Genomic DNA, 126,715 nt, shown 5'->3' on the forward strand with positions numbered 1-126,715 from the left:
ACTCCCATGACAATGGCATTAATCCACTCATGAGCGCAAAGCCCTTCCGGCCTCATCACCTCTTATAAGGCCCCATTTCTTAACATTGTCTAATTGGGGATGAAGTTTCCAACGCATGAACTCTGAGGGGCACATTCAAACCATATTATATAACTAAAGCAATTTTTAATCATAAAATTTCTGAACAGCTTGTAATTTTTAAAATACCTATTGGAAGTTGTTTACAGTTATTTTGTTTAAGTGTGAATTTTTTCCTTTTCTTGTCAATCTCTCTTTGGGGAAAAAAAAAAGTGGGTTTCTGGTAATGAACTGAGCAGACATCTGATATATTACATGCCTTTTAAGCTGTGTAACTTAATATTTGTATACTTGATAATTTGTTTTACTATGTAATTGATAAAATTGTGATGTGTATTGATATTAGTTTAATGTGTAAGAATGCATGCTTGTAGTTCTCTGGGAGAAACAATTTGCCAAGTGTTCACCAGCTTATAAAACTCTAATGTGAGGCTGGGCCCGGTGGTTCACGCCTGTAATCCCAGCACTTTGGGAGGCCGAGGCAGGCAGATCACCTGAGGTCAGAAGTTCGAGACCAGCCTGGCCAACATGGTGAAACCCCGTCTCCACTAAAAATACAAAAATTAGCTGAGTGTAGTGGCAGGCACCTGTAATCCCAGCTACTTGGAAGGCTGAGGTATAAGAATCACTTGAACCCAGGAGGTGGAGGTTGCAGTGGGCTGAGATCGCACCACTGTGCTCCAGCCTGGGTGACAAGAGGGAAACTCCATCTCAAAAATAAATAAATAAATAAATAAATAAATAAATAAACTCTAATGTGAGAGCTTAAACATCTAAGTAAATAAAGCCACCTTTTAAAAAATCAAATTACTGAATATACATAAAATATAAAATCTACACCCTTAAAAAATTAAAACTTTATTGGATTGTATGCCTGAAATGACACACATCAAGTTCTTAATTGTGATCTGCACTATTAAATGAACATGTTTCTATAGTCTCTCTTTTTTCTTTCTTTTTTAGTAATGATCAAGAATTAATTTTGTCACTGAACAAATAAAGAATTAAGCAAATTACCACTGTATTAGGGAAATATATATATGAATAGATTGAGATACCTTCTTTTTATTCTTGACAGAATAGCTCAATTTTGTAGAGATGTAACTTTGCTCTATAGTAATTTATAAATTTAATATAATAACCACATGAATAAAAGCAAAACAGGATTTTCTTTTTTTTTTTTTTTTTTTTTTTGATCCAGAGTCTCGCTCTGTCGCCCAGGCTGGAGTGCAGTGGCGTGATCTCAGCTCACTGCGAGCTCCACCTCCCAGGTTCACGCCATTCTCCTGCCTCAGCCTCCCAAGTAGCTGGGACTACAGGCACGCACCTCCACACCTGGCTAATTTTTATTTTATTTTATTTTATTTTATTTTTGTATTTTTAGTAGAGACGGAGTTTCGCCGTGTTAGCCAGGATGGTCTAGATCTCCTGACCTCGTGATCCGCCCGCCTCGGCCTCCCAAAATGCTGGGATTACAGGCGTGAGCCACCATGCCCGGCCAGGATTTTCCTTTTTTAGAGCCAGGCTCTCACTATGTTGCCCTGGCTGGTCCCAAACTCCTGGGCTCAAGTAATCCTCCTGCCTCAGCTTTCTGAGTAGCTGGGACTATAGGCACACACCACAGAGGCTAACAGAACAGATTTTTTATTGGTCAAAATGGGTCTAAAATTTATTAGAAGTAACACATGAGAATAGCAAGGAAGATATTAAAAATAAGAAGGATGGGCCGGGCGCGGTGGCTCACGCCTGTAATCCCAGCACTTTGGGAGGCTGAGGCGGGCAGATCATGAGATCAGGAGATCAAGACCATCCTAGCTAACATGGTGAAACTCCATCTTAGGCGGGCATGGTGGCACGCACCTGTAGAGGCAGGAGAATCGCTTGAACCTGGGAGGCGGAGGTTGCAAAGTGAAACTCCGTCAAAAAAAAAAAAAAGAAGGATAGCTATATTACTACTAAAGAGCAAAGTTATGATAAGGCCACAGTTATTAAAAGCTTGTTACCAATTCAGGAATAAGCAAATAAGTGAATGGAACAAACCGAAGCTCAGAAATACTCTGTGTGTGTGTGTGTAATTTGAGTTTGCACTATCTTTGTCACATATTTCTGTAACATCTTAACTTCTAAATTTTCTAAAATGGTACCCAGAAAAATAAATACATTTAAACTATTCGAGTTATAGAAACTGTCTTAATCCATTTTGTGCTGCCATTACAAAATACCACAGGTATACCACGGAGTAATTTATACAGAAAAATTTATTTGGCTCACGGTCCTGAACACTAGGAAGTCCAAGGGCATGGTTACACAGTTTCAGCTAGATAGCAGAAATGCCTTTCAGTGTTTTGTAACATTGTAGGATGAACATAGTTACAATAATATATAGTATCAGGCTGGGCACTGTGGCTCATGTCTGTACTCCCAGCACTTTGGGAGGCCGAGGCGGGTGGATCATTTGAGGTCAGGAGTTCAGGACTAGCTTGGCCAACATGATGAGACCCTGTCTCTACTAAAAATACAAAAGAAATTAGCAGGGCGTGGTGGCGTGCGCCTGTAATTTCGGCTACTCTGGAGGCTGAGGCAGGGGAATTGCTTGAACCATGGAGGTGGAGGTTGCAGTGAGCCGAGATTGCGCCACTGCACTCCAGCCTGGGCCACAGAGCTAGACTCTGTCTAAAAAAAATAAAATAAAATAACAAAAATTAGTTGGGCATGGTGGCGCGCGTGCGCACGCCTGTAATCCCAGCTACTCGGGAGGCTGAGGTGGAAGAATCACTTGAGCTCGGGAGGGAAAGATTGCAGTGAGCCGAGATCGCATCACTGCACTCCAGCCTGGGTGATGGAGCAAGACTGCATCTCAAAATAATGATAATAATATAGTTTCAAATAGCTAGGAGGAAGATATTGAATGTTTGCTCCCAACACGAAGAAATGATAAACGTTTGAGAAGACGTATATGCTAATTATCCTGATCTTATCACTATGCTATGTGTTTATCACTACATGTATCAAAATATCACTATGTACCTCATGAATATGTACGATTATTATTTGTCAATTAAAAAGAAACTGCAGACCTTTTATGCATGATTCCACAGGTGGAGGAAAAGTCAAATTTGCCGAGGATTTGCCAGCTTTAAATTTATCCGCATCAGTATCAGGCCTCCCAGCTTCCTCCTTTTCAGTCACCCATGAAGGAATGTGGAGTAGGGGAAGTTGGGGAAGGGGAACGCTGCAATGAAAGCCTTAGCCAAGGACGTGGATGGATGCAAAGCTGCCTTCCTTTCCCCCATTCCGCCAATCCTCTATTCAACGTGTGTTGCTGCTTTTTGTTTGTTTGTTTTGTTTGTTTGTTTGTTTTTGAGACAGAGTCTCCCTCTGTCGCCCAGGCTGGAGTGCAATGGAGCAATCTGGGCTCACTGCAACCTCTGCTTCCAGGTTCAAGTCATTCTCCTGCTTCGGCCTCCCAAGTAGCTGGGATTACAGGCACTTGCCAACACACCTGGCTAATTTTTGTATTTTTAGTAGAGACGGGGTTTCACCATGTTGGCCAGGCTGGTCTTGAACTCCTGACCTCAAGTGATCCGCCCACCTCGGCCTCCCAAAGTGCTGGGATTACAGGTGAGAGCCACCACACCCGGCCTAAACTGTTGGTCTTAAGTGTATGTGCTGCTGGGAGCTGAAGTTTGGTTATCCAATCAGCCATTCCAGTTTTTCCTTTTTCAAGAATCCATACCATCTTTTAATGGCACCTGCTGCCTGGGGACGATATGGGGCCTGAAAGGTCCAGTGAATGTCCCAGGTGCTGCTCACTGCTGGGTACTTTTTGCTCTGATGACACCATTGTTTGATTGGCTATGTTCAAGGGATCAAAAATGTAACATAGTCCATCTAAGAGTCCTTGCATAGTATGGCGCTCATCTACTGTGCAGATGGATATGGTAGTGTCAGATCCTGAAGAGATATCTAGAGTAGGCAAAATAATGGACCCCCAAAGGTGTCCAGGTACTAAACCCTGGAACCTGTGAATATATTGTGTTACATAGCAAGGGACATTAGAGATATAGATGTAGTTAAGGTTGCTAATCAGCTGAATTTGAGACAAGGAAATTATCCTGGATTTCCTGGCTGGGCCCAATGTGATCACAAGGGTTCTTATAAGTGAAAGAAGGAGACAGAAGAGTCAGCATCAGAGAGAGTGAAGAAAGGCTGGATCAGCCTGGCTCAGAGGCTCACGCCTGTAATCCCAGCACTTTGGGAGGTTGAGGAGGGCAGATCACTTGAGGTCAGGAGTTTGAGACCAGCCTGGCCAAATGGCGAAACCCTGTCTCTACTAAAAATATAAAAATTAGCTGGGCGTGGTGGTGGGCACCTGTAATCCCAGCTACTCGGGAGGCTGAGGCAGGAGAATCGCTTAAGCCTGGGGTGCAGGGTTGCAGTGAGCTGAGATCCAGATCATGCCACTGTACTCTAGCCTAGGCGTCAGAGCAAGACTCCATCTCAAAACAAACAAACAAACAAACAAAAGAAGGGCTGGATTGACCATGGCTGGCTTTGGAGATAGAAGGGGACCAGGCACCAAGGAATGTGAGCCGCCTCTAGAAATCTGAAAAGGCAAGAAAATGATTTCTTCCTAGGACCTCCAGAAAGGAATGCAGTCCTACCAACATCTTGATTTTAGCCCAGCAGAGACTCATTTTGTGTTTCTGAACTACAGAACTGTAAGATAATACATTTATGTTGCTCTAAGCCTCTAAGTTTGTGGCAGGTTGCTACAGCCTCTATAGGGTATGAACACAGTGTCTGCTGCAGTCAACGCCCAGCAGTACTCTTGCGAAGAGGTCTATGTAGTCCATCGCCAGGACTAACAGGATCCGGTACCCCTAGCTATATGCTCTGAGGTTCACTTTGCCACTCAACCATATGGCTGGCATTTCAGGCATGTTTGCCAGGCTTTCTTGGCCTCAGGTGCTGGAACCACTAGGCCTGGTTTTGGGGCCCAGTCCTGAATTGTACATGAATTACATGTGTGATGGTGTATCCAGGGAGCTATGGTCCTCACCTGGGCAGCGCAGATCTGATTACTTCATTGATTTCATTGATGTTCATCCTTGAAGGGTCCTTTCTGAGGGGCATTCACATGGGTCATGAAGTGGGGGTAGGGGTAACAGGCTACATTGGCCGGGTGGGGTCATGTTAACAAAGACAAGTGCCACAGCCTGCCACTCTGCCCATTGAGCCGAATTCTCTTGCCCATGCAGTTTGAAACTGTTTTCTTTGGGGCTGCCCAGCAGTAGTGGTCCAGGACACTCCATCAGCCATTAAGTAAGTGGATCCATCCATGAGCCAGGCCCAGGCATCTTCAGGAACCTCGTGTACCAAAGCCCCCAGGAAGCCCAAGACGCCAACATAGACCGGCATCTGGGGTAGCCACATCGGAGTGTGACTGGCCACTTTTTCATGTTGCTGTGGGGCACCACTAATGCTCAGTTTACTTCTTTCCCAGATATGCCGCTTGCACTTAATCATGAATGATTGCTGGGCAGCACCCACATGTTGGCGTTCTCATTTCTGATGCATCCAATGATAGGGCTGGCAGCGCCTGACACCACCTGTGTTGATTTGTTAGTCTCTCAGTGTCTGCCCATCAGTGATGTCCAGTAACAAGCCAGTAATTGCCTCTCAAATGAAATATACTGGGTGGCAGCGTCAGCCACATACTGTACCAAAACCCCAGGGTGCCTTTTGCCAGTCTCCAGTCTGCATAATTGTCAGTCACTGACACGTGTAGTTCAAATAGCTCATTAGGGCTGATGGCCTGAGCAGAAGTCTATACAACTTGTTGAATAGTTTCTAGGGCCTGTCATTGGTCAGGGTGCCATTCAAAGGTGGCTGCCTTGTGAGAGATCTTATGAAATCGGTTGAGCAAGGTCCCCATGGGAGGTAGGAGCTGCCTCCCATACCCAAACAGTCCCATTAGATGCTGTGCCTCCTTTTTGTTTGCTGGAGGTCTTAAGGCTGACAGTTTTCCTTCAAGAGTTTCCAGCATTGTTCTCTGAGGATCAGCCCACGTGGTTCCTACATTAGTTTGCGAGGCCTGCCACAAAATACCACACACTGCGTGGTTTAAACAGCAGAAGTTCATTCTCTCACACTCCTATTTTCAATTTTTTTTTTTTTTTAGAAACAAGGTCTTGCTCTGTCACCCAGGCTGGAGTACAATGGCATGATCATGGATCACTGCAGCCTCAACCTCCCAGGCTCAAGCAATCCTCCCATCTCAGCCTCCCAAGTAGCTGGGACTACAGGTGCATGCCACCACGCCCATGTAATTTTTGTATTTTTGTAGAGACAGCGTTTTACCATGTTACCAAGGCTGGTCTTTAACTCCTGGGCTCAAGTGATCTGCCTGCCTTGGCCTCCCAAAGTGTTGGGATTACAGGCATGAGCCACTATGCCCAGCCTCAAATTGTCTCTTCTTTTTTTTTTTTTTTTTTTTGTTGAGACAGAGTCTCACTCTGTTGGCCAGGCTGGAGTGCAGTGGCATGGTCTCAGCTCACTGCAACCTCCGCCTCCCGGGTTCAAGCAGTTCTCCTGCCTCAGCCTCCTGAGTAGCTGGGATTACAGGCACGCACCACCACAACCTGTTAATTTTTCTATTTTTAGTAGAGACAGGGTTTCACCATGTTGGTCAGGCTGGTCTTGAACTCCTGACCTCATGATCCGCCTGCCTCAGGCTCCCAACTAGCTGGGATTACAGTTGTGTGCCACCATGGCCCAGCTAATGTTTTGTATTTTTAGTAGAGATGGGGTTTCCTGATTGGTCTTTACATGTTCTTCCTCCACGTTCGTGTCATCGGCAAGGTGGAGGTGGCCAGGCTGGCCTGGAGCTTGGGGTTTGTCATTAGGCAACCAAGTGATTTCTACTCCTCAAATAGCACAACCTGTGTGGCTTCCTAATCTATAGCCCAGGAAGCAACCTCTCCAGTCTCAACCCTCTCTCTAACATTCCTCCTTTCACACTCATTGCAAAAGTGGACCTCAGTGCATCTCTGCATAACTGACTGCTCTTGATGACCAGGGAGCGTCTCATCTGTGGTCATGGTTACCAGTCAGAGAGAAGCAGTTTTGCTTTCCCAGTAGTCCTAAAGGGCCTTGAACAACAATCACAATGTGCTTTTCATAGCTTTATGGGGCCCTTTTCCCATTATCTCTAAGTCCAACCACCAATGCAAACCATTAACTTTTTCAGGGCAACAGGCAAGTGCCACTTGTCCCCCTTGTCACTAAATGCTTCAGCATGCAGGTCACTACCATCCAAGCGTCCTGATCCATACCTAGCTGGTTGGCCTGCTGATATCACCTGTCTTTCTACAAAAGGGCATTGTGATCTTATTTCCTCCAGGAGGAAAGGGTTAAAAATCCAATGTTGCCAACCTGTCAGGAGCAGGTCGCCCAAAGCTCCTTGTAGTATGACCTCTGTCATGGGTTAAATGGTGTCCCCCAAAAGATAGGCCTACTGGGGACCTTAGAATGTGACTTGGAATAAGTCCAACACTTTATTTGGAATAAGTGTTCTTGCAGATATAATCAAGGTAAAGATTTGGGGTTGAGATCATCCTGGATTAGACTGGGCCCTAAATCCAACAATGAGTGTCTTTATAAGAGAAAGACAGACACAAGGAAGAAAGCCATGTGAAGATGCAGGTGGAGTGAAGTGATGTGTCTACAAGTCAATGAATACCAAGGATTGCGAGGAGAGAGGCCTGGGGTGGATTATCTTCTAGGGCCTCCAAAAGGAATTCACTCTACTGACACCTTGATTTTGGACCTCTGGCCTCCACAACTATTGTTTTCAGCCACACATTTTGTAGTAACCTGTTACAACCACCTTAGGAAACTAATAAAGCCTGTATTACAGCAAGACAAATAGGCCTTCTTTGGCCAACTTTTGCTGAGTTACAAGTTCTGTATCAGGAACATAGAGTTTCTTACTTTGTAAAAGACAGAAGTTTCTCCTTGACTGCCAGAGAAATTCAGTGTTGTAAATCCACCTACATTGTTTTAAAATACTTTACTTGGCAAGGAGGTCCTGAGTTTTATTGGGGCTTATGGGTCGGGGTTGCTCCCACTGGCAGGCAGCCAAGGCCACTAAGAATGAGAACTTTAACTTGCCAGTCAGCAAGACATCATTATAGAGTGAAAATTTTGGACACCAGAAGAATTTTCCAACACTTTATGCACATTCAAAATCCAAACATGTAGCTACTCTGGGCACACTGCCTATAGCCCTGCTCTGCAAGGGGCAGGAAAAAGAAAAAAAAAAACAATTCAAACTTGTAACACATTTCAGCAGCAATGACACATTTTTACAATAGTCCATTACAGTGAATGGGCTGGAGTCTCATTTGCAAAGTCACTTTATCCTTTTCTCTGCCCTCTTCACTGCAAGTTTTTTGCCTAATATGTTAGGCAGTTTTTTTACAGAAACACAGACCAAGGACTTTTAACACAGGTACTGCAGGAGTTATGCAGTAGCTAGAAGCACACAGAGTAATTTGCACTAGGGAGCACAGCTTTGCACTACTTTTGGTTTTAAGTGACCACTAACTCAGCCTCCAACTCACTTTCAACACCTGGGCACCAATCCTACCTCTAGCCGCTGGACCTCCCAATGTGGATCCAATATATTTTTTGGGGTTTATTTTATTTTATTTTATTTTATTTTTTTATTTCATTTTTTGAGACAGAGTCTCCCTCTGTCACCCAGGCTGGAGTGTAGTGACACAATGGTAGCTGTAGCCTTGACCCTCGGGCTCAAGGAATCCTCCCCACCTCAGCCTCCTGAGTAGCTGGGACTATAGCCATGCACCGCCATGCCCAACTAATCTTCTTTATTTTATTTATTTATTTATTTATTTATTTTTGAGACAGAGTCTTGCTTTGTCACCCAGGCTGGAGTGCAGTGGCATGATCTCGGCTCACTGCAAGCTCCGCCTCCCGGGTTCACACCATTCTCCTGCCTCAGCCTCCCGAGTAGGTGGGACTACAGGCGCCCACCACCACGCCCGGCTAATTTTTTGTATTTTTAGTAGAGTCGGGGTTTCACCATGTTAGCCAGGATGGTCTCGATCTCCTGACCTCGTGATCCACCTGCCTCGGCCTCCCAAAGTGCTCGGATTACAGGTGTGAGCCACCATGCCCGGCCTAATCTTTTTAATTTTTGTAGAGACAAGGTCTCACTATGGTGCCCAGACTGGCCTTGAACTCCTGGGCTCAAGTGATCTTCCTCCTCAGCCTCTCAAAGTGCAGGGATGACAGGTGTGAGCCACCACCCTGGCCTGCCTCCCAATGTTTATCAACAGGTGGCATGAGCTGCCAGCTCCCTGGAATCCCATCCCCTAACTGGATCCATGCAGCCCCTGAACAAGTAGGAGAGTGGGAAGATCCTACTCCTTCTTTCTCACCTGCCACTCAGGTGAAGGCCATGCTAGCAGATAGTGGGGCACACAAATCATCCCCTTATATTATCTCACGAAGCCTCAAGTCATCTTTTTTTTTTTTTTTTTTTTAATTTTATAAAGTAGAGACAAGATCTCTACTCCTGAGCTCGAGCCATCCTCCTGCTCTAGCTGGGATTACAGGTGTGACCCACCACACTCAGCTTCGAGTTGTCTCTTAAGGGCACTGTAACTTTACAGTCCCCCCCACTGGGTGGCAAATTTGTCAAACTCCTGAGTACAAGATGAGGCAAGACCAAGATCTGACTGATTTGACCAGTAAAGATACAATGAGGCCGGGCGCGGTGGTTGATGCCTGTAATCCCAACACTTTGGGAGGCCGAGGCAGGCGGATCATGAGGTCAGGAGTTCAAGACCAGCCTGGCCAACATGGTGAAACCCCGTCTCTACAAAAATACAAAAATTAGCCGGGCGCGGTGGTGGGCGCCTGTAATCCCACCTACTTGGGAGGTTGAGGCAGGAGAATTGCTTGAACCCAGGAGGCAGAGGTTGCAGTGAGCCGAGATCCTGCCATTGCACTCCAGCCTAGGTGACAGAGCAAGAACCCATCTCAGAAAAAAAAAAAAAACGAGTCACTCTTAGATTTGACACGTTAGTACTTACACCAGTGGTGAAAAGAAGGAAAAGCCAAAGCAGGCATGCTCCCATGATCCTGTCCCACGAAGTATGGAACACCCTACTGAGGAGGAGCCAAGCTGAGGCTGCAGCTCTGTGGTTTGGTATCCTACGTTCTACTCTGAGGAAGGGATGGGGCAGACTGAGTAATCAGAATCCAGGAGTCATGAAAAACAGTTTCATGACAGTCTTCTGGGAGAGAGAGGCAGGTGGGAGATGACCTCATAGTAGCCCTTTACAAGCCCGCAGTCCCCTCGTGTTCTGGGAGGATCACAAGGCATTCTGCCAAAACTCAGGGAGGCTGTGTCTCAAGCCTTTGCCTGCATGAATACATGCAAGGTCGCCATGGTGCCATGGCAGAGTTATTCCCCTACTAGAAAATAGAACGAACAGAACAAAGATCCCTGCCTGCATGGAGGTTAGATTCTAGAGGGATGGCAGAGAGCAAATAAGTTAGAAGCCAGAATGGTGGCTTTGGTGGAGACGGGAAAGAGATGAGCATGAGGGGCTTTCAGGGGTGCTGGTGATGTCCTCTTTCTTCATCTGGGTGTTGGTGATAGGGGTACATTTTCAGTTTGCGAATTCCTTGATTAATTCACTTATGATTTGTGCACTTTTCTGTATGTGTGCTATACTTAAATTCAAAAGGTAAAATAAATATATAATGAAGTACAGATTAAATAAGGAAAGTATACAGTATGTCAGATAGTGGTAAATTAGAGAATTTTCTTTCTTTTTTTTTTTTTTTGAGACGGAGTCTTGCTGTGTCACCCAGGCTGGAGTACAGTAGCACGATCTCAGCTCACTGCATCCTCCACCTCCCGGGTTCAAGCAATTCTCCTGCCTCGGCCTCCCAAGTAGCTGGAACTACAGGTGCGTGCCACCACACCCGGCTAATTTTTTTGTATTTTTAGTAGAGACGGGGTTTCACTGTGTTATCCAGGATGGTCTCGATCTCCTGACCTCGTGATCCGCCCCCCCTCGGCCTCCCAAAGTGCTGGGATTACAGGCATGAGCCACCACGCCTGGCCAATTAGAGAATTTTCTGTAGAGAAAAATTAAAGCTGAAAAAGGGGAGAGAGCATGTTGAGTTTGGGAAAGAGGTTGCAAGACCCCTTGATGGTCATAGAAGGTGTCTCTGAGCTCTCAGGTGACATTTCAACAAAAACCTGAGAGGCTGGCCACCGTGCCCTTCCTATCACCCCCAGGTTCCATCTCAGGCCTCCTGTTACCCTCTGCCTTGCTTTTCCATTCCAAATAGCTGACCTCTTTTCATTTGCTTTCTAAATCCCTTATTTAAAAAAAAAAAAACCGGACACGCTCCTGTAGTCCCAGCTACTAAGGAGGCTGAGATGAGAGGATCACCTGAGCCCAGGAGGCAGAGATTGCAGTGAGCCTAGATCGTGCCACTGCACTCCAGCCCGAGCGGCAGAGAGACACTGTCTCAAAAAAAAAAAAAAAAAAAAAAAAAAGCTATCTATATATCTCCATCATCAGCACACTCACACACCCCTTGGTTGCTTCCTCCAGCTTCATGGTGCTAATATTTCTAGACTTACCTCTTTATTTCTGGATTATAATGGATAAAACTTTTATTTCATGTTTGGTCTCAGTTAATTCTGTTAAGACAACAAACTCTCATATATCTCTTGCAGTATCTCCTTGTCTTGTCTTGTCTCACCTCTTTTTAAAATATTTCGTCCAAAACTGCTTATTTGCTTGTAACACCTTGCAGGACAAAATTTCTGAAGCCTTGCATTCCTGGGGATCTTACTATCAGGCACCTATATTTAAGTAGTTTGGCTGGATGTAAAAAATCTAGATTTTTAAGTTATTGTGCTTCAATATTTTTAAAACTTCTTTACTTCTCCAATATCTTCTTGTACCTAGTATTGCTGTTAAAAAATATAATACTGGTCTGGTTCTCATTTCTTTTTTTTTTTTTTTTTTTGAGACAGAGTCTCACTCTGTCTCCCAGGCTGGAGTGCAGTGGCGCAATCTCAGCTCACTGCAACCTCTGCCTTTCGGGTTCAAACGATTCTCCTGCCTCAGCCTCCCGAGTAGCTGGGACTACAGGTGCCCACCACCATGCCCAGCTTATTTTTGTATTTTTAGTAGAGACGGGGTTTCACCATATTGGCCAGGCTCGTCTCAAACTCCTGACCTCGTGATCCGCCCGCCTCACCCTCCCAAAGTGCTGGGATTACAGGTGTGAGCCACCGTGCTCAGCCTGATTCTTACTTCTTTTTTTTTTTTTTTTTTTTTTTTTTTTTTTTTTTTGAGACGGAGTCTCGCTCTGTTGCCCAGGCTGGAGTGCAATGGCACGATCTCAACTCACTGCAACCTCTGCCTCTCCGGTTCAAGCGGTTCTCCTGCCTCCTGAGTAGCTTGGACTACAGGCACCCGCCACCACACCTGGCTTTTGTATTTTTAGTAGAGACGGGGTTTCACCATATTGGCCAGGCTGGTCTTGAACTCCTGACCTTGTGATACACCCACCTCAGCCTCCCGCTGGGATTACAGGTGTAAGCCACCGCGCCCGGCCTCTTATTTCTTTATAAGCAATTTGCTTAGAATTTTCTCTTTGGCTTTGATCTACTTAAATATCACTAGAATATATGTAGGTGTGAGATTTTCCAACTCTGTCGGCTTTGGCAAGCTATGGGCCCTTTTAATCTGAGGTTTGACAAGTTTTTGAATTCTCAGAAATTAATCTCTATTGTTTTTCTTTAATATTTCCCCCTCTATTTCTCTCTCTCTTAACACAAGCGTCTGGATGTTAGCACTTCTACAACTAGCCTTTGTATTTCTTAGGTCTTCTTTTCTATTTTGTATTACTTTGCTCTTCTGCTCTGTTTTTATTCTGGGAGATTTCATTGCTGTGTCTTCTAATTCTTTTTTTTTTTTTTTTTTTTTAATGGAGACTTGCTCTGTCACCTAGGCTAGAGTACACTGGCTTGATCTTGGCTCACTGCAACTTCTGCCCCCCTGGTTCAAGTGATTCTCCTGCCTCAGCCTCCAGAGTAGCTGGGACTACAGGCGCACACCACCACACCCGGCTAATTTTTGCATTTTTGGTAGAGATGAGGTTTCACCATGTTGGCCAGGCTGGTCTCAAACTCCTGACCTCAGATGACCCACTGCCTCTGCCTCCCAAAGTGCTGAGATTACAGGCATGATCCACTGTGCCTGACCCACTTATAACTTTTTCTTTTTTTGAGACATAGTCTCTCTCTGTTGCCCAGGCTGTAATGCGGTGGTGCAGTCTTGGCTCACTGCAAGCTCCGTCCTCCGGTTCATGCCATTCTCCTACCTCAGCCTCCCAGGTAGCTGGGACTACAGGCGCCCGCCACCACACCCAGCTGTTTTTTGTGTTTTTGGTAGAGACGGGGTTTCACCGTGTCAGCCAGGATGGTCTGGATCTCCTGACCTCGTGATCCGCCCGCCTCAGCCTCCCAAAGTGCTGGGATTACAGGCCTGAGTCACCGCGCCCGGCAAACCACTTATAACTTTTTAAACTGTTGTTGTTGTTGTTGTGTGTGTTTGGTTTTTTGAAACATTCTCCATCTTGTGCCCAAGTTGGAGTGCAATGGTGCGATCTCAGCTCACTGCAACCTCCGCCTCCCAGTTCAAGTGATTCTCCTGCCTCAGCCTCCTGAGTAGCTGGGATTACAGGCATGCACCACCACGCCTGGCTGATTTTGTATTTTTAGTAGAGACGGGGGTTTCTCCATGTTTGTCAGGCTGGTCTCGAACTCCCTACCTCAGGTGATCCGCCCACCTTGACCTCCCAAAGTGCTGGGATTACAGGCGTGAGCCACTACGCCTGGCCTTGTTTTTCTTTAGGATATTTATATTTAAGTGACCCCTTTACTAACTTGTATTAATTATAAGTTTATTAAGGGCTGGATACGGTGGCTCACACCTGTAATCTCAGCACTTTGGGAGGCCGAGGTGGGTGGATCACCTGAGGTCAGGGGTTCAAGACCAGCCTGACCAACATGGTGAAACCCCGTCTCTACTAAAAATACAAAAATTAGCTAGGCATATTGGCAGTTGCCTGTAATCCCAGCTACTTGGGAGGCTGAGGCAGAATCACTTGAACCCAGGAGGGAGACGTTGCGGTGAGCCGAGATAGCGCCATTGCACTCCCACCTGCACAAGAACGAAACTCCATCTCAAAAAAAAAAAAAAGGTTGTAACTTTTTGGACTTCCTGAAAATGCAGTATTAATTGCAAATAATGACTATGCTTTTTATATTAATACTTCTTTTTTTCCATTTAGTATCTTACTATATTGTCCTGCCCATAAACTTCAAAATATAGTTATGTAGTATCTTTGGGGTTTTGTTCTTGATCTTAATGGATCAGTTCAGTAGTCAGCAGGAAGTATATTTGGACTGATGATTTGAATTAGAGTATCTTAATCATGTTATTAAAATATTTATTTAGGGCAGGCGTGGTGGCTCACACCTGTAATCCCAGCATTTTGGGAAGCCAAGGCAGGTGGATCACTTGAGGCCAGGAGTTTTGAGATCAGACTGGCCAACATGGCGAAAACTCATTCCACAAAAAAAAAAAAAAAAAAAAAAAAAAAAATTAGCCAGGTGGCCAGGCACGGTGGCTCACACCTATAATCCCAGCACTTTAGGAGGCCAAGGCGGGCGGATCACAAGGTCAGGAGTTCAAGACCAGCCTGGCCAATATGGCGAAACCCCATCTCTACTAAAAATACAAAAATTAGCCAGGCATGGTGGCAGGTGCCTGTAGTCCCAGGTACTCGGGAGGCTGAGGCAGAAGAATCTCTTGAACCCAGGAGGTGAAGGCCGCAGCCAGCCAAGATCGCACCACTGCACTCCACAGCCTGGGTGACACAGCGAGTCTGTCTAAAAAAAAAAAAAAAAAAATTGCCAGGCATGGTGACACATGCCTGTAGTCTCAGCTACTTGGGAGGCTGAGGCAGGAGAAATCACTTGAACCGGGAGGTGGAGGTTGCAGTGAGCCAAAATCACACCAGTGCACTCCAGCCTGGGTGACAGAGTGATACCCTCAAAAAACAAACAAACAAATGAAAAACCCCAAATTGGGGGAAAAAAAAATGGAGAGGGCAGGGTCAGAATAGACCTTTCCCTTTACAGGAAACCCAGAAACACAAGTCACTTACATGTTTTTTTCTTAGGGTAGGTGTTAGGAAGAGTGACACACCCTCGTCACTTCTTGGACAGCTACTTCTCTGCAGTGATGTCCCAACATCTTCTTTAATGCTGGAGCCCTCATTCCAAACACCTGACCTGCCCCCCTCCCAATATGCAAAGCTAATAAGAGCAGGGCACCATTTAAAAACCACTCTCTGCACATTTAAGAAAAATGCCTACTTTGCATTTGGATGACTCAGGTCCCTGAGAACCAGGGCTCCCATGCTGAGGCTGAGCATCTCAGCTCCCAGACCCAAAAACCCTGAGACACAGACATACTTGTCTTTCAATATAAGTTTCCTTTTATTTTGAAATTGAAACAGCAAAATGAAGTGGTTTGTGGCTGAAACAACCTTCACGGGAAAGAAAACTGGAGTGTTCGTTCATCCATCAAAGAACAAACTCCAACGTGTGAGCCAGCTGCCCCACCTCCCCCAAAGCAATGAACAGATTAAAGGATGGGAGGAAGGATACAATCAAAATCGGGTGGTGATGGCTGGCAGATTTCCAGTAAAATACAATTTTCAAAGTTGCCGCAATTACAGAATAAGCTAGCACTCATATTTAAAAAAACAAAACAAAACTGTCCCAAGCAGTAGGCCTCCAGCTCTTCCCGATTTGCACTCATCAAAATACATCTTTCCCTCTTCTGAGTAAGTGATGTTTCAGAACTGCTTACAAATCCACTTTGCCTCAGGGGAGGAAGCTCTTTTGATTCACTCTGGTTTTGGGGACCAGGATCAAGATTCTGGAGAAAAGGGAGACTCCAAATGGTGATAGACGACGTTTATTCATTATGGTAACACATAATCTGCTGAAATTCATTTTGAACGTGCTTTTACATAGCAGTGGCTAACATAAAATCTGCACAGAAATGTTACAAGTGGCTCCCCAGCCCCCACAGCCGGGAAGTGCCAGTCAAGATTTAAGCATCCCCAAAACAAAGCCTTTATTCCTGGGGGGGCTTATTGGCAGGGGAGGGGGGACAGGGGTGACTGAAGTCAGCTGGCTGGGAGGGGAGAAGGGAGAGAAGCACAGGAAGGACTCACTGGCAGGAATAGGGTGGGGGATGGGGTGAGACAGGCCAAGGGCAGACTGTGAAAGCTGTTACCTGTTAGAATAGCTAGCACGTTATCTTAAACAAGTGAAGAAAATCGCCAAAGAGTGAAACTTATTTATGGGGGAAAAAAAAGCTTGGGAAATTAAAACAATCCAGTGGTCACTGGAAAATGTCTCCCTTTAAAAAAAAAAAATTTTTTTTTTTTGGTTTTTTTTTTTAATTTTATTTTTTGGAAAGTATTCTCAAGGTAATATTTTTTTCCTTTGGAAAAAGAAATCTTTTTCCCCCCCTAACCTAAGCAAGTGGAGTTGCCACTACCTAATTTATCTATTGTTTTGCTAAGAGGTAGATAAAACAAAAGTGAAATGGGGCTTCTATGAGGAGGTCCATTAGAGGGTGGGTGGGGAGGGGCTGGGATCACCCCAGTGGAACTCCCCCAACTACAAAGACGGCCTGAATGAGTCCAAGGACCGCGCCCTCAGACTCCCCCAGGGCAAAGGATCCTGCTTCACCTCTTCTCCTTCTAGAGCCAACTGGGCCCCCATTGAAGACTGAAAAAGGGCCCAATGGAGGTGTAGGATCTCAAAGAAACCCTGTTGAAGAGGTGTCAGCTCTGGTTTCCCCAGGCTTCCTGACTTTGGGGCTGTGTGGTGGGTTCCAGGCCAAGCCCCAGGTCTCACTCCAGCCAGCCCCCTCTAGAAGGGAAGAGGCCATTCCTTTCCTCACCATCTGGTCCAACAAAGCTATAGAAAGTGAGAGAGGGACAAGCTGGAGGCCAAAGGGGTGACACATGGGCAAGGAAAGCAGAAAGTGGGGACCTCACGGCCAGCCCTCCCAGCCCAATCGATATGGGGGGGATCCTGGCAGGCCTGCCTGTTCCCCAAGGACAAACCTTTTGTGGCACAAGCCTCAACTCACTTGTCCTGGCTGGGATTCATACCCTTATGCATGAGTCCCTGCCCTTAGTTCCAATCTTACTGTAAGGATTGAGGTAGTTAATCCATTTATACTCGTAGCATCCATCACCTGCGGTTAATCAAAACACATGCTCCCGAGGAGCTTCCTGCTATTTCATTCAAGAAAAAAAAATTTTTTTTCTTTTGTCCATCCGGAGTCAACCATACTAAGGCGCCCGCAAAGGCGCCATCAGACTGTGCCCCAAAGCGGTGCACAGGACCGAGGGTCAGGGCTGGGGCTCTCGCCCCTAAATCCCCCTTCAGACATGAGGCCTCCTCCCTGTCCCGTACCCCGATAGAGAAGCCTTATGTATCCAAAGGAAAGAAACTGCAGTTTTCAGCTGGTGTTACTCTAAGTCTGCATATAGAGAAATGTTCTGCACCTAAATTGTCGAGTATTTGGAAGGGAAATGGCTTTTATGTCCCCTGGCATTGATGAGGATTTTTCTTCAATCTTCCTGCAATTACTGTGACAGGCTGTGCTGTTTCCCTTCTACTGGTTTTCAAGAAACAGTCGAGTGGTTTGAATGGCAAAGCCACTAGGATCTCCCCATAAACACTTCAGGGGAAAGAAAGGAGAACCCCCACCCCTGATGAGAGGTGGGAGGAAGGGGTTGCCTAGAGGCACCAGCTTCTCCTGTGGAGCAAGAAGGCTCAAGCAGGCCCTCTGGGGCTCTGTGAGGTAGTTACTAGCACTGCTGGTTCCCAGTTTGGCAGAGGGTATGTCTGGGTTGGGAGGAGGGGAAGGCACCCTTGAGAGCTAACTGAGGCCCCTCCTCACTGCCCGTCTGCCAGGCCTGAAGGGAACTCGGCAGTGCTATCTCTGCAGTAGGGGCAGGGGACAGAGCAGTCCCACAACAGGGAGCTACCTGGAGCCCCAAACTTCCTCTCCTTCCCCAAAGTGCAACCAGGAGCCGACAGACCAATTTCTCGGCTCCCTACCCCTCGGCTTGGCAAACACCACACCCTAATCCCCCAGGAGCCTCTGAAGGGAAGGGCCTCGCCCTTAGCTCCCAGTTTCCAGGAGGCCTTCCTCCTCAGACAGCCAGGTATGTGTCGAAAGCTGGCTATTGCTTTGATTCAGGAACAGCCTCTCTCAGCCTCTGTCTGTCTTTGGCACAGAGGAAAATGGACACAGAACCAACTAGAGCATCCCCCTCCAGTGTTCTCTGGGTTTTAAATGGGGTCTTTTCTGCCAATAGTGAGGCATAAACAAGGATAGCTCCCAACTGCCTCCAGAAGGAGGGGGTCAGGAAAAAGGAAAAAAGATTGATAAGGACTGGGAGGAGGGGAGGAAAGTAGAAAAGGGCTATAAAACTCCCTGTTCTTAAAAATGGCTCTCTCCTAACCAGACCCCTCACAGGAGCTGAGTCCACAACCCAAACTGCAAAAGGCAACCAGACCCGAGAGGGGATTAAAGCCATTTGGGGTGTAACTGGCAGATGCAGCTTCAAAGTCAGTCAGTGAATCAAACCATTTTGGTTATGTGTTTCAAAGAATTTAAAAATATATCCTAAAGAGATGGTCCTTTCTTAAAAATATATATGTAGCACACACACACACATATATATCTTAGAGCACAGAAGCATTTTTTTTAAGTCACTCTTCTCAAATCATCCAAATCTCCCAAGTGCTTTTCGCGATAGCTTGTTATCTCACCAACGATGGGGAAATGGAGGTGCTGAGCAGGAGGGCAAGGAGTTGCCCTAAGACCTAGCCTACGGGGCACAAGAGGGCCCGGCCCACCGAGACAGGTCCTTCATCCCACTAAACCTTAACCACCAAACCATGCTCCTTTTGCTTTCTGGTGGTATAACTTACATGATTTTCCTGCTGGGCAAATATCAACAATGAGTGGAGCCTTGCCTAATCCAAGCAAGTGAAGTTTTCCAGTCCCTTGCCACACACTTCCTGGTCTCTTCTGGGAGCTGAATCAGCCAACGGAAAAGGACTTGGGCTCAAGGTGTGAAGGGAGCAGGCCCCCAAGGAAACTGAACACTGCAACAATCACATTTCAGGTACTGTGGGATTTTTTTTTCTTCCTGATGATAGTCTGAACCAGATATCAAAGCATGCTTGCTGCTGGAAATTCGCTTTAAATTACTAAATGGCCGACGTCTGAACGTTATCTGCTTTGTTTTGGGATAAAGCATATAGAGCCAGAGATGGAAAGCTGGGAGACCCTTTTTATGGTTGGGACAGGTGGAGAGGCTTAATTCTACTGGCCTGATGTTATCCCTAAATGTTTTTCTGCTTCTATTCAATTTGGGCCAGACAATTCTGGGGGCTACAAGGGAATGTCCTAGGGAGAAAATGATAAGGCAGGAACCTGTCCCAGTCACGTCCCCATATCCCCTGCCCCTCCTTGCCACCAGCCACCCTAAATCAAGAATTCCGTAAGTTTGGGTCCACTTTTAAAATCAATCAGACCGATCTAAAGAAGACAGGGAGACAGAGGCGGGGGCAGTTAACTAGTATCTGTTTGCCCCTTAGATCTATGGATATAGATTAGGAAGAATAGCAAGACGGAATTGAAATGAAACAATAATAAAAAAAAAAAAAAAATGAAAAGCATTGCAATGACTAAACCAGGTGGACCTCTCTGAGGGCGAGAGGGTGGCCTTGTCTTTTTTCCACGAACAGAATCTCAGCTCCCATATTTTTAGACGGAGAAATATAGGTTTTTTAAAAGGGTATATTTTTTAGTTATTATTTCTCTCCTCGATAAAACGGAGGCAATATTTTAAAATATCTCAACAGCACCACTGGTGGGAAAAGCTGGCTGAGATGCTGTTTAACCAAAGGAGGAAAGAGAGAGGAGACCAAGGGCCAGGTGGTTGGTTGTTGGGCATTGTTTAACCACTGAGAGCCCCCAGCTCCGCTAGGCCTTTTAATCCTATCAGGTAGGATATTCCAGCAGCCGCCAGCAGCTGGGGCTCTAGAAGTCAGAGATCAGGGCCAAACAAGGCTCTGGGCTCTGCCCCTCTGGGCTCTCTCAAACCTGGGCCTTCCCTCTTAGCACTAGCCTCCTCCTAAGGGGGCAGCCCCCAAAGCCTTTCCCACCAGGCCTGTTCTCCATAGAGAGTTCCTAAAGGGTTACTGGCTCATGTTGTAAGAAATTATGAAACATAACTTTCTTGTTTTTTCTTTTCATTAAAAAAATAAAATATTCAAGACTATCAGCTTCTCTTTTGCTTTGCTTTTCTTTTTTATATAAAATATCAGCAAGCCGCAAAAAAACAAAAATCAAAAAAAAATTTTTTTTAATGGGGTTGGGGGGAACAAAAAGGAAAATAATTGCTGAGGTAACTTCATACCTTGAGGTAGTTTACTTCGCACACAGCATTGCCTGACTACGCCCACATGTTGCGGTTGTCTTGTTGTTACTGTTGTTGCAATGTTGAAAGGAGGGGAACTCCACGCATGGGCTTTTCCATATGTAGAGAGGCCTTCCTCCCTTCCCAGCACACTTGATAGCATTGTCCAGGGTAGCTAAAGTGCATTACCTGGCTAATATGCATTGTCAATCAGTATATTAGGAGGAGAGGCCTAACCTCATTTAACTGATGGCTTCTGTCTCCCACAAGGGCTAAACACTCCATGGGATCTTATTAAGCCTGGTAAATTAATAAATTAAGCTTATTTACCCCTTGCTGTACAATACTGCTGGTATTCTGAATTGTTTTTTAGACACACCTTTCATCATGCTGATAATGATTCATGGAGACAGAAGCTGTCAGTTAAAAATTCCTCTCAGATACAAACAGAAGCAAGTACTCTCCAATTTACTGAATTTACCAGATGATGGACTTTAGCTTTATCGGGAGCTCAGGGTTGGGTTCCAAGTCCCACCACCAAGGTAATAGTGCCGTGGCTGGGAGTGCCCCACAACCCCTGCCTCTAGGTACCAGCCCTTATGGGAGCACATGGGGTGGGGTGAGGGCACCGTGGCAGCCTTTGGGGCCACTCAAGTCCTCCATGGAACCGAGACTTTATCAAGGGGAGTTAGCGTCCCCTTCCCAGTGCTCATATCCAATCATTAAAATAGACTTTAAAAAAATATAAAATCCGCCTGAGAACGATGGGAATCAGGGACAGTGGTCAGCCCCTACCCTGCTGAGCATTCAATACCACCTATGTGCACCTGGACATAATGTGAAACCTACACGGGAGAGGGACATGAATGTGATGGGGAAGCCCCAACAGAGTGGGGAAATTTCAGTTGTGCCAATTTGAAGATGGTGATCTGGCATAGATCAGCCACAAGTGCGCTCCTTTTAAACGTGGATTATTATGTATTTTAACCATCTTTCTCCCCATTTTCCCCTCTTCTTCATTCCGTATTGTACCTATTGGTTAGGGAGTGATTGCAATTAATCTACAGATACTGACAGTTCTTTTCCCTTGAGTCAATACCGTAAGCAAAGCAATGCATTCGTTCGCATTTTTTTCTGGTAGCAATAAAGATAAAAAAATCAGTGTAAATATAGAAAGAGGCCGTAAATGGAGGTATTTTAATCAATTACCCAAGTAGGGGGAAGAAGATTGGAAAAACATTAAGGTCAAGAAATGAACCATCCTTTAAGGCTGATTAAAACACCTCTCTGCATGTTTTTAAAACCTGAAGGAAATTTTATTTTTCTTCCCACTGAGGTGTGATCCACCCTCTTGGTGGGGCCTGGAGAGCTTCTTTAAACAATCCACGTTTAAAAGTGCCTTGCGCTAGAATTTCTGACACCCCGAGGGGCAGACAGTGTTGGGCCAATTGGGTGGGTGTTTGGGGCTGAGAGATCAGGGTTCCTCACTGGAACATCTTTCTCAATCAAGTGGGCAAACCTGATCTACAGCCCGGCCCAGGTGTCCCGGATTCCCACTCATTCTCAGGCCTGCCGGGGAGAGCACACTCTCGATTTCTGCCCGTTGTTGTCCTGGACTCGAAGGGACAGGGAGGGGCTGGTCACTTCCTCCGTGCCTGGGCCTGGTTACTCTGTCCCTTCTGATGCTGCTGCTTAACCTGGGCCAGGATGTCTCGGATCTTCCGTTGAGCCATCTGCAGCAAGAACAGGCAAGAGGGTGGGTGTGAGACCTCCAAGGAGACAGCCTTCCACGGAAGAGAGGTCATCAGGTCCAGACACAGGCAATAAACAGAACAGGTCACACAGGACTCAGAAGAAAGATAAAGAGGAAGAATGAGGGTTGGGGTGACCTTACATTTCTTTGCCTCCAGTGGAGCCTGAGTATCCCCTGGAAAATACAGCAAACGTGGTGGGTGTTAAGTGGGAGATGGGGTTGGGGGACTTGAAGGAAGGAGAAACAGTAGTATCAATCCATTCATCAGAATTTAAAACTTGACAAAGTTGATAAACATTACCAAACGCAAAACAGAATGCCTAGAGTTTCTAGGCAGAAATATACTACATATTGCAGAGCAGTGGTCCCCAACTGTTCTGGCACCAGGAACTGGTTTCATGGAAAACAATTTTTCTTCCACGGATGGAGGTGGGGGTGGGGAAGTGGTTTCAGGATGAAACCTCAAATCAGCATGCAGTAGATTCTCATAAGGAGTGTGCAACCTAGATCCTTCACATGCACTGCGCATCCCTCGAGCACTTCACAACAGGGTTAGCCCTCCCATGAGAATCTAATGCCGCCCTGATCTGACAGGAAGCGGGGCTCAGGAGGTAATGCCCACTCGTCTGCCGCTCACCTCCTGCTGTGTGGCCCGGTACCAGTCCGTGGCCCGGGGTTTGGGGACTCCTGTTGTAGAGGGTCGTAACTTAGGAGACATCATCACAAATCCACGCTTCATTTTAATACCCCAGGAAAAGGAATAATATGTCTAGATATGGCCAGGTGCACGGTGGCTCATGCCTGTAATCCTAGCGCTTTGGGGAGCTGAGGCGGGTGAATCACCTGAGGTCAGGAGTTCGAGAGCAGCCTGGCCAACACAGTGAAACCCCATCTTTATTAAAAATACAAAAATTAGCCGAGCGTGGTGACGTGCGCCTGTAATCCCAGCTACTTGAGTGGCTGAGGCAGGAGAATCACTAGAACAGGGGAGGCGGAAGTTGCAGTGAACTAAGATTGTGCCACTGCACTCCACCCTGGACAACACAGCGAGACTCCATCTCAAAAAAAAAAAAAGTAAAAATAAAAAATAAAGTCCAGATATGGGTTAGTCAAAAAGCATAAATACATAAGCTTCACTGTAAAAATGGACAAAATACCCAATCTTTTATTATTTCCTTCTTAAAAGGTTCTTCCCTAAGAATAAAGTTTTATAAAGGAAATCAACTGCAAAATGGGATTCACTTCATAGAATGAAGACCAGAATGTCTCCTTTCCATAAATGAGTGCTTCCTTTCCTGGTTAAAGAGGAAGCTGAGGCTGGGCATTGTGGCTCATGCCTGTAATCCCAGCACTTTGGGAGGCTGAAGCAGTGACATCACTTGAGCCTAGGCGTTTGAAACCAGCCTGGGCCACATGGTGAAACCTCATCACTACAAAAAAATACAAAAATGAGCTGAGCGTGGTGGTACCTGCCTGTAGTCCCAGCTACTTGGGGGGCCTGAGGTGGGAGGATCACTTGAGCCTGGGAGGTAGAGGCTGCAGTGAGCTGTGGTCACACCACTGCCCTCCAGCCTGGATGGCAGAGCGAGACCCTGTCACAAAAAAAAAAAAAGAGGAAGTTGATCTAGGTTGGGAAAATAATGTGTAAGTCAATAAGAGGTCCAACTCCATCAACCCTGGCTTGATGTTTTACATAGCTTTTCATTTAATTCTCATTCTGATCAGCTAAAATTGCTTCAGTGTTTAATATTAATATATCCTGGCTTTATGCATCTTTGGATGTATCATTTACTCTCTTTAAAAAAAAAAAACGCTGAATTAAAGATTCACATTTACCCTCTTAAGCTTCATTTATACAATGAAATTGTTGTGGGAATTAAATGAGTTAATATACATAAGCCACATAAAACAGTGCTGGGTATATCAAAGGCATCGATAAATCTTAGATATTATTATTATTATGGCTCTTATTAATACTTTTTTGTTATTTTATATATATATACAGTTGAGATGTAACTAAAGCCTCTTGTTAATACTTCTCAAAGGGTTATCAGAGAAAGTTACTTATCCAAGGTCACATAGCAGAAAGGCTATGTATGTGAAGTTTGAGGTCAAAGCTCCCTGGATCCAAAACCTTCATACTTGATGCTATCCTATATGGGCACTGGAAGCCAAAAAACCAAGAGCCAGTTTGCCCCAATTGCTCTAGCAGCCCCAGCAGACCACAAGCCTGCTAAGATCTGGATATCTTCTATGAATTGTAGGAACTGTAATCAACAGTCTCCAAAGTTCCTTTCCAGTTCTAACAATGATGGATTTAAGACTTTAGGAAAACACCATTAGCTGCCAACCACCTGTTTGCTTGCCTTGCTGAGGTTCAGCAAAATTTGAACCTGATATTGGCCTTCCCTTCCATGCTCTGGAGCCTGTCCGAGTGCTGAACGGCAATGATGAGTTCTGGGAAAGGAATGGGAGGGTGGAAGAGCAGAAACCAGGGAGAGAACAGCCATTCTGCGAAAGGCAGAGGGACTACATTTCAAAAATGCCATCAATCCAGGGTGTTAGTACTGTTATCATTATTCCATGAACAAAACTAATCTTCTTTCATAACCAGTGCAGAAAGGGGTTAGGGAGGGACTAACGTAGAACATATATATATATATTTACATATAATATATATTCATATATATATTTATATATATAATGTTATACACAATATATGTACATTAAACTTGTCAAATCACTTTCCCTAGAGAGTAATAAGAGGTAATATGTCATCTACACATCCCACTTCTGCACCTGAAAGAGGGCAATAACCTAGCCTAGAGGCAGGCAGATGTGGCTGAGGCCCCAGGACTTGTCAAGGTCATGAAGGTCAACCTCTAGAGTCTCTGCTTCTCTGCTCCCTGGGCTCCTGCAGCCCTCCCGCAATGGGGGAGCACCATATGTACCTGACTGGCATAGAAATGTCCGATGATTTTCACGATGACCTGGTCGTTCTCATCAGGGGTCTGGTCTCTTGGTACTACCACCTCAGCTGCCGTCAAATTCTGCAACTCGTTCACCTGGGGGTGGCCAGAGAGGAGCTCAGGGTGCCATCAAGAAAGCATGGATGGGGTTGGAGGGAGGAGCCAGGGTGACTAGTGGGGAGAACCTGGAAGAGTCAGGACCTGAGCTTGGGGAGTAGAATCAAGTAAATGAGCAAATCAGGAGTCCTGAGGTTGAGCAGTACAGGAGACCAGAGAATGCTGCTGAGATTGGAGACCAAGGCCCAGGGCTTTCAACCTGGCCCTCACAGCTCACCGTTTTTCCACCTTTGCCAATGACCCGGCCAGCTGCTGATGCTGGCACACGTATGTGGGTCTCCAGCTTCACTTCCTCCTTGGGACCAAAGAAGTTCTCCTCCTTGAGTTTGCCATAGATTCTTCCCTGAGCCTGAGAAGAGGAGGTAATTGTTAATCAGTGGTTCATATATCTGTGACAAAAGAGAAAAGTGGGAAAAAGGAAGCTCCAGCCCATATTTTCTGGCCCACAGGCCCTCCCCATCCTAGGCGGGCTAACCATCTAAGGCAGGTGAAGGGCAAGGCTCAGGTGGGCAGCTTGTCAGCATTCCTTCTGCTTAGCTATCATACTGGAGACCCTGGGTGGAGATTATGAGTTATGAGTAACTGAATAAACACTTCCCAAGGGAAAAAATAGTTCCCAGAGGAATCTAATTCACAAGCTACAAATCAGACCTATGGAGTCTGGACGTGGCACTGACCAGCATTTCAAGGCCCTGAATGGCAACTAATCAAGTCACACAGAGGGCAGGCCTGTCTGACTCTCCAGTGGCCCAGAGAGCTGTCCCAGTCCTCTATCCTCACATATGTTAGGTTAAGCTAACTGATGGTTCATTTTTTGGCTGTCTGATCAGAAGTTCAAGAATCTTAAGATTTAGTGGGGACATAAAAGATGAGAATTTGGCATTAAAGGCCTTCCTTAGAAATGACAGCAGAGTGCAAATAAGATGCCCTCAGACTTCTTTCCTTCCCATCTTCTTCTGTGGACCTTAAAAAGGGAAGACAAAGTCAACAGAAATCCAGTTTGATGTCAATTTGAAAATAGCTCTGCAGCCCTTTATCCTGCATGGAAGGCTTAAAGATGTGATGAGGACTTGACGGCTAATGGGAAACTGACCCAGCCTTTTTCCTACCTCAGGGGAAATATCCAACCTCAATTCCTCCATGTTCAGCTTGGAAAACAATAAAGACCAAAACCTTGAATTGGGCCTCTGGCGGTCCAGTGATGATAACCATACGAACTTTGGAGTCAGGTGTTTCGGGTGGTGCAATCTAAAAAGCAAAAAGCTAGTCAATGAGGGACCCTCTATGGGAAGACCCCCACCACGTCCACTTCATCCAGTTCCCCTTCTACCACCCTTACTCCCAACTACCCATTCTGAAGACTTAGGGGAGGAAGAACAAAGACCCTGAAGCCCACATCATTACGCCTTCACACCAGAATTATTAGGAGGGCAGAGGTGGTCAGTTAGAAGGATTGGCTTCAATGACACTTTCTAAGTAGGGCCTCCTGCCCCCTCCACCTACCAATCTCCCAGAGAGGTTTCAGTGGAGTTTTGCCAACAGGCAAGGACACAAATGAAATGACCAACGGATAGAGGGCAGTGACTGCACCTCCACTGGAGAACAATCAAGGTTTTTGCTCAAAGCTCTTAAGACAACTAAAGCAACTGGATTTAGGTTTGTGAAACTCTAACAGCATCCTTGTTTCACTATGACAGATTCTCCCTTCTCTCTCCCCTGGACCTTGGCCAGGGAAGGTGACAGACAACTAACACTTACTTGGTGTTAGTATGTGAGCGAAGGGCTTTGGCTGCGTAGCCTCATAATATTGTACTGACGAGGAAAGTGAAGCTCAGATCATATACTGTATTGGGGGAAGGGGTGATGAGATGGATCTTGGATTTGAACCCATCAGTTTGTGTTAGAACCTAAGTTCTCTTTCTATGTTATAACCCTGCCCCTGCCCAGCCTGAAAACCCAGAAGCACTGAAGCCATCCCATGGGGACCAAGCAAGGTCAAAAACAAAGAGGACTTCGATTCCATGGGGGAAAGGTCCCTCATATGACACACAGAATTCTCAAATGAGTAGGAGGAATATGGGAGAAAGTGCAGAGTGATAAAAGCAGAGCCCCCTCCCTTTCCAGAAACAGGAAGACCCACAGAGCAGATCACCTTGATGGAGGCGCTGGCAAACCGGGAGAGCTGTTTGATGTGCTGCCCCTTCTTGCCGATGATGGCGCCCACTGCCTGGGCGGGGATAAACACCTGCACCATCTCCTGCTCGGGAGCCTGCTGCCAGGATAGGAGGCGTTGTTACCAGGGGGCCCAAGTAGCACGGCCCAGAAACCCTCCACTCCCCTGCCTTGCATCCTCAAGGAGGAAGGAGTACAGGCACCAAACCGCCACCCTGTGCTGCCAAGGGATGCTGTGAGCTCTTTAGCTCTTCCTATGCCCAGCGGGGCTAAAGGGAAGAGGCCAGGAGAGAGTAAGGGAACAGTGCTGTCTATGCCCCGGGAGCATTCTAGGCAGACATTTGGGAGCCTCAGAGCCAGTGGCTAGGAGCAATGGAGAGGAGGGATGCCTCTGAGACCTTCCTTCCCTCTCCCTGCAAACTTGCCAAGCATCCAACTCCCAGAGCATGCTGAGTCCCCCTTAAGGGAGGCCACATATGGGCCCAGGGATCCCGTGTAATAAGATCTTCCACCTACCATAAAGGAGCTATAGGGAGCAGCCCCAGTAACGCTGCTGGGAGGCGGCGGGACTGCGCTGGATGAGGCTGGGAAAAGACCTACAGCAGCCAGGTTCAGGCCAGGGATCAGGTGAGACTGCAGCTGGGGAAGAAAGGTGAGGAGGAAGAGTCAGCACACCCTGACAGGGGCTTGTGTGTGACCCCCGCTGTATAAAAGGCGAGTAGCCCCAGAGGCAAGTGGGCCAAAAACATGAATTACATACTTTTCCACAAAAGCCTATTCTGTGCTTTTCATACACTCTCACCTACACACTTCGGGTGTGCAATTTTAAGTGATATGATGTTCTCACTGGACTAACGGCTAGCAATTGCAACCAGAAATGCCGAACAGTTGTACACCCTCAGGAGTCCTTCCTCTCTGGCTGTTCACACTGCTGGAGACAGACGATAGACCCATGACACTGTACTATAATCCCCCTATATGAGAAAAAGGCGTGGAGACAGAGCTCCATTGGACTTCTAGGACTCTGGTTCTAAACATTTTTGGTCCTGTACCCCAACCCCAAGTCTCCTTTAAAAATCAGATGAGTTGTGTGCAGTGGCTCATGCTTATAATCCTAGTACTTTGGGAGGCCAAGGTAGGAGAATCGCTTGAGCCCAGGAGTTCTAGACCAACCTGGGTGACACAGCAAGACCCTGTTTCCAAAAAATAAAATTTTTAAAAATTAGCTGGGCATGGTGGTGTACACCTGTAGTCTCCTAGGTACTTGGGAGGCTGAAGCAGGAGTATCCCTTGAGCCCAGGGGGTCAAAGCTGCAGTAAGCTATGATTGCGCCATTGTGCTCCAACCTGGGCAACAGACCAAGACCCTGTCTCAAAAAAATAAAATAAAAATCAGATGAAAACGATGGACCCCCTCATTTCAATAAAGTGCACACAAACACAAATTGTACACATACTTGGAATCACAGGACTCAAAGCCCAAGATTGGACCCCTGCTCTAGGAACCAGGTGAAGAATCCTTGCTAATTAAATACTATTTAAATACTATTTCTGATAGTCGAAGTCCAAAAGCATCAACTAAAGCTCCAAGGCCACACGGCACAGGGCACATGTCCATCACCCTGCACCCCACAAGTTGCTGTTGCTAAGACTCAGGAAAGGATAAGCAGAGGGTACTACCCAGCACTCACGCTCATGGCAGCCACATCATTCTCATAGGCCTCCCGAACTTTCTTCATTATTTCCTGCTCGGCCCTGCAACAATTCTCGATGGCCCCCTTCACAGTGATGGTCCTCTCAGGGTTGTAAAGGGTAAGGTCTTGCAACCTGGCAGAAAGAGCAGAGTTGTGTCCTTTCACTGGCAGGCCAGGACCAGGCCCCGGCAGTAACAAAGACGAGAGGCCAGCTGAGTCACAGGCCCACCATTTCTGCAGCCTATTCAACTTCTGGCAAATAACTCTGCAACCCCAGTCTTTGGTGTTCCCAGTTTGTAACCAGGGCAGGGAGTAAGATGGAGGGAGATGCCAACACCTAACTCAAACTCCTCTGTTAGCAATGGATCCAATCTCAGATGATGGTTGTGCCTCCAAGTTTCCCCATTGATTCTACATAATCCATGTCCTATACCTTTTTGGACAAGAGCAATTACTTTGCCCACAGGTTAGTCTCTGATGAAACGAAGCACACTGCTTGCAGGAGCAGCCCACCACAGACAGAAAAGGGCCAAGGTCACTTCTCACAGTGACAGACAAGCCTAAAGCCCTGAGTCCCTGGCTCCTAGCTGCAGGATGTCCACGAGCCACAGGGAAAGAGGGCTGTGAAGTGGTTGGACGTGGACTGTAGAGGCAGCACCTTACAACACCCCTGCCCCATATGGCAGTGGGAATGGGCAGATCCAGTCCTTACAGGGATTTTTTAAATGCTCTTTACCACTTCAACTGTTTTTCTTCAAGAGGCAGAAAGAGCACCCATTTTAAAAGGGCACATGTCAAGGTTCCATGATGAAATACTGACCCTGGCCCCCAGGCATCCCCCACTCATAAACAGGGAAATAGAAGAGAGCCTTACGAGGAGATGGTGATTTTTGTCTCGGTATCTTGCTCTACCTTCTTCAGGTTCCGTCCTTCCTTGCCAATGAGACGCCCTACAAAGTTATTATGGGCCAGGATCTTCAGGGGAACCTCGTCAGCCCTTGGGAAGACAAAGGAAGAAGAAGTGGAAGACAAGAGTTCCTTCAATTGTGGGCTTCATGAAGACTCAATCACCATGCCACCCCAGACTTGGCATTTCCAAGTAAAACATCTCAAAACTTATCAAACTGCATACTTAAAAAATATGTATGATTTATTATACATCAATTGAACATCAATAAAGCCGATTTGTTTTATCTTATTTTTTGAGACAGGGTCTCACTCTATCACCCAGGCTGGAATGCAGTGGCACTATCAAGGCTCACCACAGCCTTGACCTCCTGGGCTCATGCGATCCTCCCTTCTCAGCCTTCCGAGTAGCTGGGACTATACGCACAGGCCACCACGTCCAGCTGATTTTTCTATTTTCTGTAGAGGTGAGGTTTCACTATGTTGCCCAGGCTGGTCTAGAACTCCTAGCCTCCAAAGTGCTGGGATTAGACGCATGAGCCACCGTGCCCAGCCAATAAAGCTATTTTAAACAGCACAAGTGTGTAAAGGAACATGTGTAAGCAGATTCCTTGCATCACTGTTTTCTGATAAGGAAAAGTTTAAAACAATTTAAACACCCATCAAGAAATAGGAGATTGATTACATGAACTATGAATAGCTATACTGTGGAATTCTATGCAGCTATAAAAATAATGCGGTCTGTCCATATGTACTAATATATGTGCTGATACAGAAAATGAAAAAAGTATGGAACAGCCTGTTCAGTGTGATTCTCTCTGAGCTAAAACACATGTGCATACACGCACAAGTGAATACACACAGGCACACATATCCGTACATGCAGGCACGCAGATACAATATACACACACCTGTGAGTGCACAGAATTTCTAGGAGGTCATACGACAGGAATAAGAAGGGATGGGGTGTGGTAGCACACGCCTGTAATCCCAGCTCTTTGGGAGGCTGAGCTGGGTGGGTCACTTGAGTCCAGGAGTTCAAGACCAGCCTGGGTAACATGGCGACACCCCATCTCTACAAAAATCACAAAAAACTAGGCAGGCGCGGTGGTGCATGCATGTTGTCCTAGCTACTCAGAAGGCTGAGGCGGGAGGATCCCTTGAGATCCAGAGGCAGAGGTTGCAGTGAGCTGAGATCATGCCACTGTACTCCAGCCTAGGTGACAAAGTCCTGTAAGAAGAAAGATTTTATTTCTCAGTTTACATCTTTTTGTGCAATTGCTGACTGTATTTCTTATATGTCTGTATAAAAGCTTGAAAGTTGAGTTGGGGAGGCTCAACTGGACTAGCAGTCCCTGAAGATCCAAGAAAAGCTGGAGACTTACGTTTTGGTGTCCTTAGCCTCTTTATGCATAATCTCCAAGATCATCTTACAAGCGGAGGAGCAGCCCTCAGGGGTGGAGTGCACACTGATGGCTTTTTCAGCTGCACCTGCGTTCTCCTTCCTATGCACGTCTATCCTGGGGGCCACAAGGACAAGGCTGGTTAGTTGTCCCCAGTGATACCAGTACTTCAGGCTCCCCACCCCACTACCCCTCCTCAGTCAAAGGCATAGAACCTGCTCTTCTTGAAACAAGGACAATCAAGTACAACTTTGGGAAGGGCAATGAAAGGACTGGAGAAATATGACCCGTCTGTTACTCTGGATTCTGTCTCAGACCAGCAGTGTCTCAATCCACAGGTGGTTGGTGGCCAGGCACGGGAGCTCACGCCTGTAATTCCAGCACTTTTGGAGGCCGAGGCGGGTGGGTTACTTGAGGCCAGGAGTTTGAGACCAGCCTGGCCAGCATGGTGAAACCCCGCCTCTACTAAAAATACAAAAAAATTAGCTGGGTGTGGTGGTGCACACCTGTAATCCCAGCTACTAAGGAGGCTGAGGCACAAGAATTGCTTGAACCTGGGAGGAGGCTGCAGTGAGCTGAGATCACACCACTGCACTCCAGCCTGGGTGACGCAGTGAGACTCTGCCTCAAAAAATAAAATAAAAATAAATAAATAAATAAGCAGTGGTTGGGGACAAGAACACAGCCTATGACACAAATGCAGGGGTGGGAATTACCAGCCCACAGCTCCAAAGCTGCATTTCCGCTTGAATTCCGTATGTCCCCCTTGAAACAAATATAAAGAGAAGACACAGTGCCCCAAACTCAAAGTAAATAACAAGATTTACTATGATAAGGACATAATATGACCTGTTCTTTGCCACTGAGTACACTGATCAGATATAAAGATTAGAGAAAAGGCCGGGTGTGGTAGCTCACGCCTTTAATCCCAGCACTTTGGGAGGCTGAGGCGGCCGGATCACGAGGTCAGGAGTTCGTAACCAGCCTGACCAACATGGTGAAACCCTGTCTCTACTAAAAATACAAAAATTAGCTGGGCATGGTGGCACGCGCCTGTAATCCCAGCTACTCGGGAGGCTGAGGCAGGAGAATTGCTTGAACCCGGGAGGCAGAGGTTGCAGTGAGCCGAGATCGCACCACTGCACTCCAGCCTGGGCGACAGAGCAAGACTCTGTCTCAAAAAAAAAAAAAAAAAAGATTAAAGAAAGAAGGTGGCAGTGGCAGAATGGGAGATGGGACACAATTATGAGGGTCCTAATTTTGGACAGGTTGGCCAGCCCTGTTACCACACTAAGTGATCATGAAATCACAGAGCACTGAGTTGCTGACTCATCAAAATGAGGTTTGCTTGGAGACTTTTTTTATGAAACTTCACATGAGAAATTATAGAATCTCTCTTGCTAATACGAGTGTGTGGCCTAGCACCCCAGACCCATTCTCCCTCCCTATCTGCCCTTCCTTTCCCAGGAGGCTGGTATTGGAAGCAGGGACCCCTGAATGCTCCAGGCAACATTTCCTAAAAGGTAAATGTTGATGTCTCCAGCATGCTTCCAGGAGGCCTCTTTAGGTACCAACCACTGTTCCCTAGCACCCAACCTCCATTCCCCAAGAGCCAAGACTCACTTGGACTGGGTCTGTTTTGTGATGTTGCGGATGGTGGCCCCCTCCTTGCCAATAATGGCACCCACATACTGGGTGGGCACCAGGAGCCGAAGGGGGATGTCCACTTGCTGCTGCTTGGCTGGGGCCCCCGCTGCCACAGGTGAGCCCTGGCGGGGCTGACCCCGAGAACCAAAGCCCCCTCGGCGCCCATTCTCAGGTCCCTGTGCTATCTGCTCATCGGGGATGTAGGAGACCTTCAGGGCATGGTTCTCCAACTGGTGGCCATTCAGCTTCATGATGGCTCTGGGGACAGAGTGAGAGTCTACAGGTCATTCCAATCCATGCCAATCATACCAGATGCTCTCTTGGCCAAAGCATTCTAGTAAGTTACAGCTTGGAACACACTAAAGAAAAGGAGATAGTCACCTGCCCACTACCTCCACCTCCATTTTTCACAACTTTCCAGTCTAAATGGCATCAAAGACTTCAAAGGAAAAGTAAATAAATACAGTGTTCCCTAACACTTAGTTGGGATTTATTGTTCACAAAGGCCTTCCACTGGAACCATCAGAGAAATGGGCTTCCAGTCCAATAGAAAGTATAGGGTTCTGCCAGCCGAAAAAGGAAGAGCAAGCCATAGATCTCAAAGTACTCCCATGCCAACTGGAAAGCCTACCACAGACCTGAAGAGGCTCCACAAAGCTAACACATACACTTCCCGGATTGAGGAATCCCTACTACAGGGTGAGGAAACCAACTGCTAACTACTACATACTCCTAACTTTAGAGATGATGAAACCAAGGTCAAAGGAGATTGAAATGTATACATGTAGAATTCAAATGTTAATCCTGCCCTAATGAAGTGTGGGGTTTATTTTCGTTTTTGAAATAAAAGATCTTTATTTCAGATAAAAATTAATATTTCCATAATTAGGATAAAGCAAACACATATTCTTGAGTCCATTATTTAAGGAAATTTATACTATAAATGACTTCCATGAATATTAGAGTTCCTGAATATCATTTGAATATTTGCCTACAGGCTTATGAGAAGTTTCTGTAGCCTTCTCTTTGTAGAAATTCCAGTTTTTCTGAATTCTTCCTTCCTTCAGGTATTCCATTTTGCATTCTTCATAAAAGGCTGGATCATTATAGTGAGCAGTTAGACGTCCTTTCAATAGAGAATTTTCTTTCCAGCATTTTCCTACCATAAGGGTTCCAGAGTTCTTGCAACATTTGGTAAAATCTTGAAGTTGTTCAGAACACCTCTCTCTGGCCTTTTCTCTCATTATTTTAGGGATCCAAACATCTTTTTCAACATGTCTGAGATGCTGCTTCAAAACTTGCAGCGTCTTCCCATTGTTTTTTATATAAAATTCAAACTCCTTGAAATGCTTGAAATGGTTTACATGACATTTCATAATTCACAACTGAAACCCCTCCATAGCCATGGCACACACTCCTCTTTGATCTCAATTCTTTCTTGTGGCCTTTGCTTAAGCCACTGTTTTTTGTTTTGTTTTGTTTTGTTTTTTTCTTGAGGCAGAGTTTTGCTCATTGCCCAGGCTGCAGTGCAATGGCGTGATCTCGGCTCAGTGCAACCTCCGCCTCCCGGGTTCAAGCCTCAGCCTCCCAAGTAGCTGGGATTACAGGCATGCGCCACCATGCCCCGCTAATTTTGTATTTTTAGTAGAGATGGGGTTTCTCCATGTTGGTCAGGCTGGTCTCGAACTCCCGACCTCAGGTGATTCGCCCGCCTCGGTCTCCCAAAATGCTGGGATTACAGGTGTGAGCCATCGCGCCCGGCCCAAGGCACTGTTTTTCAAATTTCAGGGCAACCCATCAGAGAGTTGTTAAATTAATCTGTCAGGTTGAACGCCATCGTGGCGGGTGTTGAAGCAGCAGTTGAGGAACTCTTCTAATGAGCTGCTGGTGCACAAAAAAAAACAAACATGCAGTCTCGAAATTTTAGCTCCTCCGCAGTCCCCCATTGTTTTTTTTTATTGTTTTTTATTTTTTTATTTTTTTGATGGAACGCTTCACAAATTTGCGTGCCATCTTCGCGCAGGGGCCATGCTAATCTCTGTACCGTTCCAATTTTAGTATATGTGCTGCCGAAGCGAACACCTCCGCTGTCTTTTGTGCTACCTCTCCTTCCAGAGTCTCCAGAGACCCCTAACTGCCCACTTGGCTCTGGGGCCACCATCTCGCAACGCTCCCCAACCCAATGGGGTCCGCCAGCACGGGGCTGTAATACCACACACCACCAGCAGATGCCGCAGCCCCAACACTTCACAAAGCTAACTTTCAAAATTACCGCTGGCAGCCATTTACTACCTGCTATATACTTGCCAAGCTCTATGCCGGTCGCTTCCAGTCAACCCCGGTCGCTTCCAGTCAACCCCGGTCGCTTCCAGTCAACCCCGCACCAGTTGGCCCAGCTGGGAAATGCGGCCACCGTGAGAATTAAGTTAGTAAAATGGTACACAGTGCCTTAAACAGTGACCGGCTGGCGGTGTCAAATTACCAGGCCGAGACCAGCCTGGAGCCGCGGCCTCCACTCCCGCCTAGTGCAGTCCCGGGCCCTCCCACAAGGAGGTCCGGCCCCCGGGGTTGCCTTCCAGCCAGTTGGGGCTTTTGCCCATTTTCCTATCGCCTGCCACCAAGCTGCTGCTACGTATCCCGGCTGGAATCTGACTACCCCTCCAGCAAAGTGGTGGGGGGCGGGCCCGGGTCAGGGAGGCCACATCACCAGCTTCCTGCAGGAACTTCTAGAAGGCGAGCAGCCCGGAAAATGGCATGGGCGGCCGCCCAGGGGAGACCTCGGAGGGCAAGGCATCCCCGTTCCCAGGTGCCCCAGCCACCCCCACCGCTGCAGGTGCACGCCCGCAGGGAGGCGCCACGTGGTGGGGCCCCACGTGTGTGTGGGGAGACTGCGAGGTCCCAGCCTACCCACCGCAGGCCACTGCCCCAGACCGCTGCCACCTCCCAGTGCACCTCGCATCCGCGTCTGCCCAGGCTCCCAGGGCAAAGATAACTGAATTAGGACACCAGTATTCCAATCTTAGTTCTATTGCTCACTAGCTATATGAAGCAGGAAACTTACAACCTAGTCTAGACCTAAGTCTCATCAACTGTAAAGGAAAACTGATACTTGTGCCCTGCCTACCTTACAGCTAATACATTTAGGTCTGTAATCCATTTTGAATTAATTTGTGTGTTCAGTGTTAAGGTAGAAGTCCAAATTCATCTTTTGTCATGTGGATATCATCGAGCTGCCCCAGCATCATTTGTTGAAAACACCTTATCTTTCCTAATAAACTGTCTTTTTAGCACTTTGTGTGAAAATAAAAACAAAAATCAGCCGATCATAAACGTAAAGGCTTTTCTAGGCTCTGAATTCTATTCCATTGATCAGTATGTTTATCCTGAAGCCGGTACCACACTAATTTGACTACCGTAGTTTGATGTTAAGTTTTAAAATTCGGGAGTTTAATTCTTCCTTGTTCTTCTTATTCAAGACTGTTAAGGTTTTTCTGCATTTCCTCAAGATCAACTTGTCAATGTCAGCCGAAACTGCATATCTTACGGGATTTATGTGACAATCACAAGTGAAAACATGTAATAAATTAAGGGATTTGTCATTTTTACACCTATTAAGTCTGGCACCTCCTTTGGTTGAATCCACCTCTGTGGATTCCATCTTGAAAAGTTTTGTGTTTTTGGTTTTTCGTTTTTTTTTTTTTCTTTTTTTTTTTTTGAGACAGGGTCTTACTCTGTTACCCAGGCCAGAATTCAGGGGCATGATCTCAACCCACTGCAACCTCCACCTCCACCTCCTGGGCTCAAGCAATCCTCCCACTTCAACCTGCTGGGCATGTGCCACCATGCCCAGCTAATATTTTGTAATTTTTATAGAGATGGGGTTTTGCCATGTTGCCCAGGCTGGTCTTGAACTACTGAGCTCAAGCAACCCGCCCTGCATCGGCCTCCCAAAGGGCTGGAATTACAAACATGAGCCACCAAGCCCGACAGCATTTTTAAAGATTTTGAGGTTTAAAAAAAAAAAAAAAAGGCCAAGTGTGGTGGCTCATGCCGGTAATCCCAACACTTTGGGAGGCCAAGGTGGGCGGATCACCTGACGTCAGGAGTTCAAGACCAGCCTGGCCAACATGGGGAAACCTCATCTTTACTAAAAAATACAAAAAATTGCCAGGCATGGTGGCAGACACCTGTAGTCCAGTAGTCCCAACTACTCGGGAGGCTGAGGCAGGAAAACCACTTGAACCCGGGAGGTGGAAGCTGCAGTGAAGAGAGATCGCACCACTGCACTCCAGCCTGGGCAAGACTCCATCTCAAAAAAAAAAAAAAAGGCAAACCATGATATAATTCTAACACTTTGGGAGGCTGAGGTAGGAAGATCGCTAAGGCCAGGAGTTTGACACTAGCCTGGGCAACATAGTGAGACTCCCATCTCTAAATATTAAAAATTTTTAAATTGGCCCAGCATGGGGGTGCATGCTTGTTATCCCAGCTACTTTAGAGGCTGAGGCAGGAGTATTCCCTCAGCCCAGGAAGTTAAAGCTGCAATGAGCTGTGTTTGCAACACTGCACTCCAGCCTGGGCAACAGGGAGAGAGTGTCTCAAAAAATAAAATAATTATTTTTCTTTTAACCGTGGCAAAGACATAGGAATTGGAGACAGAATGGCTTGCTTACCACTTGGAGACTAGAGTCTCAGTATATTTGGTATGTCTGTAAAATGGGGCTGAATAAGATTGAAGGGAGGGCACAAGCATCATCCATTCCCAAGGCTGACACTGGTTAGAAATGTTAATAAGGCAGCCGGGTGCGGTGACTCACTCCTGTAATCCCAGCACTCTGGGGGGCTGAGGTGGGTGGATCACTTGAGGTCAGGAGTTCGAGACCATCCTGGCCAACATGGTGAGACCCCATCTCTACTAAAAATACAAAAATTAGCCAGGTGTGGTGGTCCACACCTGTAATCCCAGCTACTCAGGAGACTGAGGCAGGAGAATCACTTGAACCTGGGAGGTGAAGGCTGCAGTGAGCCAAGATCACGCCACTGCACTCCAGCCTGGGCGACAGAGTGAGACTCCGTCTCAAAAAAAATAAAATAAAAATTAAAAGATTAAAAAAAAAAAATTAGCCAGCCGGGCATGGTGGTGTACACCTGTAGTCCCAGCTACTCAGGAGGCTGAGGCACAAGAATTGCTTGAATCCAGGAGGCGCAGGTTGCAGTGAGCCAAGATTGCACCACTGCACTCCAGCCTCCTGTACGACAGAGTAAGACTCAGTCTCAAAAAATAAATAAATAAATAAAAAGCCCAGAAATGTTAACGAGGTAACAAAGGGCAGGCGAGGTGGCCGAAGCTTGCAATCCCAGCACTTTGGGAGGCCAAGGCAGGCGGATCACTTGAGCCGTTCGAGACCAGCTTGGGCAACATGGTGAAACCTCGTCTCTACAAAAAAATACAAAAATGAACCAGGCATAATGGTGCATGTCTGTAGTCCCACCTACTTGGGAGGCTGAGGTGGGAGGATTGCTTGAGCCCAGGAGGTTGAGGTTGCCGTGAGCAGATATCATGCCACTGCACTCCAGCCTGGGTGGCAGAGTGAGACTTGTCTCCAAAAAACAAGAACACAGCAACAATAGGCAGGAGAGAATGAACAACTGTTGACATGAGCTTTAAAGCCAAACCCTAGTGGCCACAAGGGGCAGTAGGAACCTCTAGAAAATTCTGAGCCCAGGAGGTATCTAAAAGAAAATGGTAGGTATTTGAAGAAGAGGTAGGATTTTACATAGTATTATTAGATTGGAGAAGGCGGCATGTTAAGAAGCAAGAAAGCCCAAAGCAAAATGTGGCAAAAGCCTGTAACGGGCTCGGATATTAATATAAATGAGTAATGCGCAAAATGTATAGTCTGTCTGTAACAGCGAGTGAGACGCATAATTGCTCAATCAAAGGACTAGGAGCTAAAATTTTGGGTGCGATGGGACTAAAAGGACCCCACAACTATCACCAGCTAGGTTTACGACCATCACTGCAATAAAATGTCCCAGCATCCCAAGGTTGAGGAATCTTTTTTGAACCCCGAAGTTCCCCCTCATTATCACTAGATGGCGCCATGAACACGGCAAAGGACTCTAAGGTCCTGGAGCAACCAGAGACCTATCAGCAGGGGACATTTTCTCCGCAAGGGATTTCCCACTTATCTGGGAGGGCTTTGGAGCCCACCCTTCTATGTATTTTTGCTATCAATCTTGATGTTTCTGAGCCTTTGAGATCCCTGAAACAATGGACATGAAGGAGACCCCCTGAAGAAACCTTTTATGGAAGATTCTGGGTTTGGCTTGGGCTAATATCAGAACCCTGGATGGGGACCCAGCCTGCCTAGACCCCCTGAGGAAAGTGGGACCAGGCTCACACCACCCTTCACAGAACCCCTCCCCCCACCGCACCCAGCCCCACTTCCCAGCCCACTCACTGCCTGGTCTGGTCCCGGTTGGAATAGGTGACATTCACCACTGCCGTCTCACTCTCGGTGTTCACTGCAGAGAAAAGAGAGGATAACCTCAGAGCAGGGAAATCTGGAGGCCCAATCAATGAATCCCCAACTCCAGCTTTCCACGTTTTGATCAAGAAGACATCTGGCAGGCCAGACACGGTAGATCACAACTGCAAATCCTAGCATCTTGGGAGGGCGAGGCGGGCGGATCACTTGAGCCCAGGAGACCAGCCTGGCCAACACAGTGAAACCCTGTCTCTACTAAAAAATACAAAAAGTAGCCGGGCATAGTGGCACGTGCCTGTAGTCCCAGCTACTGGAGAGGCTGAGGCAGGAGAACTGCTTGAATCACTTGAACCTAGGAAGCAGAGGTTGCAGTGAGCCCAGATCATGCCACTGCACTCCGAACCTGGGCAACAGAGGGAGATTCCACCTCAAAAAAAAAAAAAAAAAAAAAAAGGACACCTGGCGGATACTTGAATAAACTTGAATGAAAAGGCAAAAAAATTTTCCCCTTTCAAGGAAGCTACTAGAAAATTCAAATTTACCAGGCAGAGCATGGTACCTCACACCTGTAATCCCAGGACTTTGGGAGGCAGAGGCAGGCAGATCATTTGAGCTTGGGAGACCAGCCTGGTCAACATGGCAAAACCCTATCTCTAACAAAAAACACAAAAATTAGCCTGGCGTGGTGGTGCACCCTTGTAGTCCCAGCTACTCAGGAGGCTGAGGTGGGAGGATTGCTTGAACCTGGGAGGCGGAGGTTGCAACGAGCCAATGCACTCCAGCCGGGGTGATAGAGTGAGAGCCAGTCTCAGAAAAACAAAGGAAGAAAATTCAAATTTACCTTCTTGCTTTTTGTAATTTCCTCAGCCGGTTCCCAAGAAAGTGGATATACAAATGGGTGTAGCCACCCTATCAGCAGTTGTACAACAAGGCTATACAGCAAGGCAAACACTACTACCCACCTCCACACACACACACAACCTGGGAGTAAATTCCCCTTAGAAAGTTAAACTAGTTGGCCAGGAGCGGTGGCTCACACCTGTAATCCCCAGCACTTTGGGAGGCCGAGGCGGGTAGATCACCTGAGGTCAGGAGTTTGAGACCAGCCTGACCAATATGGTGAAACCCATTTCTACTAAAATTACAAAAATTATTAGCTGGGTGTGCTGGCATGCGCCTATAGTCCCAGCTACTTGGGAGGCTGAGGCAGGAGAATCGCTTGAACCCGGGACGTGGAGGTTGCAGTAAGCCAAAGATTGTGCCACTACACTCCAGCCTGGGCGACAGAGCGAGACTCTGTCTCAAAAAAGAAAAAAAAAAAAAGTTCAACTAGTTAAAAATCAACACACGCTGAATGAGATTAGCAATTTATAGAAGTAAACATCCCAAGAAATGGCCTGCAAAGATATGGCTGACAACACTTGGAAACACCTAAATCCATTCTAGAGGCCTATGTATCCTCAAGGACACAAGAACCAAAGTGTATTAAAATCCAGCTAAACAGAGGCCGGGCACAGTGGCTCACGCCTGTAATCCCAGCACTTCAGGAGGCTGAGGCAGGTGGATCACTTGAGGTCAGGAGTTCAAGACCAGCCTGGCCAACATGGCAAAACCCAGTCTCCACTGAAAATACAAAAATTAGCCAAGTGTGGTGGTGCATGCCTGTAATCCTAGCTACTTGGGAGGTTGAGACAGAAGAACTGCTTCAACCCAGGAGGTGGAGGTTGCAGTGAGCAGAGACTGCACCACTGAACTTCAGACTGGGTGACAAAGCAAGACTCTATCTCAAAAAAAAAAAAAAAGTCCAGCTAAATGGACTGACAGGAATGGCTGTAGAAGTCTAGAAAGAAAAAAAAGAATTTGCATGTTTTCCAGGGGAAAGGATTTCCTGTCTTGGATGTGGCCATTGTAGCCTCAGGATGCTAGTCATTGATCCCATCAAAATTCTTGGCTCTAACTAGGAAAATGGTTTGGCAAGCTGACATTAGAATCCCAAGCAGTCTGGAAACATATTTCTCACTTACAATTATTAAAATTAACCGTCTGAGGTGGGAGAATCACTTCAGAAGGTGGTGCCAGGAATTTGAGACCAGCCTGGCAACATAGGGAGACCCCGTCTCTACAAAAAATTAAAAAAAAAAAAAAATCAGCCGGGTGCAGTAGTAAACACCAATAGTCCCAGCTACTTGGGATGCTGAGGCAGCAGGAGAATCACTTGATCCCAGAAGTTTGAGGCTGCAGTGAGCTATGATCACACTGCATTCTAGCCTAGGAGGCAGAGCTAGACTCTGTCTCTAAAATAAATAAATAAATACATAAAGTTAACCTTCCTTCTCCTGTATCAATGTCTTGTGAATTTGGGTCCCCTGGGCTTGCTCAACCATGGGGTGGGGGACCCTGGCTTAAATTAAGCCTCTGCCCCCCACAACACTGAGGACAGATAAGGCACTTGGTCACAAACTTCAGTGCAAAGAATCTGTCATCCAGGCTGGAGTACAGTGGCGTAATCAGAGTTCACTGTAGCCTTTAACTCCTGGGCTAAAGCTATTCCTCCCATCTCAGCCTCCCAAAGTCCTCGGATTACAGGCACGAGCCACCACGCTAGGCCCTATGCCACTCTTAACTGCTCTGGCCTTCATCAGTAGGTCTCTCCCTCCTCAGTGGTAAGGAAGCTTCTGCAAGAACAATCTTCCAGTGACTGGAAATACAGTAGTAAACCAACAAAACCTCTGCCTTTGTGGAGCTTATGGAGAGATAACAATAAGCATAATAAATAAGCAAGTTCTACAGAATATTTGACAGTGATGACTGCTATGGAGAAATATAAATCAGATGAGGCCAGGTGCGGTGGCTTACTCCTGTAATCCCAGCATTTTGGGAAGCCGAGGTGGGCGGATCACAAGGTCAGGAGTTCGAGACCAGCCTGGCCAATATGGTGAAACCCCATCTCTACTAAAAGTACAAAAATTAGCTGGGCATGGTGGTGGGTGCCTGTAATCCCAGCTACTTGGGAGCTGAGGCAGGACAACCGCTTGAACCCAGGAGGCGGAGGTTGCAATGAGCCGAGATCGCACCACTGCACTCCAGCCTGGGTAACAGAGTGAGACTCCATCTCAAATAATAATAATAATAATAAATCAGATGAAAGAGGATGGGATAGGTAGAAAGAATGGACCTCACTCACAAAGTGACTTTTGAGCAGACTCAAGGACTTTCTCTACTGTCCAACAAAGTCAAACATTTCCCATACTGTTCTCTCCAGGTAGCAGATATCCTTCCAGACAGGGTGTGTTACAGCTCCCTAGTGAGCCTTGGATAAATTTAAACTAGTGTTGATTCCTTACACACCTCTCAGTGAAATTCAGCATGCACTTGCTCCCAAGCCACTGCTCAATCTTACTGTGTGTCCAGGAGTAACTTATTCATTAGTCTAAACTGTGAACAGTACTGGGCAGTAGTTACCAGTGAGTCCTGTTGTATCCTGGCATTTAAGATAAAAGGCAAGCCACAGGATTAGAGCAGGTTAGAATGTGTTTGATAGATTCAGCAGTTTACTCTTGCGTGGGTGAAGGTTTTCATCATTTATAATCATTTATAACTTGCCCCTTTCCACAAATAATTTGGAGAGGAATATTTAAATCTCAAACCAAGTGATTATCCACTTGTTTCTTGAAGATCTCCAAACCTAACCCAGTATCTTATCTACCTAAAGACCGCCTTATGTCCAGCCAAAGTCACTTTCCATTACTAAATGGACAAAACTTATTTTGTTTTGTTTTTGAGACAATACAGAGTCTTGCCTACCCAGGCTGGAGTGCAGTGGCACAATCACAGCTCACTGCAGCCTTGGCCTCCTGGGCTCCAGCAATCCTCTTGCCTCAGCCTCCCTAGTGACTGGGACTGCAGGCATGCACCACCACTCCCAGCTAATTTTTTGTAGACATGGAGTCTCACTGTTTCCCAGGCTGGTCTCAAAACTCTCGTGGCTCAAGAGATCTGCCCACCTTGGCCTCCCAAAGTATTGGGATTACAGGTGTGAGTCACTGGGCCCAGCTGGCAAACTTTTTATGACCTAGAATTCTTTATCATTTTTCCTTCTGTGGGCCTACTCTTCAAAAGACTTTGCTTACCTATCGAACTATATTAACTAAGTAATAAATCCTCTGCTTTTTATTTTAATTGACCAAAGACATATATTGCTACCAATCAGAGCTTCTAAAAAGAGACAACCGGTTGATTATTCCAGCCAAAAGCAAGAAACATGAAGCTTTTCAAGTAAAACGGCTGCAGAGTAACTCCGATTGAATGCAAGATTTCTGTTCTTAGACTAGTTCTAAAATCCTGGGATAGCCATTTCTACCTTGGTTGATCCCTAAGAGCCTGGAGACTCCATGCTGGGAAGGAGTGGCTTTGTTCAAGCCTCCTGCTAAACAGAAGAGAAACCCAGTTCCACAGATAACCAAGATCCGAAGCCGAGGCCAGGAGTCCACGCCCCCAATCCAACGTATTTCCCCGCCTAACACATTCTATCTGCCTTTCTTCTTTTGGTTTTCAATGTAGATTTGATCACAGAAAGTGAAGCAGAGGCCGGGCGCAATGGCTCACGCCTGTAATCCCAGCATTTTGGGAGGCTGAGGCGGGTGGGTCACAAGGTCAGGAGATCAAGACCATCCTGGCCAACGTGGTGAAACGCGTCTCTACTAAAAATACAAAAATCAGCTGGGTATGGTGGCACGTGCCTATAATCCCAGCTACTTAGGAGGCTAAGGTAGGAGAATCGCTTGAACCCAGGAGGTGGAAGTTGCAGTGAGCCGAGATTGCGCCACTTCGCTCCAGCCTGGTGACAGAGCAAGATAGATAGGAAGGCAGGAAGGCAGGAAGGCAGGAAGGCAGGAAGGCAGGAAGGAAGGAAGGAAGGAAGGGAGAAAAAGAAAGAAACAAAGTGAAGCAGAACAAATGCACCAAACTCCTCCAACCCCCACCACGAGTGCCACCCCACACCCGGCCCACTCTTACCTTGCTCACAGTTCTCTACTGTACCATACTGAGCCAGCAGGCTGTCCAGTACCTAGGAGGATGGAGAAGGGAAGTTCACTTAACTCTGAGTCCCAAGACCCTTGCAAAGCAGCCACTGGACACCCTGCATCCCAAAGCAATGGGGCATTGACAGAGCCATAGGAGTGTTTGAGCATTATTACCTGTCCAGTGTGACCTTTCTGGGGTGCTAATGCTGATGGGGTATCTTTGCAGGAGTGTACTTAAGTTCTGCCTTAAGGGCCTTTTGGGAAGCAGACCTGGGCTGCCTGGGTCCCTAAATTATCTTCTGCCATATTACCAAGTTTAGGGCTTAGGAAACACTCATCCACCTCCCTAATGTCTCTCACCATAGGGACAACCTAAAGATGGGGCTGTGGGTTACATGAGCCAGGCACGGTGGCTCACTTGAGGTCAGGCGTTTGAGACCAGCCTGATCAACATGGTGAAACCCTGTCTCCAATAAAAACACAAAATTAGCTGAGCATGGGGGTACACGCCTGTAACCCCAGCTACTTGGGAGGCTGAGGCAGAAGAATCGCGTGAACCCGGGAGGAAGAGGTTGCAGTGAGTCGAGATCGCGCCACTGCACTCCAGCCCAGGCAAAAAGAGCAAAACTCCATCTCAAAAAAAAACAAAAAAGGAAAGAAAGAAAGAAAAAGAAGAAAGGATGAGACTCAAAAAGAAAAAAAGAAAGAAAGGATGAGACCCAGGCCTCCCTAGCCTGGCCCCAGACCTCCCCAATCATTTCTGGCAACTCCAGCTAGTCCAGACGTACCTTCCAGGCTCCACTATCCCACTCCATTTAGAGTTTCCCCCAAACACTTACTTCCCATCGGAGCTGGGGTGGAATATTTCGGATTTGAATTTTCCGGCTCCTGAAAGTAAAGGGGGAGCAGAGTTAAAGAAAGCTCTGAATATATTAGGGGTCTGTGAACTCGCAGTTTCTAATCCTTGCCCCAGTTACTATTTCCCCACCTTCTGCTCACCAACACCATAGTCTTAAAATCTAAGAATAAACTTTTAGGAATGGAGACCTGCAGTAGGGGTACCCGCTTTAGAGACCAAAATTATCATGGATGCTACCACACCCAGGAATGCAGAATCAGGTGTTCTAAGCACTCTGTTAACATTCCCAACACACACACACACACACACACACACGCACACACACTTTGTCCCACCACTTTCTCATTCCTTTATTCAGTAAGCAGGTTACCATGACTATGTTCCAGGCACTAGGAATACAAAGCTAAATAAGACATTATTTTTTATTTTTTATTTGTTTTTGAGACAGAATCTCTCGCTCTGCCACCCAGGCTGGAGTGCAATGGTGCGATCTCGGCTCACTGCAACCTCTGCCCCCTGGGTTCAAGCGATTCTCCTGCCTCAGCCTCCCTAGTAGCTGGGATTACAGGTGTGCACTACCACATCCGGCTAATTTCTGTATTTTCAGTAGAGACAGGGTTTCACCATATTGGTCAGGCTGGTCTTGAACTCCTGACCTCAGATGATCTGCCCACCTCGGCCTCCCAAAATGCTGGGATTATAGGCATGAGCCACAACACCCGGCCCAAGACATTATTATTAATTAATCTAACAACCATTTAATTGATACCTACTTCACGTACTACTTTGTTCCAGATGCTGGAGACACACAAATAAACAAAGGAGACAAAATGCCTGGTTGAAGGTGTTCACAATTTATTAGGTGAGATAATACATGCAAACAAATCACAGCAAGATATAGTGCAGTGGTTAAGTCCTTGGCACAGATATGGATTTAAACCTATGCTCCACTTACTAGTACTGACCTTTACAAGATTGTTTAACCTCTTTGAGGCCGTTTTTTCCTATGTAAAACAGAGATAATACCTTTCCACAGGGTGGTAGGGTGGTAGGTGATGCTAGAAAATGTAAGTACTTGAAGTATAACAATAGATGTATCTGTGAATACTAAGGTGGGAGTGATTAACACACATACAAGTCAGCATAATGCCACTACCTTCCCCTCTCCCAGTAACTATACAGTACTTTCTTCTTTCCATCTTTATTATCATTATTATTAACAATCTTGTAAAGTGCTCTGTCACCCAAACTGGAGTGCAGTGGCATAAACACAACTCACTGCAGCCTAGACCTGCTGGGATCGAGTGATCCTCCCAGCTCCCACCCTCCTGTATAGCTGGGACCACATGCGCATGCCACTATGCCCAGGTAATTTCTTCTTCCCATCTTTAAAATGTAATTTTTAGCCATGCGCGGTAGCTCACGCCTGTAATCCCAACACTTTGGGAGGCCGAGGCAGGCGAATCACTTGAGGTCAGGAGTTGGAGACCAGCCTGGCCAACATGGTGAAACCTCCTCTCTACAAAAAAAAAAAAAAAAAAAAATTAGCAGGGTGTGGTGGCACGTGCCTATAATTCCAGCTACTCAGGAGGCTGAGGCAGGAGGATCGCTTGAACCAGGGAGGCAGAGGTTGCAGTAAGCCGAAATCACACCACTGCACTGCAGCCTGGGCAACAGAATGAGACTTGTTTTAAAAAAAAAAAAAGGTAGTTTTCCCTGAGGAAAGCTTTCAGGCTCAGGGTCGACTCCCAGATCACTTGCTCACCACCCAAATAAATGCGCTAATCCCTGGGTTTAAGATTTTTAAATTGATTTGATGCATTGGCCAATTGCATTTATATCTTTGTTTATCCTTGATCATAAACTCTTAGTCCAAGGACAATGTCCAAAAAAACTCTAGTGGCTTGAAGGAAAACTGAACTAGAAAGCAAGAAAGTCTAGCCCTTAACCTGCCCCTGACTGGCTGTCCCTCTAATTAAGCCTCTCTTAAGCTTCGGGCCTCAGTATTCCTACCTGACATGCAATGGGGACAGTGCCAGCCCTGCCAAGCCTGGGGGAAGGGGTTTGAAAACAGGGAAGGGGGATGCTAAGCTCTAGTTGTAAAAGTGTTGACCTTGGCTGTCCTGAGCCAGTTCACTCACTTTACCCATATGACCTCAATATCTCCAGGTTTATAGTGGGTACAGCAAGATCTTTATGATCTTTTCTAGCCTGTAATTCTAAATGTGGAGAGTCTTCATCCATAAAATATGTTAAGGAAATCTCTCCCAGAGATGAAATAATGGGGAAAGAAGGAAATAAACATTGAAGAGAATCTCTGTCTTTGGCTGTCTTCTTTGGTTTGTTCATGAACTTGACCTAAGTAAGTCAGATTATAGCAGGACAAAATAGTAAGATACAAATCCAGTTCCAGGTCCCCAGATGCCATCAGACCACCTTTTTGTGATTCAATTCATTGGCCAAGAGGGAACCCCCACATCTACCCTTGTGAGGAATTTCCTACAACTCATTCGATGACCAACTAGACAGACTGAAAATGTAGAAGCCCTCACAATGAAAGCAAAACTGCCGGAAGAAATGAGGAAAAGAAATGGCCATGCCATTGGAAGGTTGAGAACGCAGACCTAGTTTAACACCTATAACAGGTATTGCTTCGGCCCAGGCCCAGGACCTCCCTCAAGGGTACACTTCTGGATGTCTGGATGAAGGGCAGAGAGGTGGGGGTGGCTTACCTGGGAGTTCAAACCAGTAAGGGCCTAAGGGAACCCCAGTTTAGGGGCCCAGTTTGAAGTGTGCTCTTTCAAGATGGTCCCTTAGTACAATCTAAGGTCAAAGGTCAAAATTCCCTCACACTTCAAACTCCCAGTTTTAGAGGCTTTCTTTCGTGGAGGGGATGGGGGAAGGGAGAAGGGTGGCAGTGGTGAAATCAAATCTCTGCTGGGATGTTAATCCATATCCTGAAAGCAATGGCAGGCAGATCGTCTGGAATGTCTGGAATGTTCCAGGAGAGGGAGGGGGAGGAGGGCAGGGCCACCCAACCAATGAAAGACAAGACATCCTGGCAGCCCTCCCCTGCCCCCAACCAGCAGGGACTCACCCAGCCCTCCAGGGTACACACCCCACCCTGGGAACCCACTCCAGGCCCCTCCAGGCTGCCTCCTTTCAACAAAGCCCCCAGCCCTGATTAAAACACAACAGCGGGAGGGGCGGGGCGGGGGGCAGGGAGGCACAGAGGCCGTGAAGAACCTTTGTCTTTTAAGCCCTTGGCCCGGTTTCTATTAAATATGGTGCTACCTAATTTCTTTCAGGCCTCAAAGCACATGGGGCATTTCTGATCCCTGTAACCTGTATTCCCTTCCCTTGGTCCCAGTCTCATTCACTCCACAAACACTTAGAGAAGGCCTGGTGTAGGCTGAGCTGGGGCAGTGTGTTGGGAACTTGGGGGATCCAGATGGAAGCTAAGAGCACCCTAACTGGTTACTTCTTCACTCTGAACCTTAGTTACCTCCTATGAAACTTGAATAAGGCTTTTATAAAACAAGCTGCCTGCCATGTAGTAAGCACTCAAACCATGTCCAAGTCCCCAGTCCCAGGGAACTGGAGTATCCAGACTAGTATGGAAAGAGGCAGGTGGGTAGGGCTGACAATAGTTAACAGTTATTAAGATTTTACTTCTGCACTGGTGGGGAAAATAGTGAAAAATACCACTGCCTAGAGCACCACCCCCATCTCCCCAATTAAAGGGTCCAGGGACCAGGGACCCGCTCCAGCACTTCAGTAGACCAGCTTCTACCAGAGCTGAGAAGTGCCTTTGCCCTATGGGCAGTATCTCCTGGGCACCTTCTATATGCCTGGATTGCCTAAACCGATGAACAGCCATTGTTCAGAAAAGGAAGGTGAACTCTGAGTTCATTAGTCCCTCCCCACCACCCTCCTATAGCTGATAAACCTGTGGATTCAAAGAATGAAGCAACCAGCCCCTGGCAATAAAGGCAACAGTTGCACCAGCCTATTTTTCTGGGTGCCAACATGCTGTGGCTTCTGGTGTCTTCTGCCTTCCTTGATGTACAGAGCAGTTATCAGGTCCTGGGCCAGGGGTGGGGCACGTGGGGACGGGGGCGGCAGCTTGCCAGATACATAGCAGCTATTGAGGACTCACCTCTCAAACGCTGCTGGGCCAAGGAGGAGGCATAAGAGCCACAAAGACTGAGTGACCATCCTCCAGAAGCCCAGGGGTGATTCAGGAGAAAACAGAGGGAAAGAGCATCCTTGCAACAGCTTAAAAAGCTATGTAGGAAGTAAGAGATTCAGGAAGCACAGGGAGCAGGGCCCCTGGGAGGGAGATGAGGTTGGGAACTCTCCCTGGGCTGAGACTTCTCATCCTTCATACCTCAAGAGTTCAGAGAAGTGTCACTGACTTACACCAAAGAGAAAAGAAAACAGTTCTCAATTAGGAAAGAGCCTGCTTTTTTTTTTTCCTTTGAGACAGGGTATTGCTCTGTCATCCAGGCTGGAGTGCAGTGGTGAGACCTTGGCTCACTGCAGCCTCGACTTCCCAGGCTCAAGGGATCCTCCCACCTCAGCCCCCTGAGCAGCTGGGGCCACAGGCACATGCGCCATCACGCCTGGCTCCAATTTTTTTTTTTTTTTTTTTAATTGTAGAGACGGGGCCTCACCATGTTTTCAAGGCTGGTCTCACACTCCTGTCTGTCCTCAAGCGATCCTCCCACCTCAGCTCCCAAAGTGCTGTATAGATGTGAGCCACCACACCAGGATGACAATAATTTCTTGATGTCATCAAATACCTAGTCAATGTTCAATATGCCAAATAATCACTTTTCAACTAACTATGGAAATAGGCAGCTGGAAGAAGAAGTTAATAGCTTAAAGAATTATAGGTGGGATGTTTTGATTTATCGGAGTGCAATTCCACGGTGCAGACCCACTGTTCACTGGGTCATGAGAACTCTTAAGTGTTTTTTATTTTGTCCTCCAGCCTAAAGTGAGTTTACTTTGGCAAATGCTTTTTGTCCCTTTTATGTCATCAAAAAGGCAGCATAGGGACAGTGCGAAGAGTCTGGATTCAAACAGGCTTTGGGTTCAAATTCTGGCTGTGGTTCTGCATGGCTGTGTGACTTAGACAAGATACTCAACCTCTCTATCTCAGTACCCTGGTCTGTAAAACATCCGTTGATACCACCTTAGTGGGTAGGGAGAATTATATGAGATAATGAATCTCAGAGCCTGGCATGTTAATTCCCTTCCTTTAAAGGAGAAGTTAGGGCCAGGTGCGGTGGCTCACGCCTGTAATCCCAGCACCCTGGGAGACCGAGGTGGGTGGGTCATGGGGTCAGGAGTTCAAGACCAGCCTGGCCAACATGGTGAGACCTTGTCTCTACTAAAAATACAAAAATTAGCTGGGCGTAATGGAGCACACCTGTAACCCCAGCTACTTTGAAGCAGGAGAATCGCTTGAACCCAAGAGGCTGGGAGGTTGCAGTGAGATCGCACCATTGCACTCCAGCCTGGGTGATAGCATGACTCTGTCCCCCACCCCACCCCACCCCCCCAAAAAAATACATATATATGTGTGTGTGTGTGTATATATATGTGTGTGTGTATATATGTGTGGGTGTATATATGTGTGTGTGTGTGTGTGTGTGTGTGTATATATATAAATTAGCCAGGTGTGCACCTGTGGTCCCAGCTATTCAGGAGGCTGAGATGGGAGGATCACCTGGGTCCGGGAAGCAGAGGTTGCAGTGAGCCGAGATGGCACCATTGCACTCTGGCCTGGGTGAGAGAGTGAGATCCTGTCTCAAACTAAATAAATAAAGTATAAGTTAGGAGCCAGGCACAATGGCTCACTCCTGTTGTCAATCTTTTAAAGTCATATTGTAATTCTTATATTTTAGAAATACATACTGAAATAGTTACAAATAAAATGACATGTCTAAGATTTGCTTCAAAATAATCAGAGCGCAGGGGAAAATGAAAACAGACTACATATGCATGGTAATTTTAAAGCTAAGTGATGGATGGTACACAGAGGGGTTATTACATTATCCTTTCTACTTTTATGTTTATATTTCTTTCCATAATAAAAAGGTAAAAACTAAAAAGATGTAATTCCAGCTCACCCAGTTCTGAAGTTATTAGCAGTTCAAAATTAATAGAAACTAGTATGAAGTAATGATGAAATTTTCCTATTGGTGTTCTATTCGAAAGAATCCAGAACCTTGAGGAGCTTACGGGGGATTGGAAGGAGACAAGGGCTTGGGCTCCAAGGGAGGAAGGAGCAAATGCACCAGATGAGATGGTCTCAGAAAGAGGCCTCCCAGGAAAGCACTGTGCACAGTGTGAATGGGAGACTGAAAACTACCCCTGGGACTGGGATTTCTCTAATCCTCTGCAAACCTGCTCCTTCTTTCAGCCCCCATACCCAGAAGCGAGGATGCCATTTTCAATCATGTTTATGGCCTCCCTCACCCCTCCCTAGAGGGAGGACTGCCTTTAAACTGGGGTGGGGCAAGCCAGTTGAAGGAAGGGAGGAGGGCAAGGTGGGAGCAGGTTTTGGAATCTTGTCAAGTTTGGGGCCCCAATTCCCCTAGGGCCCCTGTCATGAGTCAAGCCTGGACTTTCATCTCCAGCAAAGAGGTAGGATTAAACCAGGATCTTCAGATTAGAACCTTCACCTCCACCCCTCCCCCAGGCCAAGCTTCTGGCTCCCTGTGTGGCCTTCAACTCTGGACCTCAGTTTCTCACATTTGGGAAACTAGGAGTAGGGTTAGTCCATCTTAGAGGGTCCTGTGTCCCCAGACAGGGATCAACCCTGTCTACCTATAAGGAAACACTTTCTTAATTAGAGGGATTTTCTGTGTCCTAATAGTCTGAATAACTGGTTCTTAACTTTTTTTTTTTTTTGAGACAGTTCCTATTAGGATAAAAGGCAAGAACATTCCACCAGAAAAATGCACTTTGCACACCATTTCAAGATTTCAGGGGTTAATGAAGACTTTCGAATCCATCCATAACCCCAAAGTAAAGGCACACTCCCTAACCCCCATCCCCACCTAACACAATTTAACTTCATCCCAAAGATATCCAAGTCTTCAGTCATGGCTGCAGGCATCTCAACAAGTAGAGAAGGAATCAGCCTGAGGCAATTAGAAAACAAAGCTAGACTGGGAGCCAGTTTGGGGTTCCCAGGATACTGGAAAAGAGTGAGCAACAAACATGTTTCAAACCTGCAAAAACACACACACCATGCTCACGTCATCTAACAGGTACCAGATTTCTAATCAGAAGTCAAGAAGCTGGTGGTTTCTGGTAAGGGTCCAGCTGCTCGGAGCCATTCTTTTTTGTTGTTATTGTTGTTATCTTGACGGCTATTACACACTGGGCCTTCTCTGTCCACTACAAGAGCCATTAATTACATGTGGCTGCTCTACTGAGGCTCTTACAGCGTGGCCAGTCCAACTGAGCAACTGAATTTTTAATTTTGTAACTTTAAGTGTTAGGCCAGGTGTGGTGGCTCACACCTGTAATCCCAGCACTTTGGGAGGCCGAGGTGGGTGGATCACCTGAGGTCAGGAATTCAAGACTAGCCTGGCCAACATGGCGAAACCCTGTCTCTACTAAAAATACAAAAATTAGCCTGGCGTGGTGGTGTATGCCTGTAATCCCAGCTACTCGGAAAGTTGAGGCACTTTGGGAGGCCGAGGCAGGTGGATCACCTGAGGTCAGAAGCTCAAGGCCAGCCTGACCAATATGGTGAAACCCCATCTCTACTAAAAATACAAAACATTAGCCGGGTGTGGTGGCAGGCGCCTGTAATCCCAGCTACTCGGGAGGCTGAGGCTCAAGAATTGCTTGAACCCCGGAGGCTGAGGTTGTGGTGAGTTGATATCATGCCACTGCACTCCAGCCTGAGCAACAGAGTGAGACTCTGACTTGAAAAATAATAAATAAATGAATATAAAATAATTTTAATCTAGTTTAGAATACTAGATTTCTAAAACTTAAGTACCCTCCAAAAAACAATCTCTTTAATAATTATTTATATTGATTGCATGTTGAGATAATTTTTTATATATTGGGTTAACTATCTTTAAAATTAATTTCACCTGTTTCTTTAATATGACTCGTAGAAAATAGAAACTTACATGTATGGCTCACATTGCATTTCTATTGGACAGTGCTGGGCACTGTGCTACAGTACCCAGCACATAGGCATGGTCCCTGCTTTGACAGGGTTTACAGTCCAGCAGGGGACCTGGTTTGATTTGATTTGGTCTGGTTTGGTTTGGGATAAGAGGACAAAGCTAACCAGGGAGTGAGGGAGGGCTGCTCACTGGACCCCTTCAGAAGTAGGTGATTCTGCTGACTCTTCAACAAGAGGGTTCCATGTGGCTGACACCAGAGTAGAAGCCCCCTCCCAAAGCTGGCCCCTCTCCCAGTTGTCGCTCCCATCTGGAAGTTGCCCTAAGGTGCCAACCTCTGCCTTTTCCAGAAAATCACCACTGACTCAGTCCTTCCTCCCCACCCCGCCTCCTTATCCCTACAGGGTGGAGAGGCGGTGAAAAAAAAAAAATTGTCCAAGAAAACTTCTGAAGGGGGCGGACCTGGCACGCTTCAGGATGGCAGTAGCTGAGAAAGGGGGCGGGGGCGGGGAGGGGAGGAGGAGCTGGCCGAAAGCCCAGGGCTCTGTGCCAGGCTGATCCAGAGGCAGGGCAGCCAGACAGGCGGGAGGACAGGCGGGGGGGCAGGAGGACAGGCGGGGGGGCAGGAGGACAGGCGGGCGGGCTGTCGAGTGGCAGGCTGGCAGGGGTAGGGGCCAGAAAACATTGACCTACTGGGAGATGTGGGACTGGGCAGAGCAGATGCCACCACCACGAAGAAAGCCAGAGTGTGAGGGGACTGGAAGGTGAGGACACCACTGGAATGCAACTGTCACCCTGTGAGCAAGGTCTTTTAATGTATGTGGCATACACGCACTGCCTCCTTCCTATACTACTTGTTGGGGGAAAAGTAGGAAGGAAAAGCAGGTCACCAAGAGCTACTCTGGGCTGAACCCTTCTTCCCACTCCTCTGGAGGGCTCTTCTACCCATATTTAGGGGAGAGAAGGGAATCACTCAGCTTATATGATCCCACACACACACACACACGCGCGCGCGCACACACACAATACACACACCTTAATCTGTCACCAAGAAGTTCCAGTTGAAAAACATTAGATTCATACATTGAGGCAGAAAGGAAAGGGGTAAGCCTCTGAAGCCTGAGAGGATGCTGAACAGTCACCCTCATTTCACAGATGGAGAAACTGAGGCTCAGAGAAGGAAACAGACTTGCCAACTTGGAGGCAGGACTAGTAGGCTGCTTGTGCTCACTGCACCAAACTCCACTGCTTTCTTTCTGAAGACAAGTGTTAATACAGCAGAAGCCTGAACAGCCCCGAAGTCAGAAGCAGGAAAAGTGCCCATATTCTGTATGGTTAAGTGCGTGCCAACTGGCTTTTACTGCATGCGGCTCTAATTTGGGCACGGGATTTCACTTGCAGAAGAGCTAAGTGCCCTATAATACGGCTGGATGGCTGTCAGGGAGATTTGTTAGTGGGGTGAAAGGGTGCTCACCAAAAATCCCTACCATGCAAAATGTCATCTTGCTCTGGGGGAGGAAGGAAGCAACTTGTGGAAGGTGCTAAGTGGCGGTGGGGTCAAGCCAACCTCAGCATGAATACTTTGCTCAATTCGCCTATCTCGGAAATAGTTTGACAAGAAAGCCCATCTGAGCAGCCCCCAAGGAAGCCAAAACAGAAGCTCTGGGACAGTCCAGCTCTTTCCAGACAAATTCCACATCAGCCTGGTCTCCAACTGCCACCCTCTCCCCCACTTTGAGTGGCTCCCAAAGAGGAGAAGTGGTCATGTGGAAGCACAGAGAATGGGGGGTCCCTGGGGTAGACTGAGGAAGTGGAGAAGAAACCATCAGGACAAACCTACAGTATGGGGACAAATAGAAAAGAGGTGACCCAACGGGAGCTGTGCAACTGAGCCTCCCTCCTGCAAGCTGAGATGGGGAGGTCCCCCTCAGGGACATTGCTCACGATCCTTCTCAGACTGGCAGTGGGAAGGGAAGTTTCGGCATCTTCCCCCGGGTGTCGGGAAGGCTACTAAGCTCCGACCGAGGGAAAGGTGGGGGGCAGGAAGACCATCTCTGGCCCGGCCCCACCTCTCTGGAGATGCTGGTTTAGCTCTCGCCCCCGGTGGAGATGCCAGCCTCTCTCCAGAAAGCTTAAAAGCCATACGGTCACGGCCGGGCAAAGTGGTTCACGCCTATAATCCCAGCACTTTGGGAAGCAGAAGCGGGAGGATCATCTGAAGTCAGAAGTTCGAGACCAGCCTGGCCAACATGGTGAAACCCCGTCTCTACTAAAAATACAAAAATTAGCCGGGTGTTGTGGCACACGCCTGTAATCCCAGCTACTCGGGAGGCTGAGGTTGCATTGAGCCGAGATCACGCCACTGCACTCCAGCCTGGGCGACAGAGCACACGCTCGGGCACTCGGGGTCTCAGAGGCCCGGCCGAGGATGAAGCTGGTGCCCAGTGGAAGGCGTCATGAGAGGTACCTTGCAAAGAGACAGAGTCAGGCTCTGTCCTGCAGAGGGAACAGCCGAGGTGGCCCTCTCAGGAGCAAGGAGAGGAAACCAGACCAGCCTCCAAAGCAATCTGTCTTCGGCAGCTTCCCACCGCACCATGAGAAGGACCCGGCAGACATCCCCGTGCTCCTCGGGGTCCTTAGTGCCCCCTGATGACGATGGGCAAACATCTGGGCACCAGCCCCGAAAGGGTCTGCGTGTCCATCAGTGGCGGCCGCTGCGCAGGAGCCCTCAGGGATCCGCGTCTCCCCCTAGCTGCCAACCATGACCTGCGGTGGGAAACAGGCGCTGCAGCTGGCTTCTTCCTGGCGGGCGCTTCCTCAGCCAGTCTCTCCCCTGACAAGGACCCCAACGTGGCCCTCCTCCCCCTCAAGTGCCCTCTCTGTGGAGGTCTTCCTCCCCAGGGCTCCGCACGGTCTAGAATGTTCTACCACCAAGGATCCTGTCTGGGAGGACTGAGTGCCTTCCAAGATGGTTCTCGCCTATCCTTGGCCAGGAGGAGGGGACGGCCAAGAGAACCTAGGCGGTGAACACGGCCCCTCGCGGTGGAGCAGGGGAAAGCGCAGCAGAGCGGGCCACTGAGGGGGACGGCGACTGGGGGGCTGAGACTGAGGGGGAGACAGAGGGGGACGGCGACTGGGGGGGAGACAGATGGGGACGGGGACTGAGGGGGAGACTGAGGCGGAGACTGAGGGGGACGGGGACCGCGGGGAGAACCACTAACGGGGATAGTGCGGTGCCTGGGAAGGGCGGCGGCAGCTGAGGCGGGGGAGGGGCGCCCTCGTGAACGGGCAATTGAGAACTGAGACGGCGCAGCTGAGGGGCGGGCTGTCCCCGCCTGTGCCCACGGTCGCCCCCTCCCCAGCCCCTCTCACCTAACCCGGGAAGCTGAGCACTCGCCCTCCCACCCCGGCCTCTGGGTGGGCTGAGGCCGCAGCGCGCAAGGAGGGGGACAGAGCAGCCCCCCAGCCCCTCCGCTACAGGGCTCCGCACGGTCTCGAATGTTCTACCGCCAAAGCCCCCTTGGGCGCCCCGACTCGCTCCAAACCTGTCCGGCGGGGACCCGCGGCCCTTGGCTACCCGCCCTGGGCCCCGAGGGGGAGGGGACCCGCGCCAGGGGCTGCGGGGTGGGGGTGGGGCCCAGGACTTTGCCCTTTGTCTCTCTGCAGAGCCACCGGCCGGTCGAAACCCGACCCCGTGGCGAAGCCAGGCAGCCGGCGAGGGGCAGTCTCCCGCTCTGGGGTCCTTTAGTAAATCCAGACCCGACCTCCCTGTGGTCAGGGCTGTGACTGAGGTGGTCCTGTGGGGGAAGGGGGCTTCCCGCCTGCACCAGGCCTGCAAGCATTTAAGTGGCAACCGGTTGGGGGTAGGGAACCGGGGAGCCAGGGAGAGGCTGGAAGTGGGGCCACGGAGGCTGGAGGGGAGAAAATGGCCCGGGAGGCGGCATTCCTTAGAGACCTTGGCTGGGCCGCGGGAGGAGGCGGGACGGGGCGGGAGGCCTCCCACTGTGAGGCCAGGAACTAAGGCCTGGGAGCAGGGTGGGGGCACGGAACTAGGAGCCTTCGGAACCCGCAGAGAAAGAAGGCTCTCCTCCCGGGCTAGTCCCCAAGGCCTTCTGGAAAGCTCCATAGCAAAGTCACAATAGAAGTTATACTCGCCCCCATGCAGAGTAGGACATTTGTTTGGGGGTGAGAATGACCTTTCAGCCCTTTTGGGGTGTCATCAATTAATGATCTTGTTAATAACTCACCTTTGCATAGTGCTTTAGAGTTCACAAAGTACTTCTTTTTGCCCACACTATGAACCTGGAACCACCACAAGAGGCTGAGTTGAGCCTCTCAACAACCAGGGGAGACTGAGAATATTGCTACTTCCGTTCTGCAGATCAGAAAACGGGCTCAGAGAAGTCAAGGTGACACTGGCCAGCAAATGTCACTACACTGTGCAGCCTGTTCCTGCTTGCCAGGAAAAAAAGGTAACTGGGTTCCTGATATTTTAGAAACTAACATGTATGGAAGCCAGGCGCGGTGGCTGGTGCCTGTAAACCCAACACTTTGTGGGGGCTCAGGCTCTCGCTTGAGGTGGTAAAGTCAAAGCTGCAGTGAGTTGTGACCGTGCCACTACACTCCACCCTGGGCGACAGAGGGAGACCCTGTGTAAAGAAAGAAAGAAAGAAAAACTAACATGTATGAACTATGAATTATGATTCTGTAGACCTGTAACAAAGGTCAACTCTTTGTCCCTTCCTGCTGGGAGGAGGGAGGAGGAGGAGGGAAAGGGAAGCATCTCAATCCCTGACCTTCCCCTCAAGCTCCCATTTTCCCGTGGCTTGAACCCAAACAAAGAGGGGGTGGATCAGCCTAAAGCTCCAGCCCTGGTACCTTCCAGAAGCGTCAAAGGATGGAGACTCCTAGAATTCAAAACACTCATCCAGCTTATTTTATGAGGTTTCTGGAGATGGGGAGGATTCAGGTAAGGAAACAGAGTCCCAGGAAAAGAGTTAGTGACCTCAGATCCCACACCTTACACATCTGCAAAAGGACAGGCTGAGGCTGACACCTAAGTTCTAACCCCACTCAGATCTTTCTTCCACTTTGTTCAGCTTCCTCTCAAGTGTATTATTTCATTCCAACAGAATTCCCATTTCCCATCTTAGCTGCCCAGACAAGGGGAGAAAATCTGGACCCATCCATCTCAATTTTCTTCAACTGGCTGGGCGCGGTGGCTCATGCCTGTAATTCCAGCACTTTGGGAGGCAAAGGAGGGCGGATCGCCTGAGGTCAGGAGTTCGAGACCAGCCTGGCCAACATGGCAAACCCCTTCTCTACTAAAAGTACAAAAATTTGCCAGGTGTGGTGGCACATGCCTGTATCTACTCAGGAGGCTAAGGCAGGAGAATCACTTGAACCCAGGAGGCGGAGGTTGTATGTAGTGAGCCGAGATTGCACCACTGCACTACAGCCTGGGTGACAAAGCAAGACTCTATCTCCCAAAAAAAAAAAAAAAAAAAAATCAATTTTCTTCAACCACTCAAGATAATCTGAAAATCTCAACGGTGATAGGAAAATACAATGCAAGGTAGGTATGACATGCCTGGGGAGGCTCACAGCAAGGAGAAATTTTATCTGCTAAGCTTACGCCCCACTCCCCAGCCCCTGCAAAAAAAGCTCAAGAAAACCTCAACCTGAGTATTGGAGGATCACCTGTTCCCAATGTTTTTTTTTTTTTTTGGAACAGGGTCTCATTCTGTCGCCCAGGCTGGAGTGCAATGGCACCATCATAGCTCATTGTAATGTGAAACACGTGAGCTCACACAACCTTCCTGCCTCAACCTCCAGAGTTCACACCTTCTAAGAGAGCTCAACTTTGGAAATAGAAATGCCTGGGTTTGAAATGCCAGCACTCCTACTTATTGAAGGTGTGACCTTAGTTCAGATTCTTCTGTAGAATGAAGATGATAATACACCTTCAGAGTTCTTTGGGAAATTCGGTGAAGTAACAGTGTGAGCTGAGCAGATACTCAATAAATGTTCCTATAATTGTAGAAAGAACTCATCTTTTGAGCCTTATCACCTCACAGTGCTCAGAAGCAAAGATGCTCAAGAAGAGAAATAAACAGGAGTGGCTGCCCTACTAACTGAGAGCCTCATTTCTGTGAATCCTCACTGAATGCCTCCCTCTTCTAGGTGAATGGTCTGCCCGAAAACAGCTCCCTGTCCATCCACAAGGCTGTTTTTGTTTTTTTAGGGTTTTGTTTTTTTCTTTTTGAGACAGAGTCTCACTCTGTTGCCCAGGCTGGAGTGCAGTGGCACAATCTCGGCTCACTGCAACCTCCACCTCCCGGGTTCAAGCGATTCTCCTGCCTCAGCCTCCCCGAGAAGCTGGGATTACAGGTGCGCGCCACCATGCCTGGCTAGTTTTTGTATTTTTAGTAGAGACGGGGTTTCAATGTTAGCCAGGCTGGTCCACGAGGCTCTTCTTAACCCATTCCTCTATTTTTTCTGCCTTGCCTCCAAAACCCAGCTTAGCTCTAAAGTCTCCCTCCTCTATTTTCGTTCCTGAGTTTGTGTGCCTCCCATTTTAGTGCGTGGACTCCTGGACTCTGTACTCTCAGTTTTTCCTGGATTTAAAGTGAAAATGCTGGAGGGCAGAGACTTGGCCTTGTACCTCTGTCTTTTGGGAGCCCTCTCAATCTCTATGTCTCACTTCCCCACCTGAAAAGACCCAATAATGCTAAATAAAAACTCAATAAATAATCAGTATTTAATGCAGGAAAGGGGACACACAAAGGCTTCCATTTTCTTTAGGATGAAGAGGTGACTGCACTTTGGGAGGCCAAGGCGGGCAGATCACGAGGTCAGGAGATCGTGACCATCCTGGCTAACACAGTGAAACCCCGTCTCTACTAAAAATACAAAAAGTAGCCGGGCGTGGTGGCGGGCGCCTGTAGTCCCAGCTTCTCGGGGAGGCTGAGGCAGGAGAATGACGTGAACCCGGGAGGCGGAGCTTGCAGTGAGCCAAGATCGTGCCCCTGCACTCCAGCCTGGGCGACAGAGCAAGACTGTCTCAACAAAAAAAAAAAAAAAAAAAAGAGATGACCACCATGTGGGAAAAAGTAAAACTGGCAATAGTTTTTAAATGGCCATTTTTTGAATCACAGCACTACTACTTACTGGAAATGACCAGAGGGAAGGAGGAATGGGTAAGTTATTATTTAATGGCTACAGAGTTTCAATTTTGCAAGATGAAGAGTTCTAGAGATAGATAAAGGTTATGGTTGCACAACAATGTGAATGTTTTTTGTTTTTTGTGTTTTGTTTGGTTTTGTTTGAAATCGAGTTTCGCTCCTTTTCACCCAGGCTGGAGTGCAGTGGCGCAATCTCGGCTCACTGCAACCTCCGCCTCCTGGGTTCAAGCAATTCTCCTGCCTCAGACTCCCGAGTAGCTAGGATTACAGGTGCACGCCACCACGCCCGACTAATTTTTGTATTTCTAGTAGAGACAGGGTTTCACCATGTTGGCCAGGCTGGTCTCGAACTCCTGACCTCAGGTGATCCCCCCACCTCGGCCTCCCAAAGTGCTGGGATTACAGGTGTGAGCAACCGCGCCCAGGTATGTTTATGTCACAAAACTATATACTTAAAATGGTTAAGATGGTAAATTTTAGCTTTTTGCATATTTTACGATTAATTTTTTTTTTTTTTAAGATGGAGTTTCGCTCTTGTTGCCCAGGCTGGAGTGCAATGGGACGATTTCAGCTCACTGCAACCTCTGCCTCCCAGGTTCAAGAGATTCTCCTGCCTCAGCCTCCAGAGTTGCTGGGATTACAGGCATGCACTACCACGCTCGGCTAATTTTTGTATTATTATTAGAGACAGGGTTTCAAATGTTGGCCAGGCTGGTCTTGAACTCCTGACCTGAAGTGATCTGCCCGCCTTGGCCTCCCAAAGTGCTGGGATTACAGGCATGAGCCACTGCGCCCAGCCTAAAAATAATTTTTTTAAAAAAAATACCAAGGATAAAGAGAAAAACCTAAAAGTTTCCAAAGAGAAAATATCTGAAATATCTGTTAAATTATATTTCCAGCAGGGCACGGTGGCTCACGCCTGTAATCCCAGCACCTTGTGGGGGGTTGAGGTGGGCGGATCACCTGAAGTCAGGTGCTTCAGACCAGCCTGGCCAACATGGTGAAACCCCCATCTCCACTAAAAATACAAAAATTAGCCAGGGGTGCTGGCGCACACCTATAGTCCCAGCTACTCGGGGAGGCTGAGGCAGGAGAATCGCTTGAACCCGGGAGGCAGAGGTTGCAGTGAGCCAAGATGGCACCACAGCACTCCGGTCTGGGCAACAGAGCAAGACTCCCTCTCAAAAAAAACAAAAACAAAAAAAATTATATTTCCTTCCATCTGCACTGTAAGATCAGGGTCTTTCACTTGTTCCTCATTGTATTTCTAATACCTAGCAAAGGGCATATCATGCAATAGTAGACTCTTACTAGATAAAAATAACTGGATGAATGCATGCCTGCATGCATGAATGAATACATTAGAAGTACCAATCTTTGCAGCAATATGCAAGCTATCCCAGACGTCTGCAGCATCTTGTTAAATGTTTTCTCCCATGGCATTTCATTGTAAATATATATTTTTTAAGTTATTTTTCAAACAGCCAGTGACTAAGGCAAGGACCCCACACACACTCCCAGGCTACAGTTGCTAACCATGGGGCTTTTAAGAGAAGAGAGCAAAGGAGTTTGGGCCTAGACAGACAGCATTCCTCTTTTAGTTAGAAGTTTAAAAGAAACTACTCATTCAAGATGGCCAGCAAGAGGGGCAAGGGTAGAAGAGTGGAACAAAGATTATCTCACAGAAATATTAGAGGTTTGTGAAGATCATTCTGTTCCACCTCCTGCCTACACCCAGAGCTCATTCTGGACAGCAATCACTCCACTCTGTTCTAAAAAGCCAACAGCAGCAGCATATCTTAACCAAATGGTAATAAATATAGAGAGGAAGAAAACCCTATAGATAACCTCAGTCAGCTAGATTTTAAATAAGTTTAAATAAGTTGTAGGAAGACCTTTAACAAGATTATTCTTCTGAATCTAGCTGCTTCCTCAGCCAACATCCTAGTACATCTAGTCCTTGTTTGGAATACACTGGCTGCAGCCACCAACAGCCATATCTCTCTGTGAAGAATTATATTTGCCCTTCAATTTATTTACTTTTTTTTTTTTTTTTTTGAGATGGAATTTCACTCTTGTCACCCAGGCGGGACTGCAATGGCACAATCTCTGCTCACTGTAACCTCTGCCTCCCGGGTTCAAGCGATTCTCCTGCCTCAGCCTCCCAAGTAGCTGGGATTACAGGTGCCAGCCACCATGCCCAGCTAATTTTTGTATTTTTAGTAGAGACGGGGTTTCACCGTGTTGGTCAGGCTGGTCTCAAACTCCTGATCTCAGGTGATCCACCCACTTCAACCTCCCAAAGTGCTGGGATTACAGGCGTGAGCCACTGCGCCTGGCCTGCCCTTTAATTTAGAACTTCATCTCCAAATCCTGCCAAAGCAACTGGTCTCTATTACAGTTGGAGTTCTCCTCCCAAGCAACTTAGAGACCTTAAGGAGGAAGTAGAATAAATATTTCTAACTTTGAATAGACATCCTCAACAAGTTTACTCCACCCAACAGCTCCCATTTCAGTTCCTGTCTCCCCTCATTTTCTCTTCCTCAGAGTCCCTAATGAAAAGTTGACGAGCCCCAAGCAATCCCAAATGCCACTCCAGAAAGAGGCAATACATCATTCTGCATAAACTAATTGTAAAACCCTTTATAGTAAATGATTAAAGTCACAAGCCTGTTAAAAGACTGAAAACCACATCCGGATGGGAAGCCCTTTTCCTCCCCATCCCAGTAAGAAGGTTCAACCCTTATTCCGAGGGCTGGGGCTATGGACGTGTGTGTATGTATGTGTATGCACCCACCCATGTGCCTGCATTATGGCACGCAGCCTTTGAGCAGAGGGCTGAAATGAAGAAGTGGGCATAAAGGTGGGTTCTGAGTGCATCTTTGGGAACTGGTTCCAGACCAGGGAACCAGGGAGAGAATGTGAGGACACTACAGAAGCAGAAGAAGTAGGGAACAATGTGTGCAGTCACCCCCTGGGTATCTAGGGATCCCCAGTTCCTGAATGCCTACTTTGTTAGCTTACCAAGAGCAGGACATGAAAATGAACATACCCATCCCAGCAGATGGGGGAGGTCACTCTCATTTCTTCCTTCCTCAGACCCCCAGGAGGATTCTTACAGTCCCCTTCATCCTGAATTCTTACAACACCTACCTTATATGCAGAGTTAGTTCCCCTCTCACCAATGTCCCTACTCTACATGTACACCTTTGACAGTAGCCGTAAAGTGTGAAATTTCAGCTAGGAACCTGGACCAAGTTCAGGGCATAAACGATAACAGAATAAATGGCCTGTTTCCCCTAAAGAACAATTAATAGCATTATCCACCATGCTTGCCTCATCTCTCCAAGCCTCTGTCTCAGAGAATGTACTGGGGGAAATCTATAATCTAGGGGCTCTGTGGGGTTGCCCTGGTGAGCTTCATCTCTCTCCACTAAAAGGTGGCTTTTCCTTTCAACATACAGGTAGAGTTACCAAAGCACCCTACGCACAGATCCCCTTCAACATGCCTAGCCATCGCTGTTCTTAGTGCCTTAGATATATAGCCCAAGCTGACACACACACAGTTCAAAGACAACCTCTCATGGACACATTTTCAGGCATCTGTACACTTGATCAGTTCTAATACTCATGGAGCTAACCACAGCTATATGGGGCAGGGTAGGATACAACTGTAAAGCTTCAAAGGAGGACAAACAATGGCTAGGGCAGGAGGGACAGAAGTCAATATCTACAACAAAATAATAACAATAAGAGCTATTGTGTACTACTATTAGGACCACTTCTTTACAGTTACAGAAATTGAGCTCAAGCTTTTAAACACTGAATTCTCCTGGGAGGAAGACCTTTCCTCCAGACCCCAGTAAAGGATGAGTGAGAGACCTAGGGTAGGTCATTAAGACTCTGACCTAACAGCACTTCTTCCCTCCTGGAGCCTTAAGAATTTTGAATGATTCCTTTCCTCCTTGTTCCTCTTTGCCAAAGAGCTCAGACCACACAAACAACCATTACACACATATTTCTGAATTCTCTGATTTCTCCCCTTAAAGATCCTAACTATATCCAATCAACTAAACTAAACTATCCAATCAAATTTCACTCAGACTTAACATTTTCCATTTCAAGTGGCCAAAACATCCAAATGAGTGATTGAGTTGGTTTTTGTTTTTGTTTGAGACACAGTCTCACTGTTACCCAGGCTGGAGTGCAGTGGTGCGATCTCGGCTCACTGCAACCTCCACCTCTCAGGTTTAAGCAATTCTCTGGCCTCAGCCTCCCGAGTAGCTGGGACTACAGGCATGCACCACCACACCTGGCTAATTTTTGTATTTTTAGTACAGGCAGGGTTTCACCATGTCGGCCAAGCTGGTCTTGAACTCCTGGCCTCATGTAATCTGCCCTATTCGGCCTCCAGAAGTGCTAGGATTGCAGATGTGAGCCACCGTGCCTGTCCTGAATGAGTGATTGAGTTTTTAACCAAAATTAACTCAAAATGAAAAAAAAAAAATTTGAAGTTCTCCTTAACCTTCTTTTCATAAGGAAATGTAGAGAGGATTGACTAGAATCCACTAACCAGACATGGTAGAAAGGGAAAGAGAAAATGTAGAGCTTCCCCTCTTCTCCTGCCTCCTCTATTATGGGATTTTTCTCCACAACCCTCCTCTAAACTATAAGCAAAATTTCCAGCCATCCCATATCAGACACCATCCCTTACATGCCTTCCAGCCACCAAAATGCCACTTGTCTAATAACCAGACTTGTCCTAAGGGGTCTTGAAAATATCTGCACAATCCACTCAAAACTTCTCTTAATCATCGAGCTGTTTGCTCTCTATTTCAGTCAAAAGCAGTTTGCTTATGACCAGCCATGCTCCTGGGAACCTGGATTTCCCAAAATGCAAAAGGACTGCATTTCTGATGGTGTTTGTTCTGCACACAGTTACATTTCAGTGTGTTGCAATCAGGTTTTTCCCAACTGTATTAAAAGTATGAGGTCCAAACCTACTTTTCTGTGACTTACCTGTAATCAACATATATTTTGTCAGTCGACTATGGTTAGGGCAAAAGTTTGTTCCAGCCTGTTGTATTATTGCAAACCTACTGTGCTGCAAGGTAGTAAGCAGGTCTTACAAAGCAGGCTCTGCAATACATTTTAATAGTAGGATGACCCCCCTTCTATCCAGTAATAAGTACATAGTCTCCTCTGATCAAAATCTGAAGGGCCATCCAAGTTCTCCTAGTAGAATGAAGTCACTACCTGGGGACTACATAGCTTCCTGCTGGCATTGCCTCCTTGCCCTTGCGATGGTGTGTATCAGGTGGTATCTTACAGGATCATTTTTAACCAAACTATCGGTAACCAAATGGGCATACACTTTCTTGAGTACAGGTTTGAGAGACATTTCCTTCTGCTTTTTGTTTTGACAGGCATTTAAAAAGGTATAGGGGAGGAGAGGAAAGGTGGAAATGGATGGGGTGCAGAAGTTTTACACTAACATGGAGTCGAAGACTGGCTGAGACCCTGAGAAAGATCCTCAGAGCCTTGCCAGTGGCCAACTGGAAGGCCTGTTGTCTCTCTTTTACAAGATAAACAAAATCCATGGATAGAACCTCTGACTACTATTACTGCCTCTGTTATTGTTTCGGTCAGCCTTCAGGACCTGTGGACAGACACAAACAGCTCATTTTGTAAAGATTGCAGGTTACTTAAATTGACACTTAACTCTTTAAGGTTCTATTTCTCAGGCCAAGACCCCAGCTACTGGGAGAGAGGAACAGCTACTTGCACTTCCATTTTCTCTCCAACTGTCTCATCCTATTTTCCCTTTACCCACTCTTCCTCTCTTCTTGCCTCTTTTCACTTCACATTTACCCACTGGCTTTTTGCCTTAGAATGGAGAGCTCTTGAGGCAGCCCAGGTGCTGGAAAGGGTCTGCAGCCCGCAGCCGGTGAGGGGGAACCCTCTCGTGGGGTATCTGCTGCGAGGTTTGCGATCTGGGGTTCCCAGGACTAAGGCGCACCACAAGCGGCCTGGGATCTCCTGGGGTCTCAGGGATCTGAGAGGGGAAGTCCTCCTCGGAGACCCAGGCCAGCGGATGTTCTCTGTCAGGGGCTTGTTAAGAGAAGGCAGGCGGGCGGCCCCACCTCAGAGCGAGACGAGATTGCCGGGCTGGGACTGGCGCGGGGGCGGGCGGGGAAGGTTAGGGCCGCCGGGCCGGGGCGAGCGCTCCAGGAAGAGCCTGCAGCGCCGCCGCCACTTTCTCTCTCTCTACTCTCTCTCTTTTTTGAAAGGGGAAGGGAAGGCCGGCAACTCCAAAAGCAAATATAGCCTTGCCCTGAGCTGAGTCTACCACCCGTCTCCGACCCCTCTCCCGTGGGTAACACTGTGAGCCTCCAGCCGCTCCCCTTTAAAAGGGAAGCGGGAAATCCACCCAACCCCGTATCTCCCCTCCCTCCCTCTCTCCCTCCCTCTCTCCCTCCCCCCTCCCCGTCTGGAATTTCCAAGCCGGGACTAACTCGTCTGATTTCTCCAGTCTCCCCCTGCTGCTTTTTTCCTCCCCTTTTCTCTCCCTAACACTCCCATCCCAAATTCTAAGCTGCACTTTCTGGAAAACATTAGCCACATTTCAAGAATCTTTTAAGAGGATAGGGAACGAACAACACTTATTTTAAATTCTAACAGCTGGGAAAATGTCCGTTCTTCAAATGCCTTTGGTTCATAAACTTATTCTAACAACCCCATCACCACCACTACCACCCCACACACAAAAATCAACAGATCTAACCACTAAATAACTCTTCACAAAACCTTTAAACTTGAACAAATAGCACTTGCTGTTCCCCACTTCTCACTCAACTAAACCAGATCTGAATTTTAAAATGTTTTAAAATTGTATACTCAGTAGACTATCTCAATAGTATCTTTGTCAACTGGCTGCTACACATTAAAGTATAGTATAAATACACTCTTAAAAAGTAAGCCTTAAAAGTACCCACACACAGATTAAAATGATACATATTAAGGTAATTTTAAAAGATTAGAAGCTCAGAACCTTTGAATCAAGGTTCTTCCAATTGCTAATGTCATGTATTTAATCTCTGAAACATAATTATGTTTTTTTCCACCAAAAGCTGTGCCATTAAAACTTTACCTTTTCAACAATTAACAATACTTTGAATAAATTAGTGATGGGAATTGCAGTTCTTCCCCCTTTTTACTAAAAAGTTCTCCATCTGAGAAACCATTATGGTAAAATTTCATCTTTTTAATTTGGGTCATAAAATAAGGGGTTCTAGAAACCTACAATTCTTCTAAGGGTCAGTTGCCACTGCTCTTACAAAACTCTCATCTTGAAATACCACCCAAATGAGAACAGTTAAGGATTTCTACCAGCAGTGAAGGAAACTAATTTATGAATTTGCAAAGTTTAATTTTTAGGTGGAAATTAAAATAGGGAAAGAATGTACCCCAGTTTCCACCTTTCCTCCAAACAGTGCACAAAAACTTAACATTCAACCATTTTTTTCACTTATGTAAAGCAAAAAAAAAAAAAAAATTCTAACCTAATATTAATAAGAAAACCTTTTTAAAAGAGTCATCAATTGTTTCTACTTTAAACTTCCATGTTGAATAGTAGTCACATGTTATCTTTTACCTCGTATGAGTTAAAAACTTTCTTTTTGACTTGGATACTAATTCATAATTACAACCATTAAAGTAAAAGTGCCTGAAAATCCTCCCGCTCTAGTAGTTTTCATTCCCTTGTTTTTTAACCCCTCTTCATTCATTTTCAGCCCGAAAGTACAAGGTAGGTTTTCTTTTTTCCTTAAGTGCAAATCCATTTCTGAAGACAATTTTTAGGTTGTTTTGAAAACATTTAGTGATCCAGTGATTTCTTCAGAGCCTCGACAAATCATTGTTAAAATATATTTAAAATATTTTTTGCCATTTATAAGACATCCCTTCACAGATTTTTAAAGCTGTTAACTTCAAAAAATTAAACTGTAAAATTTGGACACTTTCTTTTGGGAGTTCTCAATTTTATGAATGATTTATAAAACTAATTTTGTTTAATAGGTACTTAAGGGAGTTAGCCCACCTCATTTTTAGTCAACATAGAGGAAAAGGACCATTAATCTGCCTAAAGAAATCACCAAACTTAGAATTCTTTAATGTGAACACATTTCACCTTTAAAAAAATGATTCACTGCATCTCTTTCATTTTTTTCTTAATTAACAGTAACACCTTTTATTTTGATGACACCAGTTGACAGTGAATATGCTATCTTTAGGTCACATTCCTCTAGAAAAAGGCACACCACAGTGGCAAGTGTAACAAAGGTTTAATTCCCTTAAAAACCAAATCATGTCTCAAAGTAATCAAGTCACACTAAAATGGTACCCCCTTTACCTCAACTACTCCTAAGTCTCTCAGAATAAAACATATACAAGCCCTTTCCACAACTGTTTTTAAATGCATTTGGTTTTTGTCTTTTGTCTCAGTATCTGGCAGTGAACATATACAAATTCTCAACAAAAAAGCACAAATTGTTAACCAAATTCCAACACTAAGGGGGTTTGAGATGGTGATCTCTAAGAAATTAATATCACCTCATTTTAAAAATTCAAGCTAACTGCTGTTTTCAGTTGAAATGCATAGTGTTCGGCCTCTTGAGTTCTTAAAAAGGTACAAATTATATGTATCAAATAAATTCAAACTAAGAACAAAATACATTCAGAGGTATTGCTACAGCATATCTTTTGTTTGATTTCCCCCTCTTAAAAAACAAAACAAAACAACCAGGAACATTTAGTTGTTGGGTTTTTATGAATTATTTTAGAAACTGAAATCATAGTTCATTTGGAACTGAATGCCTCAAGAAGAGTTCATAAGGAAAATACAAGAGTATATATACACAAAATATTATTTGTATAGTTCTTCATTTTGCTTAGAATATATTAGTCATAATTAACTAGTTCCTGTTCTATACATCCATGAGATGGAAAGTCAGTAACAAACCTAACTGACGAAATACTTTTCAGACACAGACTAAAGACACATACCACAACATACTTCCTCAAAGACACAAAATGATAGAGCAAACTGACTTAATGAAAACAAACTTTCTTTTTTAAATCTTGAGATTTCAAAAATTGATTCATTCTAGAAAAATGAAGTGCCTTCTCACCACCAACCAAAATAAAAAGCAAAGAAAACACAACTGACTCAATGTTTGGGCTAAAAAAATTATTTCAGGAAGGGGGAGAACACATAAAAGATCTAATTTAATATGGGTGTGGACAGATTTTTTTTTTTTTACCCAGTCTTCTCACAAACCCCCTCTCCATTCCAACTCAAAAAAGAGCCCTCAGTAATGCATTTTGGAGGGAACAAGGGCCTAGAAATGACTTAAAAGCAAGCAGATGGCTTGGGGAAAAAGATTCATAAATACAGGGCACCATGAAAATTAAAATATAAATGTTTTGAGTTCCATTTCATCACGTTTTGCTATTTCTCTTGCTTTTCACTTTATTCCCTAAAATTTAAACCATCCTCAAGAGCAAAAGAAAAAATCCACATATTTTAGAATTCCACTTATTCTGGATATTTTTCATCAACACTCAGCTTTCAGTTCAAATATCCATATCCTTTTCAATAAACCTGCTGGTGTCAGTGCCAGAAAATGTTTCAAAATAACAAATAAGACTTCTTTTCTTCCTTCCCATTTTATTGCCTCTTTACTCCTAACTCTAATTGCCTTTCCAATAACACGGTATTTCAAACATGTGAAGTTAAATCGCAAGCTCTATAAACGTAGTAACAAGCCATATTGATCTATAGACACAATAGTTCCAAGTTACTTAAATATCAAGCTAAGCCACTGAACAGATTTTTATCTCACATTAAACTTTCTAGGCCTTCTTAATGGTCCCCCAGAAAAAGCAGTCATCACCTCCCATCTACCCGGAAAAGGCCAGAGACTATCCTGAAATGCACCAAGTTTTCAGTTGAAATGGGGGGTGAGGAAGATCAAAGATTTACTGGGGGCTGCTTTCCAGCTTGGGACATGAGAGCAAACTCTACACTGTCAACATGTTTAAAGTCTGATTTGAGAAAGTAGAAAGACTCTGCCCTTATACTTCCCAGCCAGAGTTCAAGGGAAGGTTTCAGAGTTCAATGCAAGATTTGAAATCCACCATGAATTCTCGGTAAGTATGATGGAGGTACCCCATTTTGCTGAAGAGAGAGGATAGAGGGTATTGGAACACACACGAACACACACACACACACACACACACACACACACACCATTCATCCACGGAGTTCTAGACCCTCCAAAGAGCCCCAGCTCACAGCCTCAACACAAAGCTCTCACCCCAGATGGTCCCCTGGTAACAATGGGCTGAAGGAGTGGGGGTAGGGGGGCTCGAAAAGGATAGTACAGCCAAGGCATATTCTTTGGAAAATCCAGCTGGGGAGAGGGATGATGTGAGATATGAGGGACTGGGGGTGGGGGGTCCATGGAAAATAAAAAGTCTTTGCCTGTTGCAGAAATATAAATAAAGTACAAGCATAAGGGGATTCTTTGGGGGCCGGGAAACTCATTCCACATCGCTTCGGGAGAAGGGCAATCCACTTAAGAATTATGGTGTGGAAAGAGTGGGAAAAACAGAAAATGAGGCCTACTACGAAGTTGCAGAAATCGCCGTGAGTCTGAACTCTTCAAAGATTTTAAGGTTCCCCACAAAAAACGGCCCCACGAGTTGAACAAACTCCACAAGGTTTCTCCCCTATTGATTTTCTTTCCCCTTTAATTCTGCAAGTAACATCTTTTAGCCTACCCCAGCCCCAACTTATTTATTTTTTTTTTTTTACAAGCTGTAAACCACCCATTACAAGATCTTGGCCAATCTTCCCTCCCTGCCCCCAACATCCGGAGTTGGGGGTGGGAAAGACCAGTAATGGGTTTCTTCCACTGGAGACGCTATGGACCCCTGAACACAGCTTCACAGCACACCCCCGCGGCCCCCCCCCCCCCCAGAAAAGAGCTCTTTCCTACCTTTGTTTTTTGGGCACCGAATGTTCAATCTCTAAGCGTTTTCCTTGTAATTCTACTTTCCCTAAAGATGAAAAAAAAAATTACCATGAGAGCTTGAACAGGGGTTGGGGGTGGGAAGAGGAAGGGGAAAAGACACTAGGATAATTCAGGAGTTACTGGGATTCGAGATCTTCCTAGGAATCCAGGCAGTGGCTTCCGCATCCAGATGGGAAAAAGGTTGCTCTAGGAATGGTGGAGTCTGTAAATTCGTTATTATTCATTTTTTAATTTTTGCTTTATTAAATCACTGAGGCTTGTTGAGTGGATCGCTCTGGAATCCCGATTTGGGAAAGGTGCGAGGCCATTTGTGTGGGTGCGCTGCCTACACAGCTCCCAGATGTGGGAAGAAGGAGCCAGGAAAGAAAGGGCTCCCCGTTCCTCAGAAAGTGGGGCGCGGGGCGGGAGGCAGTGTGCAGAATGAAACTTTATTTTTCTCTGTTGGCCAGGAAGACGGGCTTTGGGCCACGGAGCGGTCACCTGTCGGGGCTGGTTTGGGAAGGGGTGGACCTGGGGGAGCGGAGCGGGGCCTGGCGGGGAGGGTCCCTCACTGCCACCGCGCGCGCCTCTCGGCCCAGCCTCGGCGTCTCGGGAAGCAGCATGGCGACCCGGCGCCGCCGCCGCCGCGCCACCCCGCTCACGCCCCACTTTCAAATCAAAATGGCTCAAGCCCCAGGCCCTGGGCGGGAGGCAGGACCCCCTTCCTTGCAAGTCCTGCTGGAGGGCTGCATTCCCCACGCGAAGCGGACAGATCGCAGGCGGTCCGGGTACCCCTTCCACGCCTGGAAAGGCCTAAGACTGAGGAACGGGAGCCGGGGTTTTCCAGCTGGGGGGGCGTCCACCGGCGGATAGGGAGGGGCTGGGCGTGGAAATAACGCCTAGCCAGGGGTCATCCCCGTGTCCCTAAATTCAACCCCCCACTACTGCCAGTGGGGGCTCCCGCCCCGTCGGTGGGGAGGAGGGATGGGGGAAGCCAGAGCTCCTTATCTCAGGCTGGGAGAAAGGGATGAGGAAATCCCGAATGTTTCTGTGCGGGGGTGGGAGGCGCAGAGCGAGGGAGGGGGCATCGAAGGGGGTAGGTCGAGGGTGGGTACGGAGGCCAAACCCCGCAGGCCCGGGAAGAGAGGAGTTGGCGGGAGAGGAACCGGAAGGTGCGGGTCTCCGTTGTTCGGGGCTCTCGTTGTGGCTTTTCCGGGAGGTGGCTGTGCTCTTACCGGAGAAAGTTTCGATGGCCTTCATCGCCCAGTGCTCGTCCGGGCAGTCCACGAAGGCGTAGCCGGATTTGACCAAGAACTGGCCGCTGTAGGAGATCTTGTGCTCCGCAAACACTTTCTCCAAGTCCGCGGGGGTCACGCTCTCGTTGAGGTTGCCGATGTAAAGCTTGTTCATGGTGGCGGTCTCGGGGCAGGACGCGGTCCCGGGCAAGGCCGAACGAGCGGGCGCGGGCGGCGAGCCTCCTAGGCCAAGAGGCGGGGAGGCCGGCGGCAGGAGCCGCAAACTTTCTTTGCACCCCACCCCAGAAGTTGTCCCGAGCCCAGGGCGGGGAAGGCGGCCTGAGGGCGCGCAGAGGTCGCGGGAGAGTTCGGGGAGAGCCCAGGAGAAGTGCCCGCGGCGCGCAGGGAGACGGACGACACGGCGCAGCTTCTTCCCTTCGGTCCGAAACCCCTCCGAGAGGGCTGGTGTGTCACGTTTCTCCGCGGCCGCCCTGGCGCCGCCTCTAAATAAAATCGACTTGAAAAAAAATGGAGCGGAAAAAAAAAAAAAAAAAGGAGAAGCCACGTGGTGACAGCCCCCACCCACCCTGCAGGGAAAGACCCCCGACGCCACAGGGCCCCTCGGCCCTCCGGCCAAACCCGATAATCTCCCGCCTGAGGGTGGGGAACTCAACTCACCCCCGGGGTAAATTGGGGCGGTGGGGCAGCGTCCCTGAAGCTCTACAGGCCCCTTCCCCCTTTGCAAGAACCTGGCCCCTAGGGAAGCGCTCCGCCCCCACCCATCCCCCTACCCCAGCCCAAACTAGGGGAGGATGGTCCAGCCCAGATCTCACATGTCTTAAAGGGTAAAATGTACGGTTATTTTTCATTCGTTTTGGGGGGCGGGGTTGCTCACCCCTCCCCGGTTAACTGCTAGCGACTGACAGGCGGGGGACGGCCGAGATAGACAAAGAGAAGCCGAAGACTCTGGGGTCTTCAGGAGAGGGTCGCACGAGCTGGTGATTTAAAAAGAAAGGCACCTTTTCCCTAGATGTTTAAATGGGGGGGGGGTCTCCGCCTTCCCCACGCCAGCCCCACGAAACTCCCCCTTCTCCGGGGATGCAGGACCGGGGGACCCTGCGAGCGCGGGACTGGAAAACTGGGAACGGGGTATCCCAGTGGAGAACGAGGAAGCCGCAGGAAATAATGTTTTGAGATCCCCACGGGAGAAAGGGTGGTTCGCACCCGGGGTCCGGCTGTTAAATGATAACGTTTCGGGGTCCTGAGGGGAACACGCGGAACTGGCCAGAGATGACTCCAGGAGAGAGGAACGGTGGGAGACAAGGAAGAGGGGGTGATAGCTAGGGCTAACCGGAGCGAACTGAAGGGGGAGGTCTTAGGGAGGGAGTGACCGGGTGGAGATTTGAATGGTCCCCTTTTCCCTCCCAGAGTCGGGGACAGACAGGTGGAGTTTCCAGAGCCTGCACCACCCGGGACACTGCTGGCAGCTCTCTAAGCCCTAGGTTCGGGTCTCGGAACTTTGTTTGGGGTGCAGGATTCCGATCCTGGCGGGAAGGCGGGAGAGGGACGGAGGGCGGGGGGCTAAGCGCGAAGCCCCGCCCACGTCCCCAGGTCAGACCCGCGGGGGGAGGGGGTAATTTCCGCTCCGCGCACGGGGAAGCGAGGGGCGGGAGCTTAGGGGAGGGGGCGGCGGCCACTCCCCTCCGCCTCCCGCCGTTCCTGGGGAGGGGGAAGCGGATCCGCCTGGGTCTCTTCCCTCGGCTTTGACCAACTCATTCCGGATCCTCCGGCTCCCGGAGCCCGAGGGAAGGACCCGACTGGGCAAGGGGCGACACGTGGGCGGTCGCACCCCGTCTGGGCGGTGGGGGAGGGGGCTGCTCGCCGCGCGTTTCGGAGTCCCGGATACGCGGCGGAGAGCGGGACGCGCGGTCCACGGGCAAGCCCCGGCTCCACGGCGGAGCAGCGAGCGAGGCCAACGAGTTTCTAGCGGCGGAGGCTGGGATGGCGCCAGGGGTGGCCGAGAGCGCGGCCCGGAGACCCTGGAACCCCCTCGCCCAGGGAACGGGGAAAAAGGAGGGGTCGACCCCCAGAAATTCTGGAATCCCCTTGAACAGGGCGAAAACTGGGGTGTTACTCCGGACTCTGTGGGAGGGAGGATAATTCTACCGGGGGCACGCGTGCTGGGAGGGCAGGTGAGGAAGGGGGTCACTCCCCTTCCCCAGTCCCCGACCCCATTGTCTCAGTCGCCTGCGGCCCGGGCCGACTCCGCAACACGTGTTGACTACACCGATATGAATGCCTTGAATTTTTTTTATTGTTATTATTTTTCGTTTGCAGAGTCTGAGCTGACTCCGACTTTGGCTCACCGCTCTGCTGCCGGACGATTGTATGCCATTCAAAAAGTCGGGAGTTGAAAGACAGCACGCAGCACCTTTGTCCCCCTCCCCGTTTTCCCGGCGCGCTGAAAAGAAATGGGGCTAGGACTTAGGGGCGGGGGAGGGCTTCCAACTCGGTTTCTCTATCTCCTCCACCACCTTAGAGCCCACCCTCCCCAATGAGCGTTTTGTTCTACCCAGCCACGTGTTTGTCGGATTTTTGTTTTTGTGATTTTTTATTTTCCCCATGGAACAACAAGAATTAAAGTACTAGGAGCTATTTGTTGTTGAGTAGAAAGAGAATATTTTCTGTCCAAGAAGGTGGGAGACATCTGTGTCTCACCCCCACACACACACCTCCGACCCTCCCCCCTTATCTGACTCTTAATACTTAGCTGTTGATCACAAGCATTATTTTTAAACAAACCAATGAGTAGGAAACAGGCATGCCACATAGTAGGCACTCAATAAACATTTTTTTAAATGAAAAACAAGCTAATACAAACAGCACAGCAAAGAGAATTGATGAAAATTAGAGTCCAAGGGGGAAAAAAATTATCTTGGCCAGAACGTGTGGCTCTGTTGCCCGGGAACTTTTCTTGGTGATGTGTGTAGACTTTTGAAAGGGCTAAAAGATGGTCTCAAAAAGGCTGTTGTATTTCTTGGCCTTTTCCTAAAGAGGAGCCCCAATCTCCTTAAATCTTTTCTGTTATATTGGGGAACAAGGAGGAGGGCAACTAGGCAGATCATCCCAGTTCCCAGAAACTTTAAGTGCTGTTTCTTTCATTTAATTTGAATCTTTAGGTGCTAATAAAAGCACTTCTCAGATTGTCTCCCTGGGGGACATATCCACTACTCTGCCTCTGTATGCCTAAAACAAAAGCAAGTTACACCCCATAAAAATCTCCATCCAGACCTCTAAACTCCTATAAAATGCAGTCCACTTTTTACTATCCTAGAGTCAATGGGAAACAACATTTTTAAAAATAATCAGTGAATTCAGTTCACTTTCAGGTTGATTTTTTTCCATGTAAAAATATACTAACTAAATGTTAGCTGAAATCAGTTTTAATGTATTTAAGATAACGTTAGAAGAGAATATATAAATTTCACTTGAACAATCTGCTATTTTTAAATCCTTTTAAATATTTAATTTAAAATTACCAATAATTGCTAAATTGAAACTGATTAGTTCTTTTTAAAAAATCAGCTGTTTTACTGAATTCTAATCCTCTCCACCCCCCAAAAAAAGGCTTATGTTTGTATAGTCAGAAGCTGCAAAGGCTGCAAGAATACAAGAAAGGAGACAACAGGGGTGAGATACAGATCTTTTTAGCCCCCAAATCACTTTTGCCTTAGTGACCTGGCTATTTTAGGCTGGGGTTGGGGAAACTAAATCACGTTGATTGGTGTTTCATCTCTCCCTTCTGAATGAGCCCAGCACTCACATTAAGGGTTATTTCTTATCTAGACTGACATTCCTAGGTTAGGGATAAAAATGGGCAGACTTGAGGTACCATAACTTTTCATCTTTCTTTCCTTTGTTTTTGTTAACATTAAAGATTACTATCAAATATTGTATTTATTTTCAATTTTTTTTCTACATTGCTTCTTTGGGACAGATAAATCTTTAGTGCAGAGTTACACTTAACTTGTGTAAGAGTTAAAAATATAGCTACAGGATTAAATGGTTTTTTCTTTAACAATTATCCTTTATAATACATATCGTATATAATATATATTGTATATTCTACATAGTAATACTGTTATACCTCTTCCTCTTCTTGTTCTCCTCCTCTTCCTCCTCTTCTTTATTTTTTCCTGGAGAACAGTTTGGTCTAGTTATGGAATTTAATTATCTGAATTCAGAAACACTGACATTTGACTCCATTTTAAAGATAGGATAATAATCCATTTTCCTCCAATGTGAACATACAAATACATGCAGAGAGGAAAAAAAAAGTTTGAGAGAATAAACCAACTTTTTTAAAGATGAAAATAAAAGAATATTTTTCTTGGAGAAATAAGCCAAGTTAAAAAAAGGAAAGACAAAAAGGAAAGAAAAAAGTTTAAAAAAATGAAAAAAGAAAAAATAGAAAAATTAAAAATCAATAATTTCACTTGTCATAGAAAATTAATTTTACTTGTAAATGTTTATTTTTCAGCATTTGTCCATTTATAATGGTTTAAAATTTATCATTTTTATATCTTAATTTTTCACTTGCATTTGTACCATAAATATTTCCCCAGGCTGCCTCCAAGTTTTCATAACTATCATTTTAATTCAGTCCAGTTATATGTGTAAATTATTAATCATAATATTTAGATATACATTTCATCAAATTTTTTACTTTTGTAAACAGTGCTGAACAGATATTTTGGTGAATATAAATTTTTCCTTTTTGGGGTTAGCTCCTTTGCATAAATCCCCAGAATATATATTGCATTTTAAATCTAACACTTACTGACTCTTCTATTTTTAAAGTGTAGCATGTTTTACAAAAGAAAGAACAAAACAAATGGAAAGCAGCTAGGAGGGAAATACATTAAAATACAATTTATTTTCTAATGAATCCATCAATTTTGGAATAAAATTACGGTTGCTACAAAATACAGAAAAAGGAAAGCTCACATTTCCTGATATATTGCTGCTTTAACCTCAAAGTTTTTAGAGGAATTTGTTTTTTGTTTGGTTGGTTTTTATTTTATTTATTTACTTTTGTTGTTGCTTGCTTGTTTTTTTACTGTTACTACTTTAGGATGTTTTGTTTCTTCCTGCAACTTAAAGTCTTAGTGTGGTTCTTTTAAATGCCTATAAACTTTAAGAAAGTGTAAATTAGTTCCAGTTTAAAAGCACATGCAGCTTTTTCTCCTGTCAAATAAATAAGTATGTGTTTAGGATATCTCATAAAATGTAAGCAAACTGTAAGCAGAAAAGGAAATTTTTCTCCTTCAAATTATCGTTCATTCAAAAGTGTTCAGTGTTTAAGACCTGAGAAAGAAATGTATTTATTCCAGAGATAGAAGAGGCTCAAGGGGGAAAAAAGAACTTTAAGGACAATCGTTTGTTTTTCTGTGGGTCACACAGTGTGTTTGACAAAACCTCTCAATTTTTTGTTTTAGTTCAGGTTTACAATGTAGAAACTTTTAGGTAAGGAGGGGATCATTTATTTTATTAACTTTAAAAATAGATGTTTTCAAATTCATTTTGTTAGTAAACTACTCCACCCAACCTCTATTAATACATGTAGAAGAAATGGTCAATAACATCCTTCACATTACATTCTTATTACCTTTTGCAATTTTTTTTATTCCAAAGTCATTTGATCAAAAGATAATGTACGATCTTGTTTAGTTCCTACAGCACAAAATACAAAATAGATCACTGATTCATTTGGGGGGGGATTGTATAATTCAAGAAAAGACAAGGAAAAAATGTTATTTTTCAAAATAAATTGTAAAAAGCAACAAAAGAGAAGGAATCCATATATAAATATTAAGGTGGAAACAGTAATGAGACAATTTTGTACTTGAAATCAACATATCTTCTAAATATTTAAATTATTTTAATTCAAAATTAATCAGTTACATGTCAAACTTCATGAAGTTTCCATTTTAGCTACACAACATCTATACATTTTAAGACTAAAAGAATTTTTTAACTCAGCAAATTTTTTTCGTTTGCTTTTTTAAAAATTTTACCCCTAATGATGAGATTAACTGACTACTCCTGTTTAGGATTTTTTTTCAGGAGCTGCCACAAATATTTCAGTTACTAGGGATAATGCTGCTATGTTGGGGTTTTTTGTTGTTTTAAATTTTAAAAATTAAGAAATATTATTTCACTAGTATTTCATCACCAAAAAATTAATTTAAAACAGTTCAATCTGTCTTCATGTACAAACCAGATTTACAAAGAAAAGAGACTCAGCCTAATAGTATGGCATTTTTGTTTTAAATGGTTGTTTGACTAAACTGAGACACAATTCTAAAAGTGACTCCTAATTTTCATGAGTTAACAATCTACAGAGAATTTTGGTTCACCCAACTCTCCTATAAACACCTCCACCTTTTTTTTTTTAAAGAATTATTATCAACACAACTTAATTTCCACTCTTAAACACAATCTGAAAATATTTGGTGAGCATTTATATAATAAATTATTGAGTACATTCTTATAATTTTCTTTTCATTTCTAAAATGTGTTTATAAAGTGTATAGGGAAAGAATTCAGAGTTATTTCTAAATTGCTTTAAAATGAGGTTCCTGACCCATCTTTTTTCCTACCTTCCTCTTCCTCCCTGCCCCTCCCCCTGCCCCTGCCCCTCCCCTCTCTCTTCCTCCCCCTCTCCTTTTGTTCCTCCATTTTTCTTCCCGCTCCGGACACTGTCAGTTCCTTTCCTCCTCCCCCTTTACCTTTACCCTCTTTTCAGTTTTCCTTTTTCTTTGTTGCTTCTCTTTACCCTTTTATTATTCTCCTGCTCCTCTGCCCCTCAACTGATTTGTTCCTTCTCTTAAATCAATATACCTATCCAAACTTTCTGTCCTTTTTCTTCTCCCTCTCCCACTATCACTAACTTGTTCTCAAACTTACTTCTAGTGAAAGGGAAGGATGCAGAGATGCTTGAATTATTTTATACACCAAAAGGGGAAACTTGTTACATTTTTTAGGAGAACCTCAGGGTGATTCAGTTCCCAGAACAACTCCGCTCCAGTATTCCCAGTTTTTATTGGCTGAACATTCATCAGACACTTTGACATTTTTGTGTCATTTTTCCATGTCCTACTTTGCTTATAACTAAATTTGTAATTAGCATTTTATGACCAAATCCTTGAGGGCAAAGCCTCTGTATCACCCAGGGTGTCTAACAGTGCTGACAGATGTCCAGTAAAAATCTACTGAATAAGTATATTTGATACTATCTGAGAAGATGTGATCATTGTGATCAGATAAGATGCTGTTTTCAGCCTGTAAGCACCTTTTTCTTTTAAATAAATACAACACAATCAGATGAAATACAGATAAATGTAGTCATTTAAAAGGATAATTGGTCTATATCAAAAATAGCAACCAAGGGGCATCTCTGAGCTTGAGTTTGTTGCTCCCTGGTTCTGTTCCCATGACAGTTTTGTGCCCATGGCAGTTCTGTACCCAAGGTCAGCAACCGCTTTCCTCTGTGTCTGGTCACACCGGCTCAGAATTCTCAACTGAGGGCTTCAGGCAATCACAGCCACCATCAGAATTAATTACAGAGCCCTTTGCCATTCTGATATCCTCTAGTGCCCCACAGCCAGGATGACAGTCTCAAGGAGGTAACCCACATACACCTACTGCCAAGAGCTCTCTTAGGTTCTTCCTTCTGGGAATGTAACTAGCACCCCACTAACTACATACATAAAGATTTCTTATTTTGTATATCATCCAAAGCAAAAACGTTACCCCAAGACAGCCCTTGTCATTGGTCCCCAGGTCGTCTGTTATAGCCCCTCAGCCAGAGCAGATGTTCACGTGATGTCCTACCTGTCAATACAGCTATGAACACCCAAGGAGAAAGCAAACCAATTTTTATAGCAGGCTAAATTAAAACAAAAACTAAGCAGTTCATGAAAATAGTAAGGTTGCGTGTTTTTAAATATATTTATAATACTCATTCCTAGCAAGAATATAGTGAAATAAACATTCCATATGGCTGTGTGGGAGGACAATTTTAAGGCAACAAGAACCTTTTAAAATTAATTTCTCTTTCACTTAGAAATTGCACTATTGAGTAACCTCTCTACAAAAAAAATCCAGTATGTAAAAAAAAAAAATTATTCAGCCTTAAACAGGAATGAAATTCTGATACCTACTACAATATGGATGAACTTTGGAAACATGCTAAGTAAAATAAGCCAAAGCAAAAGGATAAATGTATGATTCTTAGTTGGTACAGAATTTCAATTTTGGATGAAAAAATTCATGAGATGGGTAGTGTAATGGTTGCATAACAGTGTGAATGTACTTAAAGCCACTGAATTTTATGCTTCAAATGGTTAAAATTGTAAATTTTATTATGTATATTTTATCTTTTTTTTTTTTTAAGAGACAGAATCTCACTGTCGCCCTGGCTGGAGTTCAGTGACACAATTAGAGCTAACTGTAGCCTTGATCTCCTGAGCTCAGGTGATCCTCCCACCCCAGCCTCCTGAGCAGCTGGGACTACAGGCAAGCTACCACTATGCCCAGCTAATTTTTATTTATTTATTTTGTAGAGACAGGATCTCACTATATTGCCCAGGCTGGTCATGAACTCCTGGCACCAAGAGATCCTCCCACCTTGGCCTCCCAAAGTGTTGGGATGGCAGGCATGATATCATGATATTTTTAAAGGCAAAAAAAAAAAAAAAAAATTGGTTTAAAAAATCTAAACAAACAAACAAACAGGGTCGGGTGCGGTGGCTCACGCCTGTAATCCCAGCACTTTGGGAGGCCGAGGCCGGTGGATCACATGAGGTCAGGAGTTCGAGACCAGCCTGACCAACATGGAGAAACTCTGTCTCTACTAAAAATACAAAAATTAGCCGGGCGTAGTGGTGCATGTCTGTAATCCCAGCTACTCGGGAGGCTGAGGTAGGAGAATTGCTTGAACCCAGGAGGCAGAGGTTGCGGTGAGCCGAGATTGTGCCATTGCACTCCAGCCTGGGCAACAAGAATGAAACTCCGACTCAAAAAACAAACAAACAAAACAATGAATAAAGATGTGTTATTAATAACCGTCAAAAAAAACTTTCAGCTGGGCAAGGTGGCTCATGCCTGTAATCCCCCCACTTTGGGAGGCTGAGGCCAGAGGAGCACTTGAGCCCACGAATTCGAGACCAGCATGGGAAACACAATGAGACCTCATTTCTACGAAAAATTTTTAAAATTAGCCGCGCTTGGGAGCTAGGCGCGGTGGCTCACGCCTGTAATCCCAGCACTTTGGGAGGCCGAGGTGGGCGGATCACGAGGTCAGGAGATCCAGACCATCCTGGCTGACACGGTGAAACCCCGTCTCTACTAAAAATACAAAAAAATTAGCTGGGCGTGGTGGCAGGCGCCTGTAGTCCCAGCTACTCAGGAGGCTGAGGCAGGAGAATGGCGTGAACCCAGGAGGCGGAGCTTGCAGTGAGCAGAAATCGCGTCGCTGCACTCCAGCCTGGGCGACAGAGCAAGACTCCGTCTCAAAAAAAAAAAAAAAAAAAAAAAAAACCAACAATAAAAAAAAATTAGCCGGGCTTGGTGGCACATGCCTGTTGTCCCAGCTACTCGGGAGACTGAGGTGGAAGGATCGCTTGAGCCCAGGAGATCAAGGCTACAGTGAGCCGAGATGGGTGCCACTGCACTCCAGCTTAGGCAACAGAGTGAGATCCTGTCTAGAAAAAGAAAAAAGAAAGGAAGAAAAGTTTTAACAATATAAATATTAAAAGAGGAATATTCAAATAACTTCTAGCATAACCACTTGAAATATTACATTCCAAAGGGTTTAGAGAAATTTGAGGAAAAGTTTACAGAAAATGAACACAAAACAGTATTTGTGTTCATATAGTTCATATGATTGGAACCTTTTTAAAAAAAATTTAACTACATGTGCATAAAAGACTAGAAATTACCTGCGGAAATCCGTGCCCAGAGACATGGTGTACAAGAATATCCACAGCAGCATTGCTTATAATAGCAAAACTAGAAACCATACTAATGTTTATCAATAGGAGAACAGATAATAATGCCTGGTATAGTCATTCAGTGAAGTACTAATAAGCGGTGTCAATGAATGAACTTCACCAACACAAGCCAAGATGGATGAGTCGCACAGCGTTAATCTAAAAAACCTGGGAAGCAAAGGTGCGCACCATTAGTCCCAATTACTCAGGAGGCTGAGGAGGGAGGGTTGCTTGAGCCCAGGAATTTGAATCCAGCCTGGGCAACATAACGAGTCTCCATCTCTTAAAAAAATTATTTAAGGTAAAAAGCAAAACAAAACCTAGAACTGAGGAATAGACACATTATGGTTTTGTTTACACAAGTTCCAAAATATCCAAAACTAAACAATGTATTGTTTAGGTATACATTCAGAAAAGGTAACACTTTAACAAAAGTAAAAAGAATGATGAACAAAATTCCAGAGTGTGGTTAATTCTGGGGAAGTAGCACAGGGCTGATTGCAGAGGGGCACAGAAGGCACTTCAAAGATATTGAGAAAAAAAAAGAGATATTGAGGATGTTCTAGTTCTTAATCCATGTAGCAACTACACAGTGCTTGTTTTATCATTCTTAAAACAGCACAGGCCAGGCGTGGTGGCTCAAGCCTATAATCCCAGCACTTTGGGAGGCCAAGGCGACAGATCACTTAAGGTCAGGAGTTTGAGACCAGCCTGGTCAACAAAGTGAAATCCTGTCTCTACTAAAAATACAAAAATTAGCTGGGCATGGTGGCAGGCGCCTGTAATCCCAGCTACTCGGGAGGCTGAGGCACAAGAATCGCTTGAACCCGGGAGGCGGAGGCTGCAGTGAGCCAAGATTGCGCTATTCCACTCCAGCCTGGGCTACAGAGCAAGACTCAGTCTCAAAAAGCAAAACGAAACAAAAAAAAGCACATGTACCTTTTATATTATGGATATTACGTTTAAGTATAAATATGTCATAATAAAAACTAATTGAAATAGCCAGGCGCAGTGGCTCACGCCTGTAATCCTAGCACTTTGGGAGGCCGAGGTGGGTGGATTGCCTGAGCTCAGGAGTTCAAGACCAGCTTGAGCAACACGGTGAAACCCCATCTCTACTAAAATACAAAAAAAAAAAAAAATTAGCCGGGCTTGGCAGCATGCACCTGTAATCCCAGCTACTTGGGCGGCTGAGGCAGGAGAATCGCTTGAGCCTGGGAGGTGGAGGTTGCAGTGAGCTGAACTCAAGCCATTGCACTCCAGCCTGGGTGGCAGAGCCAGACTCTGTCTCAAAAAAAAAAAAAAAAAACTAATTGAAATAACAAAAAGTCTAGGAAGAAATTGTTAACAGTGATTCTCTTTGGCTTTGAGAACACGAATGTTCTCTTTCTTTCCCCGCTGTGTGTTTCTCTTCCTCTTAACTCGTATTTTTCAACATTTCTAGATTGTGTGTATTATATTTTTACATAGCAAATTATTAAAAAGTCAAATGAATATTTGAAATATTTGAATGAATCATCCCAGAATACCTGTGTAAACCAAATGGGGAATAATTTTGGACGATCTCCTGCCCCAAGATTTGATGCCACCAGAAATTCTTCCATTAATTAGCAACCAGCAAGCATTGAGGGTTAGCTGCAACACACCCTGATCAATCATGGATGTGGACTGACTTTAGCTAAAAGTCTGATTAATTATACATGTATTCATAATAAATTGAGAGGGCATGTGCTGAAACTTAGGACCACCATGGTAAACAGCAGCGAGTAAGCACTCAGATTCACACCTTGCCCGTCTGTCCTGGATCCGGCAGACGTGTTGCTCCTTTCCACTGCCAAGCTAGAGCATTTCATTTGCATTCACTGGAAACCTCTAAGGATGAAGCCCTCATCAGTCTGAGAGTTTCTCCTCATCAGTCTGAGAGTTTCTTGCTGTAGTATCACGTCTTACAACATACTGGAAACCACAAAGCAAGATCCATATTGCTTAGTTTTTGTTTGTTTGTTTGTTTGTTTGTTTTTTTGAGACAGAGTCTTGCTCTGTTGCCCATGCTGAAGTGCAGTGGCTCAGTCTCGGCTCGCTGCAACCTCCACCTCCCAGGTTCAAGTGATTCTGGTGCTTCAGCCTCCCCAGTAGTTGCTGTTACAGACGCACGCCACCATACCCGGCTAATTTTTTGTATTTTTAGTAGAGACAGGATTTTGCCAGGTTGCCCAAGCTGGTCTCAAGCTCCTGAGCTCAGGCAATCCTCCCTCCCTCCTCAGCCTCCTAAAGTGCTAGGATTACAGGCATGAGCCACTGTGTCTGGCCATATTGCTTCATTTATCTAAGCAAGTCGTTTCCATTATTTTCATCACCTAGCATTTCTTTTATTATTTCTTCATGAGCCCAATGTTTTGAAAAATGTTGCCTATCAAAAAATTCCATTGATCAAGTAATAACAAATTATGCCTGTTATAATTGTGTAGAGCAGTGCTTTTGCTCTGCATAAATGGCAAGAGTTTGTACAGCCAGACATTGTGGCTAACGCCTGTAACCCCAGTATTTCGGGAGGCCAAGGCAGGAGGATCATTTGAGCCCAGGAGTTTGATTCGAGCCTGGGCAACATAGCAGAGATCTCATCTCTACTAAAAGTCAAAAAAGCCGGGTGTGGTGGCCCGTGTCTATAGACCCAGCTACTAGGAAGGCTGAGGCAGGAAGATCTCTGGAGCCCAGGAAGTTGAGGCTGCACTAAGCTATGATCGCTGCACTGCACTCCAGCCTGGGCAACAAAGGGAGACCTCATCTCCAAAAAGAAAAAAAGGCCGGGCACTGTAGCTCACGCCTGTAATCCCAGCACTTTGGGAGGCCGAGGTGGGTGGATCACAAGGTCAGGAGTTCAAAACCAGCCTGGCCAATATGGTAAAACGCCGTCTCTACTAAAAATACAAAAATTAACCAGGCATGGTGCCACCTGCCTATACTCCCAGCTATTTGGGAGGCTGAGGCAGAAGAATCACTTGAACCCAGGAGGCGGAGGTTGCAGTGAGCTGAGATCGTGCCACTGCACTCCAGCCTGGGCGACAGAGCGAGACTCTGTCTCAAAAATAAATAAATAAATAAATAGCCGGACACGGTAGCTTACGCCGGTAATCCCAGCACTTTGGGAGGCTGAGGCACATGGATCATGAGGTCAGGAGTTGAAGACCAGCCTGGCCAACATGGTGAAACCTCATCTCTACTAAAGATACAAAAAATTAGCCAGGCATGGTGGCACATGCCTGTAATCCCAGCTACTTGGGAGGCTGAGGCAGGAGAATCACTTGAACCCAGGAGGCAGAGGTAGCAGTGAGCCAAGATAACGCCATTGCACTCCAGCCTGGGCAATAGGGCGAGACTCTGTCTTAAATAAATAAATAAATAAGAAGAAAAAAGATTGTGCACAAATTCACTGAAAGCAAAGAGACTTTGCATTGGGATCTGCCTGTACAGCCTTGCCCAGAGCAAATGGCTGATTTGTGTTGGATGTCCTATAGATACCACTGTACCCATTAGCCCTACCTTCTTTCCTTCCTAGAGCTCTGAATCTAGGGACCTTAGGAATTAAGAGATGTTATTCAGGACCAGGATCAGCTTTCCCAGTCCCCTACGTTACCTGGGAGGAAAGCAGAAAAGGACAGAAGAAATCCAGGAGAACATTGTAAAACATGGCAGGCCGGGCGCGGTGGCTCACGCCTGTAATCCCAGCACTTTGGGAGGCCGAGGCGGGTGGATCACCTGTGGTCAGGAGTTCAAGACCAGCCTGACCAACATGGCAAAACCCCGTCTCTGCTAAAAATACAAAATTAGCCGGGTTTGGTGGCATATGCCTGAAATCCCAGCTACTTGGGAGGCTGAAGCAGAAGAATTGCTTGAGCCTGGGAGGCAGAGGTTGCAGTGAGCAGAGATTGTGCCACTGCACTCCAGCCTGGGCGATAGAGTGAGACTCTGTCTCAAAAAAAAAGAAAAAAAAAAGATGGTGATTTTGGGTTAGCAAAGACATTCCAGACAGATATGATGCCAAAAGCACAATCACTAAAAGGCTGAATTGAGCCAGCTGTGGTGGCTCAGGCCTGTATACCAAGCACTTTGGGAGGCTGAGGCAGGAAGGGAGGATTGCTTGAGGTGAGGAGTTCCACACCAGCCTGGGCAGCATAGTGTACCCCATCTCCATAAAAAAATACAAAAAAAAAAAAATTACAAAAAGATACTGTTAAGAGAATGGGAAGACGAGATACAGTGAGACCCTGTCTCTATAAAAAAAAAGAACAAAAGAAAGAAAGAAAAGGAAGGAAGGAAGGAAAAATAAACCAAATTGATAAATTGAACTTCATCAAAATTTAAAATGTCTGCTCTTGAAAAGATATTGTTAGCCAGGCATGGTGGCTTATGCCTATAATCCCAGCCCAACACTTTGAGAGGCCAAGGCAGTATGATTGCTTGAACCCAGGAGTTCAAGACCAGCCTGTGCAACATGATAAAACCCCATCTCTACCAAAAATACAAAAAAAATTAGCCAGTGGAGGCTGGGCGCAGTGGCTCACGCTTGTAATCCCAGCACTTTGGGAGGCCGAGGCGGGTGGGTCAGGAGGTCGGGAGATCGAGACCACGGTGAAACCCCGTCTCTACTAAAAATACAAAAAAAAATTAGCTGGGCGTGGTGGCGGGCGCCTGTAGTCCCAGCTACTCAGGAGGCTGAGGCAGGAGAATGGCATGAACCCGGGAGGCGGAGCTTGCAGTGAGCCGAGATCGCTCCACTGCACTCCAGCCTGGGCGACAGAGCAAGACTCTGTCTCAAAAAAAAAAAAAAAAAAAATTAGCCCATGGAGTGCACCTGTAGTCTCAGCTACTGAGGAGGCTGAGGTGGGAGGATAGTTTGAGCACAGGAGGTGGAGATTGCAGTGAGCCAAGATTGCACCATGGCACTCCAGCCTGGGCGACAGAGCCAGACCCTGTCTCAAAGAACAAACAAACAAAAAACTCAATAACAGGGAAACAAACAATGCCCCCCCCAACCAAAATGAGCAAAAGATTTAAACAGATGCTTCACTGAAAAAGGTATACAGATGGCAAATAAGCCTATGAAAAGATACTCAACATCATTAGTCATTAGGAAAACACAAATTAAAATAACAAGGAGATATCACTACATAACTATTAAAATGGCTTAAAATTAAAAAGACTGATCCTACTCAGTGTTGGCAAAACTTTGGAGGAACTAGAACTGTCATACAAGAGGTGAGAATATAAAATGTTACGATGACTTCAAAAAACATTTTGACAGTCTTAAAAAGTTAAACATGCCTCAATCCTAGGTATTTATTCAACAAAAATAAAAGGAGGAAGCCAAGGTGGGCAGATCACCTGAAGTCAGGAGTTTGAGACCAGTCTGGCCAACATGGAGAAACCCCGTCTCTACTAAAAATACAAAAATTAGTTGGGCATGGTGGCGGGTGCTTGTAATCCCAGCTACTCAGGAGGCTGAGGCAGGAGAATCGCTTGAACCCAGGAAGAGGAGGTTGCAGTGAGCCAAGATTGTACCACTGCACTCCAGCCTGGATGACAATGAAACACTTCATCTCAAAAAATAAAAAAAGAAAAAGAAAAACATATGTCTATATGAAGATTTGTTCATAAATATTCAGAGCAGGTTTATTTTGTTCTTGTTGTTGTTATTGTAGTTTTGTTTGCTTGTTTGTTTGTTTTTGAGACACGGTCTCGCCGTTGATCAGGCTGGAATGAAGTGGTGTGATCACAGCTTACTGCAGCTTCAACCTCCCCGGTGCAAGCCAGACTCAATGGATCCTCTTGCCTCAGCCCACCAAGTAGCTGGGACTACAAGATGCATAACACCACACCTGGCTAACTTTTGCATTTTTTGTAGAGTGGGGCTTCCCCATATTACCCCATGTTACCTAGGATGTTCTGGAGCTCCTGAGCTCAAGTTATCCACCCACCCCAGCCTCCCAAAGTGTTGGGATTACAGGCGTGAGCCACCAGACCCAGACCATAGCAGCTTTATTTTTAAGAGCCAAAAACTAGAAACAACTCTAATGTCCATCAACAGGTGAATAGATAAACAAACTAATGTATCCATATGACAGAAGACTATATTACTCAGCAATAAAGACAATGGACTATTAATCACACTACAACATACATGAATCTCAAAATAAGTAGCTGAATGAAAGAAGCTGACAAAAAAATAATATAGAGTATGATTTCATTTATATAAAATTCTAGAAAAGACAAACTAATCTACAGTCTGCTGGGCACAGTGGCTCACGCCTGTAATCCCAACACTTCGGGAGGCCGAGGTGGGCAGATCACCTGAGATCAGGAGTTTGAGACCTGTCTGGCCAACATGTCAAAAACCCCTCTCTACGAAATATACAAAAATTAGCCTGGTGTGGCCGGGTGCAGTGGCTCACACCTGTAATCCCAGCGCTTTGGGAGGCCGAGGCGGGCGGATCACGAGGTCAGGAGATCGAGACCATCTTGGCTAACACAGTGAAACCCAGTCTCTACTAAAAATACAAAAAAATTAGCCGGGCACGGTGGCGGGCGCTTGTAATCCCAGCTGAGGCGGGAGAATGGCATGAACCCGGGAGGCGGAGCTTGCAGTGAGCCGAGATAGCACCACTGCAGTCCAGCCTGGGCGAAAGAGACTGCGTCTCTAAAAAAAAAAAAAAAAAAAAAAAGAGTTAGGCTGGTGTGGTGGCAGGCGCCTATAATCCCAGCTACTCAGGAGGCTGAGGCAGGAGACTCACTTGAACCCAGGAGGTGGAGGTTGCAATGAGCTGAGATGGTGCCACTGCACTCCAGCCTAGGCGACAAAGGGAGACTTCTCAAAAAAAAAGAAAATGCAAACAAATCTAGTGACAGACAGAAGATCAGTGGTAAGGAGTGGGGAGAATAATAGAACACAGCAAATGTAACAGGGCTTAAGGATACCTTTGGAGGTAGTAGATATGTTCACCATCTTTTTAAAAACCTTTTTTATTTTGGGACAGGGTCTGGCTTCATCGCTCAGGCTGGAGTGGAGTGGCACTAAGCAGCTAACTACAGTCTCAACCTTCTCGGTTCAAGCAATCCTCCCACCTCAGCCTCCCAACTAGCTGAGACCACAGGTACCCAACACCATGTCCAGCTAATTATTCAAAGAATTGTTATGAGGCCGGGTGCGGTGGCTCATGCCTCTAATCCCAGCACTTTGGGAGGCCAAGGCAGGTGGATCACCTGAGGTCAGGAGTTTGAGACCAGCCTGGCCAACATGGTGAAACCCCATCTCTACAAAAAATACAAAAATTAGCCAGGCGTGGTGTCAGGCACCTGTAGTCCAAGATACTTGGGAGGCTGAGGCACGAGAATTGCTTGAACCCGGAAGGAGGAGGATGCAGTGAGCTGAGATCATACCACTGTTCTCCACCCTGGGTGGCAGAGCAAAACTGAGTCTAAAAAAAAATTGTTTTAAAATAATATTAATTAATATATTACTATATAAAATACATATTTTATGTGCAATATAATTAATATAATATTGTATTTTGTATAACATCATTATATTGCATATTGCATACATGCAATATAATGCATATATGCATGTATGCAATATAATGATGTTACATAAAATATAATATTAATTAATTAATTAATTAATTAATTAATTAAAAAGTTTGGGAGGCAGAGGCAGGAGAATCATTTGAAGTCAGGAATTGGAGAGCAGCCTGGGCAACATAGGGAGACTCAGTTTCTACAAAAAAATTAAAAAGTTAACCAGGAGTGACAGCGAGTACCTGTGGACCCAGCTACTTGGGAGGCTGAGGTGGGAGGATCACTTCAGCCCAGGAGTTTGAGGCTGCAATGAGGTATGATCATGGTACTGCACTCCAGCCTGGGTGAGAGTGGGAGAGGCCCTGTCTCAATAAATAAATAAATATCCAAATACCATGGAGGGAATGGTGAGTTGGAAAATGGCCATTTTCTTTCTTTTTTTTTTTTTGAGACGGAGTTTCACTCTTGTTGCCCAGGCTGGAGTGCAATGACATCATCTCAGCTCACCGCAACCTTCGTTTCACGGGTTCAAGTGATTCGGCTGCCTCAACCCCTGAGTAGCTGAGATTACAGGCATGCGCCACCATGCCTGGCTAATTTTGTGTTTTTAGTAGAGATGGGGTTTCTCCATGTTGGTCAGGATGGTCTCGAACTCCCGACCTCAGGTGATCCGCCTGCCTCGGCCTCCCGAAGTGCTGGGATTACAGGCGTAAGCCACCACAACTGGCCCAGAAAAAGACCATTTTCAAGCACTGTAGTAAAAATGGATTCAAGGAACAGTCATAAATGGCTGCTAAATCTCGTGAGGAGGTCTGATGAGGGACAGGTAAATGTCTCCTTGTAAATTGCTTATTCATTATAAGGTGAAAAATAGTAACTATACAGTGGGGAAATCAAGCAAAGCCTTGACTGGGTGATCAAGATTATCATTACCCAGGGGCAGATAGACATCTTATTCCTCCAGGTATGATAGTCTGAAAAAAATACACTTTCATTTTTCTGGTATTCTGGCCCAAATGCCTAACTTGAATGTAATCAGAAGGAAACATTAGAAAGACCCAATTGAGAAACATTCTATAAGATAATGGATATGCACTCTTAAAAATTACAGTATCATGAAAGACATTCTCATTGCAGAAATGAGGAAATAAAAAGAAAGAAAGAAGAAGGAAGGAAGGAATGAAGGGAGGGAGGGAGGGAGCCAGGCACGGTGGCTCATGCCTGTAATCCCAGCACTTTGGGAGGCCAAGGCGAGTGGATCACCTGAAGTCAGGAGTTTGCGACCAGCCTGGCCAACATGGCAAAACCCAGTCTCTACTAAAAATACAAAAATTAGCCAGGCGTGATGGCAGGTGCCTGTAATCCCAGCTACTTGAGAGGCTGAGGCAGGAGAATTGCTTGAACCCGGGAGGCATAAGTTGCAGTAAGCCAAGATTGCACCACTGCACTCCAGACTGGGCGACAAGAGCAAGACTCCATCTCAATCAATCAATCAATCAACCAATAAAACAAAATAAAGTGAAAGCAATTAAGAAAGTAAAAAAAAAAAAAAAAAGAGGCCAGTCGCAGTCACTCACGCCTGTAATCCCAGCACTTTGGGAGGCCAAGGTGGGCGGTTCACTGGAGATCAGGAGTTCCAGACCAGCCTGGCCAACATGGGGAAACCCGTCTCTACTAAAAGTACAAAAACTAGCCAGGTGTTGTGGCAGACACCTGTAATCCCAGCTACTCAGGAGGGTGAGGCAGGAGAATCACTTGAGCCCAGGAGGTGGAGGTTGCAGTGAGCCAAGATTGCACCACTGCGCTCCAGCTTGGGCAACAGAGCAATACTCCGTCTCTCTCTCTCTCTTTTTTTTTTTTTTTTTTTTTTGAGACAGAGTCTTGCTCCGTCGCCCAGGCTAGAGTTCAGTGGCACCATCTCGGCTCACTGCAGCCTCCACCTCTGGGGTTCACGTGATTCTCCTCCCTCAGCCTCCTCAGTAGCTGGGATTACAGGTGTCCGCCACCGTGCCTGGCTAATTTTGTTTTGTTTTGTTTTGTTTGTATTTTTAGTGGAGACAGGGTTTCACCATCTTGGCCAGGCTGGTCTTGAACTCCTGACCTCGTGATCCACCCACCTTGGCCTCCTAAAGTGCTGGAATTACAGGCGTGAGCCACCGTGCCCGGCCGATACTCCCTCTCAAAAAATAAATAAATAAGGTCAGGCGCAGTGGCTCACGCCTGTAATCCCAGCACTTTGGGAAGCCGAGGCAGGGGGATCATGAGGTCAGGAGCCCGAGACCAGCCTGGCCAACATGATGAAACCCCATCTCTACTAAAAATACAAAAAAAAACTAGCCAGTGTGATAGTGCACGCCTGTAGTCCCAGATACTTGGGAGGCTGAGGCAGGAGAATCCCTTGAACCCAGGAGGCAGAGGTTGCAGTGAGTGGAGATCGTGCCATTGCACTCTAGCCTAGGCGACAGAGCAAGACTCCGTCTCAAAAAATTAATTAATTAATTAAAAATAAATAAATAAAATAATGGCTACTCCATAGGCAGAGCAGCCCCAAGGGCTGATGGTTGGCTATTTTTATGGCTAGTTCTTGATAATATGCTAAACAAGGAGTAGATTATTCATGAGTTTTCCAGGAAAGGGGGAGATAAGTCCTAGAGTAAGGTCCCTCCCCTTTTTAGGAGACCATATAGGGTAACTTTTTTTTTTTTCTTTTTGAGACAGAGTCTTGCTCTGTCATCCAGGCTGGAGTATAGTGGCATAATCTTGGCTCACTGCAACCTCCACCTCTCGGGTTCAAGGAATTCTCCTGCCTCAGCCTCCCAAGTAGCTGGGACTACAGGCACATGCCACCATGCCCAGTTAATTTTTGTATTTTGATAGAGATGAGGTTTCACCATGTTGGCCAGGCTGGTCTAGAACTCCTGACCTCAAGTGATCCACCTGCCTCGGCCTCCCAAAGTGCTGGGATTACAGGCATGAGCCACTGCATCCGGTCCATATACGGTAACTTCCTGGTGTTGCCATGGCATTTGCAAACTGTCATGACACTGGTGGGAGTGACTTTTAGCATGCTAATGCCTTATAATTAGAGTATAATGAGCAGTGAGGAAGAGCAGAAGTCACTTTCATCTCCAATTTGGTTTTGGAGGATTTTAGCTGGCTTCTTTACTGCAGCCTATTTTATCAGCAACATCTTTATGACCTGTGTTTTGTGCTGACCTCCTATCTCATCCTGTGACTTAAAATCCCTAACCATCTGGGAATGCAGCCCAGTACGTCTCAGCCTTATTTTACCCAGCTCCTGTTCAAGATGGAGTCCCTCTTGTTCCAACGCTTCTGACATATTTCTCCCCTACCTTTTACAAGAGAACGCTTAATTTTTTTTTCTTTGAGACAGAGTTTCGCTCTTGTCAGCCAGCTGGAGTGCAATGGCACAACCTCAGGTCACTGTGACCTCCGCCTTCCAGGTTCAAGTGATTCTGCTGCTTCAGCCTCCCGAGCAGCTGGGATTACAGGCATGCACCACCACGCCCAGCTAATTTTTTGTATTTTTAGTAGAGACGGAGTTTTACCATGTTGGCCAGGCTGGTCTCAAACTCCTGACCTCAAGTGATCTGCTCACCTTGGTCTCCCAAAATGCTGGCATTACAGGTGTGAGCCACTGCACCCAGCTACATCAGGGATTTTTTTTTTTTTTTTTTTTTTTTTTTTGAGACAGAGTCTTGCTCTGTTGCCCAGGCTGGACTGCAGTGGCATGATTTCAGCTCACTGCAATCTCTGCCTCCTGGGTTCAAGCGATTCTGCTGCCTCAGCTTCCCGAGTAGCTGGGATTACAGGCATGTGCCACTACACCTGGCTAATTTTGTTATTTTAGTAGAGATGGAGTTTCACCATATTGGCCAGGCTGGTTTGAACCCCTGACCTCAAGTGATCCACCCACCTCAACCTCCCAAAGTGCTAGGATTACAAACGTGAGCCACCACACCTGGCCTACATCAGGATTTTTTAAAGCTCCCTGAATGATTCTTTTTTTTTTTTTTTTTTTTTTTTTTTGAGATGGTGTCTCGCTCTGTTGCCCAGGCTGGAGTGCAGTGGCGCAATTTCAGCTCACTGCAAGCTCTGCTTCCCGGGTTCATGCCATTCACCTGCCTCAGCCTCCTGAGTAGCTGGGACTACAGGCAACCGCCACCATGCCTGGCTAATTTTTTGTATTTTTAGTAGAGACGGGGTTTCACAGTGTTAGCCAGGATGGTCTCGATCTTCTGACCTCATGATCCGTCCGCCTTGGCCTCCCAAAGTGCTGGGATTACAGGCGTGAGCCGCTGCGCCCGGCCCAAATCTCCCTGGATGATTCTAACATGCAGCCACTGTTGAGAACCACTGTTTTAGTGGGCTGTTTCTATGGCCAAGCCAGACTGGGGACAAAGATCAAATCCAGACTCTCTGACCCCATTCAAAAGCCAAGATAGCTTGGTTCACGGGCCTAGATAAACAGGGGTTACCTTCATCACATCCTACAGCTTCAGGTGATCCACCTGCCTTGGCCTTCCAAAGTTCTGGGATTACAGGCATGAGCCACCACACCCAGCCAGAACCCTTAATTCTAAGGGTTGTAGGGGGACAAAGATCCATCTTCTGTAACTTCTTCAGGCTGAATAGGGGTGATGATATTCCTGCCTAACTTTTAGGGTTTCTTGTTTTCCGGGTAGAGAGGAGCTCAGTCAGAAAGCATCGGTATGTCAAGGGCCATTCATAACCCTTGAGTTCTGACAAAACATGATATCTGGAAGATTAATAAGTGTTCAATTTAAGAAAACATTCAGTAAGCTTATCTTGCATTCTTACACAAAGAGTACAACAGCAATATATTCCACAATAGTAAAGCAAAATTATCCCAATAATTTTGGGATAATAAGCAAAATTATCCCAAGTAAACTAAATGAGAAGGCTTTCTATGAACTGGGCAACTATTGAGCCAACCTAACATGGGATTGCTAGCTGATTCCGATATGTGCCCAGAATTAGAATGTTGATCCAGATTTTTATATTATCCATCCCTCTTGTTTATTCTGAGCAGCAGCCAGAGATTACTGCTTGGTTAACAGGAATAAGCAGGGTTAGTTTAAATTGCGGGAAAAAAAAAAACTTAAAAACAACTGATAAGACTAGAATCTAATAACAGGTATACATTAGTTCTTGAAACATAGTATATCCCTCTCTCCAGGCCTCATTTTTACTAAAGACAAATCATAATAGGACTGAATTGCTTTATTACACTTGGCCTGATTATTTGTATAAAGTGCAGCAAGAGGGCCAGGCGTGGTGGCTCACACCTGTAATCCCAGCACTTTGGGAGGCCGAGGCAGGCAGATCACCTGAGGTCAGGAGTTCGAGACCAGCCTGACCAACATGGAGAAATCCCATCTCTACTAAAAATACAAAATTAGCCGGGCATGGTGGCTCATGCCTGTAATCCCAGCTACTCGGGAGGCTGAGGCAGGAGAATCAGAGGCAGAGAGTGAGCCGAGATCACGCCATTGTGCTCCAGCCTGGGCAACAAGAGCAAAACTCTGTCTCAAAAAAATAAATAAATAAATAAACAAAAATAAAGTGCAGCAAGAATAATTATTTTTTACATAGGCATTTTATTTTATTTTATTTTATTTTATTTTATTTTATTTTATTTTATTTTATTTTGACTGAGTTTTACTCCGTCACCCAGGCTGGAGTGAAATGGCATGATCCTGGCTTACTGCAAACTCTGTCTCCTGGGTTCAAGCAATTCTCCTGCCTTAGCCTACTGGGATTACAGGTGTGCACCACCACGTCTGGCTAATTTTTATATTTTGAGTACAGACAGGGTTTCACCATGTTGGCAAGGCTGGTCTTGAACTCATGGGCTCAAGTGATCTACCTGCCTTGGCCTCCCAAAATGCTGGGATTACAGGTGTGAGCCACTGCACCTGGCCTACATAGGCCTTTTTTTTTTTTTTTTTTTTTTTGGCTTTGATGGAACTTTGCTCCATAAAAGGAATCTTAGGTAAGACTTTTTTAAAGCTGAGCCTAGCCATGGGTTTGTACCCTTAAATACCTATATGAGTTGGGCAAATTCCTCTCTTCTTGAGGTCCCAAGATAACTTAGGGCTCCTGGGCCTGTCAGAAAGTGACCTTCTTTACTTACCACAGGTGAGAAACCCTGCACAGGGACTGTAGACAAGGTGTGAGGCCAATTCTTCCAAGGGGCTTTTATTGGCTCTATAAGTGAAGTTTGTTGTTGTTGTTGTTGTTGTTTTTGTTTTGAGATGGAGTCTCACTCTGTCGCCCAGGCTGGAGGGCAGTGGCGTGATCTTGGCTCACTGCAACCTCTGCCTCCCAGGTTCAAGCAATTCTCCTGTCTCAGCCTCCTGAGTAGCTGGGATTACAGGCATGCACCACCATGTCCAGCAAATTTTTGTATTTTTAGTAGAGACAGGGTTTCACCATGTTGGCCAGCCTGGTCTTGAACCCCTGGACTCAAGTGATCCACCTGCCTCAGCCTCCCAAAGTGCTGGGATTACAGGTGTGAGCCACCACACCTGGTCCATTAGTCAAGTTTTATTCCTTAAAGGAAAACATACCATTCCAGTCAATACCTCGGTAAAATAACCAGTTTCTCCAATTGTGTCCTGTTGCAAAAGAAAACATTTTTATAGCACTTATGCAAATAACTATATTGCCATAAGTTAAGAATATGCTCAAGTAGTTTCCAAATTCTGGAGAAATCAGGTAGAGAGAAACAAATGTGCTCCAATTTTGTTCACAGAAATATAGTTTACTTAATTGTTGAAAGCTGTAAGTAGCTCAAAAGAAAAGTTTTTGTGGCTCCAAAGTCAGCCAATTGGTGCTGCAGTCTATTTCCTGTGGGTTGGGGGTCTCCTCAGTATCATACCTTCATAGTCACCAGGAAGATGTTACTGGAAAGGGGTCCCTGATCTAGACCCCAAGAGAGGGTTCTTGGACTTGTGAAAGAAAGAATTTGAGGCAAATCCATAGAGTAAAGTGAAAGCAAGTTTATTAAGAAAGTGAACAAATAAAAGAAGGGCTACTCCATAGGCAGAAAAGTCTTTTTTTTTTCTCAGCCCCCAAGTAGCTGGAACTACAGTTGTGTGCCACCGTGCCCCGCTAATTTTTTTTGTATTTTTTTTAGAGGTGGGTTTTGCTATGCTGCCCAGGCTCCTCTGTAACTCCTGAGCTCAAGCAATCCACCTGCCTCAGCCTCTGAAAGTGCTGGGATTACAGGCATAAGCAACAATACCTGGCCATGGTTTTTGTTTTCTTCTTCTTTTTTTTTTTTGAAATGGAGTCTCGCTCTGTCGCCCAAGCTGGAGTGCAGTGGTGTGATCTTGGCTCACTGCAAGCTCCGCCTCCAGGGTTCACGCCATTCTCCTGCCTCAGCCTCCCGAGTAGCTGTGACTACTGGCGCCCGCCACCACGCCCAGCTAATTTTTTGTATTTTTAGTAGAGATGGGGTTTCACCGTGTTAGCCAGGATGGTCTCAATCTCCTGACCTCGTGATCCGCCCACCTCGGCCTCCCAAAGTGCTGGGATTACAGGCATGAGCCACCACGCCCAGCCGGTTTTTGTTTTATTCTTTGTTTTGAGACAGGGTCTCACTGTGTCGCCTACGCTGGAGCACAGTGGCATGCACTGCAGAGTCAACCTCCTGGGTTCAAGCAATCCTCTTACCTCAGCCTTGCAAGTAGCTGGGACCACAGGCATGTGACACACACACACACACACACACACACGCACGCACAATGTTTTTAATTAGCAGAGCATGGTGGTGTACACTTGTAGTCTCAGCTCCTTGGAAGGTTGGGGCAGGGGCATCACTTGAGCCCAGGAGATGAGCTATGATTATGCCACTTCACTCCAGCCTGGGGGACAGATTAAGACCCCGTCTCTAAAGCAAAACAAAATAAACTAATAAAACAGCTAAAGTTGATGATGATGAAAAGAAATGCTCAATGAATTGAGCATCTTCTGTGATAATAACAATGTTGGGCTGGGCGCAGTGGCTAATGCCTGTAATCCCAACACTTTATGAGGCCAAGGAGGGCAGGTCACCTGAGGTCGGGAGTTCAAGACCAGCCTAACTAACATGGAGAAACCCCATCTCTACTAAAAATACAAAATTGGCTGGATGTCGTGGCTCATGCCTGTAACCCCAGCTACTCCGGAGGCTGAGGCAGGAGAATTGCTTGAACCCGGGAGGCGGAGGTTGTGGTGAGCCGAGATTGTGCCATTGCACTCCAGCCTGGGCAACGAGAGCAATACTCCGTCTCAAAAAATAAAAAAATAACAATGTTGGCCAACATATTTTAGGGCTGATTATGTATATGGTAGCCAGCCTCCAAACTGGCCCCCAGTGGTCTTCACCTCTTGGTATTCACATTGTGCGTAATGCCTCTCACATTGCACCAGGATTGGTCTGTGTGACCAACAGCATATAGCTGAGGTGATGTTATGTCACTTCCAGAGTAAAGTTTTAAAACCTAACTGCGAGCTGGGCGCAGTGGCTCATGCCTATAATCCCAGCACTTTGAGAGGCCAAGGCATGTGGATCATCTGAGCTCAGGAGTTCAAGACCAGCCTGGGTAACATGGCAACACCCTGTCTCTACCAAAAACACAAAAAATTAGCTGGGCGTGGTGGCAGGCACCTGTAGTCCCAGCTACTTGGGAGGCTGAGGTGGGAGGATCACTTGAGCCTGGGAGGCAGAGGTTGCAAGTGAACTGGGATGGTGCCACTGCACTCCCGCCTGGGTGACAGAGTGAGACCCTGTTGCAAAAACAAACAAACAAACAAACAAAAAACAAAACATATAATTGTGGTTTTCATCTTAGGTGTATGCCCTCACTCTGGGGAAAGAAGTGACAAGCCCTATGGAGAGGTCCACATAGTGAGGAACTGAAGCCTTCAGCCAACAGTCATGGGAATGAGCATGGAAGGTGATCCTATAGCCCCAGACAAGTTTTCTAAGACTGCAGTTTAGCCAACAGTTTGACTTCAACCTCATGAGAGACCTTGAGTCAGAACCACCCAACTAAGCTGCTCTCAAATTCCTGAATCTCAGAAACTGTGTGAGATAACAAATGTTTGTTTTAAGCTGCTAAGATTTGGAGTAATTTGTTAGGCAGCAGAAGATAACTAATGCATCAAGATACAATGTAACATAATGCATCTTCTAAGTATACATGTGTCTCAAATCAATCCTTCCAGGTAGAAACTATTACATTTCCTATTTTACAGAAAGGCAAACTGAAGTGCCCCCTGGAGCAAGTTGCTATAAATTATCCTACTCGTAAGCATAAGTGCATAAGTGGGTCTATCTCCAAAGCCCTTGCTCCTAATATGGACTTTCATAACCTTCCATCATGCCCCAGGTGCTGGGATGTCAGCCTGGCTTTCTTTTCTTTTTCTTTCTTTCTTTCATTTTATTTTATTTTATTTTTTTTGAGACAGAGTTTTGCTCTTATTGCCCAGGCTGGAGGCTGGAGAGTTAAGTGATTCTCCAGCCTCAGCCTCCCAAGTAGCTGGAATTACAGGCACCCGCCACCACGCCCAGCTAATTTTTGTATTTTTAGTAGAGATGGGGTTTCACCATGTTGGCCAGGCTGCTCTCGAACTCCTGACCTCAGGTGATCCACCCACCTCAGCCTCCCAAAGTGCTGGGATTACAGGCGTGAGCCAGTGCACCTGGCCTCAGCCTTGCTTTCTTTCTTTCTTTCTTTCTTTTTTTTTTTTTTTTGAGACAGAGTCTCTCTCTGTTGCCAGGCTGGAGTGCAACTGCGTGATCTCAGCCCACTGAAACCTCCGCCTCCAGGGTTCAAGCGATTATCCTGCCTCAGCCTCCCGAGTAGCTGGGACTACAGGCACATGCCAACACACCCAACTAATTTTTTTGTATTTTTAGTAGAGACAGGGTTTCACCATGTTGGCCAGGATGGTCTCGATCTCCTGACCACGTGATCCACCCGCCTTGGCCTCCCAAAGTGCGGGGATTACAGGCGTGAGCCACCGCACCAGGCCCAGCCTGGCTTTCTTAATTCACTGTATTTAATTTTCTCCATAGCCCAAGCACAGTGGCTCACACCTCTAGTCTCAGCACTTTGGGAAGCCAAGGCAGGAGGATTACTTGAGCCCAGGAGGTCAAAACCAGCCTGGGGCAACATAGCAAGATCTGTACTTAAAAAATAAAATGACCGGGCGTGGTGGCTCATGCCTGTAATTCCAGCACTTTGGGAGGCTGAGGCGGGTGGATCACAAGGTCAAGAGATCGAGACCATCCTGAACAACATGCTGAAACCCTGTCTCTACTAAAAATACAAAAATTACCTGGGCAAGGTGGCACTCACCTGTAGTCCAGCTGCTCAGGAGGCTGAGGCAGGAGAATCTCTTGAACCCAGGAGTGGAGGTTGCAGTGAGCCGAGATCACGCCACTGCACTCCAGCCTGGTGACAGAGGGAGACTCTGTCTCAAAAAAATAATAATAACAAAATAAAATAAAATTAGCCAGGCATGGTTGTGCATGCCTGTAATCCCAACTACTCAGGAGTTGGAGGAGGTCAGGCTACAGTGAGCTGTGATTTTTAATTTATTTTTTATTTTTTGAGACGGAGTTTTGCTCTTGTCCCCCAGGCTGGAGGGCAATGGCACAATCTAGGCTCGCTGCAACCTCCACCTCCCGGATTCAGGCGATTCTCCTGTCTCAGCCTCCTGAGTAGCTGGGATTACAGGTGTGTGCCACCACACCCAGCTAATTTTTGTAATTTTAGTAGAAATGGGATTTCACCGTGTTGGCCAGGCTGGTCTCGAACTCCTGACCTCAAGTGTTCCTCCCACCTTGGCCTCCCAAAGTGCTAGAATTACAGGCATGAGCCACCATGCCCGGCCAGTGAGCTGTGATTGTACCACTGCACTCTAGCCTGGGTGACAGAGTGAGAAGACCCTAAATTAAAAATAAAAATCAATAATTAAAAAAATAATGATGATTTTCAGCATAGAGTGATGCAGGGGAGATCATTGCAGAGAATACTGCCAGCCAACACTAGCAGGATACCTTCAAGTTAACAGTAAGGTAAGCTGGGAAAGTTTTGTTCTTATGTCCAGTTTAGAAATGGGCAAGTGAGTTAAGCCTCAGAGTGGTTAAGAGCTTTGCCCAAAGCCAAACATAACCTTGGTAGTGGGGACAGGTGGAGCTGGGGCTTGAACTCCAGTCTAATCCTCTCTCTCTGCCCACCAAGCTGCTCCTTAATCTAATTAAGGAGGTATATGTTTTCCGAAGTTGCAGAAGCCCCACCCACACACTCACCCATTGCAGGACTCGGATACCAGGGGCAGGAGGGGGCGCAAGGGTGGGGGAGATTCCACTGGGGACTCTGGAAACTGCTCCATCCTTCATGCCCCCACACAAGGAAAAGGAAGAGAAAACCCTCCGTTCTCACCACTGTCTTCCTTTCTCTGGGATGTACCCCTAGCAGAAAAAACAGAGGAGCTCAGGAATTCTGCTCTTTCAGGGAGGCCCAGCCCTTTTTTTTTCTTTTTCTTTTTCTTTTTTTCCTTTTTCTCTTTTTTTTTCTTTTTAGACAGAGTCTCGTTCTGTTGCCCAGGCTGGAGTGAAGTGGCGTGATCTCAGCTCACCACAACCTCCACCTCCCGGATGCAAGTGATTCTCCGGCCTCAGCCTCCCAAGTAGCTGGGACTACAGGCGTGCACCACCATGCCCAGCTAATTTTTTGAATTTTTACTAGAGACAGGGTTTCACTATGTTGGCCAGGCTGGTCTCAAACTCCTGACCTCGTGATCCGGCTGCCTCAGCCTCCCAAAGTGCTGGGATTACAGGCGTGAGCCATCGTGCCTGGCCCCCTTTGGCCTTTTATCCTAAATACACAATCAATTTTTTCCCTCCAGCAGGACTCCTTGGAAGTGAGGACCTTGTAGCCAGCTTCTCCCATTCCAACTCTTCACTGCAGCCCTCCTCCCACGGATTAGGCAGCAACTACTAAGAGCTTGAGCTCTTTTCCCGACAAACAAAAGCCTTTGAAAACAGCAAGAGGGATTGAGGTTAGAACTGGGAGAGGACTTCCAAACTGCTTCAAACTGCTTGTAGCAGATGGCCAGAAAAGGCTATAGATAGCATATTCTTTTTTTTTTTTTTTTTTTTTTTTTTGAGATGTACTTTCACTCTGTCATCCAGGCTGGAGGGCAGTGGCACGATCTCGGCTCACTGCAACCTCCTCTGCCCCCTGGGTTCAAGTGATTCTCCTGTCTCAGCCTCCCAAGCAGCTGGGATTACAGGCACCTGCCACCATACCTAGCTAATTTTTGTATTTTTAGTGGAGATGGTATTTCACCATGTTGGCTGGGCTGGTCTCAAATTCATGACCTCAAGTGATCCGTTCGCCCAGGCCTCCCAAAGTGCTGGGATTACAGGCGGGAACCACTGTGCCCGGCCATATATTCTTCTTGAAGACCCCTCTGGAAAGTATCTATCAGGACCTAAGGGAAATGCTGTCGGCAAAAACGTTTGGGAGCATGACTGTGTGTGTGATGTGACTGTGGAGAAAAGCTGGAGATAGTCCCTCTAAGCATCAGGATAGACCAGAGGACTTGGCAAAGTTGTTGGGCATCAAGTCACCTCTTGTTTCCTCCTCTGCCTAAGAAGAAATCTGTTGACTGGTGTGAGAGAAGCCAGAGAGGGAAGTCGGCTTTCTCAGTCAGCTGTGAGTTTGAAGACTAAGTGAACTTCAAAAGCAGGGTCCACGGCGGGGAGGCAGCAGCCAGCCCTCTGAGTCACCCTGACCTGGCTGCAGAGCTGGGCCAGAATGTCTGCACCAGCGAGGGGGATGGGGAGGGTGGTGGGGGTGGCGGTGAGTCACCAGTGGGGACTGGAAGAGCAAGCAAACCCCAGATGCTCTTCTGCTGTTACAGTTCTCATTCCGGAGGGCCCAGTCAGAACCCAGGAAGGGCTGGGAAAGGGACCCAGGGTTCTTTTGCGATGGTACTGCCCATCACCCCTTCTCTGAATCTCACTCCGCTGATTACCTAACTCCTGGAACACCTCAGAAACCCCCCAACCCAACCCAACACACTCTTTTTTTTGGCGAGGGATGGAGTCTCGCTGTGTCTCCCAGGCTGGAGTGCAGTGGAGTGATCTCAGCTCACTGCAACTTCTGCCTCCTGGGTTCAAGTGATTCTTCTGCCTCAGCCTCCCAAGTAGTGGGGACTATCGGCACATATTGGCCAGGCTGGTCTCAAACTCCTGACCTTGTGATCTGCCCTCCTCGGCCTCCCAAAGTGCTGGGATTACAGGCGTGAGCCACTGTGCCGGGCCCCCACACACTCTTTCTACCTGTGTGGGTGTTGGGCTAGTTGGGGTGTCCTCCTGACCCCCATCCCCTGTGTCCTCTCTGACCCCTCACATGCTAGCAATTCTCCATAGTGAAATGGGAAGAGGGAGGCTCTGCTAATTCCAGAGCCTCCTCCTCCCCACCCCCAACCCCAAACCTGCACAGAACTCTGCACACCAGGGCGCTTCTCCTTATGGTGTGGACAGGCTGGCTTAACTGCCAGTTGGATTTATTAAATGATTTTGATCAAGTCCAGCAGGCTCTTCCAATCCTCAGAAACTTCCCGGGGTCATCTTTTCAATTTCCTGCCTCCCAATATGCCTTTTGGGGGAGCTGTGGAACCCCCTAGGAGTTTGGCTTCATCTCTGATCTCCCCTGGCCCTCCTCGCATATTCTGCTGCTTCTGGGGAGTGTGGAACTTGCAGACTTGAGCAGGAGCTCTGGGCTTGGGGGCCCTCCCCACATTCCCTGTTCCTGCCTGCCCTGCTCTTCCCTGCCTACAGGGTCCAGGACATATTCTCTCTTGTCTGTGCACTGCAGGGCATGAGGGCCAAAGATCAAAGAGAAATGGGGATGAGGCTGCAGAGAAGGGGGTGGGGTGGGGACTTAAAGTACACTTGCTTGGCCAGTCACGGTGGCTCACGTCTGTAATCCCAGCACTTTGTGAGGCCGAAGCGGGCGGCTCACTTGAAGTCAGGAGCTCAAGACCAGCCTGGCCAACATGGTGAAACCCCATCTCTACTAAAAATACAAAAATTAGTCGGGCATGGTGGTTCTCGCCTGTAATCCCAGCTACTCGGGAGACTGAGGCGGGAGAATTGTTTGAACCGGAGGTGGAGGTTGCAGTGAGCTGAGATCGTGTCACTGCACTCCAGCTTAGGAGACAGAGTGAGACTCTGTCTCTAAATTAATAAACAAAATAAAGTACATTGGCCTTCAGAGCAGCCCACCCCCAAAACAAATCCACAGAGTACAAGGCAGGGGGGCTCATGGCTGCTAGAGCCCATCACAGAGCCTTCCTTGACTCCAATTTGGCCCCAGACTCAGGGTTCCCAGGGAATGTTGTCCACTTTTCTTGGATACCGTTGCCTCCAGGCAGGAGGCAGATTTGAACACAAGCCCTTCTGAGCTCATTAACTGTGTTGCTCAGCAGAAAATAAGATCACAAGCAGCCCTCACATCTCCCTTGGAGGTCAAATGTGAATCGATGTCTAATCTCTGCCCATTGGTAGCTGGGAGATGGAATTTGGAGAGCTTGCTAAGGGAGGAGTTTTTCTAGATGGTGGTGAATGGGTGGGTATGCAGAGGAGGTTTCCAGGAGGCAGAGGTAAGTGACCCTGCTAGTCCAGGTACCTCTCATCCCACACACACACTTAATTTCATGCTGGATCTGCTCCCAGGCTAGGGTGTTCACCTGGAAAGGAAGGTGGCCTTTATTAGGACCTGGAGCTAATAGGCAGAGCATGAGCTTGGCTGTTTATGGTCCCAAGTACCCATGGCGGCGGCAGAGGAGGAGCCTGGAAAGAAGGCCTTGGAGGTCTGCCAAAAATGCAATCTGTGCCCTGCCCCTTCTAGACTGAGAGCCCCTGTGGACAGAGCCATGTGCTAAGTACTTGGAGAAAGGCAAAGGGAGTATCCCAAGGAGTCTCCAGTCTGAGGGGGAGACACAGCCCTTAGCCTCAGAAAGCCTCAGTGTGCTGGGGGAACATCGCCTCCAGCTCTCCTCCTCCTCTCAGAGAGCTCCCAGGCAGATCAGGGACAGAAAGCCCCTGCCTTGGAGTGGCTCCTGTATAATAGAGAGGCACAGCGTAACTCCAGGGTCTTCACTCTGATAGAAGAGACAGGATGACATACTTCTCTTGTAGAGGACAGTAGGACATATGAGGAGAGGGGCTCCTAAATCTCTATAGATAAAGTTGTAACTACCCCACCCTCCTGTGAGCCCCTGAGGTACAAACATGTCTCTTTCTCCTGCTTTATCCTGCCCCTGAGCAGGAAGACAGCTTGAATGTATGTTCTCAGTTTATCCAGCTGTCCCTAGGAAACCCCGATCCTTCATATTCCCTCAACATTCTTGAGCCCTTGGGACACCTCTCTAGATAATGTGATGGGGTCATTGCCACATCACCAAAGCCATGGGCCACTGTCCAGAGCTGGGATTCAGATGACTGTGGACCTACTCTCTCCCACCCAGAAGTAGCCTGTTGCCTTGTGGGAGTGTCCCCCTGCCAGTTAGTGCCACCCTACCCCAAGTCTGTCCTCACTACAAGTACCCTTTTTTATTTTTATTTTTATTTTTATTTTTTGAGACAGAGTCTTGTTTTGTCACCCAGGCTGGAGTACAGTGGCACGATCTTGGCTCACTACAACCTCTGCCTCCAGGTCTGGGTTCAAGCGATTCTCCTGCCTCAGCCTCCCAAGTAGCTGGGACTACAGGCACGTGCCACCATGCCTGGCTAATTTTTGTTTGTTTTTTGTTGTTTGTTTGTTTGTTTGTTTTGAGATGGAGTCTCGCTCCGTCGCCCAGGCTGGCAGGCAGTGGCGCCATCTCGGCTCACTGCAACCTCCGCCTGCCGGGTTCATGCCATTCTCCTGCCTCAGCCTCCCGAGTAGCTGGGACTACAGGCGCCTGCCAACATGCCCGGCTAATTGTTTGTGTTTTTAGTACAGACGGGGTTTCACTGTGTTAGCCAGGATGGTCTCGATCTCCTGACCTCGTGATCCACCCGCCTCGGCCTCCCAAAGTGCTGGGATTACAGGCGTGAGTCACTGCGCCCGGCCCCCTTTCTTTTTTCTTTTCTTTTTTTCTTTTTTGAGACAGAGTCTCTCTTTGTTGCCCATGCTGGAGTGCAGTGAACTCGATCTTGGCTCACTGTAACTTCTGCCTCCCAGGTTCAAGTGATTCTCTTGCCTCAACCTCCCGAGTAGCTGGGATTACAGCCGTGCACGACCATGCCCGGCTAATTTTTGTATTTTTAGTAGAGACTGGGTTTCACCATGTTGGCCAGGCTGGTCTCGAACCCCTGACCTCAGGTGATCCACCCGTCTCGTCCTCCCAAGCGCTGGGATTACAGACGTGATCCATCGCGCCTGGCCTACAAGTACCCCTTCTAACTGAGGGCAACTGTAAAGGAAGTAGGGCATAGAAGAATAGTAGTGGGCCCTGTGCCCAGAAGGGAGGAGGAGGAAGAAAAAAGGGGGTACTTAGGGTACCCTACCCACAGGCAGGCCCCAGACAGCAGCTGGAGATAGCCAAATGTTAATCACCAATTAGCACAGTTCAGGTGGAAAGGGCAACTCTATTACGTGTAAAATGGACAATGTGGCAGGAGCTGTGGGCTTAATTTCTTGAGATAAGATGCTTTTAGGCTAATCAGCAGGTCTATGCCTAATATAAAGGAGCTGGGGCATGATTTCTTCAGCAGGCTCAGAAGGTCCAGAAATCAGGGGAAGGAGACCCCTATCTGTCCTTCTTCTGGAAGAGCTGGAAAGGAAGTCTGGTAAGAGAAGGGGAGACAGGGATGGATGAGATGACCCGAGAGCAGATGGATCTTGGCAACCCTGAGATGCTCAGCAGCCCTGGCATCTTAGTTTTCTCTTCCTCTATATGAGATGTGAGAAGATAGTCAGGTGCGGTGCCTCATGCCTGTAATCCCAATACTTTGGGAGCCGAGGTAGGAGGATCATTTGAGCACAGGAGTTCAAGACCAGCCTGGGCAATGGAGGGAAACTCGATCTCTACACATAATTTAAAAAATTAGCTGGGCATAGTGGTACATGCCTGCGGTCCTAGGTACTCGGGAGGGTGAAGTGAAAGGTTTGCCTGAGCCCAGGAGGTCGAGGCTGCAGTGAGCCATGATTGTGTCACTGCACTCCAACCCGGGTGACAGAGCGAAACCCTGTCTCAAAAAAAGAGAAAGAGAAATAAGAAGGTAGCGCTGATGTTTCCTTTATTTATTTATTTAGAGATGGAGTCTCGCTCTGTCACCCAGGCTGGAGTGCACTGGCACGATCTCGGCTCACTGCAACCTCTTCCTCCCAGGTTCAAGCGATTCTTGTGCCTCAGCCTCCTGAATAGCTGGGATCACAGGCGCGCACCACTACACCTGGCTAATCTTTGTCTTTTATGTAGAGACAGGATTTCACCATATTGGCCAGGCTGGTCTCAAACTCCTGACCTCAAGTGATCCGCCCACCTGGGCCTCCCAAAGTGCTGGGATTGCAGGCATGAGCCACTGCACCCAGCCTGGTCCATCTTTTGGTAAGATTCCATGTCCCTTCTAGTCACTAACTCCAGTGCACAGCACCCCTCATCTTCCCCCATGGTGTTGCCCCAGGCTCTTAGAAAAGGTCCAAACTGGCAAGGCGCGATGGCTCACGCCTGTTATCCCGGCACTTTGGGAGGCCCAGGTGGGCAGATCACAAGGTCAGGAGTTCGAGACCAGCCTGGCCAATATGGTGAAACCCTGTCTCTACTAAAAATACAAAAATTAGCCGGGAGTGGTGGCACATGCCTGTAATCCAGGCTACTCGAGAGGCTGAGGCAGAAGAATGGCTTGAACCCAGGAGGTGGAGGTTGCAGTGAGCCAAGATTGCGCCACTGCACTCCCACCTGGACGACAGAGGGAGACTCCATCTCAGAAAAAAAAAAAAAAAAAAAAAAGGAAAAGAAAGGGTCCAAACCTCAGGGCTTCGCCCCTCTCCAGCTTTCAGAACCCCTGCTGGTTGCTCTCTCAACATGTCCTGGCTTTTTTCTGTCTTAGCTCAGGAAATAACCTTGGAAGATGGTGGCCACGAAGACCTTTGCTCTGCTGCTGCTGTCCCTGTTCCTGGCAGTGGGACTAGGAGAGAAGAAAGAGGGTCACTTCAGGTAGGAGTGGTGAGAGGAAAGGGATGGGGCAGAGGAGGGGTTAGGGGATGACAGGTTCTGAATTTGTTTCTAGGGGGAGATGAGAAAGGGAAGGAATCCAGGCTAAGAGGTAGGAAGCTCCAGGGAAATACCTGCCGGCAGCGTGAGTGCAAAGTGAGCACTGAGCCAGAGAGGATTTATTGTGTGCTGCTGTTACAGTGGGAGAGACTATGGTTAGATCTCTGGCGGGACTTCCTGGTGGTTAATTGTCCGAAGATGACAGAATCTCCCTTCCCAATAAATGTTTTATTCATTTATGCATGTTTGCTTCTTTCTTTTTTTCTTTTTTCTTTTTTTGAGACAGGATCTTGCCCTGTCGCCCAGGCTGGAGTGCAGTGGCATGATCGCAGCTCACTGCAGCCTCTGCCTGCCAGGCTCAAGCATCCTCCCATCTCAGCCTCCTGAGCAGCTAGGATCACAGGCGTGTACCACCACGCTCGGCTAGTTTTTGAATTTTTTGTAGAGATGAGGTTTCGCCATGTTACCCAGGCTTATGAATGCATTCTTTTTTTTTCTATTCTTTTCTTTTACTTTTTTTTTTGGGGGGGGGGATGGAGTCTCACTCTGTCACCTAGGCTGGAGTGTGGTGGCACAATCTCAGCTCACTACAACCTCTGTCTCCTGGGTTCAAGCAATTTTCCCTGCCTCAGCTTACCAAGTAGCTGGGATTACAGGTGCCCACCACCACGCCCGGCTAATTTTTGTACTTTTAGTAGAGATGGGGTTTCACTATGTTGGTCAGGCTGGTCTCGAACTCCTGACCTTAGATGATCCATCCACCTTGGCCTCCCAAAGCGCTGGGATTGAAGGCATGTAATCCCTGTGCCTGGCCCTTTTTTTTTTTTTTTTTTTTTAATTGGAGTGTCACTTTCTCGCCCAGGCTGGAGTGCAGTGGTGCAGTCTTGGCTCACTGCAACCTCTGCCTCTCAGGTTCAAGCAATTCTCCTGCCTCAGCCTGGGATTACAGGTGCCTACCACCATGCCCAGCTAATTTTTTTGTATTTTTAGTAGAGACGGGGTTTTGCCATGTTGGCCAGGCTGGTCTTGAACTCCTGTCCTCAAATGATCCACCTGCCTCGGCTTCCCAAAGTGCTGGGATTACAGGTGTGAGCCACCATGCCCGGCCATTATGCATGCTTTCAATCAAATTTTAGAGAGGGCCTCCTCTGTACCAGGCACAAGGGATGTATGTGAACATCGGTCCACAAATGCCCCTGCCTTCACGAAGCACACAGACCCAAGGGGGAAATAGACCAAGAACCATATAGGCATGTTGCAAATCATCATGAGTACTGTATGGAAAAGCAGAGAATATGACCAGCGAATATAGCAGGGGGCTCTGACTGTGTTTTCAGGACCAAGAAATAACTTGTTTGAGTAGAGTTAGGGCTTTCTCAGGTGCAAGGACAAACCATATGCCCAAGTAAATTTGGCATATGTAATTTGTAAATTTGAGGCACAGATGTCAGAACATGTACAAGGAAACAGTATCGTGTAGATGTTCCTTTCTTTTTTTTTTTTTTTGAAATAGAGTCTCGCTATGTCACCCAGGCTGGAGTGCACTGGCGCGATCTTGGCTCACTGCAACCTCCGCCTCCCGGGTTCAAGCAATTCTCTGCTTTAGCCTCCCAAGCAGCTGGGATTACAGCCACCCGCCACCACGCCCGGCTAACTTTTGTATTTTTAGTAGAGATGGGGTTTCACCATCTTGGCCATGCTGGTCTTGAACTCCTGACCTCGTGATCCACCTGCTTGGACCTCCCAAAGTGCTAGGATTACAGGCGTGAGCCACTGCGCCTGGCCTGTATCATGTAGATGTTAAGAACATAGATCTGAGCCCAGATGGCCTGGGGTAAATCCTGGATCTGTTACCTATACGGAGTGGCAGATAATAAGACAATAATAAGGTAATCTCTGCACCTTGGTTTCTCCATTCACAAAATGGGGATATAAATAGAACCTACCTCAGAGGATGTTGTGAGGATGAAATTATTTTATGGATTCAAGGGTTTACACAGTGCTTCTCAGAGCTTTCGTATGAGTTGACTATTGTTATGGAATGTGAACCAAGGAATTGAATCAGGAAGGGCCAGGGCAGGAGGAATAAAGAAGGGAATTGTGTGACTCAGTTTTTTCAGATGAGGGGACCCCGATCCCTTTTTTTTTTTTTTTTGAGATGGAGTCTCCCTTTGTCACCTAGGCTGGAGTGCAGTGGCGCGATCTCCGATTACTGCAAGCAGCGCCTCCCGGGTTCATGCCATTCTCCTGCCTCAGCCTCCCAAGCTGGGACTACAGGCGCCCGCCACCACGCCTGGCTAATTTTTTTGTATTTTTAGTAGAGACGGGGTTTCACCATGTTAGCCAGGATGGTCTCAATCTCCTGACCTTGTGATCCACCCACCTTGGCCTCCCAAAGTGCTGGGATTGCAGGCGTGAGCCACTGCGCCCAGCCTTTTTTTTTTTTTATATTGAGACGAATATAAAATAATATTTTTTATATTGAGACGAATATGAAATAAAAAAAATATATATTTTTTTATATATTCGCTCTTGTTTCCCAGGCTGGAGTGCAATGGCACGATTTCAGCTCACTGCAACCTCCACCTCCCAGGTTCAAGTGATTCTCCTGCCTCAGCCTCCTGAGTAGCTGGGATTACAGGCATGTGCCACCACGCCTGGCCAATTTTTTTTTTTTTTGTTTGTTTGTTTGTTTGAGACGGAGTCTCGCTCTGTCGCCCAGGCTGGAGTGCAGTGGCGCAATCTCAGCTCACTGCAAGCTCCGCCTCCCGGGTTCACGCCATTCTCCTGCCTCAGCCTCCCGAGTAGCCGGGACTACAGGCGCCCACCACCATGCCTGGCTAATTTTTTGTATTTTTAGTAGAGACGGGGTTTCACTGTGTTAGCCAGGATGGTCTCGATCTCCTGACCTTGTGATCCGCCCGCCTCAGCCTCCCAAAGTGCTGGGATTACAGGCGTGAGCCACCACGCCCTGCCAAAGCCTGGCTAATTTTTGTATTTTTAGTAGAGACGGGATTTCTCCATGTTGGTCAGGCTGGTCTCGATCCCGACCTCAGGTGATCCGCCTGCCTTGGCCTCCCAAAGTGCTGGGATTACAGGCATGAGCCACCGCCCCTGGCCCCCTGATCTCTTTTTGCCCAGAATCCAGAGCCACACACACTGAGGCTGCAGGAAGTGGGCCCTGGAGCTGAGGATAAAGCCTGGGGTGGGGTGGGGTGGGGTGGGGTGGGGGAGTGGATCCACAGGGAGTCTCCATAAAAACGGACTGGTTTGTTTTCAAGTGTCTGCCTCCTGTTAGTGACAGTCATTTACCCTAGCATTGTGATTCTCCCCCCATCTCTGCCCCTTCTCCGCACTCTTGTTTCCAGCGCTCTCCCCTCCCTGCCTGTTGGATCTCATGCTAAGGTGAGCAGCCCTCAACCTCGAGGCCCCAGGTACGCGGAAGGGACTTTCATCAGTGACTACAGTATTGCCATGGACAAAATTCACCAACAAGACTTTGTGAACTGGCTGCTGGCCCAAAAGGGGAAGAAGAATGAGTGAGTCGCTGCTTACACTCCTCCTGTTCCCTGTGCCGGGCTCTGCCTTCCTACCTTCAGAGGAGGCCACCGGCTGTGGCCACACAGGCCACGTGATGCACAACCCCAGGTGGCACCTTTCTTTTTCTTTTCCTTTTTTTTTTTTTTTTTTGAGACGGAGTCTCACTCTGTCGCCCAGGCTGGAGTGCAGTGGCGCGATCTCGGCTCACTGCAAGCTCCGCCTCCCGGGTTCACGCCATTCTCCTGCCTCAGCCTCCTGAGTAGCTGGGACTACAGGCGACTGCCACCACGCCCGGCTAATTTTTTTTTTTTTGTATTTTCAGTAGATACAGGGCTTCACCGTGTTAGCTAGGATGGTCTCGATCTGACCTCGTGATCCACCTGCCTCGGCCTCCCAAGTGCTGGGATTACAGGCATGAGCCACCATACCCGGCCTCTCTCTCTCTCTTTTTTTTTTTTTTTTTTTGAGACAGAGTTTTGCTCTTGTTGCCCAGGCTGGAGTGCAATGGCGCAATCTTGGCTCACTACAACCTCCACCCTCCACCTCCTGGATTCAAGCGATTCCCCTGCCTCAGCCTCCCGAGTAGCTAGGATTACAGGCATGCGCCACCACGCCTGGCTAATTTTGTATTTTTTTTTTTTGTTGTTCTTTTGAGACGAAGTCTAGCTCTGTTGCCCAGGCTGGAGTGCAGTGGCTTGATCTTGGCTCACTGCAACTTCCACCTCCCGGGTTCAAGCGATTCTTCTGCCTCAGCCTCCTGAGTAGCTGGGACTACAGGTACGTGCCACCATACCTGGCTAATTTTTTTTTTTTTTTTTTCCAGTAGAGACAGGGTTTCACCATGTTGACCAGTCTGATTCCCAAACTCCTGACCTCGTGATCCGCCCACCTCAGCCTCCCAAAGTGCTGGGATTACAGGCATAAGCCACTGCGCCTGGCCTAATTTTGTATTTTTAGTAGAGACGGGGTTCCATGTTGGTCAGGCTAGTCTCGAACTCCTGACCTCAGGTGATCCACCTGCCTTGGCCTCCCAAAGTGCTGGGATTACAGGTGTGAGCTACCACACCCAGCCTGGGTGGCACCTTTCACCAGGCAAGGATGGGGAGTCAGACATGGTAGCTCTGGCCAGGACCCTGACTTGGGCACCAGTCTAGGCTAGGGGTAGGGACCAGGGCTATTCCCTAATCCTTTACTTCTTTTTTTTTTCCTTTTTTTTTTTTTTTTTTTTTTTTTGAGACGGAGTCTTGCTCTGTCACCCAGGCTGGAGTGCAGTGGCACGATCTTGGCTCACTGCAAGCTCCGCCTCCCGGGTTCACGTCATTCTCCTGCCTCAGCCTCCTGAGTAGCTGGGACTACAGGTGCCCGCCACCATGCACGGCTAATTTTTTTGCATTTTTTTAGTAGAGACGGGGTTTCACTGTGTTGGCCAGGATGGTCTCGATCTCCTGACCTCGTGATCTGCCCTCCTCGGCCTCCCAAAGTGCTGGGATTACAAGTGTGAGCCACTGTGTTGGCCCTAATCCTTTACTTCAAAGGGGAGGAGTCAGAAGATGTATGGGAGCTCAGAGAGGATCCCCAGGGGTCTGAGGATGAAGCAAGGGAGAGACGAGCTCCTTCTAATGACTGCTTGCTTGGCGGTGGCCACTTTAGACTTTGAAAACAGGATTGGCTAGGGCCAGGCCCAATAGCTCACACCTGTAATCCCAGCACTTTGGGAGGCCGAGGCGGGCAAATCACAAGGTCAGGAGATTGAGGCCCTCCTGGCCAACATGGTGAAATCCCGTCTCTACTAAAAATACAGAGATTAGCTGGGTGTGGTGGCACGTGCCTGTAATTCCAGCTACTCGGGAGGCTGAGGCATGAGAATTGCTTGAACCCTGGAGGCGGACGTTGCAGTGAGCTGAGATTGCACCACTGCACCCCAGCCTGGCAACAGAGCGAGACTCCGTCTCAAAAAAAAAAAAGGAAAGAAAATAGGATTGGCTGTTCATGGTGGCTCACACCTGTAATCCCAGCACTTTGGGAGGCCCAGGTAGGTGGATTGTTTGAGCTCACGAGTTCATTCGAGAACAGCCTGGGCAACATGGCAAACAAAAAGTACAAAAATCAACTGGGTGTGGTGATGCCTGCCTGTAGTTTCAGCTACTCGGGAGGCTGAGATGGGAAGATGGCTTGAGCCTGGGAGGCAGAGGTTGCCGTGAGCTGAGATGGTGCCCCTGCACTCCAGCCTGGGCAATACAGCCAGACCCTGTCTCTCACACACACATCAAAAAAAATGAAGAGAAGATTAACTGTCCTCGTCCTTCTCCCTGCTCTATGCCAAGTCTCTTTCCCCGCCCTCTCTGGTCAGCACGGTAGATTCTGAAAAGCTGTTCACTGGTGGAGGCAGCTGAAGACCACTGGTAGGTGGGGTTGAGTGGAAAAAGGTACCCTCTGCTTTTGGGGTTCAGGTATTAAAAGATTCAAGTGTCCCTAGACTGGAGTCTCCGCAGCTTGCCCACTCTCTAATCTTTATCTTCCCAGCTGGAAACACAACATCACCCAGAGGGAGGCTCGGGCGCTGGAGCTGGCCAGTCAAGCTAATAGGAAGGAGGAGGAGGCAGTGGAGCCACAGAGGTGAGTCAGGGCGCAGAGGGAAGGGAGGGAGCCAAGCCTCCTGCCCCGCCCCCACCTCTTTGTTCCCTCTCCCTGACCCCAGAGCAGAGCAAGGACCTGAGATAAGCATACTCTTCCTCTCAGAGTTCAAAGAGGGGTCTTCATTGAGCAAACTCCTGGAGGTCAGCCCAAGCTTAAAGAAGAAGCCTTGGAGAAACGGGAGGGGTGCTAGGAGGGGTTTCAGGGATAGGGTTTCTAATATTGATGACTTCATGCACAGCACAGTCACTGAGTCAGGAGAAGGGCAGGAAAGAAGAGACCTCAGGTCCTGGCCTCACCACCTCTCCCTGCCAAACCTCGGGAAGGCTGTTTGTGAAAGAGTGGGGGATCTTCCCAGGCCCACTCCCCTGAAATCAGTAATCCCCTCTCTGAATGGCACAGGTCATTTCAAAGAGTGAATGTGCCCAAAGTACTCTCTGCATTCTGGAACACTGGCAGAGGTGGATGGGCAGAATATCTCATACCAGAATTCTGTTTGACTCTCCCTGTATGAAGAGTCCATATTCCCCAGGCAGGCAGCGCTGGGTGGGGCTGGCAGAAAGGAGGTTCCAGATCTCAGAGCTGAGCCAACGGAGAGGCAGCTGTGTCGGCTCCCTCCCCCCACCCGCGGCTGCCCCTCAGTGGTGTCCCCAACCCTGTGTTTACCCTCTCTGGGCGAGGCTCAGGCTAAAATAGTTAGCCAGAGACTGTTCCCTTGCAGCTCCCCAGCCAAGAACCCCAGCGATGAAGATTTGCTGCGGGACTTGCTGATTCAAGAGCTGTTGGCCTGCTTGGTGGATCAGACAAACCTCTGCAGGCTCAGGTAGGGGAGTGTGGTGTTGCACAGCGGTTCTAACTTGAGCTTGGGCATCAGACATGGATTCAGATCTTTGCCCCTCCACATGCTGGCTGATTACATAGCCTTTCTGAACCTCAGTGTTTTCACTAAAATCAGAGGTATAGAATCATTTCACGGGATTGTTGTCAGCTTTAAGTAAGAGAATGCAAGTGGAAAAATACAAAGAAAAAAAACAAAAGAAAAAAAAAGACAATTCAAGTGGAGACCTGAGGGCCATCTTTGAGGAGTAATAAGAGCTCAGCAAGGTTAGCAACTCTGATTACTATTTGTTCTTCTTCCTCACTCTTCCAGGCGAGGTGATGCTCTCCCCTGCCTATCCCTACCTGCCTGTCTCTACCCACCGAGAGCCCATCCTGTGGCCTGCCTGTCCCTACCCACCGAGCTGAGCCCATCCTGTGTCCCACCTGTCCTTACACACAGAGCTGAGCCCATCTTGTGTCCCGCCTGTCCCTACACACCGAGCTGAGCCCATCCTGTGTCCCGCCTGTCCCTACCCACCGAGAGCCCATCCTGTGCCCCGCCTGTCCCTACCCACCGAGAGCCCATCCTGTGCCCCGCCTGTCCCTACCCACCGAGCTGAGCCCATCCTGTGTCCTGCCTGTCCCTACCCACCGAGCTGAGCCCATCCTGTGTCCCGCCTGTCCCTACACACAGAGTTGAGCCCATCCTGTGTCCCGCCTGTCCCTACCCACCGAGCTGAGCCCATCCTGTGTCCTGCCTGTCCCTACCCACCGAGCTGAGCCCATCCTGTGGCCCGCCTGTCCCTACCCACCGAGCTGAGCCCATCCTGTGGCCTGCCAATCCCCAATCCTACCCACCGAGCTGAGCCCATCCTGTGGCCTGCCAATCCCCAATCCTACCCACCGAGCTGAGCCCATCCTGTTCTCAGCTTTCCCTCTGTACCCTTGGGCCATGGCACCTTCCTGGTGCTGGGAAACTACATAGTTGGAGGCATGTTTCCTTTCTCTGTGGCCACTGCTGGCTTCAACGGTCTCTTGAATCCCCCTCATCAGCTAGAAAATTCTTCAGTCCATTCCTTATGTCCCAGAATCGAGGCACTAAATATTATGAAGAGACCTGTCCACCTAAAGGGTGAGACAGGACCCTCATGATGCAGACACAGAGGCATGGAAACCAAAACACTTCAGACATTGATGCTGAGCAGCTAGGGAGGGATTGAGGGAGCAAATCTGGGACAGGAACCTCAGGAGGGGAAGAAGGGACAGGAGTGTGAGCAGATCCATGGAGAAGAGGGTGTAAGAAAATCTCCGTAAGAAAGTGGATATTGTGAATTATTTTGATTACTTATCATTAAAATGGTGATTTGATGGGGCAAAGGTGGGAGCATTGCTTGAGGCCAGGAGTTCAAGACTGCAGTGATCTATGATCACATCTGTAAACAGTCACTGCACTCCAGCTTGGGCACCACAGTGAGACTGTCTCTTAAAAAATAAGTAAAATGAGGCCGGGTACGGTGGCTCATGCCTGTAATCCCAGCACTTTGGGAGGCCGAGGAGGGTGGATCACGAGGTCAGGAGATCGAGACCATCCTGGCTAACACAGTGAAACCCTGTCTCTATTAAAAATACAAAAAATTAGCCGGGCGTGGAGGCAGGCACCCGTAGTCCCAGCTACTCGGGAGGCTGAGGCAGGAGAATGGCGTGAACCCAGGAGGTGGAGCTTGCAGTGAGCCGAGATCGCGCCACTGCACTCCAGCCTGGGCGACAGAGCGAGACCCCATCTCAAAAAAAAAAAAAAAAAAAGTAAATTGATAAAAATTAAAATATTTAAAAAGGTGATTTGAAGGTAGGAGGGGTTCAACAATGGTTGGGTCCCAGGATAAATGTGCTTGGCCGACTCCAAGTCCATAACAACCTTCCTCTCCTTTCCCCACTCTCCCCAGGTCTCGGTGACTCTGACCACACTCAGCTCAGGACTGGATTCTGCCCTTCACTTAGCACCTGCCTCAGCCCCACTCCAGAATAGCCAAGAGAACCCAAACCAATAAAGTTTATGCTGAGATAAGTCGAGCCCATTGTGAAAATTTATTAAAATGACTACTGAGCACTAACAGGGCATGTTTGTCTTTGTGTACCTCTGTGTGTGGGCACCACCCAATGGAAAGGAAATATGGTCTGTGCATGGTGGCGTATGCCTGTAATCCCAGTACTCTGGGAGGCTGAGTCTGGAGGATTCGCTTAACCCCAGAAGTTCGAGACTAACCTGGGTAACAGAGTGAGACCCCATCTTTTTTTTTTTTTTTTTGAGTTGGAGTCGCACTCTGTCGTTCAGGCTGGAGTGCAATGGTGCAATCTCGGCTCACTGCAACCTCTGCCTCCTGGGTTCAAGTGATTCTCCTGCCTCAGCCTCCCGAGTAGCTGGGATTACAGGTGCCCACCACCACGCCTGGCTAAATTTTTTTTTTTTTTTTTTTTTGAGATGGAGTCTTGCTTTTGTTACCCAGGCTGGATGGAGTGCAATGGCGAGATCTCAGCTCCCTGCAGCCTCCGCCTCCCAGGTTCAATTGACTCTTTTGCCTCAGCCTCCCGAGTAGCTGGGATTACAAGCATGCGCCACCACGCCCTGCTAATTTTGTATTTTTAGTAGAGATGGGGTTTCTCCATGTTGGTCAGGCTGGTCTCGAACTCCCAACCTCAAGTGATCCGCCTGCCTCTGTCTCCCAAAGTGCTGGGATTAAAGGCATGAGCCACTGCGCTAGGCCTAATTTTTTATTTTTGGTAGAGATGAGGTTTCGCCATGTTGGCCAGGCTGGTCTTGAACTCTTGGCCTCAGGTGATGCGCCTGCCTCAGCCTCCCAAAGTGCTGGCATTATAGGCATGAGCCATCGTACCTGCCTGAGACCCCGTCTTTAAAATAAAAAATAAAAAGAGGGCCGGGTATGGTGGCGCAAGCCTGTCATCCCAACAATTTGGGAGCTTGAGGTGGGCAGATCACCTGAGGTCAGGAGTTTGAGACCAGCCTGGCCAACATGGCAAAAGCTCGTCTCTACTAAATATACAAAAATTAGCTGGGCATGATGACAGGCATCTGTAGTCCCAGCTACTCAGGAGGCTGAGGCAGGAGAATCGCTTTGACCCAGGAGGCGGAGGTTGCAGTGAGCTGAGATTGTGCCACTGCACTCCAACCTGGGTAACACAGCAAGACTCTGTCACACACAAAAAAAGAAAAGGATCATTTGAGGTCAGGAATTTGAGACCAGCCTGGCCAACATGGTGAAACCCTGTCTTTACTAAAAATACAAAAAAAAAAAAAAGAACCAGGCGTGGTGGTGCACACTTGTAATCCCAGCTAATCGAGAGGTGGAAACATGAGAATCGCTTGAACCCAGGAAGCAGAGGTTGCAGTGAGCTGAGATCACACCACTGCACTACATCCAGCCTGGGTGACAAAGTGAGACCCTGTCTCCAAAAAAAAAAAAAGAAAAGGAAATATGGTTTTTACTTGCATCTGTTAATTCATCTATTCTACAAACACTTATTGGAAAGTTAATATTGGCAGGGCTGTGCTAAACACTGTATATACAGCAATGAAGAAAAGGGACACAATCCTTGCCCCCGAAGAGCTTAAAGTCTGGTGACAAAGAAAGACCTCTAGTTTTTTTGTGGTTTTGTTTGTTTTACTGGGAGAGTCTTGCTGTGTTACCCATGCTGGGGTACAGTGCTGTAATCATAGCTCACTGCAACCCCGATCTCCTGGGCTTAAGCGATCTTGCCACTTCAGCCTCCCGAGTAGCTGGGAGAAGTTGGGACTACAGGCATGTGCCGCCACGCCCAATTAACCAGAAAAGAAAAAAAATCTGTGTAGAGAAAAGGTCTGATCCTCTGATCCTTTTGTAGTGCATGAGTGTGATGATTGGGTGTTCATGGGCATGTGTGAGATGTGCCACCCTTGAACCTTGTTACAATGTTGGCTCATTACCCTTCTGACATGAAGAAAAGAAAAAAAAGATAGAAAAAAGGAGTCTCGGCTGGACATGGTGGCTCACGCCTGTAATCCCAGCACTTTGGGAGGCGGAGGTGGGCAGATCACCTGAGGTCAGGAGTTTGAGACCAGCCTGGCCAACATGGCGAAACCCCATCTCTACAAAAATACAAAAAAATATTAGCCAGGCATGATAGTGGGTGCCTGTAATCCCTGCTACTCAGGAGGCTGAGGCGGGAGAATCAGTTGAACCCAGGAGGCGGAGGTTGCAGTGAGCCAAGATTGCGCCATTGCACTCCAGCCTGGGTGACACAGCGAGACTCGTCTCAAAAAAAAAAAAAAAAGCCAGGTGCGGTGGCTAACGCCTGTAATCCCAGCACTTTGGGAGGCCAAGGCAGGCAGATCACAAGGTCAGGAGATCGAGACTATCCTGGCTAACACGGTGAAACCCCGTTTCTACTAAAAAAAAAAATACAAAAAGAAAATTAGCCAGGCGTGGTAGCTGGCGCCTGTAGTCCCACCTACTCGGGAGGCTGCGGCGGGAGAATGGCGTGAACCCGGGAGGCGGAGCTTGCAGTGAGCAGAGATTGTGCCACTGCACTCCAGCCTGGGCGACACAGCAAGACCCCATCTCACAAAAAAATAAGAAGAAAAAAGAGGCCGGGCGTGGTGACTCACGCCTGTAATCACAGCACTTTGGGAGGCCGAGACGGGTGGATCACGAGGTCAGGAGATCGAGACCATCCTGGCTAACACGGTGAAACCCCGTCTCTACTAAAAATACAAAAAAATTAGCCAGGCATGGTGGCAGGCACCTGTAGTCCCGGCTACTCGGGAGGCTGAGGCAGGAGAATGGCGTGAACCCGGGAGGTGGAGCTTGCGGTGAGCCGAGATCGCGCCACTGCACTCCAGCCTGGGAGACAGAGCAAGACTCCGTCTCAAAAAAAAAAAAAAAAAGAAAAGAAAAGAAAAGAAAAAAGAAAAAAAGAAAAAGAAAAAAGGAGTCTCCCTATCTGGCTCAGAATGGTCCTGAACATCTGGGCTCAAGTGATCCTCCCGCCTCGGTCTCCCAAAGTGTTAGGATTATGGGGTGTGGGCTGCTGTACCAGGCCCAGACTTTAATTTTTATATTTATTTACTTATTTAAAAGATCCTTGAGTCATAAAGACCTTCCTTCATTTTTGTTTTTTTTTTTGAAACTGAATCTCGCTCTTGTTGCCCAGGCTGGAGTGCAATGGCGCAATCTCGGCTCACTGCAACCTCCGCCTCCTGGGTTCAAGTAATTCTCCTGCCTCAGCCTCACAAGTAGCTGGGATTACAAGTGTGCACCGCCATGCCCGGCTAATTTTTGTAGTTTTAGTAGAGACAACTTTCACCATTTGGCCAGGCTGGTCTTGAACTCCTGACCTCAAGTAACTGGCTTGCTTCAGCCTCCCAAAAAGGCTTTAAATGAACCACTGTATTACAGCCTGGGTGAGAGAGCAAGACTCCGTGTCAAAAAATAAAATAAAATAAAATAAAGTAAAATAAAATAAAATAAAATAAATCAAATCAAATCAGGGAGTGAATGGCCGGGCATGGTGGCTCACGCCTGTAATCCCAGCACTTTGGGTAGCCAAAGCGGGTGGATCACTTGAGGCCAGGAGTTCAAGATGGCAAAATCCCATCCCTACTAAAAACACAGAAAATTAGCTGGGTGTGGTGGCATATGCCTGTACTCCCAGCTACTTGGGAGGCTGAGGCAGGAGAATCGCTTGAACCCGGGAGGCAGAGGTTGCAGTGAGCTGAGATTGCAGCACTGCACTACAGCCTGGGTGACAGAGTGAGACTCCATCTCAAAAAAAAAAAAAAGTATATATATATATATATATATATATATATATATATATATATCTATATCTATATCTATATCACGGAGTGGGTTTCTTGCTCCAATCAGAGCACCGTCCTATCTTCACTGCTCCTTATCCTCTGCTCTGGGAGATCCATGTAACTGTGCTGCAGCTTCTGTCACTCTGTGACCTGCAGATATTGGGAGATCCATAGCTAAGACACCAGGGCACCCCGGAAGCCGGGAAAGCAACACCTTGATGCCTTGTGTATGCTTCTCCAATCCAGAGTATGGGCCATCAACCCGCAAAAGATACAAAGCCCAGGACCAGCTGTAAAGCTCCTAAAGTCACTTGGCCAGGTTTCATTGTTTGTATTGTTGGTGTGGCCTCTGCTAACAAGCATAAAACAAATTAATGCAACCTGTCCACCCATGCCATGGAAATGACTGCAGCGCCCCCTTCTCTACAGGCTGAGGAACCGTTGTGAAAGAGGTGGGTGCATGAGATTGTATGAGCCGGATTAGATGAGTGGAGTGTGGTCAAGAGAGGGACTTTATTTTAAATCCTAATCTGACATGTAATTTCTGATTTACCCAGAAGTGCCTCCAAAATGTCTACTTGATGTATTACGCTTTCTGTAGAACACTTATTCACTGTAAGTTTCCTCCAAAACAACCCTTGATGCTGTTGCAGAAATCATAGGCTGTGAAGCTTGTAAACGCCTCCACATTACTTCCAGAGCATTTATACTTTTCCCCAGGATATAAGCCCTGGGTCTGGGGGTTGTTTTGTGGAGATCTACCCATCTTGCGGCCACCCAAGACCACCCTTCTGTCTGTAAGTTATCCTAATAAATTACCTAAAACCAAAATTAATAGATAAAATCAAATCAGGGAGACAGTGGCAACCAGATCGGCCCAAGGTCTGGCTGTGAGCAAAATGGGGAGAGCGCAAGACAATGGGAGGGGTAGGATTGTGCCTCAAGGCATTCTGCTAACCAAACAAAACTTTTTTTTTGAGACAGAGTCTTGCTGTGTCACCCAGCCTACTTTAAATTTTCTTTTTTCTTTTATTTTTATTTTTAATTTTTTTTGAGACAGAGTCTCGCTCTGTCGGCCAGGCTGGAGTGCAGTGGCAAGAGCTCAGCTCACTGCAACTTCTGCCTCCCGGGCTCAAGCAATTCCCCTGCCTCAGCCTCCCAAGTGGCTGGGATTACAGGCGTGTGCCACCACGCCCAGCTAATTTTTGTATTTTTAGTAGAGACGGGGTTTCACCATGTTGGCCAGGCTGGTCTCGAACTCCTGACCTCAGGTAATCCACCCACCTCGGCCTCCCAAAGTGCTGGGATTACAGGTGTGAGCCATGGCGCCCAGCCAAATTTACTTTAAAAAATTTTTTTTCAACTTTTATTTTAGATACAGATATTTATGTGCAGATTTGTTAAACTGGAACATTGCATGATGCTGGGGTTTGGAGTACAGTTCCTGTCACCCTGGCAGTGAGCATAGAGCCCGATAGGTAGTTTTGTAGGCTTTTTAAGGCTTTTAATTTTCTACCTCATAGAGGCAGTGCAGTGCATGGTTAATAACAATTGTTATATTATCATTTTTTAAAGGGTTATGATAAGGCTTTAAATGAGATCATCATGATAAAAAAAAAAAAGGAAGACAATGTTTACAAAATGCCTAGCACAATGCCGAGCCCATAGTAAGAACATTGTACAAATGGAAAAAAGCTAACTTCTTTTTTTAGAGTTGGGGGTTTCCCTCCGTTGCCTAGGCTACAGTGCAGTGGTGTGATCATGGCTCACAGCAGCCTCAAACTCCTGGGCTGGAGATCTTCCTGCCTCGGTACTTCTGCTCCGTGGCTGGAATTATATTAATAGGTGTGAGCCACCATGTCCAGCTCAAAACTAACTCTTTTTGATCCACTAACCTCCCCCGAAGACATCCAAGACCCCAGAAATGCAGATTCAAATTTCTCCCCCAGACAATCCGTTCTATCATGGAGAATCACTAAAATAAACCCTCTAAACAAAGGCTTGCTCTAAATTGTGTGTACAGATTCCAGGAGCTCCAGGAATTTAAAGGAATAGAAACCAAGAATGTCAGAGCTGAAAGAAACCTTAGAGGTCAACTGGAGGCTGAGTGAGGTGGCTCACGCCTGTAATCCCAGTATTTAGGGAGGCCAAGGTGAGAGGATGGCTTGAGCCCAGGAGATCAAGACCAGCCAGGGAAACAAAGCCAGACCTTGTCTCTACGACAATTAAAAAAAATTAACCAGGCATGGTGGCATGCATCTGTAATCCCAGCTGCTTGAAAGGCTGAGGCCACAGGATCCCTTAAGCCCAGGAGTTCGAGGTTACAATGAGCTATGATGGCACCACTGCATTCCAGCCTGTGTGACATAGTGAGACCCTGTCTCCAAAAAAATAAATAAATAAAAATAAAAGACCATGTTCTAGCCGGGCGCAGTGTCTCGCGCCTGTAATCCCAGCACTTTGGGAGGCCGAGGCAGGTGGATCACCTGAGGTCAGGAGTTCGAGACCAGCCTAACCAACATGGAGAGACCCCATCTCTACTAAAAATGCAAAGTTAGCCGGGCGTGGGGGCGCATGACTGTGGTCCCAGCTACTCAGGAGGCTGAGGCAGGAGAATCGCTTGAACCCAGGAGGTGGAGGTTGCGGTGAGCCGAGATTGTACCATTACACTCCAGCCTGGGCAACAAAAGCGAAACTCCGTGCCCCTCCCCCCAAAAAGACCATGTTCTTAGCCACCCTGCCACGAAGCCAATGAGTCACTTAAAGCAAACGAGGGATTCCGTAATGGTCAGCATTCAGTGATGTGCTGGAAGCAGGCACAGTGGCGAGTGCCTTGTCCCATCTACTTGAGAGACTGAGGCAGGAGGATCACTTAAGCCCAGTTGTTCAAAGCTGTAGTGCCCTGTGATGGCACCTGTGAATAGCCACCGTACACCATCCTGGCAACATATCAAGCCCATGATCAGAGTATTTACACCATGGACATAGGCAAATGCTACAAATCAGGGTTCCCCTCTCCCAACCTGGCAAGGTAGTTGTTAAACCCTTACCAGGATATCACTGGTCAGCATATTTTCCCTAAAATTATAAAACGGTACAAATGTATCTGCATAGGAGGATGAGCATGTCTGCCTGAGTGTGGCTACACTCAGCGTAGCCATTGAGGTCCACTTCGTGCATCTAAGGGACTAGGCATAGCCAGGCGTGGTGGCATAGCCAGGCGTGGTGGCTAACGCCTGTAATCCCGCACTTTGGGAAGCCAAGGCAGGTGGATCACCTGAGGTTAGGAGTTCAAGACCAGCCTGGCCAATGTGGTGAAACCTTGTCTCTACTAAAAAGCCAAAATTAGCCGGCCATGGTTGCAAGCGCCTGTAGTCCCAGCTACTTGGGAGGTTGAGGCAGGAGAATCTCTTGAACCCAGGAGGCAGAGGTTGCAGTAAGCTGAGATCACGCCACTGCACTCCAGCCTGGGCAACAGGAGCGAAACTCGGTTTCGAAAAAAAAAACAGTCCAGGCGCAGTGGCTCACGCCTGTAATCCCAGCACTCTGGGAGGCCGAGGCGGGCGGATCACCTGAGATCGGGAGTTCAAGACCAGCCTGACCACCATGGAGAAACCCCGTCTCTACTAAAAATACAAAAACTTGGCCAGGCTTGGTGGCACATGCCTGTAATCCCAGCCACTCCGGAGGCTGAGGTAGGAGAATAGCTTGAACCCAGGAGGCAGAAGTTGCAGTGAGCCGAGATCGCACCATTGCACTCCAGCCCAGGCAACAACAGCGAAACTCCATCACAAAAAAAAAAAAAAAAAAAAAAAGGGACTAGGCATGTGCGTATGCATTTGAAGGCATGAATGATTAAATCTAAGGTCTTCACTGTGAGCGAGCGGATCAGTGTGTATACCTTAGGGCACTGTATAATGAGTCAAAGAGTAAGGGAGGAAGCAGGTATATCTAGATGGTGTCAGTGAGTACCTATGGGACCAAGTTTTGTGTTTGGAAGTTATGTAGTTAAGACCTCATATGATGGCTGGGGGTGGTGGCTCATGCATGGTATCTCAGCACTTTGGGAGGCCAAGGTGGGTGGATCACTTGAGGTTGGGAGTTTGAAACCAGCCTGGCCAACATGGCGAAACCCTGTCTTTACTAAAAATACACAAATTAGCTAGGTGTGATGATGTGCGCCTGTAGTCCCAGCTACCCGGGAGGCTAAGGCAGGAGAATTGCTTGAACCCGGGAGGCAGAGGTTGCAGTGAGCCGAGATCATGCCATTGCACTCCAGCCTGGGCGACAGAGGAAGACTCTGTCTCAAAAAAAACAAAAAACAAAACAAAACAAAAGGCCGGGCGCAGTGGCTCACGCCTGTAATCCTAGCGCCTTGGGAGGCTGAGGCGGGCAGATTGCCTGAGCTCAGGAGTTCCAGACTAGCCTGGGTAACATGGTAAAACCTCGTCTTTACTAAAGCACAAAATATTAGCTGGGCATGGCAGTGTGCAC

At 47.0% G+C, this 126,715-nt stretch overlaps 2 protein-coding genes, 2 non-coding genes and 1 pseudogene across 5 annotated transcripts; 2 read left to right on the forward strand and 3 right to left on the reverse strand.

Annotated features, from left to right (window-relative positions):
* Positions 1–15,688: 15,688 nt before the first annotated feature.
* Positions 15,689–74,129, reverse strand: IGF2BP1 (insulin like growth factor 2 mRNA binding protein 1). Of its 2 annotated transcripts, none has more exons than XM_008962402.6 (16): positions 74,111–74,129; positions 73,433–73,935; positions 72,183–72,243; positions 45,757–45,805; positions 44,910–44,961; positions 39,867–39,930; positions 33,379–33,660; positions 31,738–31,872; positions 30,321–30,443; positions 29,444–29,579; positions 28,270–28,392; positions 27,734–27,850; positions 26,755–26,829; positions 25,799–25,930; positions 25,447–25,560; positions 15,689–22,475 (listed from the first exon to the last, which is right to left on the reverse strand). In XM_008962402.6, exons 2-16 carry the CDS (start codon positions 73,605–73,607, stop codon positions 22,383–22,385), a joined length of 1,731 nt encoding a protein of 576 aa, XP_008960650.1. In that variant the 5' UTR covers positions 73,608–73,935; positions 74,111–74,129; the 3' UTR covers positions 15,689–22,382. The 2 variants fall into 2 exon arrangements, with proteins under 2 accessions (XP_008960650.1, XP_063455021.1); XM_063598951.1 differs by having other exon boundaries at positions 27,734–27,853; positions 74,111–74,128.
* On the reverse strand, positions 34,123–39,020 carry LOC112437578 (COX assembly mitochondrial protein homolog; annotated as a pseudogene).
* Positions 35,381–35,484, reverse strand: LOC112437609 (U6 spliceosomal RNA). Its single transcript, XR_003026177.1, has one exon. It is a non-coding gene; the product is annotated as a U6 spliceosomal RNA (small nuclear RNA).
* Positions 74,130–108,642: 34,513 nt separating the features above from the next.
* Positions 108,643–117,400, forward strand: GIP (gastric inhibitory polypeptide). The gene is made up of 4 exons (XM_034941507.3): positions 108,643–109,317; positions 112,743–112,913; positions 115,438–115,530; positions 116,270–117,400. The coding sequence occupies exons 1-4, from the start codon at positions 109,232–109,234 to the stop codon at positions 116,373–116,375; spliced, it is 456 nt and encodes a 151-aa protein (XP_034797398.1). The 5' UTR covers positions 108,643–109,231; the 3' UTR covers positions 116,376–117,400.
* A 2,852-nt stretch (positions 117,401–120,252) lies between these two features.
* Positions 120,253–120,356, forward strand: LOC112437673 (small nucleolar RNA U13). Its single transcript, XR_003026231.1, has one exon. It is a non-coding gene; the product is annotated as a small nucleolar RNA U13 (small nucleolar RNA).
* The last annotated feature ends 6,359 nt before the right edge of the window (positions 120,357–126,715 follow it).

Source organism: Pan paniscus, chromosome 19 (assembly GCF_029289425.2).
Source record: "Pan paniscus chromosome 19, NHGRI_mPanPan1-v2.0_pri, whole genome shotgun sequence".
Classification (NCBI taxonomy): domain Eukaryota; kingdom Metazoa; phylum Chordata; class Mammalia; order Primates; family Hominidae; genus Pan; species Pan paniscus.

Coding starts and splice junctions, on each gene's coding strand:
- IGF2BP1 (XM_063598951.1), bottom strand. CDS start 73,607: ATGAACAAGCTTTACATCGGCAACCTCAACGAGAGCGTGACCCCCGCG. Junction 33,661..39,866: donor AACCGGGACCAGACCAGGCA/GTGAGTGGGCTG, acceptor CTCTGTCCCCAG/AGCCATCATGAAGCTGAATG. Junction 25,931..26,754: donor CGCCAGAGGCCCAATTCAAG/GTTTTGGTCTTT, acceptor TCCTCTTCTCAG/GCTCAGGGAAGAATCTATGG.
- GIP (XM_034941507.3), top strand. CDS start 109,232: ATGGTGGCCACGAAGACCTTTGCTCTGCTGCTGCTGTCCCTGTTCCTG. Junction 112,914..115,437: donor CAAAAGGGGAAGAAGAATGA/GTGAGTCGCTGC, acceptor TTATCTTCCCAG/CTGGAAACACAACATCACCC. Junction 115,531..116,269: donor GAGGCAGTGGAGCCACAGAG/GTGAGTCAGGGC, acceptor GTTCCCTTGCAG/CTCCCCAGCCAAGAACCCCA.